The sequence below is a fragment of the Rattus norvegicus genome, chromosome X (assembly GCF_021556685.1).
Source record: "Rattus norvegicus strain SHRSP/BbbUtx chromosome X, alternate assembly SHRSP_T2T, whole genome shotgun sequence".
Taxonomy (NCBI): domain Eukaryota; kingdom Metazoa; phylum Chordata; class Mammalia; order Rodentia; family Muridae; genus Rattus; species Rattus norvegicus.
The window spans coordinates 114,567,042-114,711,220 of record NC_141554.1 but is presented as its reverse complement, the minus strand read 5'-3'; the positions used below and the strand labels follow the sequence as shown (position 1 = coordinate 114,711,220).

The 144,179-nt window shown below is 40.5% G+C and overlaps 2 protein-coding genes and 1 long non-coding RNA gene across 10 annotated transcripts; 2 read left to right on the top strand and 1 right to left on the bottom strand.

The window, feature by feature from the left end:
* The first annotated feature begins 32,133 nt into the window (after positions 1–32,133).
* Positions 32,134–95,769, top strand: Acsl4 (acyl-CoA synthetase long-chain family member 4). 8 transcript variants are annotated; one of them, NM_001431652.1, is made up of 17 exons: positions 32,134–32,250; positions 33,433–33,506; positions 57,093–57,136; positions 66,058–66,294; positions 66,522–66,699; positions 68,052–68,161; positions 71,303–71,441; positions 73,249–73,399; positions 73,512–73,635; positions 75,062–75,133; positions 76,180–76,319; positions 77,196–77,368; positions 82,291–82,365; positions 83,621–83,812; positions 86,682–86,796; positions 87,673–87,830; positions 92,933–95,769. In NM_001431652.1, exons 4-17 carry the CDS (start codon positions 66,067–66,069, stop codon positions 93,088–93,090), a joined length of 2,013 nt encoding a protein of 670 aa, NP_001418581.1. In that variant the 5' UTR covers positions 32,134–32,250; positions 33,433–33,506; positions 57,093–57,136; positions 66,058–66,066; the 3' UTR covers positions 93,091–95,769. The 8 variants fall into 8 exon arrangements, with proteins under 8 accessions (NP_001418581.1, NP_001418583.1, NP_001418579.1 ...); NM_001431654.1 differs by having other exon boundaries at positions 66,055–66,294; NM_001431650.1 differs by having other exon boundaries at positions 65,764–66,294.
* Positions 95,770–101,185: 5,416 nt separating this feature from the next.
* LOC120099292 (uncharacterized) lies at positions 101,186–141,245 on the bottom strand. Its single transcript, XR_015646677.1, has 6 exons — positions 141,099–141,245; positions 140,805–140,921; positions 109,869–110,065; positions 109,646–109,732; positions 102,698–102,908; positions 101,186–102,601 (listed from the first exon to the last, which is right to left on the bottom strand). It is a non-coding gene; the product is annotated as an uncharacterized LOC120099292 (long non-coding RNA).
* Kcne5 (potassium voltage-gated channel subfamily E regulatory subunit 5) lies at positions 107,552–108,167 on the top strand. Its single transcript, NM_001101003.1, has one exon. It carries the CDS (start codon positions 107,620–107,622, stop codon positions 108,049–108,051), a length of 432 nt encoding a protein of 143 aa, NP_001094473.1. The 5' UTR covers positions 107,552–107,619; the 3' UTR covers positions 108,052–108,167.
* Positions 141,246–144,179: the final 2,934 nt, after the last annotated feature.

Sequence of the window (144,179 nt, the reverse complement as noted above, 5' to 3'; positions counted from 1 at the left end):
TGTCCCGGCTCTTCATATGTTACTATATGTATGACGATACTCACCAGAGGCAAGTTCCTTAAAGTCAGGATTTCACCATGAGTTTCCAGTACTTACCACAAAGCGCACAGCATTCTCCTAATAAACACTTATGGAATGAATGACTGGATATATTCCAGTAAAATGGGTTAGTACTTTTTTCCCACAGAGTACTAAGTGATGGATGTTTTCAGCTTTTTTTTTTTTTTTTGGTTCTTTTTTTCGGAGCTGGGGACCAAACCCAGGGCCTTGCGCTTCCTAGGCAAGTGCTCTACCACTGAGCTAAATCCCCAGCCCCTGTTTTCAGCTTTTTAATCCTTCAGACTGAATTGTACATCCATGTCCAAGTTCAGATAGCTTCCTAGGTTTTACAATGGTATCGTCTAAGATTGAAACAGAAGTCCCCCGCCAAGTTAAATACCAGTGTAATGAGAGGAATAAACATGGTCGTGTAACTGGAATTTCTAATGTAAATAATTGAAAATATTGACATCTAATTGTGCCATTGGACTAATTAGTTGTTAACTTTTTCATTGTGTTTTCCCTTGTTATAGATAGATAATAGACATTTAACAAACACAAAGTACTGAGTTCTTATATGCACCCTGACCCTGAATATGCAGTCTCCCACCACTAACGCCATGCTCCAAACTGGACCTCGATGACAATTGCTGACTCTACACTGATGCATTATTATAGTCCAAAGCCAACAGCTGACTTTAGGGCTCACTTATATTGTTCAACAGTCTCTTTACACAAAGGATGTTGCAAGGGTTTACTGCAAATGGAGTCATACTTACTGAGCTAATTTCTCTGTACCCATTGGTATGACTGATATGACTAAGTCATTTCCTCTCTTTAAAGCTTGTTGTGGGAATGTATTATATTCATTCATTTTCTAATATTGAACCAGGCTACAGTAGAAATAAAAGCGTCATTGTTCTTTGTTCTTCAGATAGTGTATCAAGACACATACCTAGCATCAATCTTCCCAAAGACTTAGTTTTCGGTGTTGTTGATTTATCAGTTTTCCTGTTTAAATTTTCATTAATTAATGCTTATTATTTTATTTCTTCATTTCTCTTTGAATTTAATTTTAGCTTTCGATTTTTAGTTTCCCAAGGTGAGAGGTTAAAAACACTGTGATTGTTGGGGGGAGGGCAGTAATGGGGGGAGGATGGGGAGGGGAATACACATATAAAAGGGGAAGGGTACGGTTTAGGGGCATAGCAATTGAAATATAAATAAGAAATACCCGTTAATAAAGATGTAAAAAATAAAACACTGTTCTTCTCAAATATATACATTTATTGCTAAAAATGTCCATGTGAGGAACAAAGACTTTTTTTATTCCGTCTCACAAACATAATAGCTACATTTTCACCTACTTCAAAGTACTCATAAATTTCTCTTCAGGTTTCTTCTATACTCTATGCATTGTTAGAAATGTGTTGTTTAATCTATGGATTTTTTGGATTTTCTGATTTTTCCTCAAATCCACTGGGGTCTGAGTTCATACATTTTGTTATTCTATTGTTTAATCTGTTCAGATGTATTTAATGGCTCAGAAAGTAGCCTGTTGTTTCAACTGGAGATTTTAAAGATGCTCAGTCCACTTTTGTTAGAAGTATATAGTCTAGTATTGTTGGGTGAGATGACTGTAGGCATCATTTTTTCTGACATAGTCTTTCTATGAACCCCAGAATGGCCTTAAACTTATATCCTTTAGAGTTAACTTAAAGTTCTTAGGATTGCATTTTGTTTTTTGTGGGGTATTTTTCACGTCACATCTCAGTTTAGGATGTTTCTGTTGACATATCTTTAAGCACAGCAATTCTTTCCATAGCTGTGTCCATTCTACTAAGGCTGTGGTGGCTAAACTTGGTTGTCAATTTGACTATATATCTGGAATTAACTAAAATCCAAAAAATGGAGGGTGTACACCTCTGAAGGATTTTTGCTTAATTTGAAGTGGGAAGATCTACTTCTAATCTGGATCTTTGAGGTGAGAAGGCATACCTTTGATCTGAGTCTTAGAGATGGTAAGATACACTTTTAATCCAGATCTTTTGAAGCAGAAAACCTACTTCTAATCTGAGCCATATTTTCTGCTGGGAGCCTACATAAAAACATGGAAGAAGGAAGTTTTTCCTCTTTGCTTGCTTTTTCTCACCTTGCTGGCAAGTCCATTCCTTCATTGACATTATAGCCTATTTCTATGGTGTATACTGAAGACCAACTGAGACACCCAGGCTCAAACTTGTAGACTATAAACAACTACTGGATTCTTACACAACCGTTGATGGATTAGCTAGACCACAGCCTATGAATTGTTCTAATAATCCCCTTTGTGTGTGTGTGTGTGTGTGTGTGTGTGTGTGTGTGTGTTCATTCTATAAATTCTGTTACTCTAGGGAACCCTATCTCTTTTTCATATTGTCCATCCCTTCAAGTTTTCATTCGTTTAGCCATTTGTCTTGGTTCCAGAGATAGGACCTTGCTTCCCACATGACATCTATGACTATTACCGATAGCATATTTAGCCCCACTCATTTGTGGTGGTTTGAATAAGAATGGTCTCATGGGCTCATTTGAATGCATATTCACCAGAGAGTAGAACTATTTAATATGACTATATTGGAGTAGGTGAGTCCTTCATGGGGGAGGTGTGTTGTAGGCATAAATTTTTCACAGCCTACTTTAACAATGGTTCAGTCTCCCCTCTAGCTCACTGCTCACAGATGTAGTGGGAAAGAAAGGTTATTAGGATATAGGGTAAGTAAACCTGTTTAGAAATAGTTCTTTGGGGAGATTCCAATCTTCGTTGATCTCAGTCCAGTCCACATGAGCAAACACCAAACACAAATAAGCAGCTGTAGTTCAGTCCACTTGGCAGACACCATACACAAACAAGCAGCTGCACTGCAGTCCACTCAGCACACCTCACAGGAATCATTAAAAGCAGGTCAGTCCGGAAGAAACTGTGAGGCTTTCCAACTGGCCTGAGTCCGAGGAAGTGGCAAGAAGCTGCAATTCTTTGGCAATATTCTCTTTATGAAGTTACCACAAGTGAAGCTCAGGAAAAAAATGTAAGGCAAACCAATACATTCACATTGTCCGCAAAGAATAGAGAGGAAGAGCAAAAGGACCAATGATCAAGCTTTCACTGTCTGTGGGGGTCACATTTGTAATCTTTCTAAACATCACAATCCTTTCACATGCCTGCTATAACAAACTATTCTTTCGCCTGCGTCTGCTTCAGGAAGACATTCTTTCACCTGTGTGCCCAGCAAAACATCATTTGATATAACTGACTTTCCAAAGGAACCAGAAGTTTCCACTTCACAGTGTCAATAAGAGTGGGCTTTGAAGTTTCAAAAGCCCAAGACAGTCCCAGTGTTTTCTTCCCTCACTGCTGACTGCTTGCAGATCAGGATGTAAAAATCTCAGTTACTGCTCCAGCACCATGCCTGCCTCAATAATCGTGGACCAACCCTCTAAAACTGTAAGCAAGCCTTCACTTGAATGCATTCTTTAATAAGAGTTGCCTTTGTCCTGCTGTCTTTTCATAGCAATAGAACAGTAACTATGACACTGGATATGTACTCTTTCTTCTAGATCCATTAACATGAATCATAGTTATTTTAAATTAACAATCTGAACACTCCAATTTCTCTGCCATATTCAAGGATACTTGTTCTGTTTCTCAAACTTTCCTTTTTGTCCTTTCCTATGCTTTGTAATTTTTTTTTTGTACTAAAATCCAGACATAAAATAAACTGTGTTGGGGTTAGGGATTTAGCTCAGCGGTAGAGCGCTTGCCTAGCAAGCACAAGCCCCTGGGTTCGGTCCCCAGTTCCGGAAAAAAAAAAAACTGAGTTAGTGGGCATCTATGTATTTGATGGTGAGGTGGGGTGGGGCAGGGAAGCATCCTCTATTCTTATAATTAACTTTTAGTCTACCAGTGATTTCATCCCCCTGGGCTATAAATCTCACATTTCTCCCTCAATCTTGAGTGAGACAGATTGACTAGAGTTAAAGACAATCTGTATTTTTGTTTCCCAGATAATTCAACTGTAATAACAGTCTAATAGGCCATCCTCTGCTAATAGTTTCTCTTGAGGACAGTCCTTGCAAAGAGCAGAATAGTTTGGACCTTTTGAAAATGGCTGCTCTTCCCTTCCCCCTACAGTGTACTCAGGGTCCCCAAACCCCATCTTCACTGTGAGAACATAAGAATGCCTATGGAATCTTATGGAATACTCAGGACATACATATATTTCTCTCCATCAATTACAATTTAGATTTTTTTCTGTTCTATAACAATGCCTTTGGAGGTTTCTGGGCTAGTCTTTGCATACGTAAATTGCAGTTCTCTGCATCCTCCAGGCCCTACAGTTTTGGAAACAATGGCTTTCTTTGGACTGTGCATCTCTGGTATCCAACAAGTGCTATTGATGTTTTTCCTCCTGTTTGTATAGAGTTCTACTTATTAGGATTGAGTGCTAACTTCCACACTCTTTGCTTGGCAGAGTAACAGAAAATATGTTGGACTTTGTGATAAAATGAGTACAGACATCTTTGCAACTCTTAGTCAAAATTCAGGAAAGTAGTGATCTATATTGAAGAGTAAAATATAGACAGACTAGAAAAGTTGACTATTCTTTTTTTTTTATTAAGATGAGTATTTCTTATATACATTTCGAGTGTTATTCCCTTTCCCAGTTTCCGGGCAAACATCCCCCTCCCCCATCCCCTTCCTTATGGGTGTTCCCCTCCCAACCCTCCCCCCATTGCCGCCCTCCCCACCACAGTCTAGTTCACTGGGGGTTCAGTCTTAGCAGGACCCAGGGCTTCCCCTTCCACTGGTGCTCTTACTAGGATACTCATTGCTACCTAGGAGGTCAGAGTCCAAGGTCAGTCCATGTATAGTCTTTAGGTAGTGGCTTAGTCCCTGGAAGCTCTGGTTGCTTGGCATTGTTGTTCATAAGGGGTCTCGAGCCCCTTCAAGTTCTTCCAGTTCTTTCTCTGATTCCTTCAACGGGGGTCCTATTCTCAGTTCAGTGGTTTGCTGCTGGCATTCGCCTCTGTATTTGCTGTATTCTGGCTGTGTCTCTCAGGAGCGATCTACATCTGGCTCCTGTCGGTCTGTACTTCTTTGCTTCATCCATCTTGTCTAATTGGGTGGCTGTATATGTATGGGCCACATGTGGGGCAGGCTCTGAATGGGTGTTCCTTCAGTCTCTGTTTTAATCTTTGCCTCTCTATTCCCTGCCAAGGGTATTCTTGTTCCCTTTTTAAAGAAGGAGTAAAGCATTCACATTTTGATCATCCGTCTTCAGTTTCATGTGTTCTAGGCATCTAGGGTAATTCAAGCATTTGGGCTAATAGCCACTTATCAATGAGTGCATACCATATGTGTCTTTCTGTGATTGGGTTAGCTCACTCAGGATGATATTTTCCAGTTCCAACCATTTGCCTATGAATTTCATAGTCATTGTTTTTGATAGCTGAGTAATATTCCATTGTGTAGATGTACCACATTTTCTGTATCCATTCCTCTGTTGAAGGGCATCTGGGTTCTTTCCAGCTTCTGGCTATTATAAATAAGGCTGCGATGAACATAGTGGAGCACGTGTCTTTTTTATATGTTGGGGCATCTTTTGGGTATATGCCCAAGAGAGCTATAGCTGGATCCTCAGGCAGTTCAATGTCCAATTTTCTGAGGAACCTCCAGACTGATTTCCAGAATGGTTGTATCAGTCTGCAACCCCACCAACAATGGAGGAGTGTTCCTCTTTCTCCACATCCTCTCCAGCATCTGCTGTCACCTGAGTTTTTGATCTTAGCCATTCTCACTGGTATGAGGTGAAATCTCAGGGTTGTTTTGGTTTGCATTTCCCTTATGACTAAAGATGTTGAACATTTCTTTAGGTGTTTCTCAGCCATTTGGCATTCCTCAGCTGTGAATTCTTTCTTTAGCTCTGAACCCCATTTTTTAATAGGGTTATTTGTTTCCCTGCGGTCTAACTTCTTGAGTTCTTTGTATATTTTGGATAGAAGGCCTCTATCTGTTGTAGGATTGGTAAAGATCTTTTCCCAATCTGTTGGTTGCCGTTTTGTCCTAACCACCGTGTCCTTTGCCTTACAGAAGCTTTGCAGTTTTATGAGATCCCATTTATCGATTCTTGATCTTAGAGCATAAGCCATTGGTGTTTTGTTCAGGAAATTTTTTCCAGTGCCCATGTGTTCCAGATGCTTCCCTAGTTTTTCTTCTATTAGTTTGAGTGTGTCTGGTTTGATGTGGAGGTCCTTGATCCACTTGGACTTAAGCTTTGTACAGGGTGATAAGAATGGATCGATCTGCATTCTTCTACATGTTGCCCTCCAGTTGAACCAGCACCATTTGCTGAAAATGCTATCTTTTTTCCATTGGATGGCTTTGGCTCCTTTATCAAAAATCAAGTGACCATAGGTGTGTGGGTTCATTTCTGGGTCTTCAATTCTATTCCATTGGTCTATCTGTCTGTCTCTGTACCAATACCATGCAGTTTTTATCACTATTGCTCTGTAATACTGCTTGAGTTCAGGGATAGTGATTCCCCCTGAAGTCCTTTTATTGTTGAGGATAGTTTTAGCTATCCTGGGTTTTTTGTTATTCCAGATGAATTTGCAAATTGTTCTGTCTAACTCTTTGAAGAATTGGATTGGTATTTTGATGGGGATTGCATTGAATCTGTAGATTGCTTTTGGTAAAATGGCCATTTTTACTAAATTAATCCTGCCAATCCATGAGCATGGGAGATCTTTCCATCTTCTGAGGTCTTCTTCAATTTCTTTCCTCAGTGTCTTGAAGTTCTTATTGTACAGATCTTTTACTTGCTTGGTTAAAGTCACACCGAGGTACTTTATATTATTTGGGTCTATTATGAAGGGTGTCGTTTCCCTAATTTCTTTCTCGGCTTGTTTCTCTTTTGTGTAGAGGAAGGCTACTGATTTATTTGAGTTAATTTTATACCCAATCACGTTGCTGAAGTTGTTTATCAGCTTTAGTAGTTCTCTGGTGGAACTTTTGGGATCACTTAAATATACTATCATGTCATCTGCAAATAGTGATATTTTGACCTCTTCTTTTCCGATCTGTATCCCCTTGATCTCCTTTTGTTGTCTGATTGCTCTGGATAGAACTTCAAGAATTATATTGAATAAGTAGGGAGAGAGTGGGCAGCCTTGTCTAGTCCCTGATTTTAGTGGGATTGCTTCAAGTTTCTCTCCATTTAGTTTAATGTTAGCAACTGGTTTGCTGTATATGGCTTTTACTATGTTTAGGTATGGGCCTTGAATTCCTATTCTTTCCAGGACTTTTATCATGAAGGGGTGTTGAATTTTGTCAAATGCTTTCTCAGCATCTAATGAAATGATCATGTGGTTCTGTTCTTTCAGTTTGTTTATATAATGGATCACGTTGATGGTTTTCCGTATATTAAACCATCCCTGCATGCCTGGGATGAAGCCTACTTGATCATGGTGGATGATTGTTTTGATGTGCTCTTGAATTCGGTTTGCCAGAATTTTATTGAGTATTTTTGCGTCGATATTCATAAGGGAAATTGGTCTGAAGTTCTCTTTCTTTGTTGGGTCTTGTGTGGTTTAGGTATAAGAGTAATTGTGGCTTCATAGAAGGAATTCGGGAGTGATCCATCTGTTTCAATTTTGTGGAATAGTTTGGATAATATTGGTATGAGGTCTTCTATGAAGGTCTGATAGAATTCTGCACTAAACCCGTCTGGACCTGGGCTCTTTTTGGTTGGGAGACCTTTAATGACTGCTTCTATTTCCTTAGGAGTTATGGGGTTGTTTAACTGGTTTATCTGTTCCTGATTTAACTTCGATACCTGGTATCTGTCTAGGAAATTGTCCATTTCCTGAAGATTTTCAAGTTTTGTTGAATATAGGTTTTTATAGTAAGATCTGATGATTTTTTGAATTTCCTCTGAATCTGTAGTTATGTCTCCCTTTTCATTTCTGATTTTGTTAATTTGGACGCACTCTCTGTGTCCTCTCGTTAGTCTGGCTAAGGGTTTATCTATCTTGTTGATTTTCTCAAAGAACCAACTTTTGGTTCTGTTGATTCTTTCTATGGTCCTTTTTGTTTCTACTTGGTTGATTTCGGCTCTGAGTTTGACTATTTCCTGCCTTCTACTCCTCCTGGGTGTATTTGCTTCTTTTTGTTCTAGAGCTTTTAGGTGTCCTGTCAAGCTGCTGACATATGCTCTTTCCTGTTTCTTTCTGCAGGCACTCAGTGCTATGAGTTTTCCTCTTAGCACAGCTTTCATTGTGTCCCATAAGTTTGGGTATGTTGTACCTTCATTTTCATTAAATTCTAAAAAGTCTTTAATTTCTTTCTTTATTTCTTCCTTGACTAGGTTATCATTGAGTAGAGCATTGTTCAATTTCCACGTATATGTGGGCATTCTTCCCTTATTGTTATTGAAGACCAGTTTTAGGCCGTGGTGGTCTGATAGCACGCATGGGATTATTTCTATCTTTCTGTACCTGTTGAGGCCCGTTTTTTGACCAATTATATGGTCAATTTTGGAGAAAGTACCATGAGGAGCTGAGAAGAAGGTATATCCTTTTGCTTTAGGATAGAATGTTCTATAAATATCTGTTAAGTCCATTTGGCTCATGACTTCTCTTAGTCTGTCTACGTCTCTGTTTAATTTCTGTTTCCATGATCTGTCCATTGATGAGAGTGGGGTGTTGAAATCTCCTACTATTATTGTGTGAGGTGCAATGTGTGTTTTGAGCTTTAGTAAGGTTCCTTTTACGTATGTAGGTGCCCTTGTATTTGGGGCATAGATATTTAGGATTGAGAGTTCATCTTGGTGGATTTTTCCTTTGATGAATATGAAGTGTCCTTCCTTATCTTTTTTGATGACTTTTTGTTGAAAATTGATTTTATTTGATATTAGAATGGCTACTCCAGCTTGCTTCTTCTGACCATTTGCTTGGAAAGTTGTTTTCCAGCCTTTCACTCTGAGGTAGTGTCTGTCTTTGTCTCTGAGGTGTGTTTCCTCTAGGCAGCAGAATGCAGGGTCCTCGTTGCGTATCCAGTTTGTTAATCTATGTCGTTTTATTGGGAGTTGAGGCCATTGACGTTGAGAGATATTAAGGAATATTGATTATTGCTTCCTGTTATATTCATATTTGGATGTGAGGTTATGTTTGTGTGCTTTTCTTCTATTTGTTTTGTTGCCAAGACGATTAGTTTCTTGCTTCTTCTAGGGTATAACTTGCCTCCTTATGTTGGGCTTTACCATTTATTATCCTTTGTAGTGCTGGATTTGTAGAAAGATATTGTGTAAATTTGGTTTTGTCATGGAATATCTTGGTTTCTCCATCTATGTTAATTGAGAGTTTTGCAGGATACAGTAACCTGGGCTGGCATTTGTGCTCTCTTAGGGTCTGTATGACATCAGTCCAGGATCTTCTGGCCTTCATAGTTTCTGGCGAAAAGTCTGGTGTGATTCTGATAGGTCTGCCTTTATATGTTACTTGACCTTTTTCCCTTACTGCTTTTAATATTCTTTCTTTATTTTGTGTGTTTGGTGTTTTGACTATTATGTGACAGGAGGTGTTTCTTTTCTGGTCCAATCTATTTGGAGTTCTGTAGGCTTCTTGTATGCCTATGGGTATCTCTTTTTTTAGGTTAGGGAAGTTTTCTTCTATGATTTTGTTGAAGATATTTACTGGTCCTTTGAGCTGGGAGTCTTCACTCTCTTCTATACCTATTATTCTTAGGTTTGATCTTCTCATTGAGTCCTGGATTTCCTGTATGTTTTGGACCAGTAGCTTTTTCTGCTTTACATTATCTTTGACAGTTGAGTCAATGATTTCTATGGAATCTTCTGCTCCTGAGATTCTCTCTTCCATCTCTTGTATTCTGTTGGTGAGGCTTGTATCTACCGCTCCTTGTCCCTTCTTTTGGTTTTCTATATCCAGGGTTGTTTCCATGTGTTCTTTCTTGATTGCTTCTATTTCCATTTTTAATTCCTTCAACTGTTTGATTGTGTTTTCCTGGAATTCTTTCAGTGATTTTTGCGATTCCTCTCTGTAGGCTTCTACTTGTTTATTAATGTTTTCCTGTGTTTCTCTAAGGGAGTTCTTCGCGTCTTTCTTGAAGTGTTCCAGCATCATGATCAAATATGATTTTGAAACTAGATCTTGCTTTTCTGGTGTGTTTGGATATTCCATGTTTGTTTTGATGGGAGAATTGGGCTCTGATGATGCCATGTAGTCTTGGTTTCTGTTGCTTGGGTTCCTGCGCTTGCCTCTCGCCATCAGATTATCTCTAGTGTTACTTTGTTCTGCTATTTCTGACAGTGGCTAGACTGTCCTATAAGCCTGTGTGTCAGGAGTGCTGTAGACCTGTTTTCCTGTTTTCTTTCAGCCAATTATGGGGACATAGTGTTCTGTTTTCGGGGGTCTAGTTTTTCCTATCTACAGGTCTTCAGCTGTTCCTGTGGGCCTGTGTCTGGAGTTCACCAGTCAGGTCACTTGCAGCAGAAAAGTTGGCCTTACCTGTGGTCCCGAGGCTCAAGTTCGCTCGCGGGGTGCTGCCCACGAGCTCTCTGCGGCGGCAGCAACCAGGAAGATCTGCGCTGCCGTTTCCGGGACCTTCCGTGCACCAGGGTTCCTGATGGCGTTTGGTGTTTTCCTCTGGAGTCAGAGATGTGTGCATCGTGCAGTCTCTTCTGGTTTCCCAGGCGTGTCTGCCTCTCTGAAGGTTTAGCTCTCCCTCCCACGGGATTTGGGTGCAGAGAACTGTTTATCCAGTAGATCCCTTCAGGTTCTGGCGGTGTCTCAGACTCAGCGGTCCTGCTGTTCTTGGGCCCTCCTCCATGGGAACCCAGAGGCCTTATACAGTTTCCTCTTGGGCCAGGGATGTGGGCAGGGGTGGGCAGTGTTGGTGGTGTCTTCCGCTCTCCAGCCTCAGGAGTGCCCACCTGACTGGGCGGTGAGGTCTCTTTCCCACGGGGTCTGGGAGCAGAGAGCTGCTGGGGGCCGGGATCCATGGGTTTAGGACTCCTGGTCTAGTTGACTTTTCATTATGTGTTAATTGTACAACTGAACAAAGTTCTTATGTTTTCTTGGCAGTGTTAAAGTGGTCCCTAAGCAAAGAATATCAAAATCAGGGTGAGGCAACAATAATTGTTTGCTTTCAGAATACAGAAGCTACATCCCAAGCCACACTTCATTTATTTATACTTTGTTCAATTTCTACATCATCATTTCTTCTCCTTGTGCTATTAAAATGCAACATTCTTTTCTTTTCTTTTTCCTTTCTTTTTTCTTTTTTTTTTTTTTTTTTCGGAGCTGGTGACTGAACCCAGGGCCTTGAACTTGCTAGACATAAAAGGCAATATTTTTGCTTGGGTCCTCTACATGACAATGAGTGGATGGAAACTCCCTTAATGATACAATATCCATGCTCAGATATATAAGAAAATCTAGTGACCTTTTTATCTCCTCTTTCATTGTTTACATTTCTAAGGTTCTGTTCTAATTGTAACTACTGAAGTCTGAAAATATCTTATCACTCTTATTCAGTATATTTTGCTCCTGTGAAGGCAACTTAAGTTTCCTTCTCCACACACTCTGTTCACTCCCAGTATCTAGTCTTGTTCATACTGTCTCTTCTGCCAAATGATTGTCCTGTCATCCTTTCTAGAGTTCAGCTAAAATTCAGGGGTTTTTTTTTTTCTTTTTTTTTTTTTTTTCGGAGCTGGGGACTGAACCCAGGGCCTTGTACTTGCTAAGCAAGCGCTCTACTACTGAGCTAATCCCCAACCCCTAAATTCGGGGTTTTTTAATGAAGCTCCCTAACACTGTAGCCTTTAGGGGCTACATTCTGGTGTTTCTAGTCTGCTCCTCAGCACCTCCCCATCTCCTCTGCACACATGCACACACATGCTTCCTTTGCATTATGTATTATGTAATGTAAGAGACACAAATACCATATGTATGTGACCCACACGAACTGGTACAGAAGAAGGTCCATGGCAGTTTGTGCATGTTCCCAGCACATTTAATTGTTGTCCGTCATGCAGGAGAATTACTTGCTGTGAATGGGAAAGCCTGTCATCAGAGAGGAGTCTTAAGGTTTTACTTTACCTTGACTGCACTGTACCTCTCTAGATAGAGGTTACCTGCTTGGGCTTGCTATGTAGAAACCACTGGAACATATATCAGGTCTAGTATAAATTCACTTTCTTTTATTTAAGACTTCTTTTTAGAAGGATCCTGGGTTCCATTTGATTTCATGAATTTCTTAGAGGCAATGGCAATTTAGTAAAGAAACTCAGGTCTCAACTCTGATGACCTTTATGTTTGTCTTAGTCAATGTTCTATTGATGTGAAGAGAAACCATGACCACAGCAACTCTTATAAAAGAAAACATTTAATTTGAGCTTACTTTTAGTTTCAGAGGTTTAGTCCATTATCATCATGGCAGGAATCATGATCACACATAGGTAGGCATGTAGCTGAGAATTAAATATACAGATCCACAGGCAATAGAGAGAGACACTGATCATGGCTTGAGGTTTTGAGTTCCTGAAGCCCATACCGGTAACACACTTTCTCTAACAAGGCCACACCTACTCTAACAAGGCCACACCTACTCTAACAAGGCCATACCTCCAAACCCCTGTCAAATAGTGGCACTCCCTAAAGATCAAGCATTCAACTATATGAACCTGAGGGGGACATCCCTATTCAAACCACCACAGGATTAATGTTGCTTTAATACCATATCTGTTTACTCAAATCCCCTGAAACATCCTTTTTATGATACAGTTTTCTGCTTTATCACAATCAAAATTGGCACTAGTGTTCGTTCCCTTGCCCATGTCCACAAATATCTTAGAATGATGTGTTAAATTCTATGGCATATACTGGTAACTCATCTTAGGATGTAGTACATCTGCACAACGTAATACTAGTCAGCCATTAAAAAAAGACATCATGAATTTTGCAAGCAAATGGATGGATCTTGAGAATATCACCCTGAGTGAATTAACCTATTCCCAAAAGGACATGCATATTAATTTGTAAGTAGATATTGGCCATAAATTACAGGTATCGTGCTACACTCCACAGACCCAAAGAAGCTAAACAAGGAGGAGGGCACAAGTGAGAAAGCTTTTAATCTCACTTGTGAATAAAATAGTCATGAAGCCAATGGAAGGAAATAACTGGATGAGAGAGGGGATGGGGAGAGGAATGGAGGTTGTCTCTCTCTATTGCCTGTAGTTCAAGATCAGGTTTCAGGAGAGACAGGAGGGACAGCCAGATGGCCATGAGAATGAATGGCAACTGATGGAGGTGGGGAGTTAGGGGGCATCTTCAGGAAGAAACAGAGACCTGGGACAAGGGAGGCACCCAAGAATGACTGGGGGCGACCTCAGCTGTGACTCACAGCACTGGGGATATGAAACCTGATGAGACCAGCTCCTGTAGCCAGGCAGAAACCCCAATGGAACAATAGGGATACCAATCCACCCACAAAAACCTTCGACCCAAAATTTATCCTGTCTACAAGAAATGTAGGCACAGGGTATAGAGCAGAGATGGAGGAAATGGCCAACTAATAACCAGCCCAACTTTAGACCCATCCCATGGACAAGTACCATTCCCTAACACTATTAATGATACTCTGTTATGCTTGCAGACAGGAGCAGGTGGTCCTCTGAGAGGCTCGACCCAGCAGCTGACTCAGACAGATGTAGACACCCACAGCCAAACAGTGGATGGAGCCTGGGTACTCTTATGGAAGAACAGGATGAAGGATTGTGGTCTAAGCTAACTCCACAGGAAGACCAACAGAGTCAACTAATCTGTACCATTGGGGTTCTGACAGACTGAACCATCAACCAAAGAACATACATGGGCTGGACCTAGGCCTCCATACACATAAGTAGCAGATGTGCAGCTTGGTCTTCATGTGGGTTCCAAACAAGTGGGGTGGGTGCTCTCCCAAAAGCTGTTGCCTGTACGGTATATGTTCTTCTAGCTGGGTTGCCTTGTCTGGTGTCAGGAGGAGAGGAAGTGCCTAGCCTCACAGACCCTCAAAGTGCCAGGGTTGGGGGATACCCAGTAGACCCTACACACTCAGAGGAGAAGGGGGTGGGGAAAGGATTGTGGGCAGGGATGACTGGGAGGGGACAGTGAGCAGAATATAAAGGGAATAGTAAAAATAAATAATAAATATATAATTGAGTCCTTGGTTTTCTGTATTAGATAAACAAGCCAAAAAGTGAGATGTAAAGCTATTGTTATCTAAAAGTAGTGAATGTCTGGGTTCTCAGATACCAACTCTCACAAAAGAAATACTATTAACTGAGAGAAGCAAAGGGGCTCACTGCACAATGTGTTTGTAGAAGAATAGTCAGCTTATGAAGAGGGACAAAGGGAATATAAGATAGAGGACTTTTCTGAAGGCAGAATATCCCTATTGATTTAGGAGACTATGTGGCAAACACTAATGGAGTGGTATTTACAGAGGATTAGAACAGTAGCCAGTTATTATGCTGTTGGGCAAGATAGCGTGAAGGGCCTTCAGAGATGGTAATGGCTCAAGAGCCACATGGTATTTCTTTCCTTTTCTTTCTTCCACTTTCTCCTCCTCCTTCCTCCTCTTCTTCCTTCTTTTGAAGAAAGGGTCTCACTATATAACTTTGGCTGGCCTAGAATTATGTAGACTGAACTGTCCTCGAACTCATAGGGATCTACCTGCCTTTGTCTCTCAAGTGCTAGGATTATCAATGTGCACTACCATGCCTGACCAATATTTTTCTAAGCTCAAGCTAGATTGTAGAAGTCTCTGTTGTTTTTAAGGCCTAGAAAACAAGACTCATATGACGACCTAAATATCCCAGATTTTTCTAGATGTCAAAATGGGATCATATGGAACCTAGATTATATCAGTTGCAAGCTTCCATCCAGTCACAAAAGAAATAGAGCATCATCCAAACAGACTCCAGTTGTACTTTTTTTCCTGGCTCTCTTCAGCTGGCTAGTTTAACCACATGTGTTGCAACAGGCTTACTTAGATGCTCAAGTAGAGTCTGCTAGCTGTCACTACTTCTGTTCCTGATGCCCCTGGTGTAAACATTATTGTCTGTGTCCAGGGCACTGGCTTCCAAATTCCACACAGTTCCTAGCTTCTGAGGTACTGTAATCTGGGGGTTGCTCATCCAACTGTATCATTTTTTTATTATGAACATGATTATTTGATCCCGGCATCATGGAAAGTTCCTCATAAAAATGGTTTGTAGTGAGAATTCTGGAATTTTGGTTTCTTTTAAAAACACAGAAATATTTTAAGAATATATTTTAATTTTAATCCCTGGCGTGGGTATATGACACTGCTTCAAATTGTAGCAGCTGACTATGATTTGCCTCGTGCTCTAGCAGAAGCATGGTTTTGTGCAGATAGTTTCTGTGATTGTGTGATCACTTAGAATTCTGAGTACTTTTCAGATGGTATATAAATGCTAGGGCCACAAGAGGTAGGATGGGTGGTTGTTGGTCATTGGTGGTGGTGGTGGTATGGTTTCAGTTTGTTAGTAGTTCTCAAAGAAAAACCAAGAAGAACAATTAGTTTCCTAGATCTCTGTCTCTCTCCCCTCTATCCTTCTTCCTTTCCTATCTAGTGACAGGGGGTGAAACTGTGGGGGTAAAGGGTAGGGAAAAAGAAAAACTCACAAAGAAGAAAGACCAGTTATAATGGTTCCCTCAGCATTTGGTTATATGAAGTTCTTTTGGGGACTCAAGATGAAAGAATCAGCCAAAATATGAACCTCTTGCTCCCCCAGTTTGCTTTCTAATTTCCTTTCATTTTGCATAGTCAGCAAAGAGAAACACTAAGCAAAATTCCTCTTATCAGTCTTTCTCTAGCCTAGTCCCCAAAGTCTTATTTTAGAGTCTTATGGGTAAAGAAAGGCATAGAGGAAGCTTCATTGATTTAAGACGAGCTTTCATTTCAGTACTGGCCTCAGCTTAATAGATACTGCACTACACAGAAGGAAGAATAGGCTTTTTGTACTGGAGAGAGGAAGGGCAAATCAAAGAGGGAAACTGTAATATAAAAGGAGAAATCACTCCACAAAGATCACCAAACCTTAATTTAAAGCTTATCTACTAGTTAAGATGGCTTTCTCTGCACAAATACTATAGAAAAGGACTGAAAAATCGCTGGATTTGGCAGACATCATTGATTTGAAAGAATCCTATTTCATTCCTGTAGTTGAAGCCTTCTTATCCACAAATGAGTGGACTGTCTTTCTGCAACAAAGAAGCCTTAACAGAAAGACAGCATTATTCTTAAATTGCACTTATTGCAATGCCAACAAAATATAAAAAGTTCTTTGTAATCTGTAATATAAGTATGTAGACTCCCCAAATTGAAAAAAAAAAGTTGAACTATTAATTTACACTTTATAGTAGACAAATTTGCAAACTTGTTCTGTTAGTGTTCTGGTTAGTTTTTGTGAAATTGACACAAACTAGAGTCCCCTAGGAAAAAGTATATCAATTGAAGAATTGTCTTTATCAGACTGGTCTATGAGGCCTGTCTGTAGAACCATTCCCAGGCAAGTTGGCCTGGCCTTTAGAAGAATGGTAGCCGTGCAAGACATGGAGAACAAGTGTTCCCCTCTGGTTTATGTTTCAGTTCTTGCCTCCAAGTTCCTGCCAGGAGTTTCTGTTTTAGCTTCCCTGATGATGGACTGTAACCTGTAAGGCTTTCCTCCTCACACTGCAACAGATAGTGAACTAAGACAGATATTATTACCCAGGAGGAAAATGACATTGAATCACTGACTTCAATTGTTGTGAAGGGCTAGACAAAATTGAAAACTGAGGATGATCTTGAAACTGTTGGTGAAGGAGTCACAGAAAGTTGGAAGAACAATCCTTGAACATTGACCATCAAGAGGTTTTTTGTTTTGTTTTGTTTTGTTTTGTTTTTTTGACAACAGGGAAAAGCTGAAGTTAGTAAAAATATTGTCAAGGTTACTATAATGAAAAAGACAATAACATAATGTAGCGAGTCTAAACAGAGTGGGATTTATTTTCACCCCAGGGAGGACATTTGGCATTAATTGAAATGTTTTCATTCTGTCTCTCTCTGTCTCTGTGTGTCTGTGTCTGTGTCTGTCTCTCTGTCTCTCTGTTTCTCTGTCTCTGTTTCTCTCTGTCTCTGTCTGTTGCTCTCTCTCTCTCTTTGTGTGTGTGTGTGTGTCTATGTCAGGGGGTGTTTGTGTTATCAAAGGGCGCCTTGCAGAATTCAGTTCTCTCCTTCCATCATTTAAGTCCTGGGGGATCAATCAAACTCAGGTCATCAGGCTTGGTGACAATTAAAACAAAAGATCTGTAAGTAAATTTGATTATCTTTTTCAAAGTAATTTATGAGTGTTGAGGTAAATAATTTAAGAGAATAATATATAATGTGCAATTATGTCACATCTCAAAATACTCGTATTTGACATTATATGTGAGTGAAGAACTCACTGAAGTGTTTATAAATTCAGTGTTGTGCGGCTGCAAACATGAATCAGTGGCTAAGACTGATTGCTGCCCCCGCTGTTCCTGTCTCCACTTGCTGCAGCTATCGTCAACTGCATCATGTTCTTCAACATCACAACTGATGGTGACCCCTTGCGCTGAGTCCCCTATGAGCTGTTTGCAGACAAAATTCCAAAAGACAGCAGAAAACTTTTGGGCTCTGAGCACTGGGGAGAAAGGATTTGGTTAGAAGGGTTCCTCCTTTCACAGCATTATTCCAGGATTCATGGACCAGGGTGGTGATGTCACATACCATTACCATAATGGCACTGGCGAAGGTTTAGCTACAGAGAGAAATTTGAGGCTGAGGACTTCATCCTGATGTAACTGGTCCTGGCATCTTGTCCATGGCAAATGTTGAACCATTCCATGTTTTGTGTTGTTGTTGTTGTTGTTGTTGTTGTTGTTGTTGTTGTTGCTGTTTTCCAAATCTGGACTGTGTAGTGGGTGGATGGCACATAGACTTTGGGAAGGTGAATGAAGCTGTGAGCATTGTGGAAGCGTTTTTTGTTCAGGAATGACAAGATCAGTAAGAAGATCACCATTTTCATCAGTGGACAACTCTAATTCCAATTCTTTTTATTAACTGGTATCTTACCTACTGGATCATTTTTTCTGTAGCTCTCAGGAGAGCACCCCCACCCCATCTACTCGTAATATTCTCTATTCTCTATTCATAGTGATATTCTTTAGGTTCCACATTTTCCTCATTTCAAGTCTAGTTAGATTGCAGAATTAAGTTTATGTATATAAATAAAAACAAAATAAATGATATACATGTGCATATCCACATTTACACACATCCACATCCACAAATGCATACATATACAGATGCAGATATAAGTGAAAAACAAGCCAAGGTCAATGAGCTAGACAATCATTCTAGATCTTAGCGAGCACAATTTCATCCCAAGAAAGTTACTCTTCTAAGTTTTATTATCTGAAGGATTATTATCCATAATATCTTCTTGGACATCTTTCAGTAACTATTGGTTTTTGAGACAGGGGTTTCACTTTGTAGACAGCACTGGCTTGGACCTTTCTATGTAATCAGGCTGACCTTAAGCTCACGGCAGTGCTCCTGCCTGAGCCTCTTGTGTGCTGGGATTATAGGTCATGTGCTATATATTCAGATTTTTGAGAGCTAATAAAAGTTATAAATCCAATGCAATTCTTTTCGTAACTCATTATACAGGTGAAGTTCAAATAGTATAAAATTAAATATTTTCAGAGTAAACAGTATCGTGACTTTGTAAGTCACCAGATCTCTCATTCTAAAACCTCCCCAAAAGCCCAAAGCAAAAATCCTTGCTTATTATGCAATCTTGAATTTACGATTTCCCATTGTTATTATGAATGTATTTTAGATGTTCTACAAATGGAATCATACTACATGACCCTTTGTTCCTGGCTTCTTCTGCTTACTACAATACTTTCAAGGCTCATCTATTTCCTCGCATAGATCAGCATTTCATTTTATTTCATTTCTATGGATGAAAATATTCCATTGAATAGGTACAACACATCTGGCTGTTCACTCACCTGCTGATAGATATTTGAGTTAAAAAAATATTTGATTTAGTTTTGCATTTGTGCTCTTATAAATAGTGTTGCTATGAACATATGTGTACATTTGTTTTCATATTCATTTTCAGTTAGTTTGGGTAAACATTTGGAAATGAGGTTGTTCGGTTATTCAGTAATTCTAGGTTTAACTTTTTTGAGGAGTGGATGAACTACTTTCTCAAGCAGCTGCACCATTTTGCTTTCCTGGCAGCAATGTAGGAAGATTCCATTTTTAAAATAGTCTTGCCAATTCTTGTTATTTTTGAGGTAATATTTCTCAATATTTTTTAGCCATCCATGTGTATATGAAATGATATCTTCCCCTGTTGTCCTTTTGATATATTTTTCTCTGATGGATAATGAAGTAGAATAATCCTTTTTGCATGATTCCTTTTCTTTTCCATTTCAATGTAGCTAACTCCCTATTTTGGAGTGTTGCTGAAACTTCACAAGTTCTTTTATATAGTTCAGAAGATGAAAAGATGAGAAGAAAGCAAGAATGAGAAAGCCTGTGCGAGGAAATTATATTTACAGAAGCACAACAAATGTCCTCCTGTCCCTAACTCCCAAGAATTCTATTTTTTAATCAACATTAAAAAGTCTCTTCTTGCGGCTGGGGATTTAGCTCAGTGGTAGAGCGCTTACCTAGGAAGCGCAAGTCCCTGGGTTCGGTCCCCAGCTCCGAAAAAAAGAACCAAAAAAAAAAAAAGTCTCTTCTTGATATTAAGCATACACCAAGAATACGATGACACATGAGAGATAATAGAGGCAGTAGCAGTTGGGACAAATTGACTATGGAGAAGATTAATCGATTGCACACAAAGGCTTCTGAAACATGGAATGAACCTTTGTTGCGCTTGTGCAGATAGAACGAGAACAAACCGGGAAATTTCGGGACATTCCTAAAATTATTTGATTTCAGGTGGGTATGGTGGCCCAAGCCTTTAATCTCAGCACTCAAGACAGAGGCAATCAGATCATTCTGAGTTCAAGGCTGGCTTGGTTTCAAAGAAAACCCTGGTTACAAAATAGAGACCCTGTGTCAATGCAAACAAATAATTTATTTGCTTCCTTAGACGCATTTCACATAAAGCGAAGAGACTGTATTTTCCTTAGCTTTTACCCATTTAAAAAATCTAGGCAAGCTTAATATAGAAATGACCTTGTAGAGATTTTGCTCATGGTTAAATTGTGAAGGCTCTTGGACACTAGTAGGAGGTAGGCAATGTCGTCCAGTAGGTTGAACCTTGAGCCTAGAGTGCAGAGTGCTTCCTTTTCCTCTTCTGAAATAAGCACCGTGTAACCTTGCATATATTACGTACTTTCGTGAACTCTCTTTCTAAAGGAATAAAGAACTTGAACTGTAAACAATATTTCAAAGTATTTCAGCCCGAAATTTCCACTTGAGAAGTTTACTGTTAGTTAGTTCACATAGCAAAGGCAAATGAGTATTGTTTCTTACTCATAATCGTAAGAAGTTTAAACTTGTTTAGGTCAAACCTGTACCAACAAAGCCCAAGCCTAGAAACACAGACTTGGAAGTACCGTGACCTTCTTTTGTTTCGTATACTAGCAGAGTGACTTGATACAATTGTATTGGTGATGATCTGCCCTTTGTCCTGAGGTTCCTAATCTGTGTTTTGCAATGTGACATATTTGTTGGTTTATCAAACATAAAGCAACTGGTTATGACAGGACATACTTCTATATTCTAGTCAGTTGATAAAGTATTTTGCATCTTCTAGAACTTTCCCAGTCTTTGAATTCCATAACTTCTATGACATTAAGTGATGTCACATTGATTTTCATGTAATCTGAGGGTGTGCTTTTGTTCTTTACCGCGAGATACTGGGTTTTTTAATGCTTTCTTCCCTTCTTGCTTGTAGGAGAAAAAATAAAAAATGCTATATGTGGTTCCCCCCTACACACTAACAATCACCCCAATGAGGCCTCTCTATACACCTTCTAATGCCAGTCTCACAGATCAGGGTCATTACCATTAGCTCTCTGTTACAATACGAAGACTATGCTTTTCTTCCACTGTACCTGAATGTAACACAGTCCTTCCTTTGTAGTTCCTATGTAGTCCTCCAGACTGCTTGCTCACCAGAGGCTCGAATTGCCAATGGAAAAGACCATCTCAGTGGGATGTAATTGGCATGGTTGCCACATGAGGTAGAATGGTTTCCCAATTTTCTTAGGTTTCCATATCTTTGTTTTGAAATTAAACACATTTTCCATACAATATATTTTGATTGTGTCATTTCCCCTACCCCAACTCCCAGTGTATCAGATAAAGGAGCCATTAAAAGCCACAATCAGGTATGTGTACGGGGAAATTGATTTCCTTTAAGTTATTTGTAGACTGTATCAGTTCTCAATACTTTTATTACTTCTTGGCTATTCGTCTATGTTCATTTCCAGACATGCTTTCTATCAGTACTTTTCTTGTGTTTCTACAAAGTCTTTCTTTCAGCCCTTGGTCAGTGTCTGCTTATGTCCCCAAACATAAGCTTTCTGAAGCCGATGAAAACAGGGTGTAGGAGAGGAAAACATAATTGTAGCTGACCTGTCATTTGAGGACAGTGACTTCTGTGTAAGATCTCCATCCTCACAGTTTCCTCCATATAATGCTAAAATATATTGTGCCCCTAGGAGGGAAAGCCAACACTCCCAAACTCAAATATAAACAAGAAAAATTACTTTTCTTTGCTCTGAAAACAAATACTATTTTTTCACTGATTTTCTTTTTGGAGACAAGGTTTCTCTATGCAGCCCTGTCTTGGAACTCACTGTGTTAGACCAGGCTGGCTTTGAATTGATAGAGATCTGCCTACCTCTGCCCCCTAAGTGCTGAGATTAAAGGCATGCACCACCAGGCTGGCTGATGGAATTTTTGTTGTTTTTCGTTTTATTCTTTAGTCCTTACAGTCCAGACTTCATCCCTCTCTAGGTCTGCCCCACCCTCCCACCGCTCCTCATTCCCATACCCTACCCCCCACTTCTCCACAAGGATGTCCCAACCCCACCCCCATCCTACCAGACCTCTAAACTCCCTGGACGCTCAAGTCTTGAGGGTTAGGTTCATCTTTGAGTCCAGACTAGGCAGTCCTCTGCTGTATATGTGTTGGGGGCTTCGTATCATCTGGTGTACGCTGCCTGGTTGGTGGCTCAGTGTCTGAGAGATCTTCGGGGTCCAGGGCAGTTGAGACTGCTGGTCTTTCCATGGGCTAATAGAGTTTTTTAAAGTTGATGTTTAGTTTGAAAATTGCATATGAAACTTTATAGCATCACAGTGTAAATCTGTTTTCTTATTGGCCATTTACTTATTAAGATTGGAATGAAGAGTATCAGTTCAGGATCCCCAAGAACAAGTTCTCAGCAAAATGGAGATTTATTTGCCCCAGAGAGACAATGGGCAGGGAATTAGAGACAAAGACAGGAGATAGAGGTGGAGGGAGAAGGGACAAGGGAGAAAAGGGGGAAGGAGGAGAGGGTAAGGACTATTTGTGTCAGAGTGAGACAAGAGATTGCCTCTGGATAGAGAGGAGACAACAGACAGACATGGCACATAGGAAAATGGTAGTTTATAAATGTACAAGGGGAAATCCCTTGTTAGGATGAGATGTTTAATTTTAATTGGGTACGTTAATTAGGTGATCAAAGGAGGCTTTTGATCGTGGGCTCCAATACTTTTGATAGTATTTGGTAGTTGGCCTCAGGAGGAAGAAATGGCCAAATATGGGACTGGACCTTGGAGGCTAGCTTCAGAAATGTAATCTAACATTTTTTTTTAAAACAAGCCAGAGGGAATGGGGGAGAAGGGCAAAGCCTGCCAGGGTCATGCTTGCCACCTCAAGCTGGCCAGAGTCTTTTCGAAAACGATTCCGAATTATTTTTCAATTTCTTTTGAAAATTAGAGGAAGAATTTTTATTTTTGTTATTCTTAAAGGCAGGGTGCACTGAAGTGCTAGGTGTACTGGAACACTCTTTAGATGAGGCCTACCTCTGCCTCCCCAGCACTGAGATTAAAGGCAGGCACCACTACACCCAACCAAGTGCTCTGATAATGTGTCAATTATCTTAAAACCTCTTATTTTATTCAGTGAGTTTTAAATATTCCAAAAGTAAAGAGTCATAAATTTATTAACAAAGATAGACATAACTTACAGTTTATAAGTTGTGCACATTTTAGAGACAAACTCAAATATCCCACAAATGAAGCGGTACGGGAATAAACAGATCGTGTGACAATACGTGTTAGAGAATTATGAAATGCTAATGTTACATACAAAAATTTTAGCATTATTTAAAGAGCACCTTGAGCTGAGTTTAGTGAAGGGTGTAGTAGCATATGCCTTTAATCCCAGCACTCGGGAAGCAGAGGCAGGCAGATCTCTGTGAGTTTGTGTGGTTTAGTTTGGTCTACATACTTAATTCCAGAGTTGGGAAATAAACAAAAGACACTTACTCTAAGTACTACCATTTTGTTTTCAGACTCCATTTAATCATAGGGAGAAGCTAAATTCGAGGTCCCAGGGCCGCTGGGGACTTCCCTACACCTGAACAGCTTCTGTTGCAAACAGTTGTCTGAGTCCCGCCATCTAGAGGACAATGTCTACAACTTGCTGGCAGGGTCAAACAAGTTCATGTTCCCAGGCTTAGGAATGAACACCTACCCCACTTCTCCAAATGTTTTGTGATTGTCTGTTAACTAGTAAAGATTATGGAAATTGCTGTTATCTAAACCGAGGTGCATAAATTACAAAAAATAAATAACCAATTGCCTGCTATGCCCTAATTCACTACGCGTGCAGCTGACCTCCTCTGTCCCCTTATCACTCTGAGTTCCCGAGCTACTACCCCTTATCACTAGACCAAAAGTCTAGGAGAACTAATTAAGGACCTTGACCCAGGGTCCCTGGATAAGGCTCAGCCTCCAACGTCTACTTCCTTAGATAACAACTCTCCTATCGCTTTTTGTTACCATCTTTTAAAAATGTTGCACAATCTCCTTTCTGTGACCAGGTTCAGATCCCGGGCTGGCTGCCTCCCTGAGCACTCAGAAAATAAAGCTTTCCTTTTTAAGCTTCTGTATCAAAAGTGAGTTGGTTTTTTTTTTCTGGGTCAAACTAACTTCTACCCAGAACCGTCCAACACTAGGATAGCCAGAGCTACACAGTGGGACTATGTCTCGAAACAAACAAAATAAACAAACAGGACAACTATTTGCAGGGCGGTGGTGCTCCCCCCGTTTTTTGCATGCCCTTAATCCCAGCACTTGGGAGGCAGTGGCAAGTGGATCTCTTGAGTTTGAGGCCAGCCTGGGCCTCCAGAACAGCCAGGGGCTACACAGAGAAACCTTGTCTTAAAAAATCAAAATAGAAAAGAAAAGAAAAATCCTTGTTCCTCTGTCTCTGGACTTCTAGTATAAGCATGTGAAAGCCCCTTAGACAACAAGGAACATTTTTCTGTCTATCAGAGGAGCAAACCTTTCTGATAGATATCTTTCAATTTTGTAAAGGATATGAAGAAATGGTCTCTCACACACTCTGGCTGAAGCTTTTTTCCCCAGACAGTCTGACAAGATCTTTAAAATGTAGCATGCACATCCTCTCTGACATCATTTCCACTTACTGAGGTCTCCTAACAAAGAAGTTTTGTTTTCTGATATCGAAGTGGTGGTGATTAAATCTTGGCGTTATTGTGTAGGCTGGACAAGCCTTACCATTAAGCTATATCCAAAGCATAAATAAAGAAGCCTAACCAGATAACAAAAAGATACTCGTGCAAGGATATTAATTGGAGCATTATTTCTAAGGTTGAAAAACTAAGCAAAAATATTTTATTGGTTTTTTAAAATTTCAGTTTTTGGGTGACTGTTTTGGCTGCTGTACATGTGTACATGTGCGCCATATGTGTGCATGTGTACCACATGCGTGCTTGGTGCCTGCACAGGTAAGAAGGCAGCATCAGATCCCCCAGAACTGGAGTTGTGGTAGGTTGTGTCTCATCCCTTGGACGTTGGGGATTAAATCACGGTTCTCTGCAAGACCAACGTTATTATAAATGACTGGGCCATGTTTGCAAGCCTCAGACCAAACGCTTAAATGTTTTTTTTTTTTTTGTTTTTTTGTTTTTATTGAAATAAGCCTCTCAGGTTGAGGTTCTCTACAGAGTCTAAAGCTATCTCCCTAGCCAGCCTGGAATGGAAATGACTCTCTTACAATGTATAGGTTCACCTTCAAAATACTTGTTTTAAATGTCCTTTCATGAAAAAGGTCTAATATAGAAGTAGGATGGTAGGGGCTGGAGAGATGTCTTAGCCATTAAGATTGCTTCTGCTCCTGCATATGACCTAGGCTCAGTTCCTGGATGTAGGCTGTTTGTAAAGAGGCATTGCTTCTCTTTTAGGTGCGTTTATGTGATAATGATCTTTTTTTTTTTGGTTCTTTTTTTTTTTCGGAGCTGGGGACCGAACCCAGGGCCTTGCGCTTCCTAGGTAAGCACTCTACCACTGAGCTAAATCCCCAGCCCGTGATAATGATCTTTTAAAACATACTTATTCATTCCCATTCATGTTTTCTTAAATTGATGAGTATCCAAGATTTTTGTCCCATTTTTTTTTTTTTACTTTTAGAAATAGATATGTCCTAGTTTGCTTTTTGTTTCTATGATAAAACACTGAAAGCAGCTTAGGGGATGCAAGGGTTTCTTTCAACTTCACATAATCACGGGAAGCCAAGGAGTGCACCTACAGACAGGGACTGAAGCAGAGGCCATGGAGGAATATTATGTTCTGGCTTGTTCCCTATGGCTTGCTCAGCCTGCTTTCTTTTTTTTTTTCTTTTTTTTTTTTTTGTTGTTCTTTTTTTTCGGAGCTGGGGACCGAACCCAGGGCCTTGCGCTTCCTAGGTAAGCGCTCTACCACTGAGCTAAATCCCCAGCCCCCTCAGCCTGCTTTCTTATACCACCCAGAACCATGTGCACATAGGTGCACCATCCACAGTGAGCTGGGCCCTCCCAAACCAATCATGAGAATGGAGTTGAAAAGATAGTTCTGTGAGTAGAGGCTGTCAAGTTTGACAACCCAAATTCAAACCCCAGGCCCACATGATGGAAGGTTGTCCTCTGACTTGTACACCCACTCAAATAAATAAACAAACAAACAAACAAACAAACAAACAAGTCCTGAAGCCTCTGATGGGGGCATTTTCTCAGTTAAGGTTCCATCTTCTCAGATGACCCTAGCTTGTGTCAAGTTTACAACAACAACGAGCCTTAAAACCTAACCAGAAGAACATGATCTACCTTATAGGCCTGTGTAAGCGTTACAGGAAGTAATGTGCGTAATGCGTTTGCTTTTGTGGCTGGCACATAGTATATGGTCAATAAATGGCAGTTTTTACGATTTACGTTTACGATTTACGATTTAATATTGCTAAATGTTCTCTATTTGAATAGCAGACACTTTCGTTATGTCATGTGTCTTATAGGGCCAAGGTAAAGCAGACAGTTTTTTAATCATAGTATTTTAATTTGAAGAATTGTACAGTGACAGTTTAGACATACTTTATATAATTCATAAGCTAAGGGAATATTTGGACATTGTAGGAGATTGGGGCCTTTATGGTCAGACAAAATCTTGTGAAGAAAGTGGCTCAAGGATTTTAGACTTCAGATATATCAAAAGGCCAGATGGTAACTAAGAACCTGAAGAATGGCTGTTCTTGGTGTAGAGTCTTTCATTTGTTTCTTTTTAAATTCTCCTGTGTAAATGAGGCAGTTGCATCTGATAATTGGCTCAGACTTTTCCTCACTGTGTAAAAGTACCTGACAAACAAGTTGGGAGGAACGACTTGTTGTTGTTTCTGGATTCTGTTCATAGCCCTAGGCTTTGTTGATTCTATGTGGAGAAGGAGAACATCACTGAGGTGGGAGCGAGTGGCAGCACCTCACAGCAGCCAGAAATCAGAGAAAGAAAGGAAAAGCTCAAGGAGCCAGGATGACCAATGGCAAGCCCCTCTGTGAGCTACTTCCTCTAGCTAGCCCCTATGGCCTAAAGTTCCTACTGCTTCCCTAAATAATGGCACCAACCAAGGGACACGGTTGGACACTTGACCCGGGGTGGTACATTTCATATTAAAATCACACCAGTAATCCCTAGCTGCCATTTCTACACAAATGCTACCAGTAGATATTTCATTACATCTTTATTTTGTTTTCCTTCTGATGGGTCTTGTAAGTGAGGTACATTATTACCTCCACTTTGCACGTGAAGAGGTTGAGATTGAGAAACAGGTTGCATGACTTGCTGTAGGATGGTTGGGTTGGCCCAAGTCCATATCCCAGGTGCTTTCCCCTCCTACTTTGTTGCCTCTGTCACTGACCTACCAGCTATAATAGTGGGTGATTCTGAAGAAAACACACTTAAAGGTCTTAATGTATTAGCCACTTAAGAATATGACTTATAGGACCTTCTTGTATGTTAGAGGAAAAGGATAGAGGGTTTGAGTGAAGGGCAAGATTGGTGGTCTTTCTATCTAATATGACCAGACTGGAAACACAAAATAACTTTGTTATATATTTAATGACTTCTAGTATCTGTCCCTCACCTCTTCCTCCTGGCTTTATGAACAATATATTTTTTCCTTCTTTGGAAAGTTGCTAAAGCATTTTTGTTTCAAGGAACACTGCCAATATTTATTTAGGGAACTTTGGAGTTAGCTTTAAAAAGGATTGGAAGAGGGGACAGGGAGTGGATGGGTAAATTCAGGAGGGTTTGTGGCTAAGAGTGTGTGTGTGTGTGTGTGTGTGTGTGTGTGTGTGTGTGTGTGTGTGTGTGAATATTTTCAAACTCTCTGTTTGAAATGCTCCAGAAATTAATTACAATGTTATATTTTTTTAAAACCTAGTGTCTTTATAGATTAACTTGGGAATACCCAAGTCATTATACAAATAAACATCAATAAAGTTCCTAGTTTAAGGCATTAGATGGCTTTCCATTTGCTTAGATTTGTTCAATGAGTTTGAAGACTAATGAAGTATATCAGAATAAAAATAAATGACTACGGGCAGGGCTGGAGAGATGGCTCAGTGGTTAAGAGCACTGACTGCTCTTCCAGAGGACCTGAGTTCAATTCCCAGCAACCACATGGTGGCTCACAACCATCTGTAATGAAATCTGATGCCCTCTTCTGGTGTGTCTGAAGACAGCTACAGTGTAATTATATATAATAAATAAATAAATCTTTAGAAAAAATAAAAAAAACTACAAGAAAAGATAAAACAATGTTCAAAATAACACTTATATCTAACCAGTATACCTTTGGTCATTTTTTTGTGTTTTTCATTTGATAGAGGGGACCAAACCCAGCAGCTTACACCTACTAGGCAAGGGCAGCATCACTGGACTGTGCCTTGAGCCCTGATTTTGACCGCTTTTGAAAAGTCACTTAGTTTATTATTTTGTTCACAGTGAGATCACCTCCTGAGGTTTCTGGTTTCACTCGTTGCATCATACACAGCACTAAAGAAAAATATTTTGCCTGGTTATCAGGTCTGTAAAAATAAAGTTTGTTAATGGCAAAGTCTCATATAATTTGTATATTCAAATATTATTACAAAGTCCTGCTGCTTGTATTTGGGCTCCAGGAGGAAAATTATTATTCTAGTAACTCAAGAAGGAAGTTTAAGATGCAGACTTGGTTCATAGTCAGTGAAGAACAGTTGTTTTCTGTCTTTCCATAAATAACTAATGCCAAGAGCAGCCTGGCTATCTATTTCGGCTTCTTATTACACGAGACCAAAGCTAGCAGGCACTAAATAACCGTGTCTGCTAAGAGAGTGGCCCTGTTCAATTCCATTTAGCTTCTAGAAGCTTTATTTTTCTATACCTTTTTAAAAGGGGGCTTTGAAATGAACTTTTAACATCAGCATACTTAGAAGTAGGTTTCTTTAGGACATTTTTATACATATCTGTATATGTATAAAATATGTAGCTGCACTTATTTGTCCTTCTACCCTACTCTCCTCACTCCTCCTCACTGGTGTCCCCTCCCTCCCAGTACCGCTTCTGAGTTTTTTGTTTTTTTTTTAATGTGTATGCCTTTTTTGTGTGTGTTGTATTTGAAATCTTGACAGTTGCACCTTATATCCTTATATTTTCCTCCCTTTTCCTTTGTCTCGAACTTGCTTTGGGTGGGATGTTACTGAGTGTACTTCACAGCAAGCCCCTGGGAGTGGCAGGGATTCCAAGCTCTATTCCTAGTTAGCTGTGTGACTGGACTCGTTGTTTCATTTGCATCTGTTTCTTCATCTTTCAAACACAGTAATCTTCCATCCTCAAAAGGCATAAAAAAATCTGTAACCGCTCTAAAACGTCAGACAGCTCCTTGGGGAAGGAGGAATGTTTTGCTCCAGGGTCAGAGGTCTTAGATGACTTTTCTTGCTTCCCTCCTGCCCTTCCCTCCTTTGCTCCCTCCCTCCAGTCTTTCCTTCCTTCCTTTCATTGTTAAGAGATATAGTGTGATCTTGAGATAGGCTTTTATTTTGTAGCTCAGGCTGGCCTCAAACTTAGATCTACAAACTTAATCTACCAAGCTGGAATCATGGGCCTGCACCACTATTCCCTGCTCTTGGTTTCGCTCTTGGAAAAAAAAGAGCAGGTCCAGAAGTACTATGGAACATAGTCAGTGAGTGTTTTCAGTTTGGGGATTTTTCTTTCCGTTTGTTGGTTTGTTTATTTATTTAAGATGGTGTCCCCCCTGCATTGGTTTTCAAGACAGGGTTTCTCTGTGTAGCCCTGGCTGTCCTGCATCTCACTTTATAAACCAGGTTTGGCCTTGAACTCATGGAGCTCCACCTGCCTCTGCCTCCCAAGGACCAGGATTAAAGGAGTCTGCTCCCACGTCTGGCTGTTTTTTCTCTTGTTGGAGTAGTTTTTTTTTTTCTTCTTTCTTCTGGGTGTGGTTAAGTGTGAAGGAAAAGATCTGGTAGATGATAAAGGTGACTAGAACCAGAACTGTGGGCACTAATTAATAATTTAAGTGGTAAAGATTTTGAAAATATAAATAACTTCATATATTATGTGTGATGTATACACACACACACACACACACACACACACACACACGCAAACATTCAACCTGATAGCTTTTTCTCCTTTATGTCTTGTAAATTTTGAGGGACTTCTGTAAGCTGAGGACTATTGTGTTCAGAAGAGTTCATCAAAAATACTGGGCTACGTGATGGATGATGAAGGAAAGTAGAAAAAGTATTTAGATTACAAGTTCTTTTTCTGCTTGGGTTACAGGTTGACTTCTATGGAATACTGGGTCTGTGTGGTACTTTTGTTTCAATTCCATAACTAAACTAAACTAAGTTTGTTGGAGAAGTGGATGGTTCATTCCTTCAATTTTTTTTTTGTATTAACTCTAGGATAAATGACAGGTCTCTGTACACTGTAGGTACCTAGTGGAATATATAGCCAACTAATAATTATGTTTCTGGCATTACTACAAGATCTCATAAAAATAAAGATGACAATTATGTTTGTTGTTTGAAGTCCTGAACTTTCTAGGTCAATCTTGAGAAAGGAAAAGTACACGAGTGTGTAAGCAATGTTTATAGGCACATTATATACAAGTTGGTGGGCCTATTGGAAATAAAATGACCACTACAGCTTTAGGATAACATTAAAAAAAAAAAAAACCCTGAAAGTCTCTGCTCTCAGCCAGGCACACTAACAGTGTTATTTGGGGGGCTTCTTAAAAATCCAAAACTAAAACATTTCACCAAATTAATATCAAAACATCTGAGGATTATTTCTCTGGGTGTTCACATTGGAACAAACATCCCAGATGATCAGGATACACGAAAGCTAAAGCATTACTGTAGCCAGCAATCTGAGGCGAGCAATTGTATGTGTGAACATCACATACAGTCATTCTATAAGGAAGATGAAAAGTAGCTAGTAAAACAGCCATAAATAGGCCGAAAAAAGCAGCCAATCCACTCTGATGTATCACGGAACTGGAGGAATAGATTACATTTCTTTTAGAAACTTCTTGGCAGTTTGTTGTAGCTTATTATTCGCAATTGCAGTCTTGTTTTGAAGTCCTGAGATAGCCTCTGGAATTTATTTACAACAATAATTTCTCAACTCTTGGGGGGTAAAAAGGCCTTTATCAAGAAGTCTCAGAAGCAGTAGAATCTCTCAGTACTACCCTGACTTTTTGCTTATCAGTTGTGGGCTCTTTGGCTTAGACTGAGTGACGCGCAAAACATTGCCTTCAGGAGACATTTCCAGAGCCTGAGGGAGCAGGGATCTTAATACAGCTCAAGGCAAGAGATAAAAGAATGGCTTTCAGGAGCTAGAAGCCAGCTGACTCGGCTAAGAGTTTTCCTATAGGAAGCACGAGGTAGTCCAAAGATAGGTATCTAACTAAGAGCAGCTGAAAGATGACCCCCGGGGGAACTTTCATCCTGGGTGGAGTCCCGGGTAGCCCGCTAGGGCGTGGGCCTGTTCTGCAGCTCTGGGATACAAGGCGCCAAGCCCTCGCGGGCTGTTCTGCCCAGCACTGCGGGAGCAGCATGGTGGCTGTGGGCTCTAGGCGCCTTTAGCGACCTGCGACCCCTCGGGAGCAGCCCTCCTCCTTTGCAGCAGCTGCTAGCTCCGCTGGGCTCCGCCTCTTTGGTGGTGACGTCCTTAGCGAGCGGAGGCGGGCGTGTGGGTGGGCCGAGCCGGCGGCCGCCTGCGATTCGGCAGGCTCAGCCACACCACTGTGCTCCCCCTCTCCGCCCGCCCCTCCGGGCTCGTCTTTTCCGGGCTCGCGCTGGGCCACGCCTCTTCTGGCTGTCCGGGCTGCGCGCGCGTCGCTGCGGCTCTCTTTTTTTCCACTGGTCGCCGAGGCTCGCCCCTCCTTGCAAGGCTGCTCCAGAGCTAGCGGGCACGCGAGCTCCTCTCCGGGAGCTTCCTTCCCCGAAAGGCCGGGACCCAGTGGCGGACTCGTGGTGAGCGAGGCAGCACCTTCGGTGAGTGATCCTAGGCTGGGGAGGATGCGGCTGCTGCGCCCATACCCGGGAGAGCCCCCGATTCCTGTCGGGAGCCGCGATCCTCACCTGAGCCGGTTGGAGGGAGGTGGGGGGGGGGGGCGCTCGGCTTTCTGGCCGCAGCCGTTGGCTCGTGGAGAGAACCACTGTCACTATGTCCTCTTTGGATGCTCTCTGGGATCCTCTAGAACCCTACCTGGGTTTTCCCTGTATCCCGCTGTACCCTGAGAGCCCTGAGAACTCTTCCTCCCGGGGGTACCAGGCTTTGCCACGACTCAGTTGACTTAAGCACATCAAGTGCCTGCTAGACCTCCAAACGACCTTTAGGTCGCCCCTAGACCTCCACTCCATTTTGTCCCCTCCCCGTCACTCTCTAACAGGGTCGGGGCGCCCGCGGGTGGTGGTGGTGGTTGGTGGTGGTGGTGGTTGGTGGTGGTGGTGGTTGGTGGTGTTTGGCTCTAGAAACATCTGCCTTCTCGAATTTGAGGAGGGTGCCTTCGCTTTCGATAGATACCCTCGCAGCATCCATACCTTTACGTATGTTAGCAAACATCTGGATCGTAGCTGAAGCTTGTACCCAGTGTTCTTCCCGTCTTTATCTCCGCGATCAGTAGGTGCAGTATATTTAATATTGGGTTTATTCACTTCCTCTTCCTCTCATTCGAATACCAAAAAGAACTGTGGCTGATGTCTATAGACAGAAAAACCTAGGAGAATGTGATTCATTGCCTAACCGGTTACATATTTGAAATCAGACGTCATTTCTCCTTTTTACTCTAGCATCTCCTTCTAAGACATGTTTTCCCCCCATCCTCTTGAAAATTAATTTGCTCATTCGTACTTTTCATCTTTAAAACAAAAGTCAATCCTCATTCAACAGAAACGACAGCAAGGATGGGAATAAGGGGAAATGAACCTTGCTGAAGAAGTCAGCAGTTTGCTTTACTGGTTCATGGTTTAATCAACCACTCAGTTTCCTCTTCTGTGGAAATATGCCCTGCTGTCATGCAGTTGGATTCAAACATAACCGAGGTTCTTTCTCATGTTTTGTCTCTTGAACCTGTAAATTCATGCTTGGTAACATGTCGTTACAGATATTTAAGCCAAGAGAGTCGTTTCCTGTACTTACTTGTAACTTTAGGTTTTTCTTTTTTGTGCTTGCAGCAAGCAAGGCTTTCCGATATTCTCAATGCGTGAAGCAGCAAGTGGATAGCAGTTACAGTGGTGCTACTGAGCAGGTCAAGCAAAATTTGAAATGGAAGGCCTCTTCCCTTAAATCGCAAACATAGCTCATCTTTTCAGCCGAGTCCGAGAAAGCGGTAGATTGCTGTTCACATTTACGCTTTCTGTCATTTCCAATGGAGGAACCAGTATGATCTTGTCAATATGTGTGCAAATTGGGATATAAAGATTTTTACTGTATTGGGTACCGATGTGGGCAGAGGAAGAACAAAATTTTACCCATTTAGGTGGCAAGAGACCTGAATCCAGACTCCGGAGATGCTCCAACTCCAGTTCTAGCCTCTCAGCTATACTAGCTGTGTACTCCTAGAACAAGGCACTTTTCTTAGTTTTCACATACATAAATTAAGTGACTTTATGGTTGGCAGGATGATCCATAAACCCCCTCATTTTGGCTTCCGTTTTTTAAAAAAATACAGGTTTTTATGAATATATATGAATTTAGTGCACTTTACATTAAGGACGCAGCTGCATCAGTTTAAAACATCTTCTCAACGTTTTCATAAAGTAACTTTAATCAATAGAGTATTCTTAGCTAGGGTAGTGGCCCAGGACTTTAATCCCAGCACTTGGGAGGTGTAGGTGTGGGTTTAGGCAAAGTTATAGGTGTAGGCCGAAGCAGAGGAGGAGGAGGCCAAGGAGGAAGAGGCCAGGGCCAAGAAGGCCAAGGCTAAGGCTAAGGCAGAGGAGGCGGAGGACTAGGCCTAGGCCAAGGTGGTGGGGGAGGCAGAAGTGGAGTCTTAGGCGGATATGGAGGGAGCAGAGGCAGGGAAATCTCTGAGTTTGAGGCAAATAACTAGCCAGCCTGCTTTACACAGTGAGTTCTAGGAGAGCCAAGCCTACACAGAGAACCATTGTCTCAAAAACAAAACAAAATAATAAAAACAACAAAAGCCAAAGCAAGATGATTAATTCTTAAATTCATTCTGACTGTTCAAGTGCATACATTTAGAAGCAGTTTTACAAATGTTAGGTTTATTTACACTTGCAAATGAAAGGTGTGGGTACCACCCTGAGTTGTAGATATGACCAGAAGTGGTTAAGAGCAGTGACTGCTCTTCCAGAGGTCCTGAGTTCAATTCCCAGCAACTGCATAATGCCTGACAACCATCCGTAATAGGATCAGATGCCCTCTTCTGGTGTGTCTGAAGACAGCTACAGTGTACTGAATTGTAAGGGTGTGAATAAATTGCCTTGAACTTTAAAAGTGTCTACAGAGGGCCTGGAGCAATGGCTGCTCTTCAGAGGAACCAGGTTCAATTCTCAGGACCCACATGGTGGCTCACTTCCCCCTGTCTCAAGGGATCCAGCACCCTCTTCTGGCCTCTGAGCCCTAGACATGCCCGTGATCCATAGGTAAACATGTAGACCAAACCCTATATACATAAAATAAAAATGTTGGTTATGGTGGTACATGCCAGCACTTTTTTGGGAGGCAGAAGCAGGCAGATTTGTGCTGCAAAGCCAGGCCAGTCTATGTAGAGAGTGCCAGAATAGCCAGAACAACATAGACCCTGTGTCAAACAACCATAATAATATATGTAAAAATCATGCAGACATCTCAGTAATTCTATTTATAATTCATTCCACTCTCCTGTTCTTAATGGCTCACATATTTAGTGGTAAATATTCAGGATGTGATGGCTAAGAGGACAGCATTCTATGAAATTGTAGCCTGAGAGGATGGTGTGGTTTTAGTGAGACAAATGGACATATAGTTTATTATATTAACATAGTAAGGCTCAAGGTCTCCTTGAAGTTAAGCCTCAATAGGGTAAGAGTGTTTGTGATGGAGTGTTTGGTTTCTCTGTGTAACAGCCTTGGGTGCCCAGGAGATCCACCTGCCTTTGCCTCCTAAGTGCTGGGATTAAAGGTGTGTGCCACCACACCTGGGCTCTCCTGTTGGTCCTTTGTGGCTCGTGGCATTTCTTGTTCTCCTTCCCTTGACTTTCCTTAGGAATAAAAATAAGCTTTCCCACTCCGACTGGCAGATGTCAGATATTTTATCCATTTTTCTTTTTTGATTATGGATTCTGGTATTGTTATAGGTTGTCATACAGTTATAAGGCTTAGTAATACCCCACATCTGATTTCAACCAATGTTAATATTATAAATTAGTATATAACAGGACAACTAAGAAGTCGAAATGAATACAGTGTGTCCATGTTCACAGTCTACCATTTTTCTCTTATTTTTAAAATTTTATTTTTCTTCTTGATTTCTATGCATGCGAGCATGCTCTAAGCCAGAAGAGGGCCTAGATGCCTTGGAGTCAGGCATTGTGAGGTGCCCAATACAGGGACAAGGAACTAACCTGTACTGTGCAGGAACAGCAAGCTCTCTTACCTACTAAGCCATCTTCTAGCCTCCCTATTTCAGCACTTGTAGCATGCACTTTGTGAGTATTTAGTTCTGCACACTGGTAGCATGTGTAGGTCTCTGTCGGCAAAGTCATAGAACAGTTCTATCTCCAAGGGCTTTCTATGTTGCCCTTTTATATTTACAGCCATCTATCTCTCTGTCTCTTGTCATTTCAAGAATGCTAAGTAAATGGGGACAGAGACTGTAATCCTTTTAGACTACCTCCTACCACTAGCATAATTCTTGGAGGTTCGTGAGATTTATATCCTTAATCAATAACCTGTTTCTCTTCATTAGTGACTAGGATGGCATGTCATAGATGTATGCTTAACCATGTACCTATCAAAGAACCTCTGGTTCTTTCCATGTATGGGCATAACTTTTCACTAACAATGCAATTGCCAGGTTCTATAGTGCTTGCATGTTTAGATTTCAAAGTAAATGATTTCCACAAGGGCTGCCATTTTACATTCCCATTAGGAACTATCTTTTCCCTTAGCTACTGATTCTTTGAGGTGATATCTCCTTGTAGTTTTAATTTGCAATACCTTAATGGTTCACAATCTACATTTGCTTTTTTTTTGTTTATTCTCTGTATGCTTTTTTTCTTCCCCAAGTGCTGGGGTCAAAGGCATGGTAAGGTTGTACTCTTTTAATTTAAATGAGTACACTGTCGCTGACTTCAGACTCACCAGAAGAGGGCATCGGATGCCCATTACAGATGGTTGTGAGCCACCATGTGGTTGCTGGGAATTGAACTCAGGACCTCTGGAAGAGCAGTCAGTGCTCCTAACTGCTGAGCCATCTCTCCAGCCACCCCCACCTCCCAAACCACTCTTCTTTCTTTTAAAGATTATTTATTTACTTATTTATTCATTTATTTATATGAGTACACTGTAGCTGTTTTCAGACACACCAGATGAGGGTATCAGATCCTATTACAGATGGTTGTGAGCCACCATGTGATTTCTGGGACTTGAACTATTAGGACCTCTAGAAGAGCAGTCAGTGCTCTTAACCACTGAGCCATTTCTCTGGTCCCCAAGGTTGTACTTTTAATTATAATGTTTTTCCCTTCCCTTTTCTCTAAATGTGCTCATCTACTCAACCTTATTCTCCTTAAAATATGTGGCCTCTTTTTATCATTGTTTTATATTTCTATATTTGTGCTTGCGTGCACACACATACACTTAACTATAATCTGTTGAGTCCATATGTTACTTTGCTTATGTTTCTGTCCCAATACACACAACACTCCCCAACCTAAGGCTCAGAGACTATTGCCAGAGGAGGGCAGAAAGTTTGTATGAGCCAGAGGATCATGGACTTTGCTAAGTGATTGTGTCTCCTAGTAGCAACAGAAGCTCTATCCATAAAGTCACCATCATGACCACCTGAATGTGAACTGAGTAAGGAGGACACTAATGAAAATACCAGCGTGGGCAGGGACTCAGCCCTGCACACAATTATAGGCCACTGAGCAGGAAAGGTAGTCAGTCCTTCCCCGGGAGGAACACACCAACTGGTTTTCTAGTACCTAATGGTCAGTCCTGAGAATACACTACTAAGTCTTTTAAAGTATAGCCACCCCACTTACCCACTCCCTCCTCCTCTATCTCACCCCACAAACCATATAGCCCTCCCACTTTGTGTCCACTCCCCCTCCCTTTTTATAATCCACTGAGTGCCATGAATGTGTGTGTGGTGCCATCCACTGGTGCTTAGACAACCTACCAGGCTGCTGCTGGGTCTTGAGTATAATATCAGTTATCCTTTTGTCTGCTTTTGTGTTGGGTTCTTTGAAATTGTCAAGTTTTAAAAGTTCCTTGTATATTTCAAATACTGATGTTTGTCGTTATATGGCTCGCAACTATATTCTTTCGGTTTGTGGCTCGAATCTCCTCACAGGGAGTTTGTAGAACTTCACTTTTGACTGCTGAGACAGCGACTACATTGATTGCAGGAAAAATTAATTAAATTATATATATATTTATATTTATATATATTTATATATATACTATATATATAATATATATAAAACCTGTGCTTCTGCTCTCAAGGGGTCTTATTTAATTGTACTCCTTTGTGTTCTGCCTTGCATCCCTTATTTATATATTTTTACTGTAAGCAGTGTGTTCACTGTTTGAGTTCTGGAGCTGGGAGGTGTTCTGTGGCAAGTGGCTTTGTGACTCTGGTTACACATGGTCTTACCATACTAAGATGGCTGCTATCCTTAAAATAGAGTGCCTTATAACTTTACCAATTGTTGAATGCAACATCGAATTGACAGACACACAGTGGGTTTCACTCTCCAAATTCAGATTGTTTTGTCAAAAGTATAGTTTCTTCTCAGCAAAGATTGTTTAATTATACAAAGCATAGACGTTCTCATTTAAACAGTTTGAAAGTATATTTCTGCATTTTGAGTAGTGAAGTTATCTCAACCATATACTTAGTAGGCTTTTTAATTTACTCTTCGAGAGTAAAACACGATTAAATTTGTCTACACTATATTTTTCTTCTATAGTCACTACTTGTTATTTCTTTTAAATATTATTTATCTTGTATGCTGCGGGGACAGAGCTCAGAATATGGTACGTGCTGAGCAAGTGACCACTGAGCCAGCAGCCCCAACCCTTAACTTTTTTACAGCGAATATTAATTTTAGGTGATGCTTGCACTACCTCTATTTAAAAGTTGTGTGTGTCTGTATTATGATAAGAACTTGTTGGACTAGTGATTATTTTTAAGAATACTCATTTTTATGGTGGTGTGGCAGCGGTCACGTGTGTCTTTGCTGCTACCATATTTGTGCCAGTAAGTGTGCAGTTAGGGTATCAAATTCCTACGAGAAAAAAAGAGCAAACTGGTATAAGTCAGGGGACAGAAAAACACTCCCTGTGGCCAAATCCTGTCCACCACCTGTTTCTGTAAATAAACTTGAGTTGGAACACAGCCATATGGCTCCATTTATGTATTGTCTGGCTGTATTCACAGAGACCCTGTGGTCTCCCGAGTCTATTTACTCTCTGGACCATTAGAGAAAAATTCTAATGAACTCCCAGATAAGGCGACCTCAACTAGGATCAATCTCTTTTATTTTGTAAAGGACATTTTACAGCCTTGGGTTGTATTTTGGTTCAGAAGACTGCATTGAGTTTCTTTACTGGCAGTAGAATTAAGGCGTAGTTAAGAACGGTGAGGTTGGTTTTCGTTGTTGAGGTGTGGTTATTCCAGCACGAACGTCCACTTACAGGTATGGTTAACTAGTGTGGTTCCGATAGAGGCTTACACAGTTGGGTTATTCCTAGCCAGACTGGTAATGAGAGAACTGGGCATGGCTGCTGTTTTTGTACCAGAAACTGCTTTGTGATCTTTAAAGTGCATACTAGGAGCCTACCAATTTGAACTTCCACTGGGGTTTATTATTTTGTTTGCACAACTTCCTTCTTTTGTTAGCTTGACACTTCAGTTCTTTTAAATGTCCTAAGCATCAGACTGAAGATGGAAACGAAGTTGGGACAGACACTTGGCCGTACACTTAGAAGGAAGTGGATGTCATCATGCGCAGAAGCATATGCGATATATTTTAAAAATATAACTGCATATTAAAAAAAAAGTCTTGTGAAAAACATAAAAAGCATAACAAAGCCAAAAAGGAAAGTAGCAGATTTTGGCAGGGGTAGCATCTAAGTATGCTGTAGAAACGTAGGTTTGCCTGATTCAGTGTATTAGCTGATGGTCTTCGTTTCTTTGGTAGAAGACACTATAAACCAAAGAATTGCTCTTCGTCCAGTGTGCTTGCACTGCCACCTTTCCAGTAGTGTTTTTAAAATATATGGTGTATTACTTTTTTTTCTTTTTTTCGGAGCTGGGGACCGAACCCAGGGCCTTGCGCTTGCTAGGCAAGCGCTCTACCACTGAGCTAAATCCCCAATCCTGGTGTATTACTTTTTTAAATGGATAAAATACAGATGGGCAGAATTGGCAGTTTTCCTGAAACAAGTGAAATGAAACAGGGTGTGGGATTTGCTTCGCATCATCCAGCCAGGAGGCAATGGAGGTGGGGCGTGGACAACAAAGCAAACAGTTCAACACCTAGGTTAAACCGGTGACGATCATATTGGGTTCGTTGTAGTGAATGTCAATGAGTTGTTTTTTTAAGAAGAGTCAATGAGTGAAAATTGCTAAAAATAATAGCTTAGTTAGGTATAGGTTAGACATTTTATGTAAATACAGGAGTTTGGAAGTTGTCTACATGCTCATGGCTTTGCAGGTATCTTCAGTTCCTTGACATTTTTATCCCAGGACGTCAGGTTAAATTTGTTTGCAATCACGAGGAACATCTTGGCTTTTTGGCCCAATGTCAGGAGTTTGGCCAATGAGTGTACCTTTGCCTCTGATAAAATGGAATGAAGATAACCCGAAATGTTTGCTCTGTGACTCGACACATTAAGAATAGTTTTTTAGTTGAATTACCCAATTATATTAACTGTTGTAATTCAAATTAGATAAAAGGATTTCTGCATAAGAAACATAATATGTAGTGAGCCTATTGATCCATGAGAAAGGTGTGCAGGAAATGTATTTTTTTAAGTATGGATGTACATTTAAGAAAAGCAGTGGAGGGGCGTGAATTGGAATTTTCCTGACAGATAAAAGAGTGATGAACACAAAAAAGATCTAATTGTTTAGATCTTTTAATTGTTTAGATTTTTAAAAGATCTAAGTTTATCTAATTAACTAGGGAAATACAAACCATTTTGCAAAAGATACATTGCTAGAAATTAAATATAATACTTTGAGCAAATGGACAGTACCTGAACCTCTCAGTTAAAAACGCACACACATTTTGCTAGGTGTAGTGGCGCATGCCTTTAATCCTAGCATTTGGCCGCAAGGTTGGCAGATCTCCGTGAATGGAGTTGCAGGCGGACTGACTAACTACATAGTGAGCTTCAGGCCACTCAAGGTTACGTAGTGTTTCAGAAAACCAATAAATAATTTGAACAAATATTTTTCTGTGCTATAGAGTACCATAGAACAAAGAGCGAAGGAAAAAGATTCCCATCAGAGAGACCTAGATGAACTGACAGTCATTCTAGAGTATTATAAAGGAGTCGTAGAGCATTTATACATCATCATTCCACTTATCTAAAGGCAAACAAAGCTTATCATGTGCAGATAATAAAAAAGGTACGATAACATGCTGCAGAACAGTTATCCCTAGAGGAAAAGGGAGTGGCATTAGAGGAAACGTGTTATTCTGTATAAATCTATAGTGTATTTAACACTTTAAATTGCTGTTTTCTAGGTAGTTGTGTAAGTTAATAAGAAACATCTTCCCACTGGAGGATACTTATGACTATTGTATGGCAAATGCAATAGCTTGTACTGAGTAAATATTCATGTTTTGATAAAACATAACTTTTTCCCATGGAGATCTTCTGCATTTTTCTACTTTGAAAATATACATACAAGAATATAAAATACCATACTCAGAGCTGTTAACTTTCTAATGTAGATGCTTGCTTATACACAGTTGCATGCATATAGACATTTGGCATTCATAGATACAAGCAGGTATACTGTCTTTCTACAAAATTTCTTACTATACGTACTGATTTTATAACTTTCTTTTAATTTTACACCCTATTGTAGGAATCTTTGAGGATCCTATGTTTTTGAAAAAGATGAGGAAAAAAGCCAGTGCTGTGTAAATATAATATTTTTATACAAAGAGCTGGGTTTTTTTTTTTTTTGACAAATTGTAATCTTGGGAAAAGCCATAGTCAACAAAAGGACATGGCCAGTGAAGTTTTATGTCCTCAACTTCAAAGCAGTTCAAGTGGTTTTGGATTAAAGTCTGAACAAGTGGCAGAAGTGTGGCACTTTTTACATGTTCTGAGAAATTATGTCAGTTGGTTTTATCATTGTGTGAACATCACAAGTTGGATTTATGCAGAACTAGGTGGTCAAGCCTACTGTATACATAGTACCCATAATTCTTTGCATTTTGTCATTCAGATATGACTGGAGCACAATGGGCTTGCTTTTACACCAACATCCTCACAAATGTAACTAACAGATTTTGCAGCAACCTTTCTAGGCAATAGGAATTTGTGAAATTCATTATAGCCGTATAAGACCACCATCATATATACATTCTTTTCATGGTTTTTCTTTTTTTTGTTGTTTTGTTTGTTCCTTTAATCATTTTCTACAAATTCAGTAGGACCTTTTACTTAAAAATTCTGTGTGGACAAGGTTCTTCATGTGAATATTTGTTATACTTATATTTTTGGTTGTGATTGAAACAGCCCATTTTCCAAGGCTGTCTGCATCTTAGTCTTTTGGAGTTGGATTTCATATCAGGTGGATTTTCCACTCATAGGTGTGGTTAATAGGGTCACAGATTTAGGAGAATAAGAAGGTGACAGGTATAGGAGAATTAACGTAAAGGTTCTGTAGTTGTTACTTGACTAATGAGAAAAGGTGTTGAAAAGTTTCTGGTGATCTCCAGTGGTTGTGGATGAGGCTGATGTGGGGTGGAGGCATACTGAAGCACCTGCTTTCTTTTAGTTTTTCTTCTTTCCTTTACTGCTTTACTGTATGGTTACATTATCGCAGTGCTATGAAAAAGTCAGGACAGACTTCTGCAGGATCACTCATCTAAGGCAACCTGGAGAAGTGAACGGAGCTGTTACTGTGGAGAGGAGGGTGGGTGGGCATTACTTTTGCTTAGGCTATGGTAGTCATTGCTGCTTCAAGGTTGACCAGAAAGCTTCAACGATCTCTCAGAAACAGGAACTTGGTGAGTGAACTTAAAAACCTGTTATGGCTTAGAAGACAAGAAAGAAGGCACAGTAATGTAGCGCTGGAAAGAATCTAAGTAAAAGGTAACTGCATTCTACCTGGCCACAGCAACTATGAAGTCAAGAAGGAAGTTAAAAGAGAAGTTGAAAAACCAAAGCTTTACTGAAGGATAGACCTGAAGGGTAGTCATGGGCTGGTCAGGTAAAGATGTTTCAGAAAAGTAGAGAAAAGTAGGCCAAGCATAATGGTGTTCTTAGAGTTGGAACCAGAGACTTTCCAGTTTGAAAGTTCAGTCTAGGGCTGGAGAGATGGTTCAGTGGTTAAGAGCACTGACTGCTCTTCCAGAGGTCCTGAGTTCAAATCCCAGCAACCACATGGTGGCTCACAGCATTTTATATAGGGATCAGATGTCCTCTTCTGATGTGTAAGAAGACAGCTACACTGTACTCATATAAATAAAAGCAAAAGATTAAAAAAAAAGTTCAGTCTAGGATGGTTTTAAAGTCTTTTGGTGGAATATTTGGGGTATGGAGAGTACAGGTACCAAAACAAGACCAAAAAGTTTTCAGAAATTATTTGGATTTGCTAGGCCCAGACAATTTTTTTTACAAGATGTATTCGTTGCTTTTTCTGTTGCTGTGATAATGTGCCATGATCAAAAGCAACTTACTGAAAAAAAAGTTCCCCTCTAGAGGGGTAGGATCCCATCATGGAAGGCAGCAGGGAAGCAGACACGGCAGCAGGAGCAGGGAACTCAGATTCTTACATCTTCAACCTTGAACATGAAGCAGAAAGAGTGACTTGCCTCTCAGAGCCCACCCCAGTGCTATAATTCCAGTAGGGCTGTATCACTTTCCCAAACCAACTGGGGGGCCAAATGTTCAACTTTCTGACCCTCTCATTCAAAGCATCACACAAAGGTAGGTTAGAATTATTTTGGAGACAAGCTGTTTCCAGATTTGGAACCTAGAAAAGGCAAGACTCAGGTGCACCTTTTGTGAGTTATGCAACCCTTAATTGGGAAGCCATGTGGGGTTTATTTCTACAAATAGAAATGTCGATCGGCACTAACATCTTCATTTAAACACAATTATACATTCTATACTTTTTATAAAAACAAAATGACTGATCTGAGGATGTTGTAGTTTTCATTTTTAGTGTCAAGTATATAAGGCCAGGATTTTCATAAGCAACTAACTTTTAAAAATTATATGGGTTAGGGTTAGGGTTATGTTATATAATCTATAAATAAATGTATATTACTTTTATTACATTATATTATACATTATATTACATATAATATATTTTATATTATAATAAATATATGTATTACTTTTTAATATTTTGTTGATTACCAAGAGATAACTATTAATTTTTATATGGAGTATCTTTCTTTTCCAAAGAATTCCTCTTATCTGTAGTTTCACTTTTGAGTTTTCAGTTACCCACATCCAGCTAGAAAATCTTAAATGGAAACTTCCAGAAATGAACAATTCATGGGTTTTAAATACATTTTACCGCAGTATTTTTTGTTATAATTACTTTACTAGTCCCTATTGCTGTTAATCTTTCTCTGCCAAAATCCCAAACTAAATTTTATTATAGGGATGTTCCACAAGGAAACACGAGCATGGATAAAGTGTGGTACTGTCCACAGCTGCAGGCATTTAAGGAATGTCTTCTATTTTCCTCCCTGGATAACAGGGGTGAGCACTATACCTCCTTACAGGTGGTAACACCTTAAAGTACAGACTGTTTCAGAAGAGATGACTGAAAAACGGACACCTTTGCAGTGACTTTCCTACATTCTTTTTAATCCCTGATTGAGTCATTTATGTTTTGAGACCGAATCTCAATATGTACCTGAAGTTATCCTGGAGATAACACTCGGCTTGTTATTTGTGTGCATGCGCCTTTGCACACATGGAGGTCTGAGGACAGTATTTGAGAACAGGCTCTCTCCTGCAGCCTTGTGGACTCCGGGGTTCAGACACAGTCAGGTCTGCACATGGTGCCTCTACCCACCGAACCCTCCTGTTGGTCCTGTTGCTGTATGTAAGCCACATGACTTTTGTAGCTTAGCCATCTCTTTACAGTTTTTTTGGGGACTTGCCTAGGTAGAACTCAATGAATAATAGTGGGATTAAAAAGATATTTGTCCCCAGCACAGTAGGGGTTTAATAGTGGGGGAGAAATAGAAAAAAGGCCCCACGGATAGATGGCGCTAGCTGTAGTATTTCTGAGAAAAATTCTTTTGTTTCAGGATAGCTGCCCACTTCCTGTCTTCTGTGCCACCCTACATTTCTACCATGTTCTTTGGCTATATGAACTCTTTTCTCTTTAGTGGGTAGCCTAGTGCTGAAATGATTAACATTTAGTAAAATGGGGGATTATTTGTAAGTAACAACTTTTGGGTAGCTGGTACATTTCTCAAAACAACATTAACTGTAAGGACCATATTATTTTGGTTTTATCTTTAGAGGGAGAAACTTTCCAACTATATGTCTTGAACATGGGTGGGGGGCTTGTGATTGTGCCTGTCTTTAATTGAAGGACCACATTGCTCAAGACACTTGCCACAGGAAGGGGGAGGTAGATGATGTACAAGGTCATTACCAAAGATAAGGGGGAAGTGACAGGGAAGGTCTGGACTCTGGGTGTACTTTGAATTGTGAAAAGCATACATTTGCAATTCAGTTTGTTCTAAGATATTTAGAGAACAAGTTGAGTCAACCTAACACAAGCTGGAGTCATCTGGGAAAAAGGAAACTCAATTGAGAAAATGCCTTAGTTAGATTGCCCACTGGCAAGTTAGTTGGGTATTGTTTTGATTAATGATGGATGTGAGAGGGCCCAGCCCATTGGTAGGTGGTCCTGGATTGTTTCAAAAAGCAGGCTGTGCAAGCCATGAGGAGCAAGCCAGTGAACAGCGTTCCTTTATTTTTATTATTGTACTTCAGTTCATTGAGTTCCTGCTCTGACTTCCTTGAGTGATAGACTATAAGCTATAGATGAAACAAACCCTTTCCTCCTCTAGTTGCTTTTGGTCACGGTATTTATCAAGGCAATTGGAAGCAAAGTAGGGCAGCTTTCTTATGCTAACTAGAATGTGAAGCTCTGCAGTGTTAAACTTGATGAACGTAGTCTCCAGCAAATATTCGCTACCGTAACTATAAAATGAGTATTGTGTAAGATTCATAATGGAACTGAGATGACTTGGACGTAGTGACTTTGATTACAGTTTTTTTTTTCTCAGCTGACGTTTATTTCTCTAGTTTTGCATCATTCTTAGCTCAGCTCAGAAAACAAACCATTTAAAATATTTTCTGGATGACGTAACACATTATTACGAAAAATCATGGGAATTATTTGTTTTGTTTAGGAGGAGAGACTATAAATTTAAGATGGAAAATTTTTAGGCTTGTCAGCTGATTTTGGGGAGAGGAGGTTGGAGAGATAGTTCAGCAGTTAAGAGCACTGGGCAGCTCTTCCAGAGAACCCAGGTTCAATTCCCAGCACCTACGTCAGCTCACAACTGTAACTCCACTTCCATGCGATCTGTCAGCCTTACACAGATGTACACACAGGCATAATTCTACTGCACATCAAAATAAACAGATCTTATAAAAAAAGAAAAATGGCAGTTCAAAGTTGGTCTGAGGGTATGCAGATTCTCTACCACATGCCCACCTTTTGGACCATGGAACAAGATGTTGTCATTGACAGAGTTTATGTTTGAGAACTGGACAATTGAGAGTCGCAGTAACAAATTGTAAAATCGGTTCATAATGTGTATGACTTTATGTTGGACCAGATTTCCAACTCTGCTTGCCCACATCCAGCCCAGAGGCTGCAGGCTGTTACTCTGTTCATAGTTTAGTTCTCAGTCAGGTCTGAGGGTACTCCTTCCCTGTGGTTTCACTGACACTGCCTCAGTGCTGAGGAAAGATGTGGATTTTACCTGGACTGGGCTCTTGGCTCTCAACCTCAGTTCTCCTTTCAGGCACGTTTGTCCTGGAAATTGTAAGATAATGGCATCAAAAAGTACCTTTCTCCTCTTTTAAAAGATCATCGGTCTGGAGAGAGAGCCTTGGTAGTTAGGAACCCTTGTTGCTCTTGCGTGGGACTCCTGTTTAGTTCCCAGAGGCCACATAGAAGCTCACAAAACTCCAGTTCTGGGGACCCAGTGCTCTCTTCTGTCCTTCATGGGTACTGGGCATGCATATGGCGTACAGCTATATGTGCAGGCAAAACACAAACATAAGAAAAATAAATATAAATCTAAATAGTTATAACTGCAAGTCACTCTGACAGACAGCAGAGCTTAAGGGGTTAGTTACGTAGTTAAGAGGTAAGAGAACATTTCACAACATCCTATCAAGCTGCTGACCTTGGCCTTGCTTTTGAAGAAGGGTAAGCAGCAGATTGCTCCACACACATGAAAAGGCAAAGTACTTTTCTTTGCTGCTGTTGACATTGGTTACAGATGCTGCAAGGAGGATTGGATTACTGCCTACTTTCAAGATGACATTTGACATTAAATGATCATAGGCATAAATGCAGAGGGGCATCTTAAAGGCACTTTGAATTTCCGATCCAGCAGAAGCTAAATGTATTTGGGTTTATGGACAGTATTTATCAGCACTGAATACCCCTTTTAAGTCTGGCAGGTTTTGTTTCTTAGCTGACCACTGTATGTGAATTCATAGATCACTTTCCTTTTTAAAAAGGTCATTCATTGAGATGAAAGAAGGCTGTGCCTCTGCTTGGTATCTTCTAGTACTCTGACACTTCATTTCGAACTGGTTCTTATGTAGTTTTTACTTTATTTTTCAATGCCTGAGAGTATGCTATGAAAATGCTATACCCCCAGCTGTGTACACCCAGCCCTAAGCTTTTATTTTAGCAGTCTGCATATGTGTCATGTAGTAAATACCTAGGTAATAAAATCTCCCTTGGCTATGTTCCACCATGTATCTAAATTATTCCAGATTTTACACTTCCTAAAATAATATAACCAGGTGGGGGCGTTGTTTGTAATGGTTGACTGGTCAATATATGAGATGGGTCAGGACCTTTAAGCTTGTTTGTATCTTTTTAAAAAAGATTTATTTATTTTATGTATGTGAGTATACTGGCACTGTCTTCAGATACACCAGAAGAGGGCATCAGATCCCATTACAGATGGTTGTGAGCCACCTTGTGGGTGCTAGGGATTGAACTCAGGATCTCTGGAAGAGTGGTCAGTGCTCTTAACTGCTGAGCCATCTCTCTGAGCTCCTTATTTGTGCTTTTTGGCATGGCATTTTTCATTCCTCTGTGCTCTTTTAGAGCCTCATTCACTCTTTATTGTGCACATGTTTTCATGGCCTGACATTTCAATGAACTTTTAAAATAAAATTGGTTTTAAGTAAGCAAGCCAGATAATCCTCCTTTTTTAACAGTAGCAGGTATAACTGGATATTCAGTAGCTGCTATTAATAATTAAAAAGTCTGTAACCATCTAGTTGGCTGAGAGGATTGCCTTGTTTGTGACCTTCTCTTGGTGTACCTCTTTATCTATATCAGGCTGCTGTCCTAAAATGTTGTTTATTGAACACCAAGTTCCATTAGGGCAGAGTACAGTTTATGAAATATTTCTTGAACAAATGCTTGCACATGCATTTGTAACTACTAAGGATTTGGGAAACTAGATTTTTTTTTAATGTGAAAGAAAAGAGTTTTCACTGACTGTATTTTAACTTTAATTCCTCTCCCACTCAATTCTCCATGTTGTGGTAGTTACAAACCCATCAGGAGATCCTTAAGGATTTGTCTCCTGCTTCAGTAAACTTGGTCCAGCAGAATCACATCATGTATATTTAAGGGAAACCAACAATATCATCGTCTCTACAATTTTGTGTTGTAATGTTACAAGGTGTGATGGCTCAGTGATCAAGGGTTTGGTTTATGTGTTGTTAGCATCCTTAGGGATGGTTTAATCAAATGACTTCTTTCTTAACCACTGAGCCATCTCTCCAGCCCTGTAGTGAATGTTTAACTGTTTTCTGTGGTTCACCTTGAATTTTGCAAATGCTCTCCAGGTTTTTCTGATCCGCCTTTCTCTACTGAGAATCTCCATATTTAGAAGAGTAGGCTGACAAATCTTTAGGCCGAAGTGCTAACTTCCACAAATCTCTGATAAAAATAACATACTTAAGACACATGATTAGAGAACCTGAACTTCAATGCCTGTCAGTATGGAAATTGACTGGGGCTTTCAGCTTAAGCCCTGTAAACCAACCTGATAGTTCTGTCTCTAGGGTTCCTTTTTGTGTTGTGTAGATAGTGACAATGCTGCCACCCAGTGGCAGTTTATAGACACTGCTGTTACTGATTCACTGTTTCCCACCATTTCAAATACTTTTTCTTATAGGTTCTTCTGTGTTCATGGTTTCATGTTCTGCTTTTGTTCTCTCCTCATGCCACTGATACTGAAACTCAGGGTTTCAGCTGATACTCAGGGAGCTGAACACGAGCTGCATAATGTGGTTCTGATAGTTTAGTTAAATAAAGACTTTGGAATATGGGACACGATAATAATACGAAGCGTAAACATATCGGAGTGGATTCTTGTTTGCTCCGCTTTATGAAGTTATGGCCCTTTGCACAAAAGGGCACATGCTTGGGATTTGTAAGAACATGACACTTCCTCTTTTGATATTTAGTGAAAAGCTTATTATATAAGCAGAAACACTCCTATAAATATATGAAGATGCTCACACTTCAGCGTAGCAGGAAAGATATAACTTAGAAATTCTTCTCCCTATATTTCTCCTTGCCGTTGTCTGCCTGGTCACTCGCATTCAATAGTCACTCAAGGAATACTTACTAAGCAATCTACTTGGAGCCTGCTCTGCACCTGTATGATGCTTTCCAGTGTAGAACGGTGATCAAGACAAGCAGGGGCTCCATCTTCAATGAGAGCGAAAGCAGAACACGAGCAGAAGCTTAAGTGCGGACAGAACTCAAGGGCCAGTGTCAATTGCATGTGATGGAGATGGACAGTCAGGGAGGGCTTTCTACCAGTACTGCTTAAATGAAGACTCAAAGGAAGCCAGAAAAAAGAATAGAGTGTTCATGGCAGAAGAAAACATATGTGGTAGGAAAGAAGGTAAAAGACAAAAGTTAATCCTTTTGAGAAAGTGTAAGTTCATCATGGCTAAAGTGATGGGCACTAGTTGTGTTCTCTCCATTTTATAGTTGTGGTCATGAGCTAGGAGATCACCAACCTCCAGTAAGTGTCCGAGCCAGCAATTGAAGATAGGCTGTCTAGTTGTGGCATACTGACCCGCTCGCTGTGCAGGCTGCCTTTCAGCTGGGCTGCAGTGTCATATTGGAGACTTAGGCTTGGGTGAAACACTGCCTGCGAGCCAGCGCTTTCCGCTCTCGCTCTCCTCCGCTCTCCGCTCTCGCTCTCCTCCGCTCTCCTCCGCTCTCCGCTCTCCGCTCTCCGCTCTCATTTCATAGCATGCTGTTAGGCTGCATTGCAGACACAGTTTATTCTATTTCAGCTGGCATTTATAGGATCTGCATTAGTTTACAGACATTCAGATTTGCTTTAGTCTTTTCGTCTTTGGCTGGCAGTCAAACAAGCTTTGTTTGACATGCATCCTAAGGTTTCCAGAAAATTGTAGATGGGAAATTATAACCAGTCATGTATTTTTTTTTACCACTACCCCTCCCTCACACAAGATGTTCATTATTTGCAAAGGTAGAAATTTTAAAGGTTGATTTCCGAAGTTAACTTACCAACATTTTGTCGTTGATTTTTAAAGTTAAATTGGAACTCGGTTTCAATATTTTGAACTATTGTCTTTTAAGCGTGTACGAATGTAAAAATCAAAACGACATGGAGACATTTCTTCCAGTGCGCCTGTTTTTTTTTTTTTATTTCATCTTAAAATATAAACCTTTAAGATGAAGAATTTAATTTGGAATCAACAAGGCGTTATTCTAGGTTTTGGCTAGATTGTAAATGTTTACTTATATATAAACTAATATTGTAGATTTTGGAAGATGCGAGCGTATGTGCACACGTGCGTGAAGGAGGAAGAAGTCGGGGGCGAGAGGCAGACGTGCCAGTGTGTGTAATGCTATATAGCTAGTGTTCTCACTCTTTACATAGCATACATGGATTCAAAGAGGAGTTGGAACCTGTAAGTGGCTTTTGTATAGTGAAGGCTGGCTTTGCTTACTATGGCCATATATCTATATTTGCTGTATGTGCAGCTAGGCCCTGTTGGGGTTATTGCAGGACACTTTCATAGACGCCTTGACCTTACAGGAAGTGAGATTACTTAATGGTATTTTACCGCTGCCTGAAACATTGTGAAATGAAAACTTTGAGGGAGTTGAAATGATTCAGCCTTTTCTGCATCCTACTTTGAGAAGTCAGCCAGGACACATTTGTAAGGTATCACATTTCCTTGCAAGGTCTAAAGCAAGACTGTTTGGTAAAGCGATAGTGTCCAAAGTTTTGAGTATCTGTTACCAGAGGCCCGAGATTAAGCACTAAGAAAGGGTTCACTACTGAAATCCCTTCAAAGACCCTCTGATTACTCTGTAGCGATACTCTGTATTCTACACACAGACATTAGAAGGGTTAGCCAGTTATTATGGAGTCGTCTTCTATTTTTTGTATTCTTGTTTGGTTTAATAGGAAAGGTAAGTGGAGCTGTGAGGTCCACAGACATTAACACTTTTGTTTGTGTGTGGAATGTTTCATACTTGGTGGCTTTTTAATGCCATTTATTTATTTAGTTGTAGTTGAAATGTTTCTGGGGTGACTCACGTGGGACCGCAACAGTAATATTTTTTTCCTAGTATTTATTTACTTATTTGTGCTGAGGAATGGAAGTAAGGCACTTGGCCTACTAGGTAAGCACTCTTCCACTGACCTGCACTTTCCACTGACCTGTAGTAACACAGTGATTCTGTTAGCCTCATTTTAACATAGGAAATGGCTAAGATACTTAGTTTTAGCAAAAAGCATTGTAGTTACAATAAGGAGAAAGGTTTCACTTTGAATCTGGTTTAAAAATGGAAATACCGGGTGGTGGTGGTGGTGGTGCACAATTAACTTTAATCCCAGCACTCAGGAGGCAAAGGCAGGCAGATCTCTGAGTTTGAGGCCAGCCTGGTCTACAGAGTTCTAGGACATTCAGAGCTATAGGGAGATATTCGATCTTGAACCCCCCCCCCAAAAAAAAAGAAAGAAAAAACAAGGAAGTATTCAATATACTTGTATGAATATTTGAAATCTGTTTTGGCTTTTAAGTTTCACTTATTCTGAGTTGGTTCAAATACTTTGGGGACATAATAATTGTCACTTATCAACACACAGAAATCTATTAGCATACATTAGAAATAACTGAAAGACCTCCTTATTATTAGTGAAACGTGGAACATGTTCTCTGTGGAAAAATCTAGGACAAATCTAAGGATAAAATTTTAAAAAAGCCACCTATCATTCTACAATCTGGACATTTTGACGTGTTGCATAGATGAGTTTCAGAAAGTTGCCTTTGTCCTTGATTTTCTATCTATAAACACCATTTTTTAACCATTCTGCATTTGGTGATTGTATAGTATTTGATACCATGAACACGTTATTTTACTAGTCTCCATTCAAAGTCTTTCCTAGTTTACCTCTTATCTCTGTCACAGTGGCTATATTTCACTTTCTTGTGTGTGTGTGTGTCTGTGTGTGTGCGTGCGTATCATTTCCAAAAGACATTCCTATAGGAAGGTCATGAAATGAATTAATAACAATGTGTGTGAAGGCCTCTTTTTTTTTTTCTTTTTTTCGGAGCTGGGGACCGAACCCAGGGCCTTGCTAGGGCCTTGCTCTTGCTAGGCAAGCGCTCTACCACTGAGCTAAATCCCCAACCCCGTGAAGGCCTCTTAATACACATCGCCAAATTCTTTTTTATAAAACATATTTAAGTTTATACCTCACTCCTCTTTTTTGAGACAGGGTTTCTCTATAGCCCTGGTTGTCCTGGAACTCACTCTGCAGACCAGGCTGGCCTCGACTGGAGGGCTCTGCCTCTTTGAGTGCTGGGATTAAAGCAGGTACCACCACACCTGGCCACTCTCTATTCTCTTTAACATCATATTTAACAAAAGCTCCTTTTTATCTGACTCGGGTATCAATTTTTGTTGTCCTTATATTTGATGAAACTATCTTACCTGTTTTATCAAATAAAAATTGTTCATGCAGAACTGGAAGTAGGTGCATGGGAATGGAAATACTAGACTGTAAAGCGCCGGGGACACTTTCAGGAATAGGCTGTGTTTTAAGACCTTGTTTCTAAAGATTTTCTTTAATAATTTACACAGGAAGTCAGAAATATTTTCCTAAAATTCCAATCACTTATTGCTCATTGTATTAGTCATTTTTATGTGACTTTTTATAACTTCCTGGATAAATTTTTTTTTTTACAAGTTTTGTGGAAAAACATGACTGTAGTATTTTCTCACCAAGTAACAAGCATTTCCTGGAAGTATTAATCAGGTTTTTACTATTTTAAGTGAAAGCTTGGGAAACCTGGACTCATCCCCGGGGTTAGCACACTTCTTGAGTCACCTTACCAGGCAGCAACTTCATTCAGTGGCTACCGTCCTGCAGTTTATTCTCTAGGATATTTGAGGCGGTGTGATGTAATAGCAGTGTTCATCTATGAAAAGCTTCTCCCACCTAGTGCCTGTTTCAAAACAGTCAAGCTGGATCTGCCACAGGTAGTAGAACAAGTCAGGCTCCTTCAAGTAAACCGACTTAAGAAATGTGTGCTCAAAAGCCTTCTGGTAAAGAAAGGAGTAGACTTGTTTTGCATACTCATTGCTACACATACTCATTTTGATTCATTATAAGTTGGAGAGCCATCATAGCTACACACACAATTATTCTACAAATAGACAGGAATTAATATTCTATCTTTTAAGGGTTCTGAGGCATGATTGACATATATAAGTTGAATGTGTGTGTGTGTGTGTGTGTGTGTGTGTGTGTGTGTGTGTGTGTGTGCATTGGCACTTGTATGGTATGTGTGTGTGTTTTAAGACAGGGTTTCTTTGTATCTTGGCCATCCTAAAACTAGCTCTCTCTAGATCAGGCTGGCTTCAAACTCAGCGGTTCACCTGTCTTTGCCTTCCTGGCTGGGATTAAAAGCATGAACCACCACTGCCCAGCAGAAGTTAAATATATTTAATGTGCACAGCTTGATAAGTTTACTGATAAGTGTACACTACAAAATCATCAGCACAGTCTGTACAATAAACCAATCCATCACCCTCTGAATTTTCTAATCTAATTATTGCATATAGCTGACATCAGTACTTTGCAGCTCTCTCTTTTAAGTGTACAAGACAGTATTGTTATCTATAGTCACCATATTGCAGAATAGATCTTTAGGAAATATCTTGCATAACTGAAACTTTGTTCTTTGACGGCTGCAACCTTATTTTCCCCTCAGATCCTGGCAAACTACTGTTCTATCCTTTCTCTGTCTCTGTCTCTGTCTCTCTGTCTCTCTGTCTCTCTGTCTCTCTGTCTCTCTGTCTCTCTGTCTCTCTGTCTCTCTGTCTCTCTGTCTCTCTCTCTCTCTCTCTGAATTTCGCTCATTTTGATTCTGTGACACTTCTATGTCTGGCTTATTTCCGTTAGCTTAATGCCCCGCTGGTGTATCTATTTCCTTTTAAACTGAGTTTACGTCTATCCTGGTATTTTTTTTCTGGTGTTGTGTGGTCTGTAATCGTAGCACTGAGGAGGATGGGTATTAGGATTGCCAAGTCTGAGGCCAGCCTGGGCTACACAGAAAGGTTATACTTAAAATACCTGCTTCTTTGGTCTCTGAATCCCCTAATGTTGCTAATAAGGAGAGGAATTTGTCTACAATTTGTCTCAGTTGAAACCTGGAACTCATCTTGTAGCTTAGACACTAAAGCTGTATCGTGCTGTGTACTAATTGCCTGGGGGAGGAGTTACATAAAATAATAGGTAGTAATTGGCTTACTAGCTTGGATGAGTTTCTCTTGGCATTAAAACTAGATTGTCAGTAGAGCTTAGATAAATATATGGTTCTAGTATATAACCAAATATGGCTTCAAAGTAAATAATTATAAATGTCATGAGTATACTACAAATTTAGCCCTGCAAAGAAATATTTACTGCCATGATATGCAATCCATATATAGTTTTACATAAAAAATAACATTTGTGAGTCAACACTAAAGATCTAAAGATTGCTTAGCTAAAATGAATTTTCATCTTCCTAAACTATAGCAAACAGCTTTTGTCTTAAGTGTGTTTTCAAAATGCCCATTGAAAAGAATGGGAAAAGCACCTAAAAAAATAGTTTCGAACAAATGAAGAATGATGTGAGCTGTAGGGAAAAAATAATGGCTCCTGCCAGGAGGTAGTTTCTGTTATCCATCTTATGAAATATTTGATGCTTTTTACGAGACTGTCAGGTACAGACATAATTCGACCTGGTCCTTGCTCTTAAGATAACACCAGATAATATCATTCAACTATTTGGAGAGCTTTAGGAGTTCAAAGAGGAGTAGGCATTTTAGCCTAGCGAAGCTTTGGGACACAATTCTGTGTAGGGCATGAATTAAAATCCCTCAAACAAGAGCACTTCCAAGAACCAGAATTTTTCAGGTAGTTAATGATAGATACTTTTGCTTTTAAAGTAACAAAATATTACATCTCTAAATTGTTTGTTTGTTGGAAACAGGGTCTCACCACGTAACCCTGGCTGACTTGGAACTTGCCATATAGAATAGACTTGTCTTATACTCACGGAGATCTACCTGGCACCTCTTCTTTAAGGTGTATGCCACCATACCTGGCTTTTGTTTTACTATTTGTAATAAATATTAACATTTTATCAATACATATTTGAGGCCATGCAATATCCAGTTTTTTTTTAGACTTATTGTATGTATATGAGTACACCGTCACTCTCTTCAGACGCACCAGAAGAGGGCATTAGATCCCATGAGCCACCATGTGGTTGCAGGGAATTGAACTCAGAACCTCTGGAAGAGCAGTCAGTGCTCTCAACCACTGAGCCAGCAATAGCCAATTTCAACTCCCCTTCCCCGCCCCCTTGGTTCTGGCATTCACAGATTTGTGGGTTCAGGCAGTGTACATGGAGTCCAGAGGAGGACATTGTGAGACAGACCCCCACAACTATAGTTACAGGTAGTTGTAACCTACCCAGTTTAGGTGCTGGGAACTGCACTCTGCAAGAGCAGTAAGAACTTTTAGCCACCCCTAGGCCTTCTATCCAGTATATATTTCTTATTTTATGGAAAAATTGGAAGATACTGAATTTGCATGAAAATGTGAAAATCATACAAATATTAAAACAGCTAGACTTAATATTGTGGCATAAATGTTGTGAATATGTAAAACTAAAACATGCACGTATTTCATGATGGAGATTTTTTTTTCATTCACAAGTTTTTATCAACATAGGATTATCTATTTCCTTAATAATATGTATAAAACACCACTATTGCTAAGGAATGTGTTTTGGATTGGCCTGGTGTGAGTTTACCTTTAGGTTTGAACACAATGTGCTGCTTTCTGTAATATTTTCCCACTTGTCTCTGAAACATCTTATTTTCAACCTAACATTGATGCGTGAGATATGAAATCCAGGAGACCAGCTCATACCTGGACCATGTCCAGTAGATGCTATCACGTGTTTAGTATTTACTTGACTTTTCAAAGAATGTTTTTAAATTATTGGTTAACAGACTGATTTACTTACAGAGAGGGTCCAAACCAAACACTGTAATGGTTTGTTTGTTAAGTCTGTTTCCAACTATGAGGTTATCTGAAGTTTAATAGCACTGCTGTGTATTAGTAACACTTTGGGATCATGTTTGGAAAAAAAATCATTTGTTAACCTCTCTTGTTAGCTTTATGGATGTGGTTTTTCTCCCTTGTATTTGGTGGATTAAAATTTCTCAGTTCTTTCTCTTGTGTAATCGTACACATTTGGCACGAAGTTTCCATACTACCAAGCTATTATTCAGTAGAAACAAACCATATTCTATGCTTTCAGTGTGTGAAAATTTTGCTAGGCTAAGCCATTTCAACTTCCTTATTAAAAACACTTGTGTATTCATGAAAAATTCTGAGTAAGGTTTACTTCAGAATGCCCCTTGCTTGAACTCCTGTAATTATTCCTTTGAATCAGGCACTCATCTTAGTAGTTAGTAGTTTATCCTTGGTAACTGGCGTATCCTGAGCTAAGGGGAAAAGAAAGTGTGGGCTCTCACCTGGTTTTGTTTGGCAAAGATGGATGTCCCATGTCACTGTACCAATAAATGTTTCTCACTGCAGATCCCAGGAGATTGACCTGTTCTTAAAAGTGAAAGAAGAAATCTGTAAGTATGACACATACTCATTCTTCAGGACTTATAATTGTATCCACATTTTGAGGCTATTAAGGGAAGAAGTTACCAATATCTATAATGTTAAAAAAAGACAATATTGGGGAAAGAAAAATGAGAAAATATACTTACTTTATGTAATTTCTAGAGTTTCACCCATATGTCACTCAAGGGGAACAGTAATTAAATCCTTTCTTTGAGTCTTATTCCAAAGTGGAGTTGTACATCAGAGTTTCAATTTTGAGTACTAATGTGGCCAAGCTAGTTTTGGCAGCCTGCATGGCTTTCTTGTCTGTAAAATGGGCTGAATAGAAAGCGCACAACTGCCGATGGATTGTAGCCATTTTTGCGCATCTCAGAGATTGACGCTTCTTGTACCTTAGTGGTTATTTGTCAAATGGATGTAAATATCTCTCTGGTGTACATACGCTTACATCTCAGCATTGTCTTTAAGGTGTTTATTTCTGGACCATGATGTGGAGAGTCAGATGCAACAGAGCAGAACACTGGAAGTCATACTGTTTGAGATTTAGAACTTGAGAATAACCTGGTTCAGTGGTTCCCAAATAAGAGATTTTTAGGCTAGTGTTACCCAATGGAGAAGTTTTTACTAGTCTGCTCGGAAGCAGGGCCCAAAGGAACAGTAGGTGTGAATTCTCTTTTTAATACTGGCCATCTGCAGTGTAAAGGCTATACAGGTCTCAGTTCGAAGGGGTAAGCATTTACTTTTATAAAATGACGGTGAAAGTAAGTGGTAGGGGGTATTTTTAACACCCACACCTGACAACAAAAAAACTCTGTCATTCATTGCCCTTTAAAAGCAAAACTAGACTTTGTGTTGAAATCTCAACCCAACTTTCTAATTTTATAGATGAGAAATGACTGGCTCATTTGTTTCTGACAGCTCAGCAGCTCTGACGTTGCCTGTCTAGTATTTCTGGTCTTTTGAGAATCAGTTTCATTGTTCATAAGCTATGAACTTGAAACAGAAGATGAAGTAGTTCTTCTTCTCTCCTAATGACTGATTTCCAAGCCTGAAGAAATTCAGCAGATTGAGGGTTCTTACATGTTTAAATCAATGGCCACTCGTTAGTTTGCTTTAGAAGGATCTTAAACATGGCCACAGAGGAAGCCAGAACTAGCTAGCTGTTTCCTAAGGTTCTGTGCTGCTGCTTGTTTGACAAAGTAGGTTAGCGTATCAGTAAGCTTAGCATTTCCCTTGGGAAAGAAGATAGGGGTAGGGGGTGGTCAGTATATCAAGCCTCTATAGTTATCTCTCAGAGAGGACTACCTTCTTTTTTTCTTGTTGTACCCCTATCTAAGCACACAGGTGCACATTTATAGCAACCGACACACAGTGATTGATCTAGGCTGCAGGAGAAATGCTCTCAAGGTGAGGAGTAGGAGTTTTCAGCAAGTTGGCAGAACTCCTGACCAGTTAATGCTCAGACGTTTTCAGACCCTGCTCTGTAGCACTTTGGAGGCTGTCCATCATTCATCATAACTTTGCTCCAGCTATCTCAAAATAGGTTTCAAAATAAAAATAATTTCCTTATTGCCTTTGCCTTACTCACCTTGGTGAGACATGGGCCAGGTAAGCAACATGAATGTAAGAAGAAAGAACCAAGTTGTCTGGAGTCCTGACCTTAATGTGGACATGCTAGTAGTTTCTTTTCCCATGGCTATTTTTCTTTTTGTATGTGACTTTGTGTAATTTTTTTTTCAGTCAAGAACTCATTTTTTTTAATGTCCAAAGCACTTGTAATGAATAGTTAAAGTGGCATCCAGAGGTTATCTCTTGTACCCTTTTCTCCTTTACTCCCATTGACTGGCCATGTTTTTCTGGTTAATCAACTTGGGTTGTAATAGCACGCTTTGCTAAGTCGGTGCCACCTTCTAGTACATTTCTCCTCCACATTCTCCTCCTTAACTATGTCTTAAATTATCCACAGTCAATTACCAACTGAAGAAATAGACATATTTAAAAATCAATTCTGTCTCATCACTTAAAATGAGTACCAGACATCTAGTCCCACACAGTATAGCTGTGCAGTGTGTAGGCAGTAACATTGTCTCCTAAATCTCCACGTTTCAACATACAGATAGGATCCCGATAATATCAACCTATGACCTAGATGAAACATCTGATGCCTGCTGGGGATCTTTTTAAGGCATTATGGGAGGGAGGGAGCTCACACTAGATCATGAGCAAGCATCTTCACCATGGCTGCTGGGTTGCTTTCTTTCCTGGGAAAAGCTGGGAAGAGACTGGCAGGATGGCGACTTCAGGAGTTAACGCTTCTCCAGGTGATAAAGGAAATAGGTTTGGTTAATCTTGTGAGGGATGTGCTCAAAGATCAATTGTGATCATAAAGTACTTTAAAGCAAAACAGTAACTAATTATCTGTATATGTTGGTGAAGGGCATTGTATGCTTGTGCACACACCCATTCTCCAAGGTTTTAATTTGTTGTGCTTTCTTCAGTTTTTCAAGAGTTTCAAATTTGAAAAAAATTATTTTTATTTTTTAATAATGGTCATCGTAGCATAGCAATTTGAGTTTGGTGAGACTGACCTGGGAGTCTGAAATAGATGTAGATAGATGATAGATATTTTTTCATAGAATGATTTGGGGTTGCAGATGATCCGATTGCAAGAGATCTTGCTAGCTAATCTCAATTCATTTATTGTCTTAAAGTATTAACATTTTCTAAGGTTTAATCTAAAGCTCTGAAGCAAGTTAGATTGTAATGTATCGCCATAAATCTGATGTTATTTGCCCAATGTCGGTAGGTATTCATTCTGTAAGGTAGTGTGTGAACATTCGCATGTCTCAAAGTTACAGTGTAATAGTGTATGAAATTTTCTATAAAGCACTCCACCCTTTTATAAAAATCTTGGTGATGCAACATCATTATTTAGAAATATGATCTTTTAAAGTACAGCAGGTGCTCTTATCTGTTTAATCTGTATCGAATGTTGAGTCTGTTTAACACGATTTAGTGTTGAGTAGATGTAACTGTGGGCAAATTTTCTCTAGTTGATGTTTGACTTACTTATAAATATGTCACTTGAACATGTGAGCAAAGTAATATTTGTACAGTTGACTGTTGATTTTTCAAGTTGACTTATTTAACCATTTTATACAACCTCAGCGCAATGGTTTTCAACCTTCTGAATGCTGCAACGCTTTATACAGTTCCTCATGCCTTGGTGACCTCAGCCATTAAATTGCTTTTATTGCTACTTCATAACTGTGATTTTGCTACTGTTATGAATCAAAATATTAACATCTGTGTTTTCCAATGACCATTAGGCAACCGTTGTGAAAAGGTTGTTCAGCCCCCAAAGCTTGCGACCCACAGGTTGAAAACCACTGCTTTAGTGTAAACGGTCCACACCGTGGCTAGTTTCTTTCTCTGGTGGCAGATGCATTCATTGATCCCTGCTTGGTTTGGTTCATTTTCTAAAACTTTTTTTTTAAAAAAAGTATCTTGGCATTAATCATTGTAAGTTGGTATTGTGTGACATGCTTCTGGTGGAGAAATTTCTTCTTTTAAATTCAGATTTTAATTAGTATGGAGTGTTTACTTTGGGCCCTGGAGCTGAATGTACGGCTAATGCTTTTTGCGTTTAACCTGTTTCGGGGTTTTTGAAGTAACTGGAATGAAATAACTAAATTTGACATGGAACAAAAGTAAATAAAAGTGTATTTGATTCTTCCCTAAATCTTCTGGGATTTGCTAGATATCTAAAGGGCTGGTTTTTTTTTTTTGTTTTTGTTTTTGTTTTTTTGTTTTTTTGTTGCTGTTGTTGTCTTGGTTTGGTTTTTGCTTCATACAATGCCTTTGGATGAAAGGACAAATCAGTGCTCAAAATGGCTGCCCAGTATTTCTTCCTATACAAGATTTGTCACTCTTAGCAGTATGAACAGATGATAGAGATATAGCATACAGACTTGGATTTTATAAACCTAGAGTTTAATCACTGCTCAGGTGGGCTTGGCAAACTCTGTACTTAAAGTCTCTGAGTTTCTTTGTCTGTAAAGATACAACCTTAAAGAGCTTCTCAATAACTATTTATGGAACGGCTTTTCACCTCAAACAGCAAAACTTCAAAAGCACAATTAATTGTCCCATAAGTGGACGCTATCCCGAAGCAGAAGTCCATTCATCACCTGACTTCAAGGAAATGCAACTCAGTTTGCACCCTAATAATATAGAGGAGCAATATGCTTTTCATATGGAAAAGGACAGCGTACTTTTCTAAGTCATTTTAAATTACCAAGGCTTTTAAGAACACTTGTTTCCTAGAACTTTGACCCATTTTTCTAAAAAGTTAAATATATTCAGGTTATTTTGTTTATGCATATTCAGTTTCTAATTCAGACCAGTTCCGTATACGTTCTTCTTCAATACATTTATTAAGCAGCTGAGGTGCTGTTCTGGTTGGTGAGTTTTCAGCACCAAGCCCCCTCACAAATCTTTTATTCTAATGGAGACACAGACAATAAACATGAAAAAAATACAACCCAATACTATATTAGTGAAAGGTGGTAAAGAGAAAAGGGGGTATTGGAAGAGTAGTTTTAAAATAGCTGGCTGAGAAGGTCTGGCTAGAATGTTGTTACTTGTTTAAAGATGGAAAATAGGCAAAGAAGTAACATATAGGGAGAATAATTGAGGCAGAAAGATTAAGTGCGAGAACCCTGAGTCACTGTTTCATATGTCCCAGAGACAGTAATGAAGTTGTGGGAGTACCGCAGTGTGCCAGAGGAGGGCATAGTAGGATGTAAGCTCAGAAATCCAAGGAGCAGGGCATATACCCAAAGAGGCAAGACTAGGTAAAATACAGTTGCAGAAGGATCAGTGACTATGCTCTCAACATGCTCACCTTGAGCTATTTTAATTGGCTTCTATATATAACCATTGAGGAAGCCATTGATTATACAAATTTGGAGTTTCAGGTAGATATTTGGGAGTCAACACCATATGAGATATTTCAATCTGTGAGACACCATGAGATCAGCACAGGTGCAAGTGGAAGGAACTAGGGAAGCAACTAGAGGATTGGAAACTGTAGTACTGAGGGATCTGGGAAATGAGGACAAAAGAAGGAAGACTGACAGTGCCAGAGAATAGGAAGACAGTTTTAGTCTGGTGTCTTAGGAGTGAAGAGAGAAAGAAAACTGCTGTATTAAAGGAGCATGGCCACCGAGCTTTTCTGGTCCAATGGTGTGGGCTTCTGTGGGGGGCACTGATCAGAGCACTTTAGATGTGTAGTAGGGGACAAAGCCATTGAGTATAGTGAGGACCTGAGCAAACAAGTGGTGGGAACTGGGTGACAGACTATACAGAGAGCTCTTTTTAAGGATTTCTCACGAGAAGAAGAAATGGGATAAGCCCAGAGTTAGGTACAAGAGAAGGAATGCTTTTTGTTTGTTTGGTTTTTGGCTTTTTGGGTTTTTTTTTTTTGAGGCAGGGTAGCACTGGCTGTCCTGGAACTTTTGTCTATAGACCAGACTGGCCTTAACTCAGAGATCCATCTGCCTCTGCCTCCCAGATACTGGAATTAAAGGTGTGTGCCTTCAATTCCAGAATAAAGGAATGATTTTTAGGATGAAATGAATGCTAGACTGTTAGAGAAATGTGGATGCGAATGATTTAGTAGAGCAGCACAGCTTCAAGAATGGTCAGAAAAGCACACAGCCTACAAAGCCGTGATGTCCCTGGTAAAGAGGGAGGAACATTAATAGTTCATCCAGTCACAGAGGACACATGAGCATGTGGCCATAGATAGTTGTGGGGTCCTATGGAGTTGATTCTGCATCATTCTTGATTTATCTACAAAGTAATAAGTAAGGACAGCACTCAGTAAGCACCTAGCGGAGTGAAGGTCTGAAGATGAGGCAGGAAACTTAGAAGAGTAACATAGTGGGTACACTAGTTCAGTATGCTGTGCGTGGACACAGGGGCAGATTAGGTAGAGACTTGGGTTGACCCAGCATGTGATTGAGCTGGGGCAGTAAAGCAACAGGAGACTAGAGCAGAGGCTGATTCCGATTACCCATGGATTTTAGTAAGGAAGACAAAAGGTTGCTCTCCGAAAACTCTAAAGTAGGCAATTCAGATGGCATTTGCGTTTTACAGGCGAAGCTGCCGATACAGAGCTTTTCAAGTCCACACTGAGGTTAGACCTGAGATCTCCTGGCTCCATCCAGCTCATTGCCTGCGATATGAGCTTTATAGAGGATAGTTCACTTTAGCACAGTTGCAGAGTATTTATCTGTATCTCTGAATCAAGCACTAGAGATTATGTAGAAGGTATTTTCTTCTACCAAGACTTATATCTGTATTTAGCATATATAAGTATAGGTCTGTATCTTGCGACTGCCACCTGGCTCCATGGAGTGATTTTAGGAGAAGCAGGGGTTTATGATACCCTAGGAACTCAGAACTCCCTGGAACTATACTCAGAAAGCACTATCACTTAGTGTGGTGAAATGAGTAAGAAACTTAAGTCCCTGGGTTTCAGTCTGTACCTCTGCCACTACCTCACTATGTAACCTTGAACAGTCTTGTGATCAGACTAAATCAGCAGGCCTTAGTTTCCTTTAAGGAATTAATCCTTTGAAAACCCAGTGAAACTTATGAACTCTACTCACAGATTCAGGAGTTGATATACATGATTTCAAGATAATCCCCAAACCATCTCAAGAACCCAAATGGATGACATCATCCTTTACCCACAAATCTTACATCTACATGATTGATTTGGGACTTTTCCAAGTTTAAATTCTGACTTACACTAAACAGAGAAATTCCCTTCTTGGCCTTCGGACAAGTCTGTCTAGTCACTTCTTCAAATAAGTTGTCAAGGGTCTTTTGCAAATCACAGCCTTCAAACATCCAAGATCACTTTTCCACCAGAAATTTAATTGCCTAAGTCTATAATAATCTTTCTTTATCTACTTTCCTATATTACTAAAGATATCTACCCTTTACTCTATTTGGACACATCTCCTCTCTCTCTCTCTCTCTCTCTCTCTCTCACACACACACACACACACACACACACACACACACACACACACACACACACACACATACATCCTGGCTAACCCAGAACTCACTATATAGACCATACACCAGGTTAGCTTTAATCTTGGAGATCTACATGCCTCTAGTTCCCAACTGCTGGGACTATTAGGTATATGTCACCAGCCTTCTTTCAACATTTCTTTCTTATAACAAAAGGTGCTTGGTTACTCCTTTATAAGCCAGTCACAGGCAAGCTATCCACATTCATAATTTTTAAAAATACATTCTTAATGTGTGGAGGTTTGAAAGAAAATGGCCCCCATAGGCTCAGAGAGAGTAGCATTTTAGGAGGTGGGGTCTTGATGGAGTAGGCTGTTTGGGGGAAATGTGGCACCGGGAAGGCTTTTAGGTTTCAGATGCTCAAGCCAGGCCCAGTGTGACATTCCCTTAGAACTTTCAGAGACCTCTCCAGCACCATGTCTGCCTGTGTCCTGCTGCAATACTTCCCCCCCCCCCCCCCCGATGATAACAATGGATTAAATCCCTGAACTGTAAGGCAACCCTAATTAATTTCTTTATAAGAGTTTCTGTGGTTATGGTGTTTCTCCACAGCAGTGGAAACTCTAAAGACATAATGGACGTATTTTAAAAGTACAAATTGAAAAGAGTTTTTTTTTTTAAGATTTATTTATTTAATGTATATGAGTACACTGTCGCTGTCTTCAGACACTCCAGAAGAGGGCACCAGATCCCATTTCAGATGGCTGTGAGCCACCATGTGGTTGCTGGGAATTGAACTCAGGACCTCTGGAAGAGCAGTCAGTGCTCTTAACTGCTGAGCCATCTCTCCAGCCTGAAAAGAGAGATTTTTAAATAGTCCTTGAGTATGTCCCTTTCCTAGGGAAAATTGTTGAAGACAAAGCATGTCTTCACATGTATACAGTATTCCTAAAGAACAGTACCGCCCCATTCTCAAATTACACATTGTGGAACTTAGGCCAGCAAATACAAAGAAATAGAAAGTGACCACTGGCAGTTTTTGGCCATGAATTGATTGTATGCTTTTAATCATTTATGAGATGTACTTATAGATATATCTATAATATAATAGGCCAGGGCTAGGACTTAACACTGTTTCAGATTGATAGTCCTTCCAGGCAGCTGACACATTTTTGAGCACGTGTAGTCACTAAGAAATACCTATAATTGTATTGTTTCCATTTAGAGAAGATGGTGATCAGTACTTTAGAAAGTTATCGTAACAAGGATAATACTTTTTTTTTTTGCATCCTCATGCATTGATGAGAGCATGAAATTGCTATTACAGGCCTGTTATAACTCAACCCAGAACAAGTGAAATTCAGAAGTCTTTGCACTAAAACTTGTTGCTATTATCAATAATGACCAAACTTGAACATGTTAGCATTTCATGCCAGTTACTTCATCTTTCCATATTGAATCAATTATATACACTAATAAAAAGGTCTGAGTATTTTAATTAATTGTGCTATCAACTTGCTAATATTCTTTTGTTTTTGTTTTTTTTCCTATTCTCTGCCTGGTTCATTGTCTTTATCTACAGGTGTACTTTATTGTCGGCTTCCAAAGATTACTAACTTTTATCTGTATCACTAAAATTAAATTACCTTGGCTATACTGCTACTCTTACTGCTGCTTCCGTTACTGCCTTCTCCAGAAACCTAAGGCTTTAAGAAGCCAAAGAATAACAGCATATAAGCACCATAGTAGAAGCCTTGCCACTATGAAACTTAAGCTAAATGTGCTCACCATTGTATTGCTGCCTGTCCACTTGTTAATAACAATATACAGTGCCCTTATATTTATTCCATGGTATTTTCTTACCAATGCCAAGAAGAAAAACGCTATGGCAAAGAGAATAAAAGCTAAGCCCACTTCAGACAAACCCGGAAGTCCATATCGCTCTGTCACGCACTTCGACTCACTAGCTGTCATAGACATCCCTGGAGCAGATACTCTGGATAAATTATTTGACCATGCTGTAGCCAAGTTTGGGAAGAAGGACAGCCTGGGGACCCGGGAGATCCTGAGCGAAGAAAATGAAATGCAGCCAAATGGAAAGGTTTTTAAGAAGGTAAGGCCTTTGTGTCCTTTTTATTGTTTTAATGACAGAGGTGCCGTTTACTTAAATCAAATGCATTTTAAGAATGCTGGCACTATATCCTGGTGCTTGGTAACAGAATCTCAGAGGTCTCATAGCTGCACATCCTGCGATTTTTGAGAGTTCTATGTTTTGAATAGTATTTTAATTGCTTATTTGAATAAATATTCTGATAGTGGAAAACTTCTCCCTCTTAACAGTTAATTCTTGGGAATTATAAATGGATAAACTATCTTGAAGTGAACTGCCGAGTGAATAACTTTGGAAGTGGCCTCACTGCACTGGGACTGAAACCAAAGAACACCATTGCCATTTTCTGTGAGACCAGGGCGGAGTGGATGATTGCAGCGCAGACCTGCTTTAAGTACAACTTTCCGCGTAAGTACCTTGGGCTTTTTGCAGGGCAGAGGGAGTGTTTTGCTGATATGCAGAGTGTTAGCGCGCGCGCGCGCACACACACACACACACACACACACACACACACACACACACACTATTAGCTCCAATTAAGTAAAGATGGCAACACCTTAGAGTTGGTTTAGGAGCTAAGACCTTAGTAGGTATAATTCATAGTTTTATTTTTTAATTAGAAATGAATTATACCATAAAAATTTAGAAGAGGAAGGTTTAGTTTCTGGAGATTGTACAAGAAAAGGGATTGCTTACACTGTCAACTCTATCTTGTTTGACTTCATTTTCCATATGAAATAAGCACGCGCCAGCTCCAATTGGCACCAGAGAGTCAAGAGTAAAGGTGGGTCTGTATGTTTGCAGTTGGCAAGCTTATGTTTTTGTCACTGTACAGAAATCATTTTTTTCAGATTTAAAAAAATTAATTTTGGCATCTGAGTATATGCCTGCATTTATGTAAATGCAATGCATGAGTGCTTGGTGAGCAGAAGCCTGCGACTAGAATTACTGGTGGATCTTAGCAGCCACGTGGATGCTGGGACCCGAACCCTTATTCTCTGCAAGAGCACCAAGTCTGTAGCCACCGAACCTCTACAACCCAGAGAACTAATTTGTGAAAATTGAGCACAGAAAGATGCCTTGCTGTACCCTAAGTATTTGGCTGTTTTAGGACATAAGAGTTGTGCAGGTGAAGTAAGCACGGGGAGCAATTTTTATTTCAAACAAAGATAGATGCTACAAAAAATGTCCCCATAGGTTCTTGTCACCCACCTTCACCAAGCAATAAGAAAACTGCTAGTTTCTGATGTGCAGGCTATTTCTAGTTACCGGAGGAAAGCTGGTTTATCAGATGTCACTCAATTCCAACTGATTTTACTATTAGTGTATGTTAGTGTATGCTGTTGTCCGTTGGGTCCTCTAGAACATACCTACTACCTTGCTAGGAAAGGCAGGAAGACCACCATTAGAAATTAGAATTAGAAATTGACCCACTGAAAAAACCATCTTAGAAGTGTTAAGGACATTATTTGAGGTTGATCTGACTTGAGATCCTGAAATTTATTAAAAAATCTGGCTTACCTAGTCTTCGGGACAATGACCAATGAAAGTATGTGTCATAGGCAAGTTGTTTCTGGGCTGCACCCTGACACAACTTTTTCCAGTTGGATTCCTGGGAATTTGTAAGGCCAAGTTTGAGGTACCCAGACAACTTTGAAATCAACTCATATCATAAAGTGATTTTGTGTCTGGAAAGCCTGCCTTAAATCACATATCCTCAAAAGGTTTAAGTATACGGTTTTCATGTTTCCTTCTTGTAGTTGTGACTTTATATGCTACCCTTGGCAAAGAAGCTGTCGTTCATGGATTAAATGAGTCTGAGGCTTCCTATCTGATTACTAGTGTTGAACTTCTGGAAAGCAAACTGAAGGTAAATACGAAACTTTTTATTTTAAGTGTATGTTTAATTTTCAACCAATTTGTAAAAATATATGTGGCACCATGTGATATTTCAATGTCTGTTTATTGTTCAAATCAGCTTAAAACGTGTTTCCACAAAGTTTTATTTCATTACGAAAACATTGAGTATACTCAATTTTATCCAAGAAATAAGTATATGGTCTATTATCAATATAGCCCTCCTCCCGTGTAGTAACTCCATATCTTCTTGCGCCATATGCAGCTGTAGCTTAGAATCCATGAGTCAGCTCCCGTCTTCCCATTCCTCCTGCTTTACATAGTCTCTGGTAGCTACAGTTCTACCTTTAACTTCAGTTTGATCAGGTTTTCTTACGTTTCACATGAATGAGAGTGTGTGCTACTTTCCGTGCCTGGCTTATTTCACTTACAGAAATGACTGTTAGTTGCAGCCAAACTGCTGCAAATGGTAAGCGCTCCTTCTTTTTATGGTCGAATAGTATTTCAGTGTATTATTTGTAGCACATCTTCTCTATCAGCTCGTAGCCTGTATCCATTCCTTGGCTATTGTGAATAGTATAGTATTGACTATAAATGTCATTGATATGACTTCATCTCTTGGGATTTCCAATATTAAGATTGTTATGGTCATATAGTAATTCTGTTTTTAAGTTTTGGGGGCTCTTCTGTGCTGTTTTTGTATGACTACATTGATAGAAATTTTCAAACACTGTGGTGCAAGGGTTCCCCATAGACTTACTGCCTTTTGCCAGTTAGATGATAGTCATGTTCTTGGGAATTAGACTTACACTTCCCTGATGATTAGCAATGCTGAGAATTTTTTTCATTTATCTGTTGCTTATTTATTTCTGTCTCCTTTTGAGAAATGTTGATGTAGATCTATGGCCCATTTTCGTTCGGGATCTTTTGACTTTCTTGCAGAGTCTCTGGATATGGATCGTGTCACATGTAGGCTTTGCAGGATTTTTACCCTGTCCCATAGGGCCTTCCTTCCTGTTCTGATGATTGTAACCTTTACTGTTCAGAAACTTTTTAGTTCCCCACAATGCCACGTGTCTGCCTTTGCTCTGTTTTTTATGCTTTTGGAGTTTATCCAAGAACAAAACAAAACAAAACAATTGAGAAAACCTGTTCCACTTCAATGCTCTGGAACATTTTCCCAGGCTGGGCCATCTCCCCAGGCCCTGTTTATCTTCTGAAGAACCAGTTCTGGGTCTCCTTCATCTTTTGTATTGATGTCTGTTTCATTTAGCCATGATCTTTGTTATTTCTTTTCTTCTGCTTTAGTTTTCTTTCTGCTTTTAGTTTGGTTTTTTGATACAATGATGGTTTATTGAAGTCTGCCTTTTAAAATGTACACTTTGAGTGCTATAAACATCACCTTTGATACTACTTTGGTTGTATCCTGTATGGTTTAATATCTTGTGACTCCACTTTCATTTGTTTCAAGTTTCTTTTTTGGTTTCGTCCTTTATCCATTGTTGGGTTGTTTAACTTTCATATGTTTGTGTAATTTATTACAGTAATTTTCTAGTTTTATTGTACTGTGGTCAGAATAGCTATTGGCATGACTAAGTTTATTGGAACTTGTTCATGTCCTAGTCACTTGTCTGTCGTGTAGTACGTTCCATATATTGGTAAGATGTGAGAAGCAGGTTGGTAGTGTCTGGGGGAGATACAGGGAGGAAAAGTGCAAAACCACATTCTGTTCAAAAATGTCATCATAGCATAAAATATTCATACACTGATTTAAAATAATTTAAGTAGAAAACTGGTAGCTGTTTAGAGTTTTGTAGCTACCTATTAAGTCTCTTGTTTTGGGGTACAATTTAAATTTTGGATTTTGTTGTTGCTGTTGCTGACCGACTTCATGTATGGGTCATGTGCCCATTGTTCAAAGTGGGCTTTTTCAGCTGTCTATAGTGAAATCTATCACTGTATTTATGAATGCTTGTTTGATAAAGTATCTGGGTGCTCTGATATTTGTTGCATATATATTTAGATATTTTTCTTTTTGTACAGCTTATCCCTTTAGTTTGTTTGTTGGTTTATTGGGGTGGGACAGACACGCCCACATGCCACCATGTAAATATAGAACTCAGAGAACAATTCGAGGGAGTTGGTTCTTCCCTCCATGTAGGATCTGGAGGGTTGTGGATCTCAGGTCACCAGGCTTGGAGGGAAGCACCATTACCCACAGAGTCATTTTGCTGACCCCAGTCATTTTACCATCATTATGCATGGCCTTCTTGATTTTTTTTTAACTGCTTTTGATTTAAAGTCGATTTTACCCGATACTTGGTATAGGTGTGCCTTTAGAAATGTAGTAAGTTGATTGTATGCACCATATAGTTAGGCAGTCTTAATCCGTTCAGCAACTCTATGAACATTTTGATCTGTGTACATTCCAGTTACCGATTGGAGTGTAGGGCCTCACTGCGACCAATTTTGTTGCTTGCTTTCTTGTTTGTTGAGGTCTTATCTACCCCGCTTATTGTCTCATGTTCGATTAAGTGGTTTATTCTAATGGGGGATTTTGATCCCTTGCTTTTTATTTTTGTTCGCCTATCATTGGTTTTTGCTTTGTGGTTACCAAGAGGCTTCAAAAAGTACATGTTCGTGAGAAGCAACATGAAGATATTAAGAGACAGGCGTATGATTAGAAGGATAAGAAACAGAAATAGAAAATACACTAGTAGGAAAACCAAACTTGCACTCCTTCCCTCTTCCATTTAAAGTATTTGTCAGGTTGGGGAGCTGCGATGGGGAGTGGGTGGGTGGGTGAGCACCCTCATAGAAGCAGAGGGTGTGGGATAGCAGGTTTCTGGACAGGAAATGGGATTAAAAAATGTTATTAAAACTATTTGTTATGTAAGTCTTTATATCGCCTGCCTCTTAGCATCTTATTGCAATTGTTATTATCTTTAATTGTTTTGGTTTTAGTAGTTTTTATCTGAAAGATACGGATGTTTTAGTTAATTTTTATGTTTACATTACTAGAGCACCATGCATTTTTCTATAATTACCATTGACCGTGAAATTTACTTAGTGAACATTTTTCCAGTCCTTTCAGTTAATAACAGTTTCTATAGTGTGACAAATTGAATGGCTGACTTTGATTTCTGTTCACCAGGCGGCATTATTAGATATCAATTGTGTTAAACATATCATTTATGTGGATAACAAGACTATCAATAGAGCGGAGTACCCCGAGGGGCTTGAGATTCACAGCATGCAGTCAGTAGAGGAGCTGGGATCCAAGCCAGAAAACTGTAAGTAAAGCAGTTGAAACGAAGTTCTTTGTGGATTCATATTTGTTCTTCGACATGAGTAAAAAATGCCGGAGCTGTTTGATTTAAAAGGAGTCAAGACTGCATAGGACAGAACATTTCTTTTTCTTTTTCCTAAAGAAGGCAGTCCTGCCTGAATTTCTTGAAGACAGCAAGCCAACTGTAGGTTAGAGATGAGGCAGATTTTTTTTACCCCTAAGCAACAATGGTCAGAATTGTAGTGTGAACTTTGGGTTTTAAAACACATATATATTATAAGAATGTGATTTCATTTTAAAACCCAGGTGGGGGATTTTGCACGGCAGCTGACTGTGATTTGCCTTGTGCTCTGGCAGGTTTCAGGTTTCGCCAGCTGCTAATCGTTTCTGAGAGTATGTGACATTGGAATTCTGGGGACTCTTTACACGATATATAAATGCTAAGGTCCTGAGAGATGTTGTTGTTGGGTTGTGGGGTGTTGGTAGGTAGCTGTTGGTGCAGATTGTTAAGTAGTTCTGTGCAAAGAAGAAACGAGGAAAATAGATATCCTGATGGGGAGGATCAGACTTGCCCCAAGGAACTCACTGTCCCTAATCAGCAGGAAGTAGTCGAGCAATAGTGACACCCCCTTTCCGCTTTATCCTTTTTTTCTCCCTTATCTAGTGTTTAGTGGGTTGAAAGGGTAGGGGAACTAAGAACCCACAAAGTAACCAAAAGTCTGGCTCCAACAGAGTATCATGTTAGCATTTGTATCATAGAAAAGAAGCCCCGGGGTCAAGTATGTTACTATTTTTACAGTTCTGGGCAGTAAGTGTGCCTTTTCACACAATCCAGAGCAAATCAGTATCTCTTGGCTTCATGCACAGAAATACAGAGAGCCATGGAGAATTGCCTGTTATTGCCAGGTTGATACTGCGAGACTGGTGCATGCTTGCCAGGGAAGTTGGGATCCACTGGCTCTATTATTGCCAGTTCTGATGATTCACCAGAATGTTTGACACACAATTTTAGAAAATACTTCTCAGTCCTTATAATTTTGATTTACTGACATGACATCTGTTTGTTTCCAGGATAAATAGGATCCGTATATTTTTGTTATTATGAGTAAAGAGTCATCATGTGTCAGTAGATATTATACGTAGAGAGCTATGGTATGTTCTAGTGATAGTTTACCTGAGTGGGTAAATACAATGAAGATACATTTTGCACGCTTATTAAAAAATAGGCAAAGATGAGAAATGTCATATTGTGTGTTTGGTCTGCTTCTTCAGTTGGTCCTCAGGTGAGTCCTTTTCTTCCTTGGATCCTACCAATGACTATGGAGATACTGAAGGAGGATTTGATATAGCCTGGTTGTTTCAGCGATATGCTTTCCCTTACCTTCATACAGGGTTTCTGTGTAGCCTGGGCTGTCCCGGAACTTGCAATGTAGATCAGGCTGACCTCAAACTCCACATGGCTCCGCTTCCAGAATTCTTGATTAAAGATGCATACTACCATCCCTGACCTGAACCATTATTTATTGTTCAGGAATCTACACAGGATGCTACCCTTCCCAGTTTTCAAAGCCTTAGGAATTCTCCCCAATTCTGTATATAACACTGTGAAGAGGTTTAGTCAGATGGGGCTAAAAATCGGCTGGATTGAGTTCAGAATCTTTATTTCAATCAACTGGAAGTTGGTAATCATTCTTCATGATTGTTAAACCAGACTAGTTTTGAAATTTGTATGATTATGTGAAATGAAAATAACTTTCTTGTCAAGTAATTCAATGTGGAACTGAAGAAAATGTGTCTTTTCACTTATTTAGCAAGCATTCCTCCAAGTAGACCAACTCCTTCGGACATGGCCATTGTCATGTACACCAGTGGCTCTACTGGCCGCCCCAAGGGAGTGATGATGCACCATAGCAATCTGATAGCTGGGATGACAGGCCAGTGTGAGCGCATACCTGGATTAGGGTAAGAGACTCAGTAGAACTCAGCTTGGTCCGAACTACAGAGTTCATGTTTAAATTCTTCGTTTAAAAGTGCCTTTCCAAAGTGGTTAGCACGTTTCTCTTCTTTGTTTTAGACCAAAGGACACATATATTGGCTACTTACCTTTGGCTCATGTGCTGGAACTGACAGCAGAGATCTCCTGCTTTACCTACGGCTGTAGGATTGGATATTCGTCACCACTCACACTGTCTGACCAGGTGACAAATCTCGTCTTGGCTCATGATTGTCTATTCAGTTAAAAGTTCTCTGTGGCACCCAATATAGCTCTCCATTGGTAATATGGGATTAGCCTTGATTTAGGCCCATGTTTTAGAGTTACTTTGAAATAACTACTTTTTGTACTAGATTTTATTTTGGAGAGTTATACTAGGAAGTATATTCACTGGATCTTTGACATACTCTTCTGGACCAGCTGGTTCTCTGGAAGAAGTGTAGGTTCTTTTAGGCTTTGTCGTGCTTCTGGACCCATATCACAATAACCATGCCTTTAGATAAAAATTGATTTAAAATGCAGATTATTTATTTTCAAGACAGGGTCTTTCTGTGTAGCCCTGGCTATCCAGGAACTTATTCTGTAGAGCAGGCTGGTCTTGGATTTAGAGGCCTCGACCTCCTGTGGTCTGGGATAAGAGTGTGGTTCCCTGTTTTATCTAGTCACATTTCAGGCCACATTACAGGTTCCCGATACCAACTGCTCTCGTGCCAGACAGCACGGATAATCAGATAATTACACCTTTGCAGAGACTTCTGTTGGGTTAGAAGTACAGCATCTCCAAGAGCAGTCCTCATCTTTAGGCTGAGCCGGGCGTCCTTTTCCTCTGTTGTGCATAGCTGAAAGCTCCACAACAGGTGGCACTAAGTCATAGTTGAAGCACATTTGAGGTCACACAAAGAAAACTGATTTAAGTAAAGGAAAAGAAAACAGTCGACTTCTTACGGCTCTTACTGTTTCTTGAGCTACTTTTCTTTCCTGTTCACATGATTCATCTAAATTCATGAATCACTTTGTAGGAGATTCTTATTTTATCTTTGTGTTTCCAGCAAATGCCCTTATCAATCTTCTACCTTTGATTAATTTAACATTTTTTTATTCATGCAAGAAATTCTACACATTGGTGTGTCTATATGCACTTGGCCACTAGCGTGGTCCTTATGTTGCTACCGACCAAATTGTCAAAATTATTTCCCTGCGATGCTAGTCAATGTTTTATTGTAGTCATTTTGACATATATCTTTCCCTATTGGTTAATCAAAGTTAAAAATTAACCTTTACTTTTGTTTTAGTGATAAGTATGCTTTAGTGGGGCATTGTTAAAAAATGGACATTTTCTTGAAAGTGCTGTCTGTTATATTTGGTGGTACATTATTGACACAAATCTTTAGTTCACCAACATGTCCAATTGTCTTGGTACCCTGGATCAGTTTCTCCGCTATGGAAGACTGAGATGTGCTAGAAGCTAAACCAAAAGGATAAAACCAAATCATGTACTCTGGACTTGGCAATAGAAGGAATAGAAGATTGTATCCCATATGCAAATTCTGTCTTCCTTATCGGTATTTGGATTAGCCCCATTTGGGCTAACATCTTCTTCCCTGATGAGTTTTGTTTTTTCATTAATGCAGTCCAGCAAAATCAAGAAGGGAAGCAAGGGTGATTGTACTGTACTGAAACCTACACTTATGGCGGCCGTTCCGGTGAGTACAGAGCAGTCATGCAAAGAGCAAAGGGTCACCTGTCCATGCTCTTGCTTAACTTCTAAGTTTTAAAATGTAATACTTTTAGTATATGTGTTCACTTGAGAATAATTTTACTTTGAAATGTTGACATAGATGATCCTTAAAAAAGTCATTGTTTTGTTAAATCTTATTAAAAACAATTAAGGAAGTCCTACACCATCATGCAGAAGGGAGGCAGTGTCTCTAATGTTATGGGACAGGTTGGTGACCGATCTGGGTGTAAAAGGCAATACTTCTCACTCACTACAGTACACAAAAGTACAATCTAACCTGAAGTTCTTCTGGAAAGAAATGTATCTATTAGCCATTAAACCATCAACTAGATCAGAGCCCTCCTGACCATGTGACATGGAAATAAACTCACAGAAACATCTAGACTATTAAAGGGTCTCTTAATCCCCATGATTGTTTGTTTGGATTTGTACAGCTGAAGACCCTCTTCAAAGACTGATTTTTCTAGTTTACGTCCTGCCTCCCTAGAGTTCAGCGGCTGGTCCAGGACTTGATGGCCATTCTTTCCCATGGATGGAACCAGGTCTTTTCCACGACCTTGTATACATGCAATGAGTCTTTTTAAAATTAAAATTTTATTTTATTTTAGGTTGTGTATATTTATTGGGCATGGTATGCTAATTAATATGTATTCTCCTTTAGCTCCTAGAAGTAGTGAAAAAGTCAGTAAAATATTATCAATTATCCTGGAGATAGTAGTTCTCAACCTGTGGGTTGTAACATCCACAGGGGTCGCATATCAAATATCTTGCATATCAGGTATTTACATTATGCTTCAGAACAGTAGCAAAATTACAGTTATGAATTAGCAATGGAATAATCTTATAGTTGGGGGAGTCACAAAAACATGAGGAACTATATTAAAGGGTCACAGCATTAGGAAGGTTGAGAACCACTGCTCTAAGAGGTTTTATCAAGTTATTGTCAATTTGAGACTGTTTTTAGTGTTATAATTCTTTTTTTGATTATTTAGTATTTTGTTTGTCTTGTAGGAAATCATGGATAGAATTTACAAGAATGTTATGAGCAAGGTTCAAGAGATGAATTATATTCAGAAGACTCTATTTAAAATTGGGTATGATTATAAATTAGAGCAAATCAAGAAAGGATATGATGCCCCTCTTTGTAATCTGTAAGTACATTTCAGAGGCCCTGTATTTTAAGCCTGTTTTGTGTTCTATTTGCTATATTATGGTATGGCATACAAATATTGATGTTTTCCAGTCTGGCTTTAAACTTTTTAACCCAAGTGACCCTCCTGCCTCAGCTTTTCAAAGTCTGGCACCATGAATATGTGTCTGTGCCTATGAATTTCTTTGTGTTTTTAAATCTGAAAGAAGACCAAACAAATGGCAAGTTCATCTAATTGAATATTATCACCATGATTGAAACCTTGATTTATTCTTTATTTTCTATCCTATTGTTTATACAAGAATGAAAAGACAGTGGACTCTGAATTTGATAATTTAGTTTTAATGATGAGTAAATAAGTATTAATTGGGTCTCTTAAAAACCTAGAATACAGTTTTAAAAGCTTGAAAGTAACATAATGTGTAATTTCACTGTATACACACACACAGTGGGGGGGCGGAGATTTTTAAGACGTATTCTATGCGACATCCTGTGTTTTATTGTGTTCATAAAGTTACGGTGAGGCTATGGGTATAGCAGTTAAAGTGTAGCAATGAAATTTGTCATTAGGAGATTTTTAAGTTGACCTAATATGCCATAGAAAGCTTATAGTTTTCCCTCAATGCCATTTTCTATTGTTTAGCATGAGGCAGAGCGTGATCCCAGCACTGCACACTTGGGTTTGGGGGAAGGCTTGAAGTGCTGGCATAATTTATAGGTGTTATTTGCTGTTCTGCTCACCTCCCCATTACTATTGTGATTTGAAAATGTCTGCGTTGGGCCACAATTTTGGGAATTTTATCACGGTTTATAAGTTGGTCAGGTATCAAGAAAAGTGTGTGACAGTATAAACACCATTGTCCCCCTTCCTTTCAAGGATACTGTTTAAGAAGGTGAAGGCTCTTCTAGGAGGAAATGTCCGCATGATGCTGTCCGGCGGTGCCCCACTGTCCCCCCAGACACACCGATTCATGAATGTCTGCTTCTGCTGCCCCATTGGTCAGGGCTATGGGCTGACAGAATCATGCGGTGCTGGAACAGTTACTGAAGGTAAGCATCGGTCATGTATTAGCATCACTGGGAAAAGCAAGGTTATTTTTTTTTTTTTTGGTTCTTTTTTTCGGAGCTGGGGACCGAACCCAGGGCCTTGCGCTTCCTAGGTAAGCACTCTACTACTGAGCTAAATCCCCAGTAGCAAGGTTATTTTATACCTCGTAATCTCAAAAAAAATTGAAGAAAGGAGTTATAGTTACATAATTTCCCTCCATCTCTTTGTATGCTTCAGACCCTGCCACATACCTCTCCTTGCTCACTTTCAAATTCATCCTTTTTTTAAAAATTGTTGTAGCACGTGTGTAGTATTCCCAATTAGAACCTGCTCTTTCTGTGTAGTGTTACTCATATGTATGTGTAGCCCTGGCTGTCCTGGAACTCACTTTGTAGACCAGACTGGCCTCAAACTGCCTCCCTTTACCTGCTAAGTGCTGGGATTAAAGGTGTAAACACTACCACCCCACACAGGGTGACCATTTAGTTTGGATATCCGAATAGTGTGCTTTCCTTGCGGAAGAAGACCTCTCTCTGACCCAGCATTGCCTTGGTCCTCTGTTGTGTAGGGTTGGGGCCTCCTTGTCTTTTCCCCATCCACTTTGGCATTCATGTTATTGTCCTTGTTCAGTCATATTGGTGAGATCTTAAGGATCTCACTGTAGCTTCTGACATTACCAGGAGATACAAACAGCAGATTCCCTCCTTGATCCTCTGGCTCCCTTCCTAGCCCTTCCCTGTTGCCTGAATGTTAGGCATAAGAATTGGTTTGTCAATGTATCCATTTGGACTGGGTTCCACAATTTGGTTTCCAAGTGTTGGAAAGAGAAGTTTTGTTGATGAAGTTGAGAACTACACTTACCTGTGGGTATTTTCATTGTGCTTAGAAATGATGCTGGCTTAGAACATTACTGGTTGTGGATTGTCCTCCAAGATCCATGACTTCGAGCCCTGGCTAGTTGGCTATGTTTCCAGAACGGGGAATGGGTACTTTCTTGTTGAGCAGGTTTTATATCCAATTAGAAAGCTGTCTGTTACCACCAAGACATGCATGCCAGCTTTGCACCCATAGAGTTATCTTGTTATGCTGGTCATACTTGTGGTTCATGGGTACCATAGTTGGGTAGGACTATTGGTTTCTTCATACCTTTGGAAGCTAGCGTAGCAGCTTCTGGTACCAGGAAAGCTAGTCCTCAGGGAAAGAGGCATTGAGGTTAGTTCCAGGTCCAGTGGTCTCTGGGCCTTGTCTCTGAAATGGCGTTTTCAGCAATAGCAACATATCTTATAATTTCATAAGCAAAAGAGTTTGTTATAAGCCTACCTTGTATTAGTTTTATAAACACTTAGTTGAAAGTATCATATGTATCCTTTAGTTTTAAGCCTCATAATCCTGTCATGATAGTTTAATTTTCTTTCTTTGATCGATTTTTAAAATACTATGTTTATTCTTTCAAGATGTCTTAATTAACGCAACAGATTTTGGTCACATCCATACACCAACTTCCCCTAGGACCCTTAATTCTCTTTTCTTTCCATTACTTAGTATGCTAACCCTTAATCCAGTTACTGCTGCCCATGTGCATATGCACATGGTATGGAATTGTCTCCTGTGATGTGGAGGCAGTGGATGATTTCCCATCTCTGTCTCCTGTGATGTAGGCAGTGGGCAGTTTCCCATCTCAGCAGCCATCAGTTACTAGTAGCTCCTTTGCCAAGGTGGGGTCTTGGGGCCCTTTTGGGATTTGGACGGCTGGTCCAGGCAGGTCTTGTGTAGGAAGCATAGCTGCTGTGACTTGATCTGTATATCAGCCATGTTTTGTTCAGAAGTTAGCATTTGACACATCGGATGTTCTTTCTACTCCTTCTGAGGTATTCCCTGTGCATTAGATGGAAGAAAGTTCTAGCTCAGTGCTTCTATACCTTCCCAATGCTGCGATCCTCTAATACAATTCCTCATGGTGTGCTCATCCCCCAAAACCATAAAATTATTTCTGTTGCTACTTTATAACTACAATTTTGCTACTGTTATGAATTGTAATGTAAATAGTTTTGGAGATAGGAAAATTGACCCACAGCTTGAGAGTCAGTATTATAGTTCTGTGCATTAACCATTAATTTTTCTAGCCAAAATTGAGAGCAACATACATCTATGGCTGTGCACACAGAGACAGTTTGGTGAGAGGCTGACCTCAGTACTCGCATCCCTATTTTTTGTTTTGTCTTTTTGTCTTCTGTTACCTTCAGTTCCTAAAGGCAACTCTTCACATTTTGAACCACCTAATTCTTTGATTTTTACATCTCTTTCATGTACTGAGTGGTATTATCAGCCACATTACTAGTAGTAACTTGCTCACCCATGCTGTATAAATGAAACATATCTCCACATATCTTCTGAGCACATGACAATCCTGCCATGTTGAGAAACACTAGGATTATATGAGTATCATTTTTTAAAAGTTGTTTTTCTGGTTTGAACGTGTATAGGTCCTGTGCATGCTGTCCCAGTTTCTGAGTTCATATCCGTATCAGCCCAGTTGATACCAACTGGTAAAGGGAAAATATTTTCTTCAATGGACTATTTTACGTAAGGACAGGACCTACCCAGGAGTAGTTGGTCAACACAAAACAGACTGTGTGTGTGTGCGTGTGTGCGTGCGTGCATGCATGCTCACTTTTTTGGGGGGTTGTATTGCTGTTTTTTATTTGTTTTGATTTTCTTTTTGGAGTTGGGTGGATAGGGAGGCGGGAAGTTTTTGGAAGAGGAAAGAATCTTTTTTAAGTCTCTTTTTGCACATGGACGCGCGTAGTGCAAAAGTTGCTTAGCATACACAACACTTTGAACTCAATTCCTAAGAAAACACACACACCACACACACACATACACACACATACACACACACACACACACACACACACACACACACACACACACACACACACACACACACAAAATAATGCAAGCATCCATAGAACCTAGAAGATGTTGGATCTCCTGTGGGTAGGCTTACAGGTGATTTCAGTACTGGGTACTGAAATCTCGTCCTCTGGAAGAATAGCAGGATCTCTTAACCTCTCAGTTATCTCTGCAGCCTAGGAACTTTTGTGAATCAGATTATTATCGTGTATCACACTGGCTGTAAAGTAACCTATTTCAAACTATCTGTTGCTAAATTATTTGTTGTGTCAGTGGTATCAAATCTTTGAAACCATTCCAGTCGTTAATCAACTTTGAAGTCCTCAAACTGTTTTCTATCTTTAATTTCAATCAGAAGTCTACATTCTCTCACTAGACTTCCCTTTCCCTCTGGGCCAAAGTTGTCATCCCACCTTATATTTCGCCAGCTGTTCTGAACTGACAGCCCTTTAGTCCTTTCTCCCTAGCCCACCCACTGTTTGATGGATGTGTAAAGTCTAAACATGCTGTTACCTAGTGTTTTTTTGAAGATATATTTGATCTAGTGCAATTGTACCTCTCTTATACACCTGTCCTTTCCTCCCTAGGCAAGCCATGTCTCTCTCTTGGTAGATTTGGGGGCTTAACCTCACTGTGATTTCTCTTTTCTTCTTTTGGAATACCCTTTCTGTTGACTAGTCATAGCCAGTCGTCATTGCCCAACTTTTATAAGGCTCCTTCGTTTTCCGTGGGTCCTTCTGGTATCCAGAATACTATGGTACTTGTAGAAGTCTCCAGATGAAGGGCACAGGGAGTTAGGAAAGTAATTCAAGTACTCCACATAGAGATTGGAGTGTGGAGGTAGTAACCCAAGTCCTTGTGATTATTGACTGAGGTGAATAGCATACCTATGGGGGTAAGATATATGTCATTGTAGAGTGGATTTCTTTCTCTTTATTGTCATTTAATTAAAATCATCTATTTAATCATATCTTCTTGATGGCTTATTATAAACTGAGCACTATAGTAAACATTGCAAGCTAACTAGACACAGTGTATATGACACTGCTGCAGTTTTCTTATCTTGCATTTCTTGGTTCTCTCATATCTAACTCCTTTTTGAGAGGATTTAAGAACCAATTACTGATTTCATAATGCTGGGATAAGACAACCAGTAATCTTTGCAATTAAAGCTGTTTTGTGAAGGCTGCTTTCTGTGGGACTGACATCCTTCTAGCTACTTGGCTCATTTCTGTCATCATTTGTACGTGTGGATAAGGATTTAAGTGTTCTCTCTACTATTTCTCATACATATTTCCCTGGATCATCTATTAGTAAGGCCTTTGAGGACCAGGTCAAGTCATTCTTTGTTTGTTAGCTTGCAGTGTTTAATATAGTGCTGGGTTCATAATAAGCCATCTATGAAGATGTGATCATACTACAAGTAGTCACAGATTGCTAAGGAAGGGCTAATGACACAATGACGATGACGAAGAAGATGATGATGATGCCTAAGAACAGTGGTCACAGTTCCTTGAACATTTTATTTGTGACAAGTAGCAGCAAGTGCTGCTTTCATTATCACCTTTGTTCCTCACTGCATGAAGTCGGTGTGTTTATAGGTGAAGAAATGGAGGTCAAAGACAATAATTTGATGCATACAGTAGGCGATAGAGCAGGAATTATTGCCACAGTCCATCTTAGCAGAATCCTGGATAAGATACTGGTAGACCTCACCTTTTGCTTAGAGCAGATTTTTGAAAATGAAATTATTGAAAATGCAGACCCGAGGAGCAGATTTTTGAAAATGAAATTATTGAAAATGCAGACCCGAGGAGCAGATTTTTGAAAATGAAATTATTGAAAATGCAGACCCGAGGAGGAAAGCTATCCTGTGGAAACAGGAGTCGAAATGCTGAAAAATGAAGAGTTGTGTGGCCTCTTCTTCTGTCATCACTCAGTATTTCTAGTGGCTTGCTGTGCACATTGGAACTACTGTATACTAATGGTTTGATTGCCGTTTCTTCTGTAGTTACCGACTACACTACTGGAAGAGTTGGCGCTCCTCTTATTTGCTGTGAAATTAAACTGAAGGACTGGCAGGAAGGTAAGGGTTTCACGTAGGCTTCCTTGACTCTAGACGCACTGCAAACTACCAGGAACCTCGAGACTTGGATTGCATGGTAGCTAGAAGCTGCAAGTGCTTCTTGGTTTCTGCCTCTTCCCTATGATTTCCTCATGCGCAGCGGGGAAATGACTAAATTTGAGCCACTGTCATTTTCAATTTAGGAAATACTTGATGGCAAGGTGAAAAAACAGTCTAATTGGAGCTTCCCTTGGGCGAGGCACCTTTTGAAGCTCACCTCTGCTAGTGATGATATTGGGGATGCGAAGGAGCAATCCTATAGTTTCAGGTGACAGGGAGACAGTACACACATTTATACAACAAGGTCTTGATTCTAGCAGATTCCCATAGTCATTATTCATCTATGTAGTTATTTTGTGCAGTAGATACTTACATACATACATATAGGGGCAAGACATTTAGAGGAAACCAGAACCATAAACACACTGTTGATAATTCTTTTCACAAAGATCTGAAGTCAGATATAAACCAATTTCCCTCCGATGGCCAGGATAAAGGATGACACATACACACTAATCACAGTATGGTGGATTATTAAGTAAAATATTAAACAGCCTTGCCATGCTGAAAAGAATTAATGATAACTACCAGACTGTAATTGTCTGCCCACTGTTTAAGTTTGTAAAGTTTGTCCCCATTTCCCATGGCCTCCCCTACTCACTCCCTGAATGCTATGGCCTTTCTCAGTACTTCCTGTCTTTTGTCTCTGCCTGAAACTTTCTTGAGCATAAAATTTTGAAGACTTACTTAAAACAGTTTTAAGTATTGCTCTTGTTTATGTTAAAGAGTCCTGTAAACTCCAAGTTTTAATTATGTCCTCTATGTTTTGTGTCATGGGAAGGTCTGGGTAGAAGGTTTGCAGGGGTGGCTGTCATAGTTTTCCTTGGTTTCCCTCAAATTATTCCCTTATTATAGTCACATAACTGATGAAATGTAAACCAAGATTTTCCCATAAACATGATATAAAATTTAGAATAACAAACTTGAAGAATTTACCAAGTTCAGTGGTCTGAGTTTGTTCCTTGGGACCCACATAGTGGAAGGAAAGATTCAACTGTTGGAAGTTTTTCTCGGACTTATCTGTACTGTGGCATATGGGTGTGCACATGTATGTGCGCGCGCGCGCACACACACACACACACACACACTGATCGTAATAAAGAATTTATGAAAGATGAATTTTGTTTTAGGATAATAACTAATCTTTTAAATATAGGTGGTTATACAGTTCATGATAAGCCAAACCCCAGAGGTGAAATTGTGATTGGAGGCCAGAATATCTCCATGGGATATTTTAAAAATGAAGAGAAAACAGCAGAAGATTATTCTGTGGATGAAAATGGACAAAGGTGGTTTTGCACTGGTGATATTGGAGAATTCCACCCTGATGGATGCTTACAGATTATCGGTCAGTGTGTTCCCTCTTTATAATAGCTTCTATCATTTTGTAACTTCTGTGAGCCTGAGAAATAACGTAGGTCAGGCTATCAGCAGGGTCCATAGATTGATTTGTCCCAGCTCTCTTGTGTGTTCCTTTACTTATGACCTCATGCCAGACCTCCATCTGTGAAACAGAGGTTACACCAACCTCCCAGAACAGCTGCTAGCGTTAGATGACGTAAGAAACGAGAGATGGTCAGACAAGTAAGTGCTACTTCTTTCGAAGTAGCAATGGTAGGAGCAGTGTTGGAGGAGGGGAAGGGGAAAGTGGACAGGAAAATGAATAACAGATTCAGCAATGAAAAAGCAAAAGTAATTCAGGAAGGAGCACTTTCGCTTAACTCCACTGTGTGACTATGCATATGCGATTTTAGGCCTGCCTTTCCACTAGTTTCTCAGTGATCATCATGCACCCATGTTTTTCCTGGCTCTCTCTATAAGAGTTAGAAAAGGATCATTTCAATCTTCAGCACCAGTCTATTTTGAAAATGTGTATTGCTTTGGCATTTTTTAAAAACTGGACTTACGGAAGTAGACGTTTACATTCAAAACACAACTCTGAAAGTGACTCCAAAAGAAAGCCTGTGTTCACTTTAAATAGGCAAAGGTTTAAACATTAACTAGCTGTAAGGGCTACTGTCCAGGGTCTGCTCTGTCTTCTAGTGATACTGTCACTTGGTCATAATTCTAGTGACACATTTAATCTGTGGCTTGACTTCACAGTATCTGAGCAGAATGTAATCAGTGATTTCCTGGCAAGTTTTGTCCTCATCTTTAACGTTGATCTGCTGATTTACTAAAAAATCGATAAACTTTTCTCCTAGGCAGTCATACTCATAGTTTTCCCTATTCCCATCTATTGCGGAGCAAACTTAGGGCTTTATGCTAGAGGAGCACTATGGGTCACATCCTAAGCCCTCACCTATCCTCTACTAGCACAGCTTGGATTTGAGACCTGGCTGTATATGATGACAAAATCTTATAACATCTCCCTGAACCTGGAACTCATCAACTTGTCTGGGCTTCCTGGCCAATGAGCTTCAGGCATCTACCTGTGTGTCCCCTTCTCCAGCACTGACCTCAAACACACATGCCACTACCAGCTTTTAGGTGGGTGCTGGAGATCTGCAGTCAGGCCATCATGCTCTCATGTGAGGCACTTCATAGACTATCTCTGTGCCCCCCCAATGTGTATTAGAGGATTATTTTTATCCCATTGCCTTGTAGGTAAGCTTGCATTTGTGGATTCTGGAAAAAACGAAACAATTGTGCTCCAAATGTATTAGCATGTACATATACACTGCATGTGCACACTGTTGCTGTAGGTTTAAAATGGAAAAGGAAGCTGTTAAGGTTCTCACAGTACGTAGCACAGTGTTTTTCAGAAAGCCTATTTTTCATCCACGAGTACAATGAGTTTTGATTGCAGCCCTCCTCCCTCGTCCTCCTCCTCGCCTGTCTCCCTACTCTTGCTGTTGGTAGGCAACACATCACATCATTCATGCAAAGGATTTTAAGCAGGCTAATAATTACTCAAGATGAGTCACCCTATGACAGTACTTTCTTATAGCACTGTCACTTTACAAAGAAAATGTCAACTAGGGAATGTGGGAATTGGCATTTGTTGAGTGTGCTTTATATGGAATGGACTGAGATGCTTCTGTGGGGTAGGCACCATTGTCCCCAATATGAATGAGGTGGAGAGACGTTAACAGAAACGCCAAGCATCCCAGCCTCTACCAGATGATGCTCCCATTCCTAATCTAATGCTCCAGAGTTCTGTTCCTTCTCTTAATGTCACTGGACTTCTGAGTATGATAAGATCATTGTAATAGTCAGGAGTACGATAAGGTGTTAGAACCTTATGTGTAGTGGGTAACTTTTAGCTAATACTTATTTAAGTACTTAAAAGTTAAAGTTATTCTAACAATATATTTTGATCCTGTTTTCACCTCCCCCAGTCCTCCCAGATACTGCTCACCTTCCTACCTAATTTTGTGCCCTCTCAAACTCTCTCTCTCTCTCTATCTCTCTCTCTCTCTCTCTCTCTGTCTGTCTCTCTCTCTCTCTAAAGAAAAAGTCAAAACAACAAAAAAATTAATAAGATAAAAGGAAGCAAACAAATAATACCACGGGTGTGTGTGTGTGCATGTATATGTGCGTGCGTGCGTGCAGTTGGCTAACTACTGCTAGAAATGGGGCCCGCTCTGGTATGTGTTTTATATACCTGGTAACACTGCATTGGAGAAAACTGATTTGAGACCGAGTCTTGCATATACCTCAGATTGAACTTGAACCCACTAAGAGACCACATTGACCTAAAACTTATGATAACCTTGACTTATACACGTTAGTGCTGGAACTTTAATATTTGATGCATTTTTAGCAGTATGTATCAGAAAATTTTATATATGTAAATACTTATTACATACATCTATATGTTACAATATGTTTATATATTAAAATATATTTATATATTAAACTTTATATATTAAATTGTATAAGATGTATGTATGTATGCATATACATATATGTCAAGATTTTAGAGGAAATATTTTTATAAATGGAAACTAAGGCAAGAAATTGATGAAATCAGAATTAAACATGCCACAGTGCAACAAACCGAATTTGTATTTTTTAACTGAAAATAGATTCTTCTCTCATATAAGATATCCCATCCATAGTTTGCTCTCCCTCCACTCCTTGTAGCTGTCTCCCACCTTTCTTCTTCCCCAGACCCCCCTCCCCCTCCCCCTCCATCTAGGGAAGATCAGGCCTCCTAAGAGACAACCTCCAGTGTGTGATTTAGTTGAGGATCCATGTTTTTATGATTATAGATCGTAAGAAAGATCTGGTGAAGCTGCAAGCCGGAGAGTACGTGTCTCTTGGGAAAGTCGAAGCCGCACTGAAGAATTGTCCACTGATCGACAACATCTGTGCTTTTGCCAAAAGGTGACTCTTTTATCTCTCTGTCCATCTGCCTATCTGTGTGTCATTGCTTTTGTGCTTGTTGGGGGAAGCTCATGTGGGACAACTTGTGCTGCTTTTCTACTATCGCCATGTGGGTCCTGGAGATCAAATTCAGGTCATGAGACCTGATCGCTATCTTGTGAGACAAAGAGCAGTTCTGTTTTGTGTTTCATATGCTTACAGTAAAAGGAACAGTATAAAATAAATTCGATTGTGGGTAAACAGTCAGATCCCATCAGACTTCTCTTAGAACTTCGGTTAGGGTTAGGAAGATGAACATGAAAGTTCTTGTTGAATTTATTTAACAGCATGAAGGTCTTTTCCAAAATTCATTATTATAGTTCTTTATTAGACATCTACCATGCCTTGCTAAGTGTTTATTATCTAATCTAATTATCTAACCTACGCTACAAGTTCTTTAAAATTGAATCCAAAGTAATTGAGAGTTAGCACCAATATTTTTTTTTATTTTTTAAAATTTTTTAAAAGGATTTTATTTATTTATTTATATGTATGTCAATACACTGTCGCTGTCTTCAGACACACTAGAAGAGGGCATCGGATCCCATCACAGATGGGTGTGAGCCACCATGTGGTTGCTGGGATTTGAACTCAGGACCTCTGGAAGAGCAATCAGTGCTCTTAACCACTGAGCCACCTCTCCAGCCCAATATTTTTTTTTTGACATACATAGTACTTGGTGAATTTTCAGTCCAAGTTTTTCTAAGCCTGTGAGATTGAGCCACTTTCTTTTTTTATTAATGTCATTTAATATGTATATTTAGAATTACTTCTACTGCACTGTTCCATTGAATACCGTGAATACTTGCTTACTTCTTACTATGTATAATTTTTCAGTGACCAGTCTTATGTGATCAGTTTTGTGGTTCCCAACCAGAAAAAGTTGACTCTTTTGGCACAACAGAAGGGGGTAGAAGGATCTTGGGTTGATATTTGCAATAATCCTGCCATGGAAGCTGAAATACTGAAAGAAATTCGAGAAGCTGCAAATGCCAGTAAGTAAGATATTGCTAAGCGGTTGAAGTCCATAAAAGTCAACTAATAGATATTTAGATCATTACACTAAAAAATTCAAACACATACACTGCATCTTAAACTCCTTGCTACTCTCATCTGACTCCTTTTAAAACATTTCTCACCAAAATCTTTATATCCTTTCTTTTTCTAAAAATTTCTACTCCAGTGTTATGTGTGTGGATATAAGATCAGCTTACTAATTACATATACACCTACTAAGTCCTCTAGTGCTGCCTACATGGACATGTGTGTAGGACCATCCACTGAAGCCTGGGCAATCTACCAGTGGCCACACCCCGCAAAGCGGTATCAGCTGCAGCCAGTAGCTCCTCGGCTAAGGGTGGGGCCTTATGAGATGCTCTGCCATCCATGTTTTGACTGGCTTCATGCTGTATAGGTACTTGCAGGCATAACCATAACTGCCGTGAATTCATTTGCCCAGTGGCTATTCCAAAAGGCAGCATTTCACAGCACTCCTCACCACAGCCCCTATCTTTCCTCTTTTACATTCTTCCTAGGTTCTCTTCCCCAGTGCTCCTGGAGCCTTGGGCAGGGAGGATGGGATTTTGAGAATCATGCTATTTAGGGCTGAATACTCATTGTCACTTATTCTCAATTTTTTTTTGACAATTATAAGTCTATACCTGTATTCCTGCCTATTACCAAAGGAACTTCTAAGTGAGGTTGAGAGCAGTGCAGGTCTAGAGAGATAAACATAACTATTTAGAAGGCAGTTGGTAAGCGTGCCTGTTTTACCAAAAAACAAGTAGGATACCCCTAGGGCCACGACAGGTCTAGGCATAGGTTTTTGAGCAGATTTACAATGCCAGGAATGATTTTTTTCTAATGAGCAGCCCTGAAATCTAAATAGAAGGCAGTTACCGTTACCCCTCTTGTTGCTATTGCTCTGGTGGACACATCTTGCCTGTCAATTCAGTATTGAAGCATTTCTTTGAGTTTCTTCGGGTCCTTTTAATATTAAGGGATGTTGGATTTTTGTTTTGTTTTGTTTTTTTGTTTTATTGGTTTTTAGACAGGGTTTCTCTGTGTAGCCCTGGGTACCCTGAAACATATTCTACCGACTAGAATGGCTTCAAACTCCCAGAGATCCACTTGTCTCTGTCTTCCAAGTGCTGGCATTAGAGTCCTGCGCCACCACACCCAGGTAGAATGTTGGATTTGGCCTAGAGTCTTTCTGCATCTGTCAGCAACAGAGCACAAAAGGTCAGGCATCAAAACACTTTTTAAGCATATAGTCAGCACATCAGGCGGGTTCACAGCAAACTAGGGAAATCTCTGTTTTGCCATTCTTAGCCTTTGGATTTGTGACAGATACAGGTCTCTCTATATTTTCCAAGGAATTTACCTAATAGTTGTCAAGATGTCAGGGCACACAAAGAATTAGGCAATTAACGGCTGTTAGGACAGGGACATGCTGGGTTCTTAGTTTCTGATCTTTGTGCATTCATCCATATTTTAAAGGGGACTACTTCAAAACACTTGGACTCTTCCTAGGCTTTACTGAAAAGTTACTCAGTGCATCCATTCCCACTGTTGGCCAACTCCATTTCTCAAATGAAGCCTCCATCGTCTTGTGTGTAGATTCTCTTAGTTTGACTGCCAGTATTCTGCTATAGCCGAAGAGAACAAGGTAGTATCAGGGAGATGGACTGAGTAAAACCCTTGTCCTCAGAGGCCTACAGTGCTCAGGGCTCCTTGGCCTATGCCTTTCATTGAGGGTGCTTGGCGTCCTTTCTGGTTTGAAGTTATTATTATAGCCTTCTCAGAGTCAGTTAGCAGTGAGTGGTTCTTTTGTTTTTCTTCTCTAGACATAATTGAACTTTCCTACCCAGTGCTTTTTCCTCATTACATTTATTTACTTCATTGTAGTTAATGAGTTTTTCATTAAAAGAATATTGAAAACAGTATCTCTTTATGTATTCCTGACTAGCCTAGAGCATACCAATTAAATCAAGATATCCTGAGTGATCCTCTTACCTCTGCCTCCTATGAAAAGTTAGTTTTGGCTATTAATTTCCTAGGAGCAGTCGAGAGGAACCTGGTACTCCCTTTGTAAACTTTCAAGCTATTTATCTGTTTTTTTTTTAAATCTATTTTTCATTGTAACGATGAAAGCAATAATTTTCTTAATTACCAGTCAGCTGTAATCATGAAATATTGGACAATGCAGGAAATTAAAAGGAAGTCCTCTGGCCGGAGTTCCCTCTGCTTGCCTTCTTGTGTCAACGCCATTTGTCAACCTATTTGTCAAGTTAGTTAGCTACATAATTTCATCATCACCTTTGACTTGCAAGTTTTTTTTCCCTAGAAAATAAATATTTAATCTGTTCTATTTTTAGGTGAGTAGTACTTTCCCCCACTTAAACATCTTTTCTACAAGATTATATTCTTGGGTGATACCCTTTGGTTTGTATGCATGCATGTTCTGCATGTGGAGGACAGAGCTCATTCCTTGGGGACCATCTATTTGCTTTGAGATAGGGTCTCTCAGCAAGACTTAGGGCTCTCTTAGGCAATTCCTGACTCTTGCTCCCCAACTCTGAGACTGCAAGGGGCACAGCCCAAGCCCAGCTTTTTATGTAGCTGTTAGAGATCAGGCCCAGGCCTTCATGCTCACGAGGTAAGCAGTTTTACAACTGAGCCATCTCCTCACCCCGTGTGATTGTCTTCTTGGTGTGAATTCTTAGACATGGAATTTGGAGGTCAAAAGGAAAGAGCATTATATAGAAGGTTTCCCCTCTTCGTCACTGCGGTTCTTATTTCATCAGGAAAGCTCCACTGGCTTTTATTTCTAATAATTTTTTTCAACCTCAATATCTTATTTCCCTAAGAACTTTCTGAACTCTTAGCACCCCAAATATTTTAAATTTCAAAGTTCATTTTCCTATTAATCACATTGTAAAGTTGCTTGGGTTTGTAATGCTTTTGTCAAGGTTATTTTATTATTTATAAATAAGTGTTCTGTTACTGTCACGTGGTTCCCAGAACCTTCTTTGATCCATACTGATTTTTCCTTGAATATGGCATCTCATAAACTATTTCAACCAATAGCCTGCCCAGTATAGGGATCTCCCCAGTTATCCTTAGTTATTGAGATGCTAATAAAGTAGAAGGTTACTTGACTATCTCTGCATTTAACTGTATGAAGGTAACCGGGGAATGTCAAGCTACATTGGAATTGCATCTAGAAAGCAGAAAGAAGAAAAGTCCCAGGTCTCACTAGGCTCCCATAACTTTCCTGTTCTTGCAGTGAGACATGTAATTAAGATATATATTATTTGGACACAGAATAATAACCACGATACTAGAGCTCTAGATCCAGGAAGTCTGGTTCCTTCTGCTGTGGTGCACACTTTAAAGACAGCAACAGCAAAAGCATTGATATGCCGCCCCCTGCAGGCTTATTCAGAGAAAAAACGCACTGGTTCTTCAGTCCTCTTCTTTCTCATTGGCTTAGGTTACTTCCTTCTTGTTTGAATCTGTCCGTTTCTCCCCTGAATGTGAAATAATGATGGGGAGTTCTCAGAATGACACCCCAACCATCCCTTTTTGTTATACCTTAAATGGTCATGTAGCTAAGGGTGATAGGACATTTTAAAACACACTTTTATTATTCACTTGTGTACATCTGAAATGGTGTACTAATACAGTAGTGTTTCTGCAGTTAGACCTTTTTAAGGAATTTCCGTTTTAAGTAGGGGGAGTAAAAGGACATGAAGCAGATCTATGGTTGAGATTTCCCTTGATCCAGATGAGCGCCAGGGGGCAGGCATCTCAGGTACTTTCTGTAATTGAGCCGCAATGTGCGAAAAGAGTAGATATTGTAAATTCAAGCAAGTTTTACGTTCTTTCACTACCTGTTTAGTCATTACTTGAAGTAACATGATATTACATAATATGTAAGGAATTTTTTTTCATATTCAGCACCATATTCTGTCAAAGCATTTTCTAATGTCACAAAGGAAGTACCTTTGGAAGTATGCACAAGTTTTCTATTTAAGTGATTCTATTAAAAAAATCAAGCTCACATGCAGAGTAACATATCTGGCCTTCAGAATTTTTATAATGAGTTTATATTAATACATACCTTGGGGCATTGTAAGAAATAGGCTAATGTGATTGAATACCCCATTCTTTTTTTATGTTTATGACAGTCTCACTGTATAGCCTTGGCTAGCCTGGAGCTCACAGAAATCCACCTACTTCTGCCTCCTCTGTACTTTGATTAGAGGTATATGCCACCCTCATCTATTTCTATTTCTTTTTTTTTTCTTTTCCTTTTTCGGAGCTGGGGACCGAACCCAGGGCCTTGCGCTTGCTAGGCAAGCGCTCTACCACTGAACTAAATCCCCAACCCCCTATTTCTATTTCTTATATTTGTCCCAACATATACTGAGTTGTGTAACCCCCACATAATATGTACTGTATTTGCACTTATACTGTTTAAACACTATTATTTAAATACTATTATTTTACTAAATCCCATGTTGCTTCACATTTGATCATATAATACAGCTTTTAAGAAATATTTTTCTATTGGCTTATTTTTTATGGAATACTTAATAGATTTGTATGAATTTATTGAGGACTCTTGGTCTAGTCTGTAGGTGACAGTCAGCAAAACAAAGACCTTGCATGGAGCTTACATTATAGTGGTTGAGACAAACATATGTTTGGAAGGAGATACATGCATTGAATGAAGTGTGGTCATAAAATATGAAGGGAGATGTGTGTGTGTGTGTGTGTGTGTGTGTGTGTGTGTGTGTGTGTTACAAAGAGAGGAATTCTGGATATTAGTAGATATATTTGGAAAACTACTCTAGGCAGAGGAAGGAATGTATGGAGGATCTAAGGGGAAGATGGGGTGTGTGAGTGAGTAAAGCTGCCTATACAGACCTTGAAAAAGATTTTTATATTATTAACATACTGTTAAATTTTGTTTTATTGTATCATCTAGGCCGTCAATTCTGAAAATTCTATGTTGGATTCATTGTTTTGTCTGTTTTTCCTCCTACTTCTTCCCTCCCTCTTTTGCCCTTTTCTTCCATTTTTCTTTCAGTGAAATTGGAACGATTTGAAATTCCAATCAAAGTTCGATTGAGCCCAGAGCCATGGACCCCTGAAACTGGTTTGGTAACAGATGCCTTCAAGCTGAAAAGGAAGGAACTGAAGAACCATTATCTTAAAGACATTGAGCGGATGTATGGGGGCAAATAAAAGGCAACTGTCTACTTCACATTTGCACAGGAGGTGGCCTGATGGTTTTTTTAGTTCTAGAGTTTAAGCCTTTGTTGATCTCTCTGTTAAAATGTAAGGTGAATCTTCTAAAGACATGAAACAAAAAAACAACCAAAAGTGGTTACAATAAATTGCATAGTCCTAGAGAAGCTGAAATTGAAGACATTTCCCTTTAGCTGTGTTATTAAGTTTAGAGCAAAAATTCTGTTTTAGAATATTAGCCTTAGCTACACTTGTTTTTCTAAAGATACTCCATGCTAAAGTAAACAAATTGGACTTGGACTAGGTGTAGTTGAAGAAATCTACAGCTTCCAGTGTCTATGTCTTCCTAGTTCAGAAGTTTCTATCGTAATCATTAGGACAAAATTACGTATTAACACTACTCAAAGCCGAAGTTCCACCAGGCTTTGAAATCCTCTTCCAACCATTTCTCTTGAAGGGAAAAAAATCAGTTGTAATAAATGGATTCAGTATCTTAGAAGGTATTATTTTAAGCTCATAATTGCCATGTAGGTGAGACATAGAATCATTATAATATTGTGAATAATTACAGTGCCTGAAGTTAAAACTAAAACAACACACACATACCAAAAATATCTCATAATGTATTTGAAGGGAGGCTGAATTGCTCCTTTGGATGTCTAAGAACTTAAATCAGCAACTGTAATTATTGAAATGTCTTCAGAAAAATGTCCACTTTGTAAAAGTGACCTTTCTGTGTGTGATCTAGTCAAAGGCTGAGACCAAGGGGAACATGTTAGAAAGTCAATCAGAATTCAATAAGATACATTGCTTTTCTGTTAGAAAGTTCATGGCATCCTAAGCATTCAGAATTACGATCCTGGCATAGCACTGAGCCTGGGAAAGAGATTTAGCCTCTTTAACTTTGATACCAGGGCTTGATTTTAAAATGTGCTTGTATTAAATTACATTTGTAATTTATGGTCTGTTTGCTGTTGCTGATTGATTCTTGATCAGTAGTGTGCATTTCAGAGAGCCTTTCATTTTGCTTTAATTTCAGCAAAGCGGGTTATGATAAATGACTTCCTCGAATCTTGTTCAAACCTACGGGTGATTAAGTGTCTTGGATGAGTCTGAGGAAGTTAAAGGGAAGAAAACACTGTTAACACTTTTCCTGTTTGTGAAGAGTTTAGAAACTGGAAATGCTAGATTTGGGAGAAGGGCAGAGTTACTTGATTAAGGACTGTCTGTGCAGTAACTTGGGAGTGTGAGTTTCTTTTTAAATCTTCAGCTAAAATCTGGAATTATATATTCTTGATAGATATTCGCACTTGAACCATAGTTACTGTATGTAAAAAGCAAAAATTCTTAATACTGTTATTCTTTGCACTTTTTTCATAGTCATTTTATACACACACACACACACATGCATGTGTATGTGTGTGTGTATATATAATATATATATGTTGCTTACATTGTGTTGTACAGATGTGGGCCACCACTACAACAAAATGAGTTCTTTGTGCTCTAAAATATTTATAAAGAAATTATTTAAATGTTATGTATATGGTGGTAATATTGAGAAAAAAAATCATCTGGTATTCTGAGCAACAGCGAAGGTTTTTGTAAAAGTTTCTTTTCAGTGTTGTGCAAACTAAAATTTGAGGCAAGTTTTCCCTGAAGTTCTATGTGAGTATTCTCATGCTTCCCATCTTGCCTTTGAAGTGTGAAAAGACATCAAGTAGACTACTAGTCAGCTTCTACCTACTCCTAGTGCACTGTTTATCCGTTTTTTTTTAAAGGCTTTTCCAATATATGTATCCCATTTGAAATGGTGATTTTAAAATGTGAGTGCATGCAGACTATCTTACTTAAGATACTTGCACCCCACCCACAGCCATCTCCCAAAGCTGGAACACTGCCAACTAGGTCCTTAAGAATCACGCATTGAATACAAGGTCGGGTGCTGCTAATTCTTCATGAAAATCCTAACACACACGTTAAGGGACCAGGGAGATGCCACTGCCCTCTGACTTTTCATCAAAAAAAAAATATATATATACATGTTTATGTAAACAGAACTATTTTCCATATTCATAGTGACTTTTTAAGTATTTGAGCCTAAAGGTTTTGATCTCCATTTTATACCTATTTAAATCGTTCACAATTTCATGTCAGCCATCAATTAAAGCTGTGCTTACTGTTGATTGTGTGTGCATTTCTAAGGTGAACGCTCCTAATTTTTTGCTTTAATTACATGAAAGGGTCTTATTTCTTTGATATTTGTGCTCTTTTTTTTAATGTAGACTGAAGGTATGATTGTGTGACTTTTAAGAAATGAAATACCGATGAATGATCCATAGAGTCCAAAGTGAGGGAGAATGCTGTTTCTTTGTTCATAGAGACTGACTAGTAATCTTTGCCTATATTTTCCTGGTAGCAGATGACAAATGTTTCTACAGTGACAAGCTGAGAAGAGGTTAAAGGTTAAAGATTGTGTGGCATTCGGGAACTGGAGAGATACGTTTTAATTTTGAATGTAGTTACAAATTTTATATTCATATTTGTACTTTCTGTTAATGCACGATTGTAGAATTGTTCTGTAGATTTTTTGTGTTTACTCTTGAAAGGCTTTGTTTGTTCTTCTTTTTAAGTTTGCACTTGAATCTTATAAAATAAATCCACCCATGTTATCAAGCCAATTTGTTTTTCTTATATGTCAGTATAAAAATCTATAAATTTGAATGTTAAGTAGTATGTTTGGGTATCTGGAATTAATTGATTAACTTAGCTTTTTAAAACCCTCTTCATTATGTTGATTTATTTTGAACCCAGAACTATTATTTTAATACACCAAGTTGAATACCTTGTAACATGGGAACTGTAGGACAATGCATCCTTAGGGTATATTGGTGAGGTCTAATAATCATTATTTTTAAGCTAATGTTTACATAGATATACCTAAAGTATATGAGGACGGACACACACACACACACACACACACACACACACACACACACACACTATGTTACTTGCCTCTGTTTCTTGGTTCAGCCATTGGTCTAGTCCTGCTAGATGCTACAGGAGACAAAATGTCTTGTACTGTTTCATGTGACAAACACTGCTTGTGTCTAAGCAGTACTGTGAGCTCACAGTTCTGCCTATTGGAACTTGGAAAAAGCAGAGGACCGTTTGTGGTTCAGGATCTGGAAACACTTCTTGGAAAACCTCCAGTATTAAACTAACTCAAAAGAGGCAGGAGTGAATCTTATCAAACTTTACTGGAACAAGGAGTATAGATTCATTCCCAACAGTCTTCTAGGACTGCGTGGAGTAAGCTCATACCCCAGAAATCTCCGAGATTCCATGTGTACCTGAGATGTTGATACCCTCTGCCTTCAGAATGGCCCAAACTCCTGGCAGCTATTCTTCTCCCCCTCCCCCGGGAATCAATTTTTATTATCACATGTACCATGCAGTTAAAAACAAAACCCTGAGGGGTTGGGGATTTAGCTCAGTAGTAGAGCGCTTGCCTAGGAAGCGCAAGGCCCTGGGTTCGGTCCCCAGCTCTGAAAAATTTAAGAGCCAAAAAAAAAAAAAAAAAAGGAAAAAAAAAAAAAACAGAACCCTGTTGAAAGCACTCCTTTAGATGGGCTCCTGTTCTCAGCCTGGTCTCAGCGATCCTAGGTAGGCTTTGTCATAGGCTCTTGGCAAATAGGCACTCTGCTAGTCTCATATACTGTCACTTCTGTGCTGGCCACAGCACAAATGAGGACAAGTAGACTTAGGGTGAGGTCCATGTGGGTGCCCTGGCATGTTAAAAGATTTGCAGGGAAGGGGACCATTAGATCTGCCCATGCTGTGTCCTAGGCAGCTTGGAGAGCAGCAGAGGTACCCAGAATTGTTCGTGTTTTGAGGCAATGGGAAACTATCAAGCGTCATCACACATGTAACATTGTTGGATGACTCAGTTACTGAAGCATTGCTGCTTAATAACCAAGTTAAAATGCAGGCAGATGGCAGTTGACAGAACTGGTCTCATTTTCTCTCAGTATTTCGTTTCAAGGTAGGCCCCGTCTACTCAATGTGGGAACAATTCCTTTCATGGTCTAGGGCCTGATTTCAATAATCCCTAAATGTTCCTGGGTCATTTCCCAACTCAAAGGCACTCAGAGACCCCTGCTACTCTGGCGTGGAGACCTTCCCTGCTGATGTAGGAGTGAGGGGAAGTGATCTCTGCTTGTTCCTTGAATGTGCCAAATGTTGGCATGTTCTCTTCAATGTCTTTTGCCCTTCTCATCACCTGCTAAAGCAAGGGAAGAGTACATACAGTGCATATTACCTAGGCTATAATCCTACACTCTCCGGGGAGAACCTGTGGGCTGTCTTACTGGCCGGGTAACAGCAGGAAAGTTAATTAACTTTCTAAACCTCTTTTCAAATTTGTAAGGCAAATTTGTGTGTTAGCTAGTACCCACTTCCCCCAGGGGTCAGCACAAAGATTCAAGAGTTAGCGTAATGCCTAGCTTTTGGTAAGGGTTGAAAGTGACTGTTCCAGACTGATAAAGCTTCAAGCTCATTTTATCAGGCATGCGTGATACCTTTGTGACATACTCTTGAGTTCTCCCAGGTTCAGTAAAAACACAGCAGCACAACCTTACTGTTGAGAATGAAGTGACCACAACAGCATACACAGCATTATGAGCCAGGCTTCGTGGGAAGTACATGCATTTTCATATTGGGCCTTTGCCTCCCATGTGAGAAGGGGAATGTGTAGCCCTGTCCTGAAATTCCCTTTGTAGACCAGGCTGGCCTCAAGGTCCATCTACCTCCCTCCAGAATGCTGGCATGCACCACCACCACGGCTTGGCTGAATCTGTTAGTCTTAAGCCCCATTTTGCTTTTATGTCTGTAGACCTCTACCAGCACTTTTTGCACCCCTTTGTTAAAATGGTCTGGCTGGCATCTGTCCTTTCCTTGCGCTTTTGGAAATTTTAGCTCCATCATATCAGGAACCATCTCATAGTAGGGGCAGAGAATGTCCTCTCTTTGGGCCCCAGTGACTAGAAAGATTTCTATTTTGTTATCTTTTTAATGATTTAAAACAAATTTTCAGTTTTTTCACTTTACACCCGGATTGCTGTCTCTCCTCCTGGTTCTTCCTCATAAATCCCTTCCCCCATACCCACTTCTGCTCTGAGAAAGTGGAGGTTCCTCTGGATATCCTGTGACCTGAGGCTAGGCACATCCTCTCCCAATGCGGCCAGACAAGGCGTTCCAGTTAGGGGAGCAGCTTCCGCAGACAGGCAACAGCTTTAGAGAGAGTCCCCGCTCCAGTTGTTGGGGTACTCACATGAAGACTGAGGTGCACATCAGCTACATATGTGTGGGGGGCTATGCCTAGCTCATGTATGTTCTTTGGTTGGTAGTTCAGTCTCTTGCGAGCTCTCTCTTCCTGAGGATTTCACATCCCCTTTGGGGCCCCTCAATTCTTTCTCCAACTCTTCTATAAGAGTCGCCGAGCTCCAGCCGTTGGCTGTGGGTCTCTATCTGTTTCAATCAGCTGATGGGTAGAGCCTCTGAAAGGATAGGCTAGGTTCCTGTAACTACAAAAACATTCTGAAGAGAAATGAAAACTCCAGTTTGCCACCAGGTGGCGCTGTGGGACTCCCAAGAGAAAAGTGCTTATAACCCTCTCACTTCCCACTCTTACCACCGGATGCTCCAAGTAGCCACACACATTTTCTTCCCTTATTCAAAGAAGAATGGGTGGGTAGGTGAACCATTTTCCAGATAATGCCGAGGCAGGAATTGCCAGAAATCTAACAATTTCATGTATGACCTATGTCTTCCCCAAAGAGAAAGTTAGCCTTCATTCTTTTAGAGGCACTCACTTCTTTCAAATATCTCCAAGTGCTTTGTAGGTCCTCGGCACTAGTAACAAGCTATAAATAAAATCAAGAATTGCCCAAAGCATGGAAGGAGGTTGAGCAGTGGAATGGAAATACTTCCTGCCTGGAAAATGATATATTTGGATTCCAGTGACTTCCCTGTTAACCGAAGTAAGTTCTTTTTCTCTCCCCCTTCGTTTTCTCAGCTATATGTAAAACAGGGAGGCAGATGAATCTTTATACTTGGAAATGATTCCCCCAGCCCCGCTATCCTTTGTACACAGACAATATGTAGCAGTATTATAAAGCTATGGCAATGGAGATTTGGTTCAAATCTCAGATTGGCCACCTGTGTGATTTGGAGCACGTTACTTAATATCCCAGTTTCTTTATCCACTGGGCTGCAGATTCCTTACCTCTATAGTGGGAATGGTAGTGTTCACACTGCACAGAGTTGTCATTAAGGACTCTCTGAGATTCTTCGTGTAAATTGCTCAACACACCTTCAAGAAAAGCAAGTATTCCACAGAGCTGGTGCTGACATTTTAGCAACTTATGTGGATGTTCATTTAGCTGTCATCAAACTTGGGGGCAACTAAGAACTAAAACCAGGCTTCCCGTTAAAAGTACGAAGGCAAATCCATTTCCTAGATGCAAGACACGGTTGTGACTATGAAGGAAGCGGAGGGCTGTAAACGTAATCTCATGTGGTTGAATTCCTCATCCATTCCTTGTGGGAGCATAAAACAATTTTCAAAACCAGTTTGGCATTTCCTGATAAAACTAAACCACATCTTTTCTACAACCTAGAATTTCTACCCCTAGGTATTTACCCAAGGAAAAGGGACACACGTACCCTGAAGAGGATTTCTCTAATACCACTCACAATACTGTGATCTCTAATAGAAAACAGAAACAGTTTATGTGTGCATCAGTAGGAACGCGAATAAACAAACATCATGGAGTCCTGCAAACAAGCACTGCTCAGCGATACTGAAAAACAGACTGCGGAAACTTGCAAGAATGGGGATGGTTTTTGAAAACATTGGGCTGAATAAAAGGAGTCTTATTTTTAAAGAGTGCTATACATTGTTGGTGGGAACTTAGAGCAGCCACTGTGCAAAATGAGTTTGGAGTACCTGGAAAAAACCCTATCTGTATAATGACCATGCATGCCTCCAACTATCCCATGCCTGCATATGTAGCCAAAGGAACTGAAGCCGACATATAAAGAAGATACCCATTTTCCTTTGTTTATGCTATTCACAACAGCTAAGCTAGGACCCAGCCTAAATGCCTATGAACAAGTGTATGGATAAAGAAAACGTGCTATATGCCCACTGTCTTTGTTACTATTTTATCGTTTTGAAGAGACACCACGATGAAGGCAACTTATAAAATGCATTTAATTGAGGACTTGCTTGCAGTTTCAGACGATGAGTCCATTATCATCATGGTGGGGAGCATAGTGGTAGGCAGGCAGTTATGATGCTGGAGCAAAAGACTTGGTCTGGTCTGGACTTTTGAAACCTCAAAGCCCACCTACAATGGCATACCTCCTTCAACAAGGCCACACATCCAAATCCTTCCTAATCAGTCCCCCAACTGGGAAACAAAGTTTCAAATATTTGCGCCTATGGGGGCCATTCTTTTTTTTTTTCCTTTTTCTTTTTTCTTTTTTTTTTTTTCCGGAGCTGGGGACCGAACCCAGGGCCTTGCCGCTCTACCACTGAGCTAAATCCCCAACCCCTATGGGGGCCATTCTTATTCAAACTACCACCATACACCATACTAAGCCATTCAGTACGGGGCCGGGGCATAATCGGGTCATTTCAGCAAGGTGGCTGGAAACAGAGGACTGTGTATGAAGCCAAAGAAGGCAGACATAAAGACAAGTGCTGCTTTCCTTTGCTCATGAGGAACCCAAAAAGTGACCTCAAAGTAATGTTTACTAGAGCAAGGTGGTAGGATTGAGATTGGAAGAAAGGAGGTATGGATATGATGAATGTACACTATCTACAGTGTGGAAACACCACACTAAATCCCTTCTATATGTACAAGTAGGATCATGGGATTAAAAAAAGATTTCTCAGCTAGGAAGAATACTCATTTAGTAAAATACCTGTCTTCCAAGTGTGAGGACCTGAGTTCAATCCCCAGGATTTACAAAAAGAACTAGGTGTGGGAGTACACATACATATTTACATCTATACATATATATGCACACATGTACATATGCATCTATACATATGATCACACATATGTACATGCATACATACAAAAGACATCTCTTTATTTTATAGATATAGAATATATATGTATGAACTGCAAGGTGGGGCACGCCTTTAATTCCAGCACTCGGGAGGCAGGCAGAAGGATCTCTGAGTTCAATGCCAGCCTGATCTTTAGAGCAAGTTTCGGGACAGCCAGGGCTGTTACGCAGGGAAATCCTGTGTTAAAAAACCAAATATATGTATATGTGTATACATATATGTATGCATGTATAAAAATCATAGTATCTTCATTATTCTCTTTATCTGTTTATTGTTCTTCCTAGAATTTAACATCCCCTCATATATAATTATTTGTAATGTGTCTCTTCTGGTGCTAACATATACAGAACAGGAATTTTGGCAACTATACTCCAGTCTTAATATGCCTGGCACTTATTAGCACCCAATAAAATTTTTATTGAAAAACATGGACATTTAGAGTGTTGTTATATTATCCATCTCTTTTGCAAGATGATTGGTTTGTATCAGGAACCACTAAACACCAAGTGAAACACGCAATTTGTTTTCACTCATAGCGCCTGTGTTTTCCGTATCTATCAGGAGGAGTCAGAGACAGGTTTATAGAAGCTTCTGCTACAGAGCTAGAGAGAGCATACAACACACCAGGTGAGAACAGCCTGGTGGAAAATCTGGGGCTCTACCTGGTTGGGGAAGTGATACCGGGCAGATGTACATCTTGGGCCCATTCACAGTGTTTGTGTCTTTAAGGCAATGCTGTGTAGCTGTCTGAGAATAATAAGGCTTACCTAGAAGACTTCATGCTGTGTGAGTCTATTTATTTGAACCTCCATCAACAGGCAAGACTTTAACATCAACGGAAACACTTTACAAAATACTTGCCTTGAATGATGCTCATGACATTTTAGCATTTGTCAATTTCTTGAAAATGCGCAATTAATATTTGTAGAGTTGATTGTATGTGTATTTCAATTCAAAAAGGTGAAAAGAAATAATCAGTAAATATTGAGATGTGAGCGAAATGCTTAAGAGTGAAGTGCATTGATCTTGGATAATGGATACATTGGTGGAAGGATGGGTAAGTGAGGAGTGGATACTGGCAACACAGGATCTGACAAGCTGAAGGGCTTGTGCTAGGCCGGACCCTCCAAGTGGTACTGTTGGGAGCTGGTCGGGTAAGATGCAGCATAGCAGACAAGCAGTTGAGAATGCCTGCAGGGTTCTTCAGTCAGGGCTCTGCAATCCAGTGCTGCTTAGAGCTTTGGTCCAGAGACACAGTTCTTTCTCATTCAGAGTTTTGTCTGCCTTCCTTGTCCAGTGCTCATTCAGCTCCATGTCCTGGCACTCACTGCTTGTTTCCAATTCACAAAAAAAAAAAAAAAGGAGCTGGAAGTGTTATAAAGCCACAGACTGTTAATCTATGTGACTCGTTCACCGGTGTTTCCCTACCTTCCAATGACTCGTTCACCGGTGTTTCCCTACCTTCCAAAACAGGGCACTGCACGGAGTGGCATGCAAAAACTCTTAGATGAATGCATGCTTGGAAGAAAGATGGAATGATGGGTTCACAATCTACAGTCCATGAAGTTTTCCCAGCCTTCTGGACTCCAGCAGTGTTTGCCATCTGTGCCTGTCCTTTGGCACGTAGCCAAACCCAACAAAGTTCCATTCAGCCAACTTGCATGGAGCTGCTCTGTTAACAAGAAAGACCCAGTTTTAAGGAATGGGGGAAGCATTTCCTAGACCATGGTGCCTCGATTTTATTTTATTGAATTGTTTTATTTTTAAAATTACTTATTTACATTCCAATCATTGTCCCCTGCTCCAGGTTGCCACTCCCACAGTTCTGCATCCCATTCCTCCTCCCCCTTGCCTCCATGAGGGTGCTCCCCCTCACTAGGCATCCCCTTCCCTGGGGCCCCAAGACTTTTATTTTTAAGACAACTTGGACATGGATCAGAACATTTCCTGTACAATTTTAATGCCCAAATATATGATTATAAATGACTTCCCTTGCCAATACTTGTGATTACCACTCAAGAAAGAAATGACTCCCAGATGATGGATAAACAGAAGATTGCTTACCTGTTACGGGACTGGGGGCAGGGGCGCTGTAAGGGTGGAGAGGATTAAGAAGGATTCCTGTCTGCTACAATCAGTTTCATTAAGTGTGGAAGGGAAGCCCATTTAGGGCTGTCCTGGGACTAGGATTTGAAGGGATGCCCTGTAGTCCCTGATGTATAAGGAAATCAGACACCCTCCCCCACGTTTCTCTTTTTCTGAGGATTGACCTATTTAAACTTTATGACTATTCATTTCCATTTCCATTCTCTTATGCACATCCGCCATACTCGGCACAGAACATTAGTAATTTGCTTTTGTTTTGGTAATTCTTTCTTTTAATAGAATTAGGCCTATCCTTGTACATCTTCAACACAGCACTCCTTCCAGGGTTTTAAGAATTATTAGTATACTGAGTGACTTGTGGACATTTTCATTCAAGTACATAATGTACTTTGAGCATATTCCCCTCTATGTGGCTGCTCCTCCTTTTCTCCCCTCTCCCCTGTTGGTTTGATTCTGTTAGTTCCCTTAGACCGCTTTCTTCTTCTTTTGTGTCATCTACACATACATGATATTATGAATCTATAAAGCCTAGGATCAAAGGTGAAGTTCTTGGTATAACAGAACTATTACAACAATGACTCATTCAAATACATGATAATAGCTCTATTGTCTGGAAGGTTCTGTAGATAATGAAATCATGTTATAGGAAAAGAGAAAGTGGCATGGAGAAATGCCCACTATATTAAATGAGAAAGGTAGGTTACTGGGGCAGCACGTGTGCAAACATGTCTATATACATATGCAGGTGGAAGAATATGTACAGTTGATTTTGGAGGTTCTTTGTGTTTTAAAGGATTTCTTCATCTTTTGAATTTGGACCTAGTCAGGAGGGATACACTCTAAGGAACTGGATTGTATGAACAAGAATATGGAATAAGACTTCCTTCAGTCAGTAACATTAATTTTGTTTGCTTTTGAGACAGGTTCTCCCTATATAGCCCAGGTTATCCTTAATCCTAGATGCTGAGATTAAAGGTGTGTGCCACAGAATCTCACTCTTTTTTCATTTTGCACAAGGCATAATGCACAGAGTTTTAGAGAGAACCCCTGGGAACATGCCATTTTTCCAGTTCAAAGGGAGAAAGGCTTTTTATTGATGATGCAACCTTAAGGCCCACCAAAGAACATTGAGTTCCATTAAAGAAGCCACGAGGACCAACTCTGACTTCATATTTTAGAGTAAATTGATTTCAGCGATATTGGAGAATTATTCTAGCCAAAGCAGGGAGGGTTGGGTTGTAAGCAAGGAGATTTGCCAAGAGACTCTCAGTCTGCATTTGACCTGGGTAATGAGAGCATGGATTAAGCTCATGGCAATAAAACCAGAAAGGAAGAAGCGGTCGGATCTGAGAGATGCTATGCAGAAAGAATCAGAGCTGGGGATCCAAATTTGACTAAATACTTGCCAGGTAGCAGGTGAAGCTATGTAAGGAGACACTTTCCAAGGAAATGGGTATTAAGAGAGAATAGCTGAGGACTTGGTGTTTGCAGATTCCAACAGTTAATTGGAGGACAGAAGAAGAGGAGCCAACAGAGAAGACAGAGAATGATGGGTCATGGAGATAAGAGACACTTGCAAATGCAATGCCAGGAGTGCCAAGGCAAAGATGGTGACAGGAAGAAATTGGTACATGCAGTGTCAAATTTACCCTTGAGGTCAAAGAGGAAAACTGAGGGAGGATAGACCCCTGAATTTGACCAGGAGTTCATAGACCCTACCCAGGTAGGGAGAATAATTTATTAGAAGGGAGACTACACACACACACACACACACACACACACACACACACACACACACACACAATTTTTTTGAGTCAGGGTTTTCACTACATATCCCTGGCCTGGTTGCAATTCAGTATATAAACAGGCTGGCCCCAAACTCACAGAGTTCTGCTTGATTCTACCTCCCAAATTTAGGGATTAAAGACATGTGTCACCAATACTAGCCAAAGCTTACAGTTTCAACATGTCTATTTGACTTTCTTAATTTGTTTCCTTTTTGGAAAAAATGGAAGTCATTTTTTTACAACTTTCATAAGCCACTGAGAAGTCCAAGGTTAAGGGGTTATTCTTTACGTTATGGGGAGGAGCCTTTCTACCTGTAGTACTGTCCATACCTTGGTTTTTTTTTTTTTAAAGGAATGTTAAAAAGACAGGAGGAGTCTTTCAGTTGAACAGCTTTATCTCTGGAGAGTTACTGCATTGCCAAGTCCCTAGTGGTGTCTTGTGGCATTCATCACCCAAGTCACATTAGCAGCCATTCCCTGATTGAAGCCCCCCTGAGCTTAGAAGCCTGAGGCATCTGTCCAAGTCATATAAAAGGTCTCTGAGGGGTTGGAGATTTAGCTCAGCAGTAGAGCGCTTGCCTAGCAAGCGGAAGGCCCTGGGTTCGGTCCCCAGCTCCAAAAAAAAAAAAAAAAAAAAAAAAGGAAAAAAAAAAGGTCTCTGAGACCTGTTACAAGTTGTGAAGCTAGGAGAGAGTGATATCAACCCCACCCAAACACCTATAAGGCTCTGGCCCCTGAGGAAAATGGGCTGAAGAGTGGCTGAAGCAAAGGCACCAGCAAAGCTCTTTTAAACTCCATGGCAAGGCTGGAGAGATGGCTCGGTCGTTACGAGCACCTGCTGCTCTTCCAGAGGACCCAGGTTCTACCTCAGCTCAATAACCATCTGCAACTCAAGTTCCAGGGAATCTGGTACCCGCTTCAGGCCTCTGCAAGCACCAGTCATACACGCTGTGCACAGAAACACACATGGATAGACTACTCAAACACACAAAATAAAAATAAATATTAAGACCCCATGCCACTGACAGCTTGGCTTCTGGATCAAATGGATTTTATTGATCAGGCAGCTTAGTTCGAGGCATGTCCAGAGGGCTTGGGCTTTTCCTGCTGTTCTCTCATTATTGTCTCCATGCAGCCAGACGTGACCGCCACTACCTCATTCTTTCTACTCCTCGTGTCTACAAACCTTTTTCTTAGTCTATATTCAATTGAAGACAGCCTTAAATTTTGAAATAAAACATGACCGTCATCTACAAAGTGTTTGACTGAGGTCATATTTATCTTGTGAAGCATGTGGCCCCTTCTTCAGCTTAGACATGCCTGGAATTGACCTTAGTCTGATTGCTTTATTTCCCCTACCAGAACATAAGTCCCCAAGAAAACATGGCTGTATCAGAAGCCACCAGACACTAGAGCTATTATCATGCCTTGGACAGTCCCACAACTGTGCTCTGCTTTAACTCAGAATACCTACGTTTTCTAGAAAGGGCATTTTTCACACTCAGAAGCATCTACAGAGTATAGCCATAGATTTTTTTTCTTGTTGTCCCTGCTCCTCCTAATGGTAGAATTAGATGTCTTTTCTGGGAGATGGCTTAGTCAAAGGAAACAAGGTCACGTTGTGCATAGAACACACACATCTTAAGGCACACGGGTGACTGTCAAGGTATATCGGAGCAAGACTACTTCCCTGCAGTCTGTTGTACCGTTAGCAAGCATTTTGAATAACCTAGGAGTCTTCCACTGTGTTGGCCTATCTGATCAATAACTCTGGCACCAAATACACACTAAGTAAGATACTCTCTTTAGACCACAGGTGGGAGAGTGTGAGAAAAATGTGTGAGGACTAGAAAGGAAATAGGCCTTGACTAACGGGGGTAGGATGAGAACGAGGGGTCTCAGCTGCCATAATCCAGCTAGAGCTGATGGAAGACATATGAAGTCTTGTTTGGGTGTGCTCCAGGGCAGGTTCTGCCTCAGGGGAGGCAGGCGGCTGCTGTATCTGGGCCAAAGCCAGGCCCGCAGGGCTGGTAGCTAGAACTTGGAAGGAATTCTCTTCCGCAGCCCAGGGTCCAGGCTTGGCCCCAGCATGCGGCCTTGCCAACCTCTGCTGCCTGGAGCCTCGCGCATTCCGAGCCCCCACCCTCTCCGCCCCTCCTCTGGGCTTGCCCCAACCCTTGTCCCCTTCTCCTCCCCCTACCAGCTGTCCCCTTTCCCCTAAGTGGCCAGACAGTCTGAGCCTGGAAAGAGGCGGCGGCCGGCTGGAGGGGGCGTGGTGGGGAAGGGGAGGAGGAGCGGGGGTGAGGGGATAAGGAAGCCCCGGTCCGTGCCCCCAGTCACTGCGCGCCTGCTGGGGAGCTGGGTGCCACCTCGCTGTCGAAGTCTGTGCACCCTGCCTGCTCTGCTTACTCCCCTTGCTCGCTTGCTTCCCCTTGTCCAGGGGGAAAGGTCAACGGCGTCCTGGAGCCTCCGTGCCACTCTCCAACAGCCATGAACTGCAGCGAGAGCCAACGGCTGCAAACCCTCTTGAACCGCTTGCTGCTGGAGCTGCATCATCGTGGCAACGCCAGCGGCCTCGGTGTCGGATCCGGCCCGAGCATGGGCATGGGGGTCGTCCCTGACCCTTTCGTGGGCCGTGAGGCGACCAGCGCCAAGGGTAACGATGCTTATCTCTACATCCTACTCATCATGATCTTCTATGCTTGCCTAGCCGGAGGCCTCATCCTGGCCTACACTCGCTCCCGCAAGCTCGTCGAGGCCAAGGATGAGCCACCCCTGGCCTGTGTTGCCGAGCAGGAATGGGTCCCCACCGCCGTCGCATCTGCTGACCCGGAGAATGGCCAGGGCTTGCTGGGTGAGGGCAGCCACCAGCTCGCACCAGGGGCTCTGCCTGCATTGGCCCAGTGCGCTGAGAGGGTCTAGATTCGCTGCCCTCCTCATTTTGTTTATATCTGGGCCTGGCTCCCGCGTTTTTATTGCCTTTCCAAAGCTTGCTTTACCAGAGGCCCAGAAGATGATGAGCGGTCAGAACCCTTCAAGGAAAAGCCCTGGAAGGAGAAGCAGCGCCTTACTCACACCCGACCACTTTCTCTCTCCCCTCCCTTCCACGCCAGCACCCCTACCCCGCACATCCAACTGAATTAAATTGCCTCTGCTCTCTTGTCTTCAGCCAGCCCCAATGCCATGCTCCAGCCTTCTGGGAACAGAATCCAGCACGTCCAACACTTGGCATTGAATCGAAGCAACGAAGTCTAGCAGAACTCTGGGCCGTTTAACTGGCAGCTGCTCTGGGGGCTGCCAAGGACTGCTCATTCTGCACAGCTAATGGGGTTAGCCATCACTGCCAGGCCGGCTGCAGCAGCCCCGGCTTTCTGTTGCCTTGGGGACAGAGACAAAGAGCACCAAGAGACCTCAGACATCTTTTCCTTCAGCAGGCTATTAGGGAGACACTATTGTTGATAGAATGGACTGAAGGGGAAGGAAGGTTCAATGGGAAAGGAAGATCTCTGGTCCCAGGGGTATGGTGTTCTTGTTTCCCTATCCCCCTAATTGTCATCCCAAAGGTCTGAGTATTAGTGATTTGGACATCTGGCTTGGATAATCATTACTAGATGCTTAGCCTTAGTGTTTCCAAATGCTTCTCTTATATTGGTTCAGTCATTACTGCCATGTGTACTTCATCCGCCATGAGGCTCAGTCTTCCCCAGCTCTGTAACCCTGGGGAATCTTACAGGCAGGTAATAAAGTCTGTTAAACAGTAACTCAAGATCTCAAAGTGTCTCAACTGGATAGGCAGGACACTGTATATTGTTCATTTGGAGAGGATGGTTGGGAATTGGGTGGTTGTGGTGATTTCTATATTGATTATAAACCAAATATGATAGCTGTGGGGTTGGGGGTGGAAAGGAGAGAACCTATCTAGAGTCCCAGCTACTGAGGAGCTTGAGGAAGGGAGATCATTTGAATTCATGAGTTCAAGGCCTGCCTGGGCAGCACAGTGAAGATGCTTCTGTGTCTGAATGGTTTTCTTTTTAAACGTGTTTCTGAAGGTCTGTTTTATCACCTCTTCCCTTTTTCTTCATTCTTCACCACTTTTAAAAATGACAAGGCTAATTTTCAAAAGCCTTCAAGACACGGAAGAAGTTGGAAGGAAGGGGTGCTGCAGATACGGTACACATATATAAAAATTTAAAATTAATGTAGTTAAAAAAAGTCTCTAAGTCCTGTAAGTACTAACTGTATTGAAAGGGAATTTTAGAGTTACCTTTATAATGAGATGAGACTTGCACAAGGTAAAATTGTAACAAAGAACTCAGAGGTCTGTGTTTTCTTATGAGAGATTAGAGACAGGGTTTCATTATACAGTTAAAGCACACCCTGAACTTATATGGAGCCCAGACTGGCTTTGACCTTCTCCAACCTGCACCCTCATACATAGCTCTAGAAGTAAATCCATCCTGACTCACTCCCCTTCTGTCCAGGTTATCAGAAAATTGCTTAGGGCTGAAATACTTACAGTTATAATGATAGTTTGGACTTCATCAAATATCCATGGATTAACTTCGTTAGAGTCAGCCAATTTGCTTCCGGGCAGCTGATTTCTCTGAAGTAGCATGATGAAGACATTATGGGTCAGTTCCACGCATTGATAGTCCAGAAGATTCATTCAAGTCATTGCCCTTGACCTTCCAGTTCACCTGGTGTTTTACGGGCTCTATTAATAAGTTAAACGAACTTACTTTCATTCCCAGACTTCATTCCTTGAAGCTATGCCGGCCTTGCCTCATTGGTTCCTCTCCAGTTCCAGTTCCAGGCCTAAGGTTACGGCCTTCTCTTGAAGGTGGGGGATGAGAACTGGGCAGGTATCCAGGGCAACGATGGGAAGATAGAAGATGCTGGCAGAACCACTCCAGCAGTGTAGGGAGACCTGAGGAGGCTGTGAAAGAAGGGTAGAGATACATGACCATGTTGAAGGACATGGGACATAGTCCGTAACGCTGTGTGTTAACTGCAATCATTCCATTTACTTCTCTGGCATAAATGGACAAAAGGGGTGGTTTTGATAATGAAATGTAATGGCTTCTTTAGGTATTAAAACCTGGGAAGTGTATTTGTAACCATTACCACTATCCATAAGTATATATTGCTAAAAGTAAAAGAAATAAACTAGACAGATTGGAAACAATACCCACAGAAAAGCATTATAATTCTAGTAGTGGAAAACAGAATTAAATCAAGTCAGTCCCGGTTTTACATAATGTTTTTAACCTTTTTAAAACTTAGGTACCCTTCAAGAATTACTACACACAGTAGCAATACAGAAGGCTCCTTTCTAGAAAAGTGAACTGGCTGGAGGGAGAGCAAACTGCTTTACTGTCCAGTGGGTTTTGTCAAATGCTTTCATAATTAAGAGTTTGTCCCAGTTAATGGAGTTTCACACAAGTTTGGACACCCAGATATCTACCAAGCAACAGGGTATCCATAGCATCAAAGTGATCATGTCACAGTGGACAAGAGGAAAGCTAGAGGGCATGAATCTCCAGGCTTGATAACATAGCCCCAAATAGCATGAGGTTACTCTTTAAGTTTGGAAGGTTTAGACTTGCCCTTAAGTGATTTTGAAGGTGGTACACAACTTATTTTTTTTTTTAACAAGCGTGACCATCCCCTCCCCCACATTATCACATAGATCCTCTTTCCACTTAGGTTCAGATCTTTGCTCTGTAACAATGGAGAAGCAGAAGAACCAGGCTTCCCTGTAACTTGAGGCTCTTAACAGAGGAGTCCTAGGCAATGTTTTGAGTCACAGTATGCTGAAGTCTCATGACCAGTAAAGAAATGAGCAGAAGCTTTTCTTCCATTATAAGAACACTTCCGTGTAGTACAGTTTAGTTTTTTACAGGGATATAAATGGAACCTTTTATTTGTTTCTAGTTAGCATCTTCTTTTCAATTTGCAGTTGCTTTTATAAACCCATGACCTGCACACGATTTGAATCCACAAAGAGGAAAGGACTTGGGCTGCTTTCCAAATAGTTTTGCCTGGTGGTTAAAGTAAATGTACTATGATGTCTTGAAGGGAGGCAGAGGACCAGGAAACCCAGGAACTGGAGTCTACCCATGACTTTGCCAATTACCCAGTATTCTTTACCAGAGCGAGTTACTCAGCCTCTCTGAGCTTAAGTGCCCATGCTTTGGTAAAAATGAGGCTGTAATGAGGTCATGGATGGGGAATAGTTAGAAACACAGCAGCCACAGATGTATAAGTGTTCACTTTATGCTTTCTTTACCCTTCTTTAGGAAGATAAACAGGGAAGGAAATTAAAAGGAAGAGAAGATTCCCTACTCTGTAGAATTGCCCAAAGAACATTAGCAACACCTTTCTGAATTAGCAGCTATCACAGTTCTTAGCTCATCTCCCCCATTCTCAAAAATCTCCGCTGAGTAGGAATCCATGCATAATGGTCTCACCACTCTCCTCTCCTTGGCTTGCAGTACCAGAATTCCCATTTAAAATGGCCATGATACCACAGGTACAGGGGCTGCACCAGGCACAAGGCCATAGGGAGTGGTAGAGCATAAGAAAGAAAACCAACAAAAAAGGCAGGATCTGGGGGCTTCTATAGTTCTTCCCCCAAAGTGCCCTGTTTATTTGCCAAACTTCCTCTGCCAAGGAAGGGAAATGAAAGCATAAACCACACATCTCCCACATCTGTAGCTGCTGCATTCCTCCTAGCTCTTTCCCTGAAATGGCAGGATCTCATTAGAGCCTAAGTGACAGTCTCAAGTAATTGGCACTGTCCCTTGGAAGTATGGATCTGGGGAGACAGGTAAGAGGAAGAATAGTCTAGCATGCTCTGTGTAGGTAAGGAGTATGACTGCGCAATCAAGGGTGAATAGATTGGATGAGTCAGCAACCTTAGCCTAGGGAAACTTGAACTCTTTACTAAAAATGGCTGTGGTAGAAGAATTTAGATGGGAAGTGACTGTTCAGCCAGTCTGTTATTTAACTTGCAGTGTGCCCAGTAAAACAATGTGGTCAAGGTAATACTATTTTTTTTCTATACTAAAATCTCAGAACAAGATAGCACATGACTCAGTGTCCTGTCAACTGCATTTTGAGGGGTGACAGAGTCATAGTCAAAGCTGTGTCAAGTGTATTTTTCCTCTGAAGGAAACCCAGCCAGAGCAGATTAAAGGCAGCTTAAGATATGTTTTGTACAATTATGGTAAAGTGCATATCCTGAAAACTTTACCATGTTGTGCCACACTGCTCTTTTAAGCCAGAGAAAAGGGAAGCAGTTGAGTTATACAGAAATAATTGAACTTTGTCATTGCTTCAGATGACCCCCCTGGGGGTATTCACATCACCTGGAGTGGGGAATGAAGTTGGCATGAGATGAATTATGGGTAAGCAGAATATGACTGAAACCTTTGTCATGTTCTCTCTTTAATCCCCAGTCCACTAAAAGGACACAAAGGGAAAGACGAGTCAGCAAAGAAATAAAAGAACATGTCACAGTGCACAGACCCAGAGAGGCTAAGTAACAAGGAGGGCTCAGGGAAGGATGCATAGGTCACCTTGGAAAGGCAAAGTAAAGTATATTTTGTGAGTGAACTGGGAGTAGGTGAGAATGGGAACAGAAGGGATCAGGTGGGTGGGAACAGAGGGAAAGAGGACTGGGGGAGATGACTGGAGTTGAGGACAGGCATTTCTGGTGCAATGTAGAAACCTAATGGAATGGAAACTCCCTAGAATCTACCAGGGTGACCCAAGTTAGGATTCCTGGTAATAACGGATACATATGGAGCCTGAACTGGCCATCTTCTATAACCATGCAAGGTTTCCAGTGATGGGACTGGGACATCAATGCAGCTACAAAGCCTTCAACCTAAAATTAGTCCTGCCTGTAAGAAGTGCTAGAGTAACAGAGTAAAGCATAGAACTTGTGGAAGTGGCTGGTCCAACTTGAGGCCTATAATACAAAAGGGAGCCCATGCCTGACATTGGGTGGCAAAGACCCAGAGACTGGATAGCCCAGAGACCTAGGATAGGATCAAGAACAACTGGAAAAAGTCAATTAGATGGTTCCTAATTACATTCTACTATACTCAGAGAGTTAACCCTAGCTCCATACTCATGAGAGAGGTTTCATCCAGCAACTGATGGAAACAGATGCAGAAACCCATGACCAAACACCAGGCAGAGCTCAGGGAATCCTTTGGAAGAGGGGCCAGAAGGATTGTAGAAGCCAGGGGGATCAAGGACACTATAAGAACATGGTCCATAGATTCAACTAAGCAGGGCTCATAGGGGCTCACAGAGGCTGGAATGATAGTCATGGAGCCTGCATGTGTCTAAGCTAAGTCCTTTGCATTTAAGTTATGGTTGTGTACCTTGATGTTCTTGTAGGACTTGTAACAGTGGGAGTGGGAATTATCTCTGACTCTTTTGCCTGCTCTTGGGACCCTTCTCCTCCTACTGGTTTGCCTTGTCTGGCCTTGATATGAGGGTTTGTGCTTAGTCTTATTGTAACTTGTTATTCCGTGTTTGGTTGATGTCCTTGAGAGGCTTGCTTTTTTCTGAAGGGAAATGGAAAAGCAAAGGGAAGAGAGGTAAGTGTGGAGGAACTTAGAGGAAGGGAGGGAGGGGAAACTGCAGTTGGGAGAAAATGATATGAGAGACTTTAAAAAGGAGGGGGACCAGGCGTGGTGGTGCGTGCCTTTGATTCCAGTACTTGGGAGGCAATGGTAGGCAGATCTCTGAGTTTGAGGCTAGCCCGGTTTACAAAGTGAGTCCAGGAGAGAAAGCCTGTCTTGAATAACCAACCCCCCTCCGAAAATAAATAAACAAAAAGAAATATGAGATTGTCCTCCCAGGGTTGTGCGAATGAAAATTTTGACATCTTATAAGCTTATATTGAGTCAAGGCCACAGCCAAATAACAACCCATGCTTTGGGATAGACGCTCCAGAATCAGCTAGATTACTCTGCTGTATCTCAAGTAACCGACACCATCTTTTGGGAGTTGGAGCGTTTCCATTAGCAAGCCTATTGGCTGGTCAGTTAGAGCGCCTATGTCTTTTGCCTTTCTCATCAAGCAAGCGCAAGGGTACATACAGTGCACAGAGCCTAGGCTATAATCCTATACTACCAGGGAAACTGGTGGGGTGTCTTTTACTGGCTGGGTAGCACCAGGAAAGTTAATTCATTTTCTAAACTTCGGTTCAAGTTTGTAAAGTAGGTGTATTAACTAGCACTTGCCTCCCCAGGATCATTATGAAGATTCAACAGTTAGCTAGCATTATACCTAGCTAGCTCTTGGTAGGAGTTGAATAATAGTAACTAAGTTGCACGCATGCCTTTCAACTCAGCTTCCCATAGCTCTCTCACCACTTCAGAGCCACGAACCACAAGTCACCTCCTGCCTCCAGTTTCCTCATTCCTGTCAGTATAAAATGTTAGTTTCACCCACTTTGATGATAACTATCTTCCCCTCTTCCCTCTGCGTGCATTGCCCCATTCCTCTATCCACCCTTTGAGTAAAACTCCTCAAGTGAATGGTCTATCCTTGCTTTATTCCCTTCCAGTCATAGCTCAGTTCATTACAGTAGGGTTTTTTTGTTTTGTTTTGTTTTTTGCTTGTTTGTTTTTTTTGTTTTGTTTTTTGTTTTTATGGTCTAAGCTATTGCTTGCTGGCCTTTGTGTGGCTACTTCGTAGCATTTAAAGAAATTGTTTGGTTCTTCCTGGCATTGCCCTCCTGATTTCCATATCCCCTCCCCCAGTTTCTTTGTAGACCTCTTTCTTCATCAGCTCTTTTCTTCTCAGTCTCTTTCGTTGATTCTTTAATTACTCAGTGGCTTCATTTTGTGAGTCCCAACACAATAGCGTCTTCCCCTATTAATACCATATTTCCAACAATGACTCCCAAATTTGTAATTCATCCTGATAATTCTTTCTCTGAACTCCATATTAACATATCTGTCTACTTGACATCTTTCTGTGGCTATTGTAGTCTATCTCAACCTTAACACATCCAATTTATTTACTTTTTTATTTTATTTTTCTTGGGTTTTTTATGCATTTAACTTCAAATGTTATCCCCTTTTCTCTCTCCTCCATACTCCTCCCTTATTTACTTTTTAAAGAATTATTTATTAATTTATTTATTTTATGTATATGAGTACACTGTAGCTGTCTTCAGACATACCAGAAGAAGGCATCAGATCCCATTACAGATGGTTGTGAGCCACCATGTGGTTGCTGGAATTGAACTCAGGACCTCTGGAAGAGCAGTCAGTGCTCTTAACCACTGAACCATCTCTCCAGCCCCCAATTTATCTTTTAGAATTCCTTCCATAATGTGTGATTGAATTTGAGAAAATAAAAGCAAGTAATAACACCTGGGCCCTGCCCTGGTATTTACATTTAAACCTCATACTGTCTAGAGGTTAGACTGGTGTTCACTGACAGTTCATGTTAGTATTCTCCTGTAAGGAATAACTGCATAGAACACTGATATTAGGCAGTCTAGGAATAACAGTTGTCTCTGTGACCGTGATGAAGCAAAACAAACCAAGATGGCTTTCTAACTTTACATAAGCACATTCCAAACCAAGGGTATCATGAAACTAAGAAATACTACAGGTCTTGCATTTCCAGTTTATCAGAATAATCGATCCTCCTCTAAAATCGACAGATTCTCTAGCTTCTAACTCTTTTTTTTTTAAAGATTTATTTATTTATTATATATAAGTACACTGTAGCTGCCTTCAGATACACCAGAAGAGGGCATCGGATCTCTTTACAGATGGTTGTGAGCCACCATGTGGTTGCTGGGAATTGAACTCAGGACCTCTGGAAGAGTAATCGGGTGCTCTTAACCGCTGAGCCATCTCTCCAGCCCAGCTTCTAACTCTTAAATAAGATCTCTAATTAGATTCACTCTCACTTTCTGACAGTTTACAGTTTTGTAAATGGTCCTGCCATTTCCTCTTCACTTGCTTCTGTCACAGCAGTAGTCATACTGAATCTCCCCTTTCCTTTACCTTCCCAAATTCAGCCTAACAGCCAGAGCCATTGAATCTTACCTCTACGGGGTTTGTATACATGATCATGTCTAATGAGCTCTACTTTGAGGACCTCAGTCTTTGCCTCCGTCATTTCCCCTGCACTACTAAAACACTACCTACCTGGTGCCCGAAGAATGGGACACCTAAAAGCATACCATCCCCATCTACTCAAGGCTTTTTTACATTATCCACACGATTAGAATATAATCGCAAGCCACTGGGGTGATTGTAAAGCCCTGCCCAATTTAACCCTTGTCAAGTTCTCTAAACATCATTTTCAGCTACAGCAGTTCTTCTACACAGCTTTGCTTTCCATGGTTTCAGATGCCCGTGCTCTGAAAATTTTCAATGAGAAATTTTACAAAGAAACAATAAGTGCAAAATTATCAGTCGGTCGTTCTGAGTAATGTAATGGAAAACTTTGTGCAGTCGCATGCAGACCCATCGGGATGTCAGTCATTCGTTTGTGCACATGTGTTATCTGCCCTTACTCCGCTTACGCTCAGTTATCACATCGGCTATACGATTGCATAATTATCACTGTGCATCTGCGGGCCTGGACTAGTGCTTGCTGGCTGAAGGTGGGGCACCAGTTTCTTCTTGCGCAATAAGGACCCAGGGCACAAGAATAGTGATGCTGGCCATTTGAGTATGCTACAGACAAATAATAAGTTGCAAGGGAAAAATTTCAACGTATTAAATTTTCTTTCTCTCTCTCTCTCTCTCTCTCTCTCTCTCTCTCTCTCTCTCGTTCTTTTTTAAGGAAGCGCTAGAGGTCAATAAGATCTATGTTAAGAATAAATCTATTCGCAGCAGCTCTCTGCTCCCAAACCCCGAGGGAGAGAGACCTCACCGCCTGGTCAGGTGGGCACTCCTGAGGCTGCAGAGCGGAGGAGACCACCAACACTGCCCACCCCTGCCCACATCCCTGGCCCAAGAGGAAACTGTATAAGGCCTCTGGGTTCCCGTAGGGGAGGGCCCAGGAGCGGCAGGACCCCTGCACCTGAGACACCGCCGGAACCTGAAGGAAACAGACCGGATAAACAGTTCTCTGCACCCAAATCCCGTGGGAGGGAGAGCTAAACCTACAGAGAGGCAGACACGCCTGGGAAACCAGAAGAGACTGCACTCTGCACACACATCTCGGACACCAGAGGAAAACACCAAACGCCATCTGGAACCCTAGTGCACGGAAGCTCCCGGAAAGGGCGGCACATATCTTCCTGGTTGCTGCCGCCGCAGAGAGCTCGTGGGCAGCACCCCGAGAGCAAACTTGAGCCTCAGGACCACAGGTAAGGCCAACTTTTCTGCTGCAAGTGACCTGCCTGGTGAACACCAGACACAGGCCCACAGGAACAGCTGAAGACCTGTAGAGAGGAAAAACTACACGCCCGAAAGCAGAACACTCTGTCCCCATAACTGGCTGAAAGAAAACAGGAAAACAGGTCTACAGCACTCCTGACACACAGGCTTATAGGACAGTCTAGCCACTGTCAGAAATAGCAGAACAAAGTAACACTAGAGATAATCTGATGGCGAGAGGCAAGCACAGGAACCCAAGCAACAGAAACCAAGACTACATGGCATCATCGGAGCCCAATTCTCCCACCAAAATAAACATGGAATATCCAAACACACCAGAAAAGCAAGATCTAGTTTCAAAATCATATTTGATCATGATGCTGGAGGACTTCAAGAAAGACGTGAAGAACTCCCTTAGAGAACAAGTAAAAGCCTACAGAGAGGAATCGCAAAAATGCCTGAAAGAATTCCAGGAAAACATAAATAAACACGTAGAAACCCATAGAGAGGAGACACAAAAATCCCTGAAAGAATTCCAGGAAAACACAATCAAACAGTTGAAGGAATTAAAAATGGAAATAGAAGCAATCAAGAAAGAACACATGGAAACAACCCTGGATATAGAAAATCAAAAGAAGAGACAAGGAGCTGTAGATACAAGCTTCACCAACAGAATACAAGAGATGGAAGAGAGAATCTCGGGAGCAGAAGATTCCATAGAAATCATTGACTCAACTGTCAAAGATAATGTAAAGCAGAAAAAGCTACTGGTCCAAAACATACAGGAAATCCAGGACTCAATGAGAAGATCAAACCTAAGAATAATAGGTATAGAAGAGAGTGAAGACTCCCAGCTCAAAGGACCAGTAAATATCTTCAACAAAATCATAGAAGAAAACTTCCCTAACCTAAAAAAAGAGATACCCATAGGCACACAAGAAGCCTACAGAACTCCAAATAGATTGGACCAGAGAAGAAACACCTCCCATCACATAATAGTCAAAACACCAAACACACAAAATAAAGAAAGAATATTAAAAGCAGTAAGGGAAAAAGGTCAAGTAACATATAAAGGCAGACCTATCAGAATCACACCAGACTTTTCGCCAGAAACTATGAAGGCCAGAAGATCCTGGACAGATGTCATACAGACCCTAAGAGAACACAAATGCCAGCCCAGGTTACTGTATCCTGCAAAACTCTCAATTAACATAGATGGAGAAACCAAGATATTCCATGACAAAACCAAATTTACACAATATCTTTCTACAAATCCAGCACTACAAAGGATAATAAAGGGTAAAGCCCAACATAAGGAGGCAAGCTATACCCTAGAAGAAGCAAGAAACTAATCGTCTTGGCAACAAAACAAAGAGAAGAAAAGCACACAAACATAACCTCACATCCAAATATGAATATAACGGGAAGCAATAATCACTATTCCTTAATATCTCTCAACATCAATGGCCTCAACTCCCCAATAAAAAGACATAGATTAACAAACTGGATACGCAACGAGGACCCTGCATTCTGCTGCCTACAGGAAACACACCTCAGAGACAAAGACAGACACTACCTCAGAGTGAAAGGCTGGAAAACAACTTTCCAAGCAAATGGTCAGAAGAAGCAAGCTGGAGTAGCCATTCTAATATCAAATAAAATCAATTTTCAATTAAAAGTCATCAAAAAAGATAAGGAAGGACACTTCATATTCATCAAAGGATAAATCCACCAAGATGAACTCTCAATCCTAAATATCTATGCTCCAAATACAAGGGCACCTACATACGTAAAAGAAACCTTACTAAAGCTCAAAACACACATTGCACCTCACACAATAATAGTGGGAGATTTCAACACCCCACTCTCATCAATGGACAGATCATGGAAACAGAAATTAAACAGAGACATAGACAGACCAAGAGAGGTCATGAGCCAAATGGACTTAACGGATATTTATAGAACATTCTATCCTAAAGCAAAAGGATATACCTTCTTCTCAGCTCCTCATGGTACTTTCTCCAAAATTGACCATATAGTTGGTCAAAAAACGGGCCTCAACAGGTACAGAAAGATAGAAATAATCCCATGCGTGCTATCAGACCACCATGGCCTAAAACTGGTCTTCAATAACAATAAGGGAAGAATGCCCACATATATGTGGAAATTGAACAATGCTCTACTCAATGATAACCTAGTCAAGGAAGAAATAAAGAAAGAAATTAAAAACTTTTTAGAATTTAATGAAAATGAAGGTACAACATACCCAAACTTATGGGACACAATGAAAGCTGTGCTAAGAGGAAAACTCATAGCGCTGTGTGCCTGCAGAAAGAAACAGGAAAGAGCATATGTCAGCAGCTTGACAGCACACCTAAAAGCTCTAGAGCAAAAAGAAGCAAATACACCCAGGAGGAGTAGAAGGCAGGAAATAATCAAACTCAGAGCTGAAATCAACCAAGTAGAAACAAAAAGGACCATAGAAAGAATCAATAGAACCAAAAGTTGGTTCTTTGAGAAAATCAACAAGATAGATAAACCCTTACCCAGACTAACGAGAGGACACAGAGAGTGTGTCCAAATTAACAAAATCAGAAATGAAAAGGGAGACATAACTACAGATTCAGAGGAAATTCAAAAAATCATCATATCTTAGTATAAAAGCCTATATTCAACAAACCTTGAAAATCTACAGGAAATGGACAATTTCCTAGACAAATACCAGGTACCTAAGTTAAATCAGGAACAGATAAACCAGTTAAACAACCCCATAACTCCTAAGGAAATAGAAGCAGTCATTAAAGGTCTCCCAACCAAAAAGAGCCCAGGTCCAGACGGGTTTAGTGCAGAATTCTATCAAACCTTCATAGAAGACCTCATACCAATATTATCCAAACTATTCCACAAAATTGAAACAGATGGATCACTCCCGAATTCCTTCTATGAAGCCACAATTACTCTTATACCTAAACCACACAAGACCCAATAAAGAAAGAGAACTTCAGACCAATTTCCCTTATGAATATCGACGCAAAAATACTCAATAAAATTCTGGCAAACCGAATCCAAGAGCACATCAAAACAATCATCCACCATGATCAAGTAGGCTTCATCCCAGGCATGCAGGGATGGTTTAATATACGGAAAACCATCAACGTGATCCATTATATAAACAAACTGAAAGAACAAAACCACATGATCATTTCATTAGATGCTGAGAAAGCATTTGACAGAATTCAACACCCCTTCATGATAAAAGTCCTGGAAAGAATAGGAATTCAAGGCCCATACCTAAACATAGTAAAAGCCATATACAGCAAACCAGTTGCTAACATTAAACTAAATGGAGAGAAACTTGAAGCAATCCCACTAAAATCAGGGACTAGACAAGGCTGCCCACTCTCTCCCTACTTATTCAATATAGTTCTTGAAGTTCTAGCCAGAGCAATCAGACAACAAAAGGAGGTCAAGGGGATACAGATCAGAAAAGAAGAAGTCAAAATATCACTATTTGCAGATGATATGATAGTATATTTAAGTGATCCCAAAAGTTCCACCAGAGAACTACTAAAGCTGATAAACAACTTCAGCAAAATGGCTGGGTATAAAATTAACTCAAATAAATCAGTAGCCTTCCTCTACACAAAAGAGAAACAAGCGAGAAAGAAATTAGGGAAATGACACCCTTCATAATAGACCCAAATAATATACAGTACCTCGGTGTGACTTTAACCAAGCAAGTAAAAGATCTGTACAATAAGAACTTCAAGACACTGAAGAAAGAAATTGAAGAAGACCTCAGAAGATGGAAAGATCTCCCATGCTCATGGATTGGCAGGATCAATATAGTAAAAATGGCCATTTTACCAAAAGCGATCTACAGATTCAATGCAATCCCCATCAAAATACCAATCCAATTCTTCAAAGAGTTAGACAGAACAATTTGCAAATTCATCTGGAATAACAAAAAACCCAGGACAGCTAAGACTATCCTCAACAATAAAAGGACTTCAGTGGGAATCACTATCCCTGAACTCAAGCAGTATTACAGAGCAATAGTGATAAAAACTGCATGGTATTGGTACAGAGACAGACAGATAGACCAATGGAATAGAATTGAAGACCCAGAAATGAACCCACACACCTATGGTCACTTGATTTTTGACAAAGGAGCCAAAACCATCAAATGGAAAAAAGATAGCATTTTCAGCAAATGGTGCTGGTTCAACTGGAGGTCAACATGTAGAAGAATGCAGATTGATCCATGCTTATCACCCTGTACAAAGCTTAAGTCCAAGTGGATCAAGGACCTCCACATCAAACCTGATACACTCAAACTAATAGAAGAAAAACTAGGGAAGCATCTGGAACACATGGGCACTGGAAAAAATTTCCTGAACAAAACACCAATGGCTTATGCTCTAAGATCAAGAATCGACAAATGGGATCTCATAAAACTGCAAAGCTTCGGTAAGGCAAAGGACTCTGTGGTTAGGACAAAACGGCAACCAACAGATTGGGAAAAAATCTTTATCAATCCTACAACAGATAGAGGCCTTCTATCCAAAATATACAAAGAACTCAAGAAGTTAGACCGCAGGGAGACAAATAACCCTATTAAAAAATGGGGTTCAGAGCTAAACAAAGAATTCACAGCTGAGGAATGCCGAATGGTTGAGAAACACCTAAAGAAATGTTCAACATCTTTAGTCATAAGGGAAATGCAAATCAAAACAACCCTGAGATTTCACCTCACACCAGTGAGAATGGCTAAGATCAAAAACTCAGGTGACAGCAGATGCTGGCGACGATGCAGAGAAAGAGGAACACTCCTCCATTGTTGGTGGGATTGCAGACTGGTACAACCATTCTGGAAATCAGTCTGGAGGTTCCTCAGAAAATTGGACATTGAACTGCCTGAGGATCCAGCTATACTTCTCTTGGGCATATACCCAAAAGATGCCCCAACATATAAAAAAGGCACGTGCTCCACTATGTTCATCGCAGCCTTATTTATAATAGCCAGAAGCTGGAAAGAACCCAGATGCCCTTCAACAGAGGAATGGATACAGAAAATGTGGTACATCTACACAATGGAATATTACTCAGCTATCAAAAACAACGGCTTTATGAAATTCGTAGGCAAATGGTTGGAACTGGAAAATATCATCCTGAGTGAGCTAACCCAATCACAGAACGACATACATGGTATGCACTCACTGATAAGTGGCTATTAGCCCAAATGCTTGAATTACCCTAGATGCCTAGAACACAGGAAACTGAAGACGGATGATCAAAATGTGAATGCTTCACTCCTTCTCTAAAAGGGGAACAAGAATACCCTTGGCAGGGAAGAGAGAGGCAACGATTAAAACAGAGACTGAAGGAACATCCATTCAGAGCCTGCCCCACATGTGGCCCATGCATATACAGCCACCCAATTAGACAAGATGGATGAAGCAAAGAAGTGCAGACCGACAGGAGCCAGATGTAGATCGCTCCTGAGAGACACAGCCAGAATACAGCAAATACAGAGGCGAATGCCAGCAGCAAACCACTGAACTGAGAATAGGACCCCCGTTGAAGGAATCAGAGAAAGAACTGGAAGAGCTCGAAGGGGCTTGAGACCCCATATGTACAACAATGCCAAGCAACCAGAGCTTCCAGGGACTAAGCCACTACCTAAAGACTATACATGGACTGACCCTGGACTCTGACCTCATAGGTAGCAATGAATATCCTAGTAAGAGCACCAGTGGAAGGGGAAGCCCTGGGTCCTGCTAAGACTGAACCCCCAGTGAACTAGACTGTTGGGGGGAGGGCGGCAATGGGGGGAGGCTTGGGAGGGGAACACCGACAAGGAAGGGGAGGGGGGAGGGTGATGTTTGCCCAGAAACCAAAGAATTATTAAGTATTAAATAAATTTAAAAAATATATATATTTTAAAAAAAGAATAAATCTATTATGAAGCTGTGAATAAGGAAGTAGAAACATGTGCTGGTTTTATTGTCATGCCTGAGACTGCAAAAGTTACAGCCACTGTCCATGGTAAGGCTGGTATATTTATACCCACAGATAAAGGTTACTGTTGGCTTCAGTCAGAGAAGCGTCTCTCTGCAGTAAATGGTGTTGAAAACAGAGACATGCGGCTGCTCGGGGAGCAAGATTGAGTGCTCACGTCCTAAACAGGGCATTTATGCCACTCCCTCTAAGGCATAAAGGACATGGTGGAAGACAGTACAGAAAGAATCTAACAACAAATAATGACAAACAGAAGCCACACATTTGAAAGTGAGCAATGACGGGTATATGGAAGAGTTTGGGGAGGCAGGAGGAAAGGAAATGGGGGAAATGATGTGATTATATTATAATCTCAATGAGTGTAAGAGTTGTGGAAAGCTGCCTTCTGGATACAACAAAGCCATTGCAGTCACAAACTCACTGTATCCATGGTTATCTCACTATGCTTGTAGAAGTGTGGGCCTTGTAGTTGATGCGGACTCAGGAGAGGCTCACGGGCCCTAATTCTCTTTGTAGTACTATAAGGTATTGGTGCATTCTGGGGGAGGAGGAGTCATAGTCTTCAGTTGTATACCCACTAGTAAACATAACATGGACACACAGATGACCCTGGTTAAGCTCAGTGGGTCAGAATATGAGAAAGGGGCTTGTGGGGGGGTCAACAGTTGGGGGAGGTAGATGAGAGATGTTGGGGAAAAGTAATCAGAAAGCATTATATACATGCACAAAATTGTTAAAGAGCAAATGCAATTAATAAAAATGTTAAATAAAAGATGGAAAAGGAGATCTGGCATAGATACGTGTAGTTCCAGCCAGTCAGCAAGCTGAGGCAGAAGTATCAACTTGAATCCAGCCTGTGCAGTATAGTGAAACCTTTCTACAAAGGAAAGCATGAAGATCTAAAGGGCACTGTGTGTGTGTGTGTGTGTGTGTGTGTGTGTGTGTGTGTGTGTGTGTGTGTGTGTATCTGTATAGCTAGGAGATAAAGACTTGTGTAGGAAGTGCAAATGCATTCTTTTGTGATTTCAGGAAACCACTGAGTATATTAGAATATTTTTCTCACAGCAAAGGGCCACTCTGCTCTTGTCTTTCTGCCTTGCATCCATCTTGTTGCTGGTCTCTGAGGATATAAAGCATTCTTTCTGCCTCAAAGCCTTTGCATGTTTGGTTTCCTTTGCCTAGAACATCCTTTTAGCACATCTTTCCATGGTTGCTCCCCTGTCGTCATTGAGTCTCAGCTTGGATGTCTCGTCCTTGACCATCATATATATATATATATGCTATTCCTTCTGTTCCCATGTCATTCATCATCCTATTTCCCTATATATTCACTTTATAGCAGACATCGCTGTCTGAAATCATTGTTTGTTTACTTTTTACTCTGTTGATAGTGCCACCTGGGCATGCTGCAATTTTCATGAGGGATATAGAAGGTGAGTTCTTAAAACTGTTGCTTTTGTATAACTCTTGGAGGTAAGATTGATGCTAGAAAGTGCACACACAGTTTAAAATCCTCTGACGTGACACATTTTTACCCGAGTGGAATAATCATCAAAAAATCAAAACTATACCTCACCCTCACAGACCCTCACAGGTTTTCATTCTTCCTCCAGTGTACCTCTCTCCATCTAGACAAATAAGCATAATCCACTTTCTGTTGCTATGGATTAATTTTCATTTCCTCCAAGAAGTGTAATCATTCTGTATGCATTTCTTTCTCTCTGTATGAAGATAAGGGTATTCATCTACATGTTGCGTGTCTCATGAGTTCATTTTTTTTCTTATTGCTGAATAATTGCAGGGATGTGGCACAGCATGCTTATCCAGTCACTTGTTAAGGGATTTCTAGGTCATTTCCAGTTTTTCACAATCATAGCTAGATTTGTATGTGATGGATATTTGTGTGAGAACTGCATGTGTAGACCCATGCAGACTGCAGACATTCTGTGTGTCTGCTTCTTTGCATCATCCCTTATGCCCAGCATGTAAAAAAGATTTATAAGATGTATAGTCACTAAATGTCTTCTAAAGGAATAGATCAGCTTCTCCAACCCTGATCCATGGAGAGTTCATCCTTAATGTGCCTGCAGGGCCCTCCCTTTTCTCCCAGTCACCCCCACTGTCTAATCTGCAGCCCTGAGTGACTCCTTGGAGGTGCCTCTTTCCACTGTTGGCTCATCGAAGAGATCCTGCTCACCAGGTTCTCTGCCAATGCTGCTCTTTACCCTAAGCTGGCCCCTCTGGCTGTTCAGCAATCCGTTCATTCCTCGCTTGCTGACTCCCTATCACATTCCCTACAGCAGCTGCTCCTAACTTCCTGCCCTCTCCTCAAGCCCCCGACCCCAGTCCTCCCCCTCATTCTCAGGAGATGACTTCATCTCCTTCATCACTGGGAAGATTGAGGCCAACTGACAGGCGCTCCTTTGGCTTGCATCTGAGTTGTCTCTATACAGCTCTCTCTAATGCTTCCGGATCGCTAGAAGAAGTGCCTCTTCACCTTGCCAAGGTTAAATTCTCCATTGGTATACGCTAATGATATAAAAAACAATAACAAAATGGAAAATATAAAAAGCCTCTTTGCTAGGTGCTGTGCACGGAACTAAGTGTGGAGAAAACAACTCTGATTTGTATTGAAAACTGTGCTCAAACCATATTTATTATCATCATCATCATCATCATCATCATCATCATTGTTATTATTATTGCCTATGCTAAAAGACTCTCTTTTGCTTGCTTGCTTGCTTGCTGGAGATATGTCTCTCTGTGTAGCCTGGCTGTCCTGGAACTTGATATATAACACAGGCTGGCTTCAAACTGACAGTCTTTTGTCTCTGCCTCTCCAGTGCTGGGACTAAAACCATACACCACCATACCTGGCCTAAGACTCATGGTTTTTCAACAATGTTGCAAATGCATAAATAAATTTGGCCTTCCATATCTGTTGGCTCCAAATCCGTAGGTTCAACAAATCAAGGATCAAAAGTAACTGAAAAAAAAAACCCGCATTTTTATTGAACATGTGTGGATCCCCCCCCCCCTTTTTTTACACAGAATTTCACTATACTGCCTGGGCTGGACTCATGTGATTCTCTTATCTCAAGCTCCTGAGTAACTGTGACTGTAGGCACAGACAACCGTACTTGATTCCTGCCATTTTATTTATATAAGATATGGCAGCAAGTGCAGATTTTGGTACTCCAGGTTCCTGGAACTTCTAAGGTGAGGATGCAGACGTTGTGCAGGCTCAAGCTGTATTGATTACTCTCTTTCTTTGTCTGAGTGTCTGCTCACCTGTCACCTCCTCAAAGAGCACTAGGCGCTTCTCAGGAGTTATCCAATAAGTTGGTATAGTTGTATATTTCTTTTAACAGATAAGGAGACTGAGGATCAGAGAGGCCAAATAATTTTGGATCATCAGACTTGTAAGTAGTGTATAGTTAAGACTTGAGGTGAGGTATAATCTAGAGTATCCCCTCTCCATGCTTCGTCCTTGCCACTCAGGGGCTTATCTTAATCTCACTCCCCACTCTGTGGCAAATTATAGTCCTTGAATAAAACATGAAGTTTTTTTTTAAAGTAAAAGGGAAAAGAGACAAACTAGGGGAAGCTATAAAGGATTTTCCCAGACTAAAGAGTTTTATTCCCAAACTTTAATAAGTACACCATAGAATGTTTGTTAAAAAGACAAATTCTCAGGCCTAAGTTCCCTCAGACTTACTATGGGTAGAAAGAAGATGAAGCAAAAAAATTCTAGTTAGATTCTGTGACATTATTCACAAGAGAGCAAACATTGGCCTAGACTATTTCAGGGCAATGGAAGTTCAGAGACATGTTCACATTTTTCATTATGACAAAAATATGTAAAAAAAGATCTATAAAATCTATAAAGATCTATCTATCTATCTATCTATCTATCTATCTATCTATCTATCTATCTATCTACCTATCTATCTAACATGAAACACTTTAAATTGCACAGTGCAGATGGAATTTAGTGTTGATTCTATTCATTAGTGTCAATTTTGCAACAGTTTTACTTCTAGGAGGTGGAAGTGGTAGCAGATCAATTAATGATGTGTGAGAGTCAAGTTCATGAGGTTCATCAGGTTATTGCTGTGTGTCTCGATGGGTATAGTAGTCTTAACTAATCAAGAGAGGTGAACTAATAAGTGGGATCATTTGAAAGTAGAAGTGAAAGAGACATAAAGCTAGCAACATGAAAATGAAGGCAATTGATTATTGATTGATTTGTCTTTGATAGAAATTAGTCAAAGCCTTTTGAGTCATGCAGACGGGCCAGACCTCCTCCTCTTGTTTTGTAACTTTGCATGACTCAATGTTTTGTTGTGTTTTCTTGTTGTCTGCTGTTTTGTTTCTGAGATGGGGGGGTTGTCATTTAGTAGTCCAAGTTAGGGGGTCCTCATTCAGTAGTCCAGGCTACCCTGGAGCTCACAATGTGGTCCACACTGGCCTCAAACAAGCTAAGCTGGCCTCAAACTCAGAGAAATTCTCTTGAAACTGTAACTACTAGGATTACAGGCATAAACTAACAAATCTAGCTTTGGTTCACTTCTCATTGTATAATCCAAGCAGATCTTGAAATTATAATCTTCCTGTCTCAGCCTCCCAAGTACTAAGATTACAGGCCTGTGTCACCATACCTGGCCTGTGATTTAACTTCTCAAAGTCTCAATATCCACAGAGTTTTACAGTGAAATTATATGTATAATATATAACCTAAGAAAGGTGGTACACGACAAGCCATTATTAATAGTTGTTTAATAAGTGGCAATGAAGATGCCCTTGAGTGTCAATAGATTCTTGAACTCGGTCTATATACTCTTTGAAATCAGTCATGACTAAACTGGAGTCACCAACTGCTCTCAGTGAAGAGCAGTACTCTCGGGTTTACCCCAAGTGGAGCCAAGGAAGCGTCAATTAAAACAGTTTAAAAGAGATGAAGTTCTAGATGTTACTCCTCTGTGGAGTGAAATGAACAAATCTACATAGGTGACTAGGTAATGCATCAGTGGTTCCCTCTGAAGGAGAAACAGTCTATAATGGGCACACCTAAGTGTCTTTCTTTGCACACCAAGGGAAACACAGTATTAGCAGTAGCAGTAGCAGCAGCAGCATAACAATAACAGCAACAACAACAAACAACAAACAACAAATGCTTATTTGGAGTCTTTGATGTTGGTGTACAGTGCTCACTGATAATACAGAAAATTCCCCATTTCCTTCCTCTTCTTTCTCTATTCACATGTGGTGCTTAGTTTTTGTTTTTTGGGGTTTTTGGGTTTTTTTGTCACCTCAACACTAGTATGGTCGTTCGGGGAGAAGAAAGGTCAGTTGAGAAGATGCCGCCAGCAGACTAGCCTGTGGGAAAATCTCTGATGCATTTTCTTCATTGGTGATTGATATGCGAGTGCTCAGTTCACTATGCATAGTGACACCCCTGGGCCGTTGGTCCTGGGTATTGTAAGACAGCAGATTGAGTCAGTCAGTCATGCAGAGCAAGTCAGTAAGCAACACTCTTCCATGGCTTCTCTCTGCATCAGTTTCTGCCTCCAGGTTTTGACCCTGAGTTCCTGCCCTGATAGTGATGGAGTTGACCTGAGAGTTATAAACTGAAATAATCCCTTTCCTTCCAAAATAGTTTTTGCTCCTGGTGTTTTATCACAGAAACAGAAAAATCTGATTCCCAATACTCCCGAAATGCGAATGTTTTCATTTTAAGGCATGCATTGCCAAAAGCTCTCCTAAATATTCCTGGATCTTTCAAGGTTGGGAGAGCATTTCAGAACGTTACAAAATCACAGAGGTCAGAAACCTATTGCTCAGGCCTGCATTTGACAAGCTGCAGGAAAATTTCCAGAACCTATATGGATGCCAACTCATGCTTAGAAAGTTGCTTTTAGTTTACTTTAGGTCATTATTCATGTCAGTTGCTTCTCCTTAACGTTCATTGTTTGGTGACCTCAAGACAGATATGTGCTTATTTGAGATTTCCATGTATATGAACAATAGGTATTTCTCTGAAACAGAGGAAGATTCCACTAATGCTTAAACCAGTGCTTCTCAACCTTCCTAATGCTGTGACCCCAAGTACAGCTTCTAGTGTTGTTGTGACCGTCCCAAGCATAATTATTTTTGTCGCCACTTTGTAGCTGTAATTTTGCTACTGTTAGGAATCATAATCTAAATACTATTGGACACAGAGGTTTGCCTAAGGAATCAAGACTCACTGGTTGAGAACCTGGCTTAAACCATGCAGTATTGATGAAGAAGCCCCCAGTGCTAGAATGGCAGCTAACTATGATGCTCATCTTTCCAGAGAAAGTGTTGGCTGAGGGTTCCTTTGTCAATACAATGACTCTGGCTCTTGAAGGGTTCTGGATACAGCAACACATACAGAAAGATTTTCTTCGTGTTTCATCATGGTTCTCCTCTACTCTTCCAAGTTTCATGATATTTTTGGTCTTTGTTCCTATGTTTCTTCCCCTCGAAGTTTTGGAGTTATCATCCCCAATTCTATGCTTTCCCGTTTCTACGCCTCAGTGTATCTTGGGCTGTCTGAAAGTTGGAAAAACTACCTCTCCTTAACTGGAATCGCTGTCTAGACATACACTTGCCATTCTGAAATGGGAGTCCCTTTCAATGGGAGTCTCTTCCAGAAGAGAATTGGATGCAAGCTAATGACCACTAGAGAAGAAACGGGGATGTAGGGTTTGTGGAGCTGATTGAGAGACGCCTGCCATAGTGTCCTGCCAGGCAATCAAAATGGCATCCTTGGCTTCAACAAAAGAAGCCCGTTCTTATCCATTTAGAGAAAAAGCAACTTTTCTCCTTCAAGTCCAAGGCCAACTCCAGTACAGTCAGCTGTTTAAACTACAGGCTTAACACTCACAGATGGCATTACCAGTGGATCCATACATCTGGCAAAAATTGAACACATGCCGAGCATCCACAGACTTTTTTTCCATGTTCATTGTTTCTCACAGAATATGGCCCAGAACTGTTTATATTTATTCACACAGCACAACACAAGAAGTGTCATAAATTGTCTAGAGATGATTGAATTCACCTGGGAGGATATGTGTGGGTTACCTGCGAATTCTGTGCCATTATTCAAAAGGCATTTGAGCACCCATAGAACTGGGTTCCAATACCAATTTCCTGTGGATACTCGCAGGATGACCCTACAACAGAACCTGTGGTTCCCTTCCCTCTTCCCTTATACAAAAAGCGGGTTACTCCACAGGCTAATGAAGAATTGAAAAATGTGATCATCATTCTTTGGGACAGAAGAACAAGTGTTTCAGGGGACAATTTTTGCCCTTTCTGAATGACTCTGCATGGGTGGACCTATAACACAGAAAACCCTCTGAGCCCATCTAGCCTATGACACCAGGTCACAACATTCACAAGCATGTTCGATTTTTATACTTCCCTTTCTCTCAGCTGCTCTGGGTAGGAAGTTGGAGCTATCAGAGAATACCCTGCTTACATCTAGAGATTTCCCAAAGTGATGTGTCCTATATGCTCTTGAGTTGGCATGTCTGTTAAGTTGACCTGTCTGTACAACTAGTTACTTTGTTCTTTTCTTTCTACTCCAGAAATCGTACATATTGGATGTTGTTGGTGAGGGTAGCCACGACGAATGCACTGCTGTCCAGGCCTAGGCATCAATCTGTTTGGTAACACTTGTTTCAGCAGAGAGCTAAGGCACTTCATCTGAACTCTATGGGCCAGAGGGGAAACTGGAGCCGTGGCGGTCTCTTAACTCAGTTTTTTCTCTCCTCAACTAGACCCCATTTTTTTTTGGTGCAACCTTATCTCCTTGATACAAATACCCGCCCCCCATGCCATCGTCTATTTGAGACAGATTGGTCACAGTTTAATACCACGTGCATAAGAGTTCAGACACCTTTATGCCAAGGCACAGAATTTGACTTCACAGATGCATAATTAGAAGGGACACTTTGGAGTGGAAGTGATGGTGGTGAAGCCAGGTTTTGGATTTTTTGTTTTTGCTTCCGTTTCTTGAGAAAGGAGAGGCTTGGGCATGTTTAAGTGGTGATAGGAGGGTCTGGGAGGAAGAAGACATTGATTGACGTTACAGAAAATGCAAAGGAATAATAGTTGTAGCCATATCCTAACCTGGAGGCCTGTGAAGGAAGTTTTAATAAGTGATGTAAGACAAGATAAGCTGTGTTTAAGGTGGTTCAGTTGCCGTCAAGTAGCTACAAAGGAAACCATCAATATTATGTGGTGGCGGCACGGACTCAGGTGAGAAGATCCTTCACGAGTGGACAGTGAAAATATTTCCATAATCTTAAGTGGAAATAACTCTGCTCTTTCTGGTAATAGAAAAGGTATTGAAGTGATCTGTTCTTGAGGTCTAGCTTCATCGTGGCCTCTGTGAGTGCGATACTGCCAAGGTGCCCTTTTCACATTTGTGACTCCCACCTGAACGGGTTGCTATGCCATCCAAAAAGGGAAAGGATGGCAAGGCATGCTCAAGGCACGAAAACAGAAAGACCAAAGAAAAACAAAACTATTCGGCTATGTGCATTTTGATTTTGATTTTGCAGTATTGAAGATTGAACCTACATCTCATACATGGAGCCAAACGTCGCCACTGGGCTACACACTCAGCCCTTACCTTAATCGCTTGGAAAGATGAACAAAGGAAAAGGGGGAAATGGAAACATTTGGGATGTGTAACTGAAATAGTTGAAGAGGCTAATTCTAGAATAGTTTTAAAGTTACAAAACAATTGTAAGACGGGGCAGGAGTGATTGCTCAATGGTTAAGACCATGGCCCACTGTTCCAGAGGACGCACGTTTTGAGCACACACATGGCAGCTCACAACCATCTGTAACTCCAGTTTCAGTGAATCTGACATTTTCTTCTGGCCTCCAAGGGCACTGTATACATGTGATGGACAGACAGACATGCAGATGAAATGCCCACAAGCATAAAATAATAATAAATTATAAGAGAAATGGAGAATTTCCATACATATTGCGCCTAGATTTCCTTATTACTGACATCTTTACCACTGGAGTACATTTATGACAACCCTCAGGCTACCACTGATATGCTATTGTTAACTGCAGTTAATACCTTAGTAAAATTTACCCCCTTCTGTCTCGATGCTTTCTTGTTCCTGGATGCCACTCAGAACACCACAGCACATTTTGTTGTCATGTCCCCTTAGGTTCCTTCGGGGTAGAGTTTCTCTGGCTTCTTTCATTTTTAGATGACCATGATGGTTTTGAGGAGCAGTCAAAGTATTTGTAGCATCTAGGCTTGTCTTCTAGTTTTCTCAAGGTTTTGTTGGTTTTGTAATTTTGTAACATTCATGTCTAACTCATATAAACAGCTTCCATAACAATATATATTCACTTGAAGGTAATCTGTTAAGCAATGATGGAGAAGAATGAGGAGTTGGTTGTCAAAAAATGGAATGTCTACTTGGAATTTCTTGGTACATGTGAACTTGCAAAGTAACAGTTAGCCATAATGGTCCAAGTTGACCCAATGCAGGCTGGGAAAAAAGTGCTACCACCTGACTGAGGAGGTGCTGAGTGGAACCAAGGCATGAAGGTGTGGGGAAGGTCTCCATGAGGAACTGAGATCTTTTCATCACACATGTCTCCTAAATCAAGAAGCTTTTCTAATCATGAAGGACTGGCCATTCAGCAACACATCAAGTGAGCATTCCTCCCCACCTTCTGTGTAGATAGCATCTTGAAGGTGAACAGAGAAACCCATTCTGAGAATGCTCAGGCATGAATGCTGTCGCAGCACTGATTCTATTTTGGGAACATTTCCGCCCATTCTGCAGCATTATATTTAACTTTGGCAAAAACAAGCGAAGGCTCAAAGAAATCATTCCTGCCTTTCTCCCTTGCACCCTGCATTTTCGACTAAAGGGAGGCTTATTTTGAGCAGGGATAGCAAGCAAACAATGGCTGGTTAACTAACCGGGATGACACTTGGCAATTTGTAGGAGTCACCTCAGATCTGAAAGAGCAAGTGCCCACAATGTTGGGGGGGGGGTTAGTGGAGGCAGAGAGAGATCAAGTCAGTGAAAAGTGAGAAATAATACATAGAATGTTATGTTATAGTGCACATTTCATGGAAGAAGGAGGATTGGGTTACGCGGAGCAACTGCAAATGCTTGTTGAAAGCAAAACGAAAACAAAACAACCTTAAGCACTGGCAATCTGCTGGTTGCCTTGTGCATGCCACAGGGCCTGACAAGCAGGTCCCTGATCTTGCTATCCCTTTGCTGTTTACTCTCTGTGGTTTAGGACATTCTCCCCACCAGGCGCCCTGTAGCTTCCCACGGTCAGATTGTACATGAATTGGGCCTGGAGGAAGAGGCTTTGCTCTCTAAGAGGTGTGCCCCAAGGGGGTGTGTATATATGGCAGGAAGGCTGGCCCACAGCCGGCTGGTGGAAAATGAGCAAACGGCCGGAAACACTCAGGCAGGATAGAATTTTAGATCCGGAGCTGGTGGGGGCAGGAAGAAGAGACAGGGAGGGCCAGAGATGAAGGAAAGGGAAGGAATGTAGGAGCCTTTGGGGACATTAAAGAGACACACCTGGTCTAGGGTTCTGCACAAAACCGACACATTAATTAATGTCCTAATGATAAATAGGATTTGTTGGACATATTAAGTTTCCTCAAACAATATACTCTTTTATACTCTCATCTTTAATAGCTCAACACTCTGTGGGAGGAATCATTATTATTGTCATTTTACAAATAAGATATTAAATTCTTGACCGAGGTCAAGGCCTTGGTCCTGGGTCTCAATGGACAAATGGCAGACGGCGACTTGAATCTACATCTTGTGCAGTCCTCTTCTCAACTTGGTGAATCAGGCGTGTCCGAGAAAGGGGCCCAGTTTCACAGCTTAAACCACAAGCTCCACACAATCTCTACTTTCTCAGGGTGAAGCCTCCAGCTTTGGCTATTAATAAGAATAATACCTCACCCACATGTCCAGAGTGTGAGGAGTGGGGTGTGGCCAAGAGATGTTTTCCACCACTAGGCTTTAAGGGCAAAGAACCATGAGCAGTGTAGCCAATACAGATGGCTAGTCCCTATCCTGTTCCCTGCTCCCTTTCCAAGAGATTGTATAGCTTTACCCACTGCTCCGGATTCTCACCCTCTTGTAACAAGAGGCCCTTACTATGTCTGCCTTTAATGGGTCAAGTGATAGGTAGTGCATCTAATGCTTCTGCAGGGTCATTTACCATCAGATGAATCTCCTCAGTAACTCTAGATGGGCTGCCTAACTTTCCTTTCTGATCACGATTCAGCTGCTGTCATTGACATATTAATAAATTTAGAAGTGTAAATATAAAGATTTGTCTTAGGAACTGCTCCGTGAGGTTCTGCGTTTTTCCCACATTACTGGAGCAGCCACTGGGCCAGGCTGCTGCTGACAGCTGGCTACAGCCGCTCAGGGATTAGCAGCTGCCAGACTGCAAGGCTGCAGCTGGCCTCCAGCACCAGGTTCCAGGAGCTGCTCACTCCCATCCTTTGCCTGCTGCTGTCCCTCCTGTATCCTCTTCCTTCCCTCTTCTGTCTGTCTACCTGTTTTTAGTCTTTCAGGCTTGTTCTCCTATGTCCGAAATTTTACTGCTAAGGCTATCTTAAAACTGTTTCTTTTTAATCAATACACAATATCTGCAGTAAAATCTCTGTTCTCTTTCTACAGGAACCCTCAAATACAGACACTGTTTACAATTTGATGTTTCTTGATTGTTCTCATGACTAATGACAAACAAAAATCATAGAAATATGTTGGCTTGCCCTGAGCCCTTGAATGACGCCGAATAACTCAAACCAAGATGATGTCACCTTTGCTGAATCTGGTTATCTGCTGTTCTAAGAAATCAGAGGAGGGGGAGGGAAAGGGAGCTAGAGGGGAAAGGAGATGACAGAAAGGAAGGAATCTATCTATAGTATGATGTATCCATGACAACCTGGAAATTTGAAAATGTCTCATTTACTTAGAAGAATTTTTATTAGGACTGTTTTATGTGTGGGGGTGTTTTGTGTATGTGCCTCCTAAAATTGGTCTGTGTGCTATGTATGTATGGTGTCTGAGGAGGACAGAGAGGAGGATGTCAGGTCCTCAGGGACTGGAGTTAGAGATGGCTTTGTGCCATCACTTCGGCACTAGAAGTCAAATCTTCTGCAAGAGCAGTTGCTGCTCTATAAGCACAGCACCATTTCTCCAGCGCCATCATGGACTTACTGATACCTGGATTCCCACATCTGTTCGACTGCTTACAACCTTTGTCATAATTTAGGGTTTATTCTGTTTTCTTTCATTTTAAATATTGAAATTTTCTCTCAGTGAGGTGTTTCTGGTGTGTGTGTGTGTGTGTGTGTGTGTGTGTGTGTGTGTGTGTGTGAGAGAGAGAGGGGGGGGGATCACGTGTAATGAGCATGTGTGTGTTTGAGTGTTTTCACCCATATGTACATGTGGAAGGTTTCTGTTTCAGTAATACTCCACCTTTTCCCCTAAATTTGACACTCTTTTGGCTAGACTGAATGACCAGAGAGACCCACTCACCCCTAGATCCATAAGGGCAGCTGTATGTGATTCCAGCCCCAGCTATGGTTACAGAGGCATACCACACCACCAGGTTATCACTTAGGCACTGTCAATCGAAATTCAGGGCTTCATGCTTGAGTGGCAAGTACTTTCCCCACTGAACCATCTTCCAAGCCCCTCAGTGAGACTTTTAAGGCATATTTGGCTCCACAGAAGGCTTTAAAATTTTGTCAAATTGATTTACCTTTTTAAAAATTTTTATTTTTATGTATTGATTTTTTTATTTTCTTTCATTGGATATTTTCTTACTTTACATTTCAAATGTTATCTCCTTTCCCCGTTTCCCCTCCAGAAACCTCCTATCCTACCTTCCCTCCACCTGCTTCTCCCCACCCAACCACCCACTCCTTCCCACCTCCCCAACCTGGCATTCCCCTACACTAGGGCATTGAGCCTTCACAGGACCAAGGGTCTCTCCTTCCACTGATGCCAGACAAGGCCATCCTCTGCTACATATGTGGCTGGAGCCAAGGCCAGGATCACAGGTGAGGAGGCAAAAATTGGTTTACCTTTATCTTTTCTGTGGTTTTTATATATTTGGTTGTGAGCCTAGCCTTTAACGGCTGAGCCATCTCTCCAGCCCGATTTTTCTGTGGTTTTTAATCTCCCTATCTTGCTAATGAAGGCCTTGTGCATGCAAAGGTTACAAAATACCCTTCTTTATGCTCACCTTGGATTTCCATGTGAAATGCTATATGTCTAAACCATCTGGATTTTATTTTATGCGTGGCACAATGTCTAAAATTTTATTTTAATTACGTTGTCTAAGCGCATTCCTTCTTAATGAAGTAAATTGTGTGGGTTGATTGATTGCAATACTAGAGATGATGCCTAAGCATTGCACACAGTAGCTAAGCACTGAGCTGTATGCCCGGGCCCATTTTTACTTTTTGTTTGGAGGTACACCTTTGCTTTGTTGCCTAGGCTGGACTTAAATTCACTTCGTAGCCCAGGCAGACCTTGAAGTTGTAATCCTTCTACCTCAACCTACTGAGTACCTGAGATTACAGGCCTGGACCATGAGAGGAAGCCTAGATCTTAGATTGTGGTTTTAATTCCAGCCATGCAAGCCAAGGTCTACAAGGATGCTTACAGAGAACTCAGTTTAGAGACAGTTTCATTCAATCACAAAGACGGACTCAATGTTTTCCATTTGTCTTTTTAAAAGGGGTATGTTTACAAAACTCATTGAAAAGTAAGAATTAAATCAGGTGCAGTGTGTGCCTTTGATCAAGGGACTTAGGAGGCAGAGGCAGGCAAATCTCTATGAGTCTAAGGCTAGCCTTAATCACAGAGCAAGTTCCACTATGTATATTTATAGTGTGTGATGTGATAAAGTGGTGAATGTGCACACTGCACACAAATCAAAATTAAGTTAGTGTACTCATTACCTCACCAAATGACGACTTTTTCCTGTGGTGAGAACATTTTAAACCTACTCTTCTAGCTGTGCTGAAATATTCACTGTATTTACAATGACTGCATCTGCTGCATTTTACAATAGATCATTTAAAGCATATTCCAACTCTCCAGGTAAAGCTTTGAGATCTTCTTCCTCCACAGTCCACTCCCACCACCATCCTACTTGCTGCTTCTCCGATGTCAACATTTTGACATTCTACACTGCACTCATATCAGCTGCTGTTTGCCTTTCTGTGCCAGCCTTATTTCAACAAACAGAATATCCCTTGGGTTCATTTCTCTTAGCTTCTCTGTTTCAGCACCCTGAGAAGCTAAGATCACTTCTCAGTTAAACAATATTTCTCATATGTTTCATTGGATTTTTGGTCATCTATCAGAATAACATAGATGCCATCTGTATTTGTCTTAGTTGTTATAGCAACTACTTCTCTGCCTTTTATAGAATCATTGAGGTTGTTTTCTTTAATTTATAGGTACAATGAAGTATATAAATAAAGTTATTCAAGAATATTTACATTACTCAAATAAACCTGACCTAATTACTTTTTACTATGGTTCTAGAATGGATTTGCTAACATTTTTATTAAGACATTTTACATTAGAATTAATAAAAGTGGTCTATGGGTTTTTCTTTGTTCTAGTCTTCTCGGCTTTTAAAGGTTATGTTATGCAGTGTTGTCACCAGCTATGTGATTTATTATTTTATTTGCACATGCACTTGCAGATTTACCAGGGGCTACTCTGAGAGAAAATTGATTCTCCCTCCCTAGACAACTATCAATTATCAATAGCTCCTCAGCTAGTGTGAGCATTGCTTGTGTATGGTGTGTGCATGCATGCATACATGTGTGCACGTGTGTGTGTGTGTGTGTGAGTGTGTGTGTGTGTGTGTCTGTGTATATTTGTGTGTCATGGTGCACTTGGGGAAGCCATAATACTGGCTCTGTGGTTGATTAAAAACTAAATTTAAATATATATGGATATATTAGTTTTTGAAGAACTTGGTGTGTGTGTTGGTAATTTTCACCCCTTCCTTCAGCTCCTTCCATATTCATCCCCACTTCCTCACCCTCCCAATTTTGTGTCTTTTTTATTTTTAAAAATGCACCAAGTCTGAGTTATGTTGTCCAAATATTCTTGGGTATGTGGCCTTGCAGTCTAACATGGAAGATTTACCAGGGAAAATTGATTCTCCCTCCCTAGACAACTATCAGTTGTCAATAGCTCCTCAGCTAGTGAGAGCATTTCACGCCCAACTTCCTTCTCCATGCTGAGATTTGGTCATGCTTGAGCTTGCATAGATCTCATGCATACTGTCTCGTTGTAAGGACAGGATTCTCTAAGACAAAACACCAACTCATAGTGATGAATACAGAGACACAAGATGTCCAAGACATAGAGAAACAGTAATGAATGTCGGTCCTTCCCTAAACCCAAAACAATTCAGAGAGAGAGAGAGAGAGGGAGAGAGAGAGAGAGAGAGAGAGAGAGAGAGAGAGAGAGGGAGAGAGAGAGAGAGAGAGAGCTGAATATATAGAGTGAAGGGCTAAGCAATTCTATTCCCTAGACTCAGTACAACTACTGTAATCATTAACTCACATCAACTGTAGTTAACTGCATTGAATCCATAAAAGACTAGCTCTATCAACAGTCAGTCAAGGAAGGATGGGGAGGGCTCACAGGGCCCTCTTCTTTACCTGTGAATTACTGGCTATTGATATATTCTATTCTAGCAGAAGTAAAATCACAATGGTTAATTGTATACCATCTAATCCCACCATTCTACATTGGATATCTCCAAACAGAGTCCTGGTCAAAGTTGGTGGGTTGTGGAACAAAAGAAATAGATAAGGAGGAACCATAGAGATTTGTGAGGAGGGAAGATGTGTACATATGGGTGGTATGGATGTAGGAGGTGATCAGGCAAAGAATACTTATGGGAAATTGTAAAAAAAAATAAGAAAAATGAATGCAAATAAGTAAATATTCTAAGGATATAAAATGCAGGATATATTGAGTGTTCAATTCAGATTTTTCATATCCTGCTACTTACTTTTTGATATACATTTCACAAAGTATATAGATTTTCTTGATGTAATTATGGATTTCTACTAAATTCGATTGTGTTTCTAATGTATTTCCTACATTGTTCAAGATTTAAGGCAACTTGTCTGTACAACGTGTCCTTTCTCACTAGGAGAATATTTCCTTCTTTCATTTCATTCTTTTGGTCTTGAATTTTATTCATTTTGCCCTTTAATTGTCTCCTCTTCCCTTACTTTTGTGTACTAGTCAGACACACTTGTTTTGTAGTTGTATTTTTTGACGTTCTTTGCCCCACTTCCCCAGGAAATATTCATTATAAGAACTGTATCATCTAAAAAACGAAAGTCCTTTTTATTGACTTACATTTTTTTGGTTATTTTCGACAATATAGTCCATTCTTACTTATCATAATAACAAATATATTTGGTCTTGGACTTTCCACTGTATTTTGTTACATTTCTTACTTTAATTTTTTTTGTTTTTACTTTCTTTATATTTATAACAGATTGATATACAGCAAAGAGGGCGACCATTTTAAGGTTTTGGTTTTGCCAGAGGAATGAGTTTTCATTATGGACCTACACATCTGAATCCCTTGAATAGTTTGTTTAAACAGGGTTCTCGGTTGCAGCACCAGAGTGTCAGAGTCAGTAAAATGTGGGCCAGGACCTGATGATTGGATCTCTAGTAGGTTCCCAGATGATATTTAAGCTACTGTCCCACAGACCCCACTTATAGCTACAAGCAAAGAAGAATTAGCCATACCACTTTCATTGTTCATGATTTCTATGGCAACATGTTTGAGTTCTATGACATCCCTCTACTCAGAACAATCGCAAATGCAAGAATTCTTACCTAGGGCTGAGGACAAGTGTATTTGGTTTTTCAAAGGAGTTCTTTCCCATTTAGATGATCCATACTACTTTTCCCTTAGGAAGAATTCCCTGAGTTGATACATGACATCAGTCACTTTGATGTAGCAAACTCAATCAAATAATAGAACCATAGCAAAAGAGATCATTCTTTTCCTTGTGACACATCAGGCCCCTGGAGATGGAGTTTGTTTTATTACTCAGTTCCCTGTATGTATGTTCTTTTCTGTTTTAACTCTTTCAGTGAGTCTAGAGTTACAACAGTGAATCAAAGAGGGAAAGAGCCTTACTGTCTTTCCAGTTGAATTGAAATCCACAAGTAGAAAATCCTTGTAACCTTGTCACCCATAGTTGTTTGCAGGTAGTCATGAAGCCTCATTGTCCACAGAACCAAGCTGCTTGGTGTCCTGGAAGAAAAAAAGGCAATTAATCCCTCTTTGCTTTCCCTGAGTTTCTGATACAGGTCCCTCTGTAAGTATATCACACATCTTCATCCTTGGAGAGGGGTAAGCAGTTCTCAGAGAACTCAGCATGTTGAGAGTAAGAGAGAGGGAGGACAGTCATTGTGGTGTTAGCTTAGTTACCTTATTCCCTCACAGAGATACACTGCATCACTGCCTTGGTGACTGGGGACAAGACAGGCCTGGGGAAGTTGGCTATCCTTTGATAGGCCCCTTTCTTTATCCCTTCCTTAAGTCCTCCCCTTTCACTGTTTCATTTCCTCCATGTCCCTGTTTCCTCTTTCTTAGGAATATGCCCCACCCCTCCCAGTCTTTGAAATTTGCTGAACACTAAAAAAAAAAAAAAAAAAAAAAAAAAAAAAAAAAGTGATCATGGCCCACGTCTCTGCTATTTCCGGTGTCTACTGAATGTCAAGAACTTTTCTCTGCCCAATTTCTGCTGAATCTGCAGAAGGAAGGGATGAGCTCCAGTCATTCTATCACATTTAATTTTTAGATCTCTGTCACATGTTAGTTAACCATGGTAAATGTTATAGAGGTTATAAAGAAAAATACAGATCTGCTTTGCACTCCCATAAGCATTCCAGCCATTCTGTATGCATCCTTTTCTAACTTTATCTGAACTCTTACGAATATGTGTGCTTTCCTTTTCCACTGTGGTAGGTAAAACATTCATATTAAGCATTCTGCATTAGTCAGCAGCTTGTTCCTGCAAACAACATTTTCTTTAACATAATTATCTTAAATATGGGAGGAAGTAATTTATGGACAAGAGAGACGTGCTGGACATCTCTCCCATCATCTGGTTTCCAAGAGAGGTACATGGTTCTTTTCTTTTCTTGTCTATTTTTTATGCAACTGATCATTTATTTCATGCTCTAAGAGGGTTTCACCTGACCTCTCCCTTCTAATCGCCCAATGAGCAGATGATTATAGCAGTACATCACCTTCTCAGCTGCTTCTCTCTATTCCTGGCTGGCCTAAGGTTGGGCTTTCTATGTGAGCCGTGATCCTTGTTGCTCTCTACCACATACGGTGTGACCTTCCAAGCACTCAGCTATCTTACACGCAGGATGCCCAGTTTCCGAAACTGGACCCAATCTCCGGTCCTTGACTCCTGGCACCACACCTGGGTATCAAGTGCTTTTTTGGTCTTGCTAGATTATTCTGAGCCACCTTATCCTTCGGCTCAAATGCGTATCTGTTAAGCCTGTTTCCTTCTTCACTCTAGCCCCCCCGCCCCGCCCCACTCCCAACCCCAAGGCTGAGGTCAGTGGACAGCTGAGGCTCCTCTACAAATATCAATAAAAGGAAAAGAAGGCTGGCGGAATTCTTCCTGGTGACATTGTGGGAACACTGCCAGGAAAGGCATGTGCTGGATTTATTGCCTATTTTGCCCAGGGTTAGCATTTCCACATGTCTAATAAAGCTCTGTAATTATGAGGTCCGCATTTTCCTGACCCAGATTCTAGTACTCTTTTGGTGTGGGTTCAGTTCCTCTCAACTGCAAGCACAAGTGCAGGCTACTCCCTTCCTTTCCATTAAAGTGCTTCAAGGTTCGCTTAGATCTTGCAGTGGTTGTGGTAAATGTATGCTTAGGGAGGGGTCACATAGTATTACACTGAAGAGTCACAGAAGACAAACTGTCTTGAATGAATTTCCTAGTTTACCTGGGTGGCTGGGTGGGGGAGCACCCTCTTAGAGGCAAAGGGGATGAGGTGGGGGGTTCATGGAGAGGAGACCAGGAAGGCAGAATACACACACACACACACACACACACACACACACACACACACACGCGTCTATTCACTACAAACAGAAAAGCCATGATAAATAAAAGTAACATTTATGCTAAAGTCCAACTTGGTGAATAAATGAGTTTCTGTAAGGATTACTAATAGGAGTATAGGGGAGAGGTAACATACAGTAGAAAACAGCTACATCACTGAAAAGCCCAAACCAATAAGGGCAATGATTCACAAAATTGGGGACCCTGGAGTTTGCTACGTAGCTTGTAGGCAGCCCCACATAGTTAAGAAATAGCTCAGCAGCCTGGTGACCTGGCTGGCCAGCCTCCTCTTCTACCAGTTATTTCGTGCTTCTGAAAGTCTGGGAGGAGCTGTTTAGCAAGTTTCAGTTTCTGCAGACAAATTCAGATGATCTATTGAGTCTCACTAACTTGTCCCCTCCCTCCCTCAGGGAATGTTTCAATTTGGAGGAAACTGCTAAACATCATTCATTCTTTTTTCTTAGACCAACCTATAGGGATATCCATAGGGACTTTTTTTTTTGCTTGTCACATCTATACAGGGTCAGTGTTATTCATAAGTGTGTAGAGACCGTGGATATTCAAGCAGTATTGGAACGTTCTCACAAAACAAACAACTGTCCCATAATACACTGGAAGACTGGATGGCTGTTCAAGCGGGTGTAAAACTTAATAATATAAATCCAGAATCTAAGTCTATATACCTACAGCTAATGTACCTTTGGAAACATTTAAAAGTACTGAAATTTCCAAGAATAGAACTGTCGTGTAAAATGAGAGAAAAATTGTGCCTTTTTAAAAATTGAAACTCCCATGGCTTTTGAACACTCTGGAAACCATAACATGGGTCAGTACTGTGGATATTTAACTCTTGTGGCTGTGCACTCATGGTTCTTTTTTTTTTTTGCCATAAAGGTGTAAACAACTGACTCCATCAATATTTCTTTTGAGCAACCAAGTATACACACACTGAGGTGTGAATAGTCGTCATTGTTCTTTAGACACTTTATACATGAAGCATATGTAACATTAAAGTAGATCAAAAATACAAAGCAGCACAATAATTACCAAATAAACAGAACATAAGAAATAAAGCACTTAGCCACCCCATCTTATTCTCTCCCTAAAACCCAAGTACCCTAACCTGGAAGGTTGTTTTATTTGTTTGTTTGTTTTTGTTTTTGTAAAGGTTTTTATGTATATGTGTGTTCTGCATGTATGAGTGTCTGTGTACTACATATGTACTTGGTGCCTGCAGTGGTCATAACGGGATGTCAGATCACCTGGAATTGGATTTACAGACAGTTGTGAGCTACCGTGCGGTGCTCACAACTAGATCCTCTGAAAGAGCAGCCGGAGTCCTCACCCACCCATCTCTCTAGCTTTCTGAATATTGTTTTTAAATTTTATTTTTACTTTAAGGAAAAGTTTTGCTG

Excerpts from the sequence above, each read along its gene's own strand:
- Acsl4 (NM_001431649.1), top strand. The coding sequence starts at position 65,944 with ATGAAACTTAAGCTAAATGTGCTCACCATTGTATTGCTGCCTGTCCAC. Across the intron at positions 71,442-73,248 it reads GGGATCCAAGCCAGAAAACT|CAAGCATTCCTCCAAGTAGA; the intron begins GTAAGTAAAGCA and ends TCACTTATTTAG. Across the intron at positions 87,831-92,932 it reads TCGAGAAGCTGCAAATGCCA|TGAAATTGGAACGATTTGAA; the intron begins GTAAGTAAGATA and ends TTTTTCTTTCAG.
- Kcne5 (NM_001101003.1), top strand. The coding sequence starts at position 107,620 with ATGAACTGCAGCGAGAGCCAACGGCTGCAAACCCTCTTGAACCGCTTG.